The following is a 143,753-nucleotide window of genomic DNA, read 5'->3' as shown; positions in this document are numbered from 1 at the left end:
GTGTGGGGTACAGAGATGAGGTAGTCATTCAAAAATCATGTTAAACACTATTTTTGCACACAGAATGGGTCCATGCAACTTATGTGACTTGTTCAGCACATTTTTACTCCTGAACTTATTTAGGCTTGCCATAACAAAGGGGTTGAATACTTATTGACTTAAGACATTTCAGCTTTACATTTTTTATTAATTTGTAAAAATGTCTAAAAACATAATTCCCTTTGACATTATGGGGTATTGTGTGTATGCCAGGGACACATCTCAATTTAATCAATTTTAAATGCAGACTGTAACACAACAAAATGTTGAAAAAGTCAAGGGGTGTGAATTGCAGAGTTGCAAAGAAAAAGCCATGTCTCAGACTGGCCAATAAAAATAAAAGATTAAGATGGGCAAAAGAACACAGACACTGGACAGAGGAACTCTGCCTAGAAGGCCAGCATCCTGGAGTCGCCTCTTCATTGTTGAAATTGCGGGTACTATTTAAGGAAGCTGCCAGTTGAGGACTTGTGAGGTATCTGTTTCTCAAACTAGACACTAATGTGCTTGTCCTCTTGCTCAGTTGTGCACCTGGGCCTCCCACTCCTCTTTCTATTCTGGTTAGGGCCAGTTTGCGCTGTTCTGTGAAGGGAGTAGTACACAGCGTTGTACGAGATCTTCAGTTTCTTGGCGTTTTCTCGTGTGGAATAGCCTTAATTTCTCAGAACAAGAATAGACGGACGAGTTTCAGAAGAAAGTTATTTGTTTCTGGCCATTTTGAGCCTGTAATCAAACCCAAAAATGCTGAGGCTCCAGATACTCAACTAGTCTAAAGAAGGCCAGTTTTATTGCTTCTTTAATCAGAACAACAGTTTTCAGCTGTGCTAACATAATTGCAAAAGGGTTTTCTAATGATCAATTCGCATTTTAAAAGGATCAACTTGGATGAGCTAACACAATGTGCCATTGGAACACAGGAGTGATGGTTGCTGATAATGGGCCTCTGTACGCCTGTGTAGATATTCCATAAAAAAATAGTTTACAGCTACATTTAAGTCATTTAGCAGACGCTCTTATCCAGAGCGACTTACAAGTTGGTGCATTCACCTTATGATGTCCAGTGGAACAACCACTTTACAATAGTGCATCTAACTCTAAGGGGGGGGGGGGGGGGGGGTTAGAAGGATTACTTTATCCTATCCTAGGTATTCCTTAAAGAGGTGGGGTTTCAGGTGTCTCCGGTAGACACAATAGACATTTAAAACTTTAACAATGTCTACACAGTATTTCTGATCAATTTGATGTTATTTTAATGGACAAAAAAAAATTGCTTTTCTTTCAAAAACAAGGAGATTTCTAAGTGACCCCAAACTTTTGAATGGTGTATGTGTGTGTGTGACTCTCTCTCTATATAGTGTGTATATGTTGAGTCTCTCTCTATAGAGTGTGTGCAGTGGCTTGCGAAAGTATTCACCCCCCTTGGCATTTTTCCTATTTTGTTGCCTTACAACCTGGAATGAACATGTATTTCTTGGGGGTTTGTATCATTTGATATACACAATATGCCTACCACTTTGAAGATGCAAAATATGTTTTTTTATTGTGAAACAAAGAAGAAATAAGACAAAAACACTGAACTTCAGTGTGCATAACTATTCACCCCACAAGTCAATACTTTATAGAGCCACCTTTTGCAGCAATTACAGCCGCAAGTCTCGTAGGGTATATCGCCATAAGCTTGGCACATCTAGCTACTGGGATTTTTGCCCATTCTTCAAGGCAAAACTGCTCCAGCTCCTCCAAGTTGTATGGGTTCCGCTGCTATACAGCAATCTTTAAGTCATACTACAGATTCTCAATTGGATTGAGGTCTGGGCTTTGACTAGGCCATTCCAAGACATTTAAATGTTTCCCCTTAATCCGCTCGAGTGTTGCTTTAGAAGTATGCTTAGGGTCATTGTCCTGCTGGAAGGTGAACCTCCGTCCCAGTCTCAAATCTCTGGAAGACTGAAACAGGTATCTCTAAAGAATTTCCCTGGATTTAGCACCATCATTCCTTCAGTTCTGACCAGTTTCCCAGTCCCTGCCAATGAAATGCTTCACTGTGGGGATGGTGTTTTTGGGGTGATGAGAGGTGTTGGGTTTGCGCCAGACATAGCGTTTTCCTTGATGGCCAAAAAGCTACATTTTAGTCTCATCTGACCAGAGTACCGTCCACATGTTTTGGGAGTCTCCCAAATGCCTTTAGGCGAACACCAAACGTGTTTGCTTATTTTTTTCTTTCAGCAATTTTTTTTCTTCTGGCCACTCTTCCGTAAAGCCCAGCTCTGTGGAGTGTACGGCTTAAAGTGGTCCTATGGACAGATACTCCAATCTCTGCTGTGGAGCTATGCAGCTCCTTCAGGGTTATCTTTGGTCTCTTTGTTGCCTCTCTGATTAATGCCCTCTTTGCCTGGTCCATGAGTTTTGGTGGGCGGCTCTCTCTTGGCAGGTTTGTTGTGGTGCCATATTGTTTCCATTTTTTAACAATGGATTTAATGGCGCTCTGTGGGATGTACAAAGTTTAAGATATTTTTTTATAACCCAACCCTGATCTGTACTTATCCACAACTTTGTCCCTGACCTATTTGGAGAGCTCCTTGGTCTTCATGGTGCCGCTTGCTTGGTGGTGCCCCTTGCTTAGTGGTGTTGCAGACTCTGGGGCCTTTCAGAACAGGTGTATATACAGTTGAAGTCGGAAGTTTACATACACTTAGGTTGGAGTCATTAAAACTCGTTTTTCAACTACTCCACACATTTCTTGTTAACAAACTATAGTTTTGGCATGTCGGTTAGTACATCTACTTTATGCATGACAAGTAATTTCTCCAACAATTGTTTACAGACAGATTATTTCACTTACTATTCACTATCACAATTCCAGTGGGTCAGAAGTTTACATACACTAAGTTGACTGTGCCTTTAAACAGCTTGGAAAATTCCCGAAAACGATGTCATGGCTTTAGAAGATTCTGATAGGCTAATTGACATAATTTGAGTCAATTGGAGGTGTGCATGTATTTCAAGGTCTACCTTCAAACATTGCCTCTTTGCTTGACATCATGGGAAAATCAAAAGAAATCAGCGAAGACCTCAGAAAAAAAATTGTAGACCTCAAGTATGGTTCATCCTTGGGACCACTCAGCCATCATAACGCTCAGGAAGGAGACGTGTTATGTCTCCTAGCGATGAATGTAATTTGGTGTGAAAAGTGCGAATCAATCCCAGAACAACAGCAAAGGACCTTGTGAAGATACTGGAGGATATATTGAAGCAACATCTTAAGACAGTCAGGAAGTTAAAGCTTTGTTGCAAATGGGTCTTCCAGGTGGACAATGACCCCCCCCCAAGCATACTTCCAAAGTTGTGGCAAAATGCCTTAAGGACAACAAAGTCAAGGTATTGTAGTGGCCATCACAAAGCCCTGACCTCAATACTATAGAAAATGTGTTGGCAGAACTGAAAAAGCGTGTGTGAGCAAGGAGGCCTAAAAAACCTGACTCAGTTACACAAGCTCTGTCAGGAGGAATGGGCCAAAATTCACCCACCTTATTGTGGGAAGCTTGTGGAAGGCTACCTGAAATGTTTGACCCAAGTTAAACAATTTAAAGGCAATGCTACCAAATACTAATTGAGTGTATGTAAACTTCTGACCCACTGGGAATGTGATGAAAGAAATAAAAGCTGAAAAAAATTATTCTCTCTACTATTATTCGGACATTTCACATTCTTAAAATATAATGGTGATCCTAACTGACCTAAGACTGGGAATCTTTACTAGGATTAAATGTCAGGAATTGTGAAAAACTGAGTTTAAATGTATTTGGCTAAGGTGTATGTAAACTTCCGACTTAAACTTTATACTGAGATCATGTGACACTTACATAAAGTCCACCTGTGTGCAATCTAATTATGTGACTTCTGAAGGTAATTGGTTGCACCAGATCTTATTTAGGGGCTTTATAGCAAAGGGGTGATTACATATGCACTCACAACTTTTCAGTAAAAATGTAGATTTGTTTGGTTTTAAACAAGTAATTTTTTTTTCATTTCACCTCCCCAATTTGGACTATTTTGTGTCACGAACCGGCTCGAAGTTGATAACAAAAAGGGAGACAAAGTGGAGATAAGGAATAACAAAACATATTTATTAACTGAAGTAAACTAAATACAATTAACAATGGTTTGTGTAATCAGTAGTGTAAGCGAGTGTTTGCGTGAATAACTGTGATAATGAGGGGTGTTGAAAGGTGCCAAAGCAAACGGCCACAAAAATGCCACAACCAAAATCTATGTCTGCCTGCATGGAGAGTGTCTCCCCAGGGAAGAGGTGTATTTATCCTGGGACACAAGTATAGCCCATGTGTCCCATTTCGCTGACGACCCTCCCGGCTCCGCCCACTGACAAACAAGAGCAAAGAGAGAGAATTCGGCAGACAGAGTGGGAGGGTCGTCAACCCCCCCTCCCCCATAAAACCGGGGACCAACAAGGACCCCGGAAAACCATACCAGCCTCTGCGTCCCAAATTGACCCAGCCTCTGCGTCCCAAATTGACGAGGGGGTACGTGTTCACACTTCCACTTGCCCCAGCAAACTTTGCGCACAGGAAGCAACGTTTAAGAGGAAAGAAGAAAACGAGACCAGAAGGGAACAGACAGGAGCGACAGAAAATGAACACGTCTACATTAGACACCATAGTCACAAGTAAATACAAAAAACATGACTTGCTCTTCCCCCCTGCTGAGCACACCAGACCGGACCACTAGAAGAGAAATGACAATCACAATGGGCACCACAGAAGAGATGAGATATATATGGAGCTTCCCCAAAACCTACAATAACTCCACCTTAGTCTTCGTGCAGATTTGTGGTGGGTAATGACACACTGTAGCCAGCTTGAGGGGGAAAAAAAAAAAAAGAAGCAAGCTGGCAGATTCCCCCCCAAGCCATAGATGTGCCCCAGAGACAACTGCTCAGTCCAAGGACACCACACAAAAATTAACAAAATAACCATGCCCCCAACGTATTCCAAAGTGAAACACGTCGCTAAGCCTAACAGGGGGAAAAAGAAAGGCTATAGTTCCGGGTAGCAAGTTTCACAACCCTACCCAAATCTCCCACTGAGGTACATAGCCAATTCTACTCGCCTCAGACCGATGTCCCAACAGCCAGTAGAGCAAGAGTCTCCAGCCTGGGCAGGGGCCTGGAAACTAACCAATATACTCTCCAACGCAGCACACAACCAACTAGCCACCACAGTGGCAAGTTACCCAAACAAAGGCAGCCAATACTGAGCACTAAACATTACAACTCAAAAGCTGTAATCAAAAGATGCAAACAAATCACCTACAGAGTTTTCAAACATTAACTCCACATTTTCTCCCGAACACAACACACATACTAGTAAGCCCAACAACACTAGTATTATTCCTTCATAATGCAACAAAGTGCTACACGCCAAAATGTCTAGGAACCAACTTTATGATCCCGGACAAGCCTCCACTTGTCATGAACCAGCTCAAAGTTCATAATAAAAAGGGAGACAAAGTGGATATAAGGAATATCAAAATATATTTCTTAACTAAAGTAAACTAAAGACAATTAACAATGGTGTGCGTGTGTAAGTTTGCGTGCATAAATGTGATAATGAACAGTGCCAAAACAAACAGGCCGCAAAAATCTATAAGTGTGTCTGCATGGAGAGAGTCTCCCCAATGAATGGGGAAGAGGTGTATTTATCCTGGTACATTTACATTTACATTTAAGTACACACCCCCCTAGCCCAGGTGTGTCCCATTTTACTGACAACCCTCCCGGCTCCGCCCACCGACACCCTATTAAGGAAAATAAGAGCAAAGAGAAAGAATTCGGCAGACAGAGTGGGAGGGTTGTCACATTTGTGTATGTCCATTACATGAAATCCAAATAAAAATCCATTTAAATTACAGGTTATAACGCAACAAAATAGGAAAAACGCCAAAGGGGATGAATACTTTTGCAAGGCACCGTATATGTTGAGTCTCTCTCTCTATATTTTTTAAATGTAACCTTTATTTAACTAGGCAAGTCAGTTAAGAACAAATTCTTATTTCCAATGATGGCCTACCGGGGAACAGTGGGTTAACTGCCTTGTTCAGGGGCAGAACGACAGATTTTTACCTTGTCAGCTTGGGGATTCGATCCAGCAACCTTTCGGTTACTGGCCCAACGCCCTGACCACTAGGCTACCTGCCGCACAATATAGTGTGTATATGATGAGTCTCTCTATATATAGTGTGAGTACAGTATATGTCTGTCTCTGTGAGAGACTTGGCACATGTCTTTACTGGTGACCTTCAGAAGATCAGTAACAATGTCTCCTTGTGTTCCCTGCAGTCACTCCATCAGCACCTCACACACACACACACACACACACACACACACACACACACACACCACTCCCCGGCTCCCCCTCAACCGTGAGCAGGTGTGTGTACTGTATGATGTACGGGAGGAGTGTATGAGAATTTGGGGTGAGTGTGTGTGCGTTTCTGTGTCTAAGAATTTTGCAGAAATAGTGGAAAGCTTGATCAGTTTTTTTGCTGTAACCCTTTGCGGTCTGGAGTTGTATGTGTGTGCTGATGTTTGGGCTTTTGATTTGAGTTATTTTATCTGCTGTACGTTATTGCAAATGATCTCTTACTTAAGCATAGATTCAATCAGTTTATACAAAATGCGATTTGCATGTCTGCGATAGGTATAACACGGGAAGCCGCTTCTGATTGGACAGTTCCAACGCAGTTCCACCTCCGACATCGCCTAAATAAAACAATAATACTGCTATGCAGAAGTCGGTTATCGCGGGCTAAAGTCGATCGGATTGAATCGAGCCCTTACTGTATCATTCCCAGAGCACTCTCATAGTGACCTTGTAGTGACCGACTGGGTCTCCTAAACCCGGGTCTCCTGTGTTAGTCCTAAGACTGTTAGCCCGCTGAGCTAAGCCTAGGTATTAGCTTGGGGAGCTAATCAGGGGTTAAGTTGTGAATTCGGAGTTGGGGGATTATGGTTGGAGCTGGATTTAGGGTTAGGGTTATGGTTGAACCGGGATGTGGACTTGAAGCTAGGGTAAGGGTAGTGGTTGAAGCTAGGGTAAGGGTAGTGGTTGAAGCTAGGGTAAGGGTAGTGGTTGAAGCTAGGGTAAGGGTAGTGGTTGAAGCTAGGGTAGTGGTTGAAGCTAGGGTAGTGGTTGAAGCTAGGGTAGTGGTTGAAGCTAGGGTTAGGTTTACTCATTACGTCAGGAGCATGGTTCTACTCTGCTGTGCCCAGATGTTTGCCTCTTCCCGCTACAGTATCTCTGTCTAGCCATTGTTTTCAAATATTTTCATGTTTGTCCTTTTTCTTAGGCGAGAGGTGTGTGTGTTTACTGCACACAATTTCCAAGAGACACAGACCGCTGCCCATACAGACTCTCCAGTATCCCCCAATCACACTCTGATACACACACACACACACACACACACACACACACACACACACACACACACACACACACACACACACACACACACACACACACACACACACACACACACACACACACTCCACACACACTCCACACACACTCCACACACACTTCCCACAGAGTGACAGAGAGCAGAGTCTCTAGGCTGACCCAGGTCTCAGACCAATAAAGGGCCTGCGCCCTGGGGCCCCGGCGGGCGACTAGAGCCTGGAGGAGCCTGGAGCCCAGGTTCAATATCAGTCTGGAGTGGGAGGCCTACCCCCCCACCACCACCAAGCAGCACATAGCCTGCTCCTACTGCACACACATATGGAGTGGATATCAACATGTAGAACACTACAGTGGATATCACTGTATCACGATGGCTGGTGGTAAAACACCATTGATGTTTTTAGTAGTAGAGACATTGTAGAGGGAGAGACCGGAAATGATAGTACGGCGGGACTGGGAATCGATTCCACACAGGCATCTGCACCCAAGGTGGTATCGCCGGTAGCTGCTAGACCCAACCCTCTGGCCCTGCAATGATGGCTCTAATAGATCACTCTGTGGGGTGGGAGACATGGAGACACTGTCTGGAGCAGGGGAGAGGGGAGACTCCCACAGTCACACGGGAGCGGAGACCCCAAGAGTTACAGCCAAGTCCAATGTTCACTGACCAAACAATCTCTCAAACTGCCAGGCCAGAAGCCCACCTTCTCATCTTACGTGGTTCTATGTGGAATCCCTGTTGTACCATGCCGCGATTGAGAACCGAGAAATCATGTCTTCCACACAGATACAGCATCTCTCCCACCCGCCCCCCCCTCACGCTCCTCCCGCCTCCCTCTCTCGCTCCCCCTCTCTCCATTACCTCGTTCATCACTGTCTGGTTTGTAATAATATTTCTCAATTCCAAACCTCATTTCCCGCTTGTTGAGATTGATAGCAGTGATGACACCAATCAGTTTATCTCTCCGTTTATCCCTCGTTTTCTCTTAATCGTCTCTCCGCTCAGCGCCTCTTTGTGTCTCAGGATGGGAGGAGAGGGAAGGTGGGATGGAGGGAGGGGATTGATTGGACACAGCGCTAATTACCAAATGTACTCAGCCACTCCAGTGATGACAAGCCTAAGAGAAGAACTATATATGCACAGTACCTGTATATAGTTATATTATGTATATACAGTATAACTGTGCTAGGAGATGGATAGTTATTTATTATGTACAGTGGAAAGAATGGGTTAAATCAAGCATAAGACATTCTGCCCCATACTGCTAAAACATATATACTGCTAAAAAAGATATGCCAAAACCCACAAAGCTGTTTGATCAACAACTGCAGCAAGCCCAAATCAAATGTATTTATGTAGCCCTTCTTACATCAGCTGATATCTCAAAGTGCTGTACAGAAACCCAGCCTAAAACCACAGACGGCAAGCAATGCAGGTGTAGAAGCCTACTGTACAATGCAGCACACAGTCAGAACCGAAGCATAGCTTATTGCAGCCAACGATATCCGTTCTGAAGAATAATTTGTAGAATTGTTAGGAATTCACCCCATGTGTTTGCACTCACTATAGTTCAGTCTGAGGGAGTGTAGGAGTGTGTTAGGGATATGTTGTTGCTCTTGGCTCATACACAGTCGTCCACAGGGGGTATGGTCAGACAGACAAACACAGCCACGTTTAGTAGTCCATATCTAGATTGAGGAGTAGTATTGTGGTTTTTAACGCAATATCTTGTCTATCTGAAATGACATTAAATGGCATTTAAAGTATTTCACTATAGTGCGCTATATAGGGAATAGGTTGCCAGTCTGGTCAAAAGTAGTGCCTCTATATAGGGAAAATGCTGCTATTTCAGACAGTCCTTCTGTTCCACCTGACACACATTAAGGGTTCTCACGTCACCTCCCAGCTCAGGTCAACAGGTGATGCAGGAGAGAGAGAGAAGAGGTAGGAAGAGAATAGAGATGGAGAGACAGAACCTTACAGTGATTTATATCAAGGCATGCATTGTGTCAAAGCTATGCAGAGAGAAAGGATAGAAAGAGAACAGAGAGATGACTGAAAACGAGAAGAAGTTGGAGAAAGTTGATAGAGAAGATAAATTGCAGATCGGGGGGCGAGCATGGGATAAAAGAGGGAGATTTAGGAGAAGATGAAAGCCATGGAGGAGAAGACAGAAGAGCAGGAAGGTGAGGTGTGCCTGTGTCACCCCCTAGTAATATTGCCACGGTTTTTGCATAATGCCCGATGAGCCCCAATCATCTGGCCTCCCCCACAACAATTTCATTACAGACAGCTAATAAATGTTTCATGGAAGAACAAGCTGCTCGCCTTGCCGTTATTAAATCTGAGATAATAAAAGAAGAGCGAGAAAAGAAAAGATGGGGGGGTGGACCCGAGAGATGGAGGGAAGGAGAGAGACAGAGAGAGCTAGAGAGAGAGCGGTGTCAACATACTCAAATCGGGGGCTGTATCTCCTGTTTCTGGGGCAACGGGTCCCCTCCCCTCCCCCTACCCCCCCCCCCCCTTGCATCCCGCTCCGCCAGAGAGAGACAGGAAATGAGAAACTGCCAGACAGGATATTGCGTTCTGGTGGCCTGGGGATTAGCTGTTTTATCTAAACACACACACACACACACACACACACACACACACACACACACAGATCCACACATTCCTCTCACACTCTCCCAAGCATCAAGCACAGTGTTCTGCACAGTTTTCAGTCGTTACTCTTTGCAGGTATATTCCATTTGGTCATGTTATGCCATATCTGAGCTGTCATTAAAGGGTCAAATCTCTGTCGAGATCAGATGTGGAGTATGGAGTATCTCAAGTATTATGAGGAACAGTGTAAATAGTTGCGAAAAGAAAAGTGTATGGAGAGACTGGTCTGCTAATCATTAGTAATAAACCTTGATATTGTATTTTATACTAATCAGAGGGTCATTCATACCGTATAGCTCAAAACGTTTGGAAATCAAATAAGACTGTCTGATGCACGTTGTCTATAAGTACACATAGGCTTTGAAGGAAATGGCTTCCATCTGCATATGTGTGTGTGATTGCAAGTTGTTTCTGTTTGTATATCACTGTTCTGTGATGTACCGTGTCTGACGCATACACTCCAAGAAATGCTGGGTTAAAAATTTGGATTATTTGGTAACCCAGCACTGGGTAAATATTGGACAGAACACATGCTGGGTTATTTTGACCCAGCCAGTTGTTTTTTGGCTTGTTGGGATTACCCAAACATTGGTTAATTTAATTAACCATCAGTTGGGTATTTTTTACTCTCATTCTGAGTTGACCTAGCAGCTGGGTCTGTTTTAAATGTAATCCTTAAATTATTTTCAGATCGATTTTATTTGTCTACCTGTTATTTTGTTTTTGCATTTTACACATTCTTCAATCTATAATATGAAGATAATTTATTACATACCGTATTATAAACTGGGGTGGTTCGAGCCCTGAATGCTGATTTGGCTGAAAGCCGTGGTATATCAGATATAGGGTATGACAAAACATTTTTTACTGCTCTAATTATGATGGTAACCAGTTTATAAGAGCAATAAGGCACATCGGGGGTTTTGCCAATATACCACGGCTAAGGTCTGTATCCAGGCACTCCACGTTGCGTTGTGGTTAAGAACAGCCCTTAGCCGTGGTATATTGGCCATATACCACACCCCGTCGGGCCGTATTCCTTAAGTGTACCATGGGTATGACAGAACAGTTATTTGTACAGCTCTAATTACATTGGTAACCAGTTTAAAATAGCAATAAGGTACTTTGGGGGCAGTGGTGTAAAGTACTTTAAAGTACAACTTAAATATTTTTGGGGGGTATCTTTACTTTGCTATTTTATATTTTTGACAACTAATGTACTTTTTACTCCATACATTTTCCCTGACACCGGAAAGTACTTGTAACATGATGAATGCTTAGCAGGTCAGGAAAGTGGTCCAATTCACGCAATAATCAAGAGAACACGTGGTCATCCCTACTGCTTCTGATCTGGCAGACACACTAAATATAAATGCATTGTTTTTAAATGATGTCTGAGTGTTGGAGTGTACCCCTGGGTATACGTGAATTTTAAAAACAAGAAAATGGTGCCATCTGCTTTGCTTAATATAAGGAATTTGAAATGATTTGTACTTTTACTTTTAGCAATTACATTTTCGTTTGAAACTTAAGTATATTTAGAAACAAATACTTTTACTGGGTGACTTTCACTTTTACTTGAGTAACTATCTATTAAGGTATCTGTACTTTTACTCAAGTATGACAATTGGGTATTTTTTCCACCACTGCTCGGGGGTTTGTGATTTATGGCCAATATACACTACATGACCAAAAGTATGTGAACAACTGCTCGTCTAACAGCTCATTCCAAAATCCTGGGTATTAATATGGAGTTGGTCCCCTCCTTTGCTGCTATAACAGCCTCCACTCTTCCGGGAAGGCTTTCCACTAGATGTTGGATCACTGCTGCAGGGACTTGCTTCCATTCAGCCACGAGCATTAGTGAGGTCGGGCACTTAGGCCTGGCTCGCAGTCAGCGTTCCAATTCATCCCAAAGGTGTTTGATGGGGTTGAGGTCTGGGCTCTGTGCAGGCCAGTCAGGTTCTTCCACACCGATCTCTACAAACCATTTCTGTATGGACCTCGCTTTGTGCACGGGGGCATCGTCATGCTGAAACAGGAAAGGGCCTTCCCCTAACTGTTGCCACAAAGTTGGAAGCACAGAATCGTCTAGAATATCATTGTATGCTGTCTCATTACGATTTCTCTTCACTGGAACTAAAGGGCCTAGCCCGAACCATGAAAAACAGCCCCAGACCATTATTCCTCCTCCATCAAACTTTACAGTTGGCTCTATGCATTGGGGCAGATAGCGTTCTCCTGGCATCCGCCAAACACAGATTCGTCCGTTGGACTGCCAGATGGTGAAGCGTGATTCATCCCCCCCAGAGAACACATTTCCACATTTCATGAAGCTCCCGGCGAACAGTTCTTGTGCTGACGTTGCTTCCAGAGGCAGTTTGGAACTCGGTAGTGAGTGTTGCAACCGAGGACAGACAAATTTAGCAAACTACGTGCTTCAGCACCTGGCGTTCCCGTTCTGTGAGCTTAGGTGGCTTACCACTTTGTGGCTGAGCCATTGTTGCTCCTAGATGTTTCCACTTCCCGATAACAGCACTTACTGTTGACCGGGGGGAGTTCTAGCAGGGCAGAAATTTGACGAACTGACTTGTTGGAAAGGTGGCATCCTAGAACGGTGCTATGTTAAAAGTCTGAGCTCTTCAGTAAGGCCATTCTACTGCCAATGTTTGTCTATGGAGATTGCATGGCTGTGGTCAATTTTATACACCTGTCAGCAACGCATGTGGCTCAAATAGCCAAACTAATTTGAAGGGGTGTCCACATACTTTTGTATATAATGTACCACGTTGCGTCATGCATAAGAACAGCCCTTAGCCGTGGTATACTGTCCATATACCACACTCTCCTCGGGCCTTATGGCTTAATTATAATAAGGTATATCACCTTATTGCATCCCAACAGTGGGATTTACATAAGCTTTTAGGGAACTCATACACTTCTGTAAGCTTCATTGAAGCTAAACATGATAACTATACAACAGAACAGATTAACAGGAATGACATTGACTCTCATGGGTGGCCAAAAAGAACTATCTGAAAGCCACACCCCTACTAAACTAGGCCTCCTGTTTTTGTATGCGTGCGTCTTAGTGTGTGTGTGTGCGTGTGTACATGAGCATGTTTGTGTGCGTGCCCGTGTGTGTGTTTGCGTGTTTGTGGTGGTGGCGGAGGGAGCGGTATCGTGGGGAATGCTGGGAAATTTTAATAACACAGGAGCAGTGCAGGGAGATTTAATAAAAGGAGATGATGTGATTACTGAACCCTGGCTCTGAGCCATCCTGCTTCACAGTGCAATATCCGCTCATACACACACACACACTCACACCCCCACACACAGACACTTGAACATCCACACACACACACATACAATCACACGCTCACACATACACACCAAAATAAAATTATACTAAAGCTATACTAAGATTGTAACATCCAGATTCACTGTAAAGATCCCATACCCACAACCTCACCTAAACTTACATTTCCAATATGCTAAAACAAACATCCACTGATAGCTGACAATACAAAACCCAATGCACATTTTCACTAATCCATTCACATGGATGGACACATACCGAACATGCATGCTTACGCACATAGGAGCAAGCTGCTCCACGTACACATCAACATACAACTAACACATGCATAACAGAGTCTTTGCTGAGATCTGAGGACTTGCATTGGCTCCCCAAGCTAATGTCTCCGCTTTAGCTCAGTGGGTTAACAGTCGTAACCCACTGGCGTGCAAGAGACTGGGGTTTGAACCCAGTCAGTCTCATTGGTGCCATGAATTTGGGAGGTCAAAGTGCCAAGCAGGGTGAAATGTAACTCCGTTTGCTTATGAATGCTTGTGATAATTTCGGAGATACCTATATAGGCTTCATAAAGGGTTTATGAAGGCTTCATTATGCCTAAAAAGTTGTGTTTCGTCTAAAGTGGGACCATTCATCTTGATAGCAGCCATGAGCCATTTCTCCTCTCCCTGGGTTATGGGGATGCGGCCCAAATGGCACCATATCCCCTATATAGTGCACTACTTTTGACCAGATCCCTATGGGGCTTGGCCAAAAGTAGTGCACTATAAAGGGAATATGGTGCCATTTGGGCCACAAGTAGGTCTATTGTGAATTACACTTCTATTAGGGGGATTAGACTGATCTACTTAGAGACCTCCCTCAGTGACTGTTGCCCTCAGTTTCCAAGTTTAGTAAATTCTACAATATGTGGCACTATGAAATGGGATTAGTAACCAAAAAGCAGGACTTAAACACTGCAGAGGAATTGTGGTCTGGTGACCGTTGTCCCAAGTCGCCTTTATGTTGAGTAAATTCTGGCAGTATAAAATGGGATTAAAAAACAAAAACTGGGATTTAAAGGGGAAATCTGCAGTTAAAACAATAACAAAACCGGCACCCTGCCATTTGGTTTTGTAAACGACTGAGGGATGGAGATATGTAACTACTCTCAAATGTATACAGAGCTATTGATGTAAAGACTGACCATCCATGAGATCAAATCTATAGTTTTAACCAATATTTTGAGGCTATACAGTGTCTGTTTAATTACTTTGTTTATGAACAAAGCAGTAAAACAATCTTTATAATTTGGGTAATGATGGGGTAAGACAATTGAACTAAACTCACGAGGCACAAGTTTTATATTATTCAATAATGAATGTGTATATGTCATGAATGTTAAAGTAAAAAAATAGCAGATTGACACTTTAAAGCGGTAGATACTGGTTTGCCATTTTCGGGGCTATTGGATAAGCTATTTTACAATTGCTGTAGGCGAGGAGGCACTTGAGAGAACTTTATGTGTGTTATAGACAGACAGCTTGGTATAGTGGAGTGTGAAGTGAATAGATGGTGGTGGTGGTGACTGGATTAGTGGTGAAGTGGTGCTCCTCGATCGGTGTGCTCTTGCGTCCTTGTGTGTGCACGCGCGTGTGTGTTTGGCAAGTGAGTGTGTTTGGTTCAGTAAGTATTTGTGATGGTGGCGGGCTGTGATTCGGGTAATTTTTGGGAGTGTTAGCTAGTTTTGGCAGACCGATGGATTGAGAGATTATCTGTGGCAGCTGTGGTTCGGACGGGACAAGATCACAGATTAGGAGCTCTAATGTGCCGACCTGGCTCACTCTCCTCCCCTTCTCACCTCTTCCCCTCTCCACCCTTCAGATTTGGGGTAGCAACACCTTCCTCTCACCCAGTCAGGTAGCCTTAACACTTCTCTCCTTCTTTCCCTCTAACTTCCTCCCTACATCTCTCTGTCCCTCGTCATCCTGTCACTTTCTCATCTCATCCAGTCATGCCTTGCCTCAACAGAAATATTTGTCTCTCACACTCTCTCTTATTTCTACGGTCTCTCTCGTTCTATGAGCTAAGTCTCTGCCACAGCAGACCTCTTGTTTGCAGTCTTGTTTAATGACCCGGGATTTCCCCAGTGTCAATATGTCATCATGATTAGGCGTGTGCGGGTGTGTGTTTTAGATATGCATAGATATTGTAGAAATGTATATGGAAGTACTCACCGTATATTGATGAGTAACCTGGGTTTCCTGTAAACATATGTGTGCTTTTATAGGTTGGGTTAGGCTAGAGAGACAGAGAAAAAAAGAGAGAGAGTGTGTGTGTGTGTGTGTGTGTGTGTGTGTGTGTGTGTGTGTGGGGGGGGGGGGGGGGGGGGGTCTGTGTGTGTGTTTGTGTGTATTTTGGTGTGTAAAAGAGAGAGAGATTAACCCCATGCTATGGCCAATCCCTGGTTATGAGTTTACAGCGTCTGTCTGGGCATCGCACTGTTTAAACAACAATCTAATTAATCCTGTCTTTATTAGTTTCACTGAACTACAGAGGGAGGGAGCGAAGGAGAAGGGACAGAGGGGGGAGAATTGGGAATCCTGTCAGAAAATACTGGAGGGAGATGGAAGGAGGGATGGGGGGGGGGCAGGCAGAGGGATAAAACAACTGGGATTCAAGAGGAATTTAAAAGCAGGAGTTTTGAGGCCTTTAAATTGAATTGATATGTTGATGAGAAGAGAATGAAGAGTGGGAGAAAATGAAAGGGGTGGGACACACGAGAGGAGTGGTGAAAAGACAAAAGGAAAGTAGACAACAAAGCCCCGTGAATGACAGTGTGTGAACTGTTTAAAAAAAAATAAAAAAAAACTGTCCAAGCACGATGCTTGTTTCACATGTTCTCTTCTAAATCCTACTAATTGTGAATGGTAGGTAATGATGGGCTAGAACACTGGACCAGCTCATTAAATAGATTCATGTAAAGAATTAGTAAAAGACCTAGAATCCACCAACACTTCAGTGCAGGCTCCCTACACATCAGTTGACTACTGCCCCCAAGTGTCTTAAATGAGGAACAACATTCTAAAGCGTTACCACGTACTGTTATTGCAGAAAACACATGTTAGATGTTCAAGCTTTAAGTTCTGGGAAATGCTGATGTGACATTTAATTATATACCGTACACAGGTTTGGTTGAGAATCTCCACAGGTGCAAATGAGGTCTAATCTTTCAGGCAATCTGTGTCTGTCTCTCTGCCTTTGGGTGCGTTCCAGGTTGTCTTTAATTCAGTCGCTCGGCACATCTCAGAGGACCTCTAATATCATGTTAGTGACAAATTACAACACTCCTGCAAGCGATGTGAGACCTGATCATCTGCAGCCCGACTTCAAAAAAGACAGTTTGGAAGGACACCTCGAATGAGGCCTTAAAAGCTCTGCGCTGCTGTGTGGTCAAGACGGTGTCTTCTGCACATCTCAGAATATTACTTTATCGTATTCCTGTGACGTTAAACTAACTCTTCTTCAAGACTGCAAAAAAGACAACCTGGAACACACCCGACTGCAATAAAGACACCTGATCTATTACACACTGGAACGCACCCTTTCCCCCCTCTGTCCCTATAGGCTGTTTGTCAGGAAGTGCAGTGCGTGCCTGCAGGTGATTGGCCGCTCAGAGCTGATCATGCGTGTGCTGGGGCAGGTGTACCACCTGGGCTGTTTCAGCTGCTGTGAGTGTGAGCGCCGGCTGCAGCGCGGAGACGAGTTTGTCCTGAAGGAGGGCCAGTTGCTCTGCAGAGGAGACTACGAGAAGGAGAGAGAGATGCTGGCTGCCATCAGCCCCACACCCACTGAGTCAGGTAACAGGAAGAGACGGGGCAACCAACAAATCAATCATTCAATCAACCAATAAAATCACTGGATGAAATCTAGGTGGCACTTTATGCTACGGTATAGAAAGTGCAGGAGATTACGTAATTACACAGTGATAACCTAATGACTTGTTTTTTCATTGGGATTCACTACTAGGCACCATTTGATACCAGTTTGTCTGTCAATTGAAGATCCTATTTTCTCTCTCCACATCCCTCAGTGAAGAGTGAGGATGAGGATGGTGGGGGCGGTTCTGTAGGGGGGAAGGGCGGCGAAGGGAAGGACCACAAACGGTCAAAGCGACCACGCACCATCTTGACCACACAGCAGCGCAGAGCTTTCAAGGCCTCCTTCGAGGTGTCCTCCAAACCTTGCAGAAAGGTAAGCAGACCAGGCGTAACACGGTTTCTTTCTTTTGTTCCTTCTCTTTTTCACTTTTCTTTCTCACACACACACACACACACGCGCGTGCACACACACACACACACACACACACACACACACACACACACACACACACACACACACACACACACACAGTCCCCTTTAGTGTCATGGCTTAATTTCTCTTATCTTCAGGTGAGAGAGACACTGGCAGCTGAGACCGGGTTGACGGTTCGAGTCGTGCAGGTGTGGTTCCAAAACCAGAGAGCAAAGGTGAGATATTTGACCTGTCCTGAATCCCCACTCCCCCCTGCCCATGACACTAATACAACCAATAACACTAATCATGAATCGAATGGCGCAATTGCTCTGAAACTGCATGCAAACATTTATTTTAAAGGCTAAAGCACAGTTCAAGGGATAGTCCACCCAAATAACACAAGGAAGAACTATCCTTATAACGAACGACCGAGCAATAGCGCCATTGAGTCCATTATCAGTGTGTTGGTCCTGTGCGTTGCAGATGAAGAAGATAGCTCGCAGGCAGCAGCAACAGCAGCAGCAGCAGGAGCAGGAGCAGCTGGGAGGGTCCAGGAGAGGGCCGAGCAGGGGGGGCCGACAGAGCAACGATGACAGTGAGGGTAAGAGGGGGGAATAGAGCAGGGATTTCACAAAAGCCTTGTAGCTAACTGGTACTTAACTCACGGAGCGGTAGATGTAGAAGTGCTTAATTTGACAGTTTTTGTTCATTCATGCACAGGAAGATTAGTCTTTCGCTACAAACGTAACAATTAAAAGAGTAGCTTGCCAAAGTAGCGAAGTTTCAGGAAACTCACCTCAAGGCAGGTGAAACAATGTCTCTGGAGTTAAAGGGACAGGACGAGAGGAAGAGATGCAGGGATTGATTCATGTTCTGTCTCTCTCTTCCCAGACGGTTCTAGTGGTCATGGATTGGACGGTCTGTTGGCGTACCCTTCGTTGCCACGACAGCAGCTACTGGCTCTGGACCCCAACATCTACGGAGGAGAGCCGTTCCGCCATGGCCTCACACCTCCTCAGCTGAGCTCTGAACATCTTCACTCCTACGGTAAGAGAGGGAGAGAGATAGAAAAAGACAGAGAGAGATGGACGGACCAAACAGACAGACATACTAACTCTATTTCTCCCTTTAGATTCAGAGACTGTGTTCCACGATCTGGACAGCGACGGGAGCCTCAGTCACCTCGGCGACTGTCTTCTGGCAGCGGCGGACGGTGGGCTCCTGGCGGGGCGGGTGGGAAACCCCATCGACCGCCTCTACTCCATGCAGAACTCCTATTTCACATCCTGACCCCTCACCCTTGACCCCTGACTCACTCCCCCAATTACCACTCAGAGAAGCAGCTAATGACCGGTTATCCTACCAGGCCCACAAGGTCATCACACCAACCATGCTTGAGCTGGGTCCATATCCATATCTGACCGGGCTTATTGTACATTACCAAGTAAAAGTATAATAGGAAACAGCTGGGTCATGTTCAGTAGGGTGGAAATGTTAGGAGTGAAACGGGGAGGTGCTACCTTAACTTGTCCACTAAGAACACGTTTTTCCATACCAAACACGACCCAGGTAGCCATTTAAGATCTCAACTATGACTTAGGCCGTGTCCGAAATCTGGCTTGCCCAGTACTTACTTAAACTGCATACTGTGTACTAATCGTATGACATACTATTTAGAATGTTCGGTTTAGTACAAACGTATGCAGTAAGCAACAAACATCAAAATACTACTCATCCATACTGAGAAGGCATCATCGAATGCGCCGTTCGCTCTTGTTCCCCGCCATTCTTACATTTTTTTTCTTTTTTTTTTCTTCTAAATTTTATCCCCTTTTCTCCCCAATTTTCGTGGTATCCAATCGCTAGTAATTACTATCTTGTCTCATTGCTACAACTCCCGTACGGGCTCGGGAGAGACGAAGGTCGAAAGCCATGCGTCCTCCGAAGCACAACCCAACCAAGCCGCACTGCTTCTTAACACAGCGCGCCTCCAACCCGGAAGCCAGCCGCACCAATGTGTCGGAGGAAACACCGTGCACCTGGCCCCCTCGGTTAGCGCACACTGCGCCCGGCCCGCCACAGGAGTCGCTGGAGCGCGATGAGACAAGGATATCCCTACCGGCCAAACCCTCCCTAACCCGGACGACGCTAGGCCAATTGTGCGTCGCCCCACGGACCTCCCGGTCGCGGCCGGCTGCGACAGAGCCTGGGCGCGAACCCAGAGACTCTGGTGGCGCAGCTAGCACTGCGATGCAGTGCCCTAGACCACTGCGCCACCCGGGAGGCCCCATTCTTACATTTTTGCAGAGAGCATCCCCTATTCTTATTATCAGGTGTTGTTGAACACGTGGGTGTGAAAAGACGATGATCTTCCTCAATAGTGCCCAGCGAATTCTACTAGATGAAAAGCCAAAATGAGTATGACATCCGGGCATTTAAAGTGTACTAGATCTTCAAGATTTCACATACTATAAAACTTTTTTTTCACATACTCAAACGGCCTACTATTTAGGACGCAAGTATGGGTATTCGGACACGGCCACACTCTTTTGCTTGATCCCAACATCCTACCTGTAGCAGACAGATGTGAAATCCTATGACAACATACTTGATCAAATACTCTCTCATTTGTTTCATATAAGAGGGACTATTCCATTGGTCCGTTGCTCCAGGCAAGCTTAAATCAAGGGCAGCTAAAGTATTTCAAAGAAAATAAATACTATTTGAACCCAGGTCTGTCAGGTCTGTGTGTTTGTGAGTCAGAAACCTATGTTACTTATTAGGTTGCTAATGAATGGGGAGTGTTTCATTCATTAGCTCAGGATCTGACCTGCTTGTTGTGCCCACACGGTTAGGGAGTTTTCTTGGCAGCAGGGTTAAGGAGCAGAGTGAAGACACATACCAGAGAGGTTACAGCAGGCTAGGGGCAAAAGCGTTGTATTGGAGATGGGCACTGGTTCATAGCGTGGATGGGGTCAATTCAGACAAATCAAAAAGTGAATGGGAGTTCAGCCTAAATGAATGACTGGAATAAAGGTACTGGGTGGATTTGGAGGAACATTGGAGAGAGATTTCATAAGAATTTGAGATGAGTTGAAGGGTACAGAGTGGCACGCTCGATTTGTACGGGAATGAGTGTGGGTTAGGTAACTTAGGTCTAGAATTTGCTCTCAGGTTAGTTTGTCAGTTAGGATTTTTAGCAATGTTATACGGGAAATGATTTACAAATCACTGTAACCCGATTAGTTCACATTAGTCAACATAGTGAAAGGAGATGTGTAGACCGTAGATAACATCAGGGTCCTATAGAGTAGTGTTTCTCAATCTTGGTCCTGGGGACCCAAAGGGGTGCACATTGAAAAGAGAGTGAAAGAAGAAAGAAACAATGTTACGCCTGGTCTGCTTACCTTTCTGCATGGTTGAGGAGGACACCTCGAAGGAGGACACCTCGAAGGAGGACACCTCGAAGGAGGACACCTCGAAGGAGGACACCTCGAAGGAGGACACCTCGAAGGAGGCTTTGAAAGCTCTGCGCTGCTGTGTGGTCAAGATGGTGCGTTGTCAGGTGCGAAAGGCAAAAACAAAAGTGTACCCCCCTTTGGGTCCCCAGGACCAGGATTGAGAAACACCACAAAGTAGACTAACAGGGTCATTCAGATAACCTTATAAAGGAAACAGGGTTGTGTAAAGTGTAACGCTTTCATGTAGCTCTGGTTCAGGGTTTTATGTGGGGTTTGCTTGGGAATGCTCAGCATCAGCAAGCCATTCGTAACACCCTGGACCAGAGCTAGCGTTCGTGTAACTATTTCTTTGATACTGTGAAGTATTCACTAAAATGTGCAGGAGTTTGTCCTGGGCTGGAAAAACGCTAAGCCCTAACGAAAATGTAGAAGTTGAATATTAATTGGTGTGTAAAACATAAGTAAAAAGTATGTTTAGGCCCATGAGTTTTTCCTGTTCAGGTCACGTGGTCAGGAAAACTACTGGCCCTAGCGACGATAAACAAGTATGTGTTCCGATGTAAAATAATTGTGTTAATATTATTGTTGTTACAATGAATACTACAGTACTACTATAGGTATAATCACTGTAATTTATCTTTGATTGAAAACACCTTACAATAGACGTTGTTCAATATTTTGTACTCTTATGGTTAAGTATTTATGTTGTAGCATGAGCTGTGTGTGCCACACTTTCAAAATGTAAATAATTATTACTATGAACATAGCACTGATGACAGTATTTTCCTATAGCTTATACCCACACTTGGACCATCTTGTGGAGTCCACTTCCTATATGATTTCTCATAATTGACTGATGATATATATTTTTTACAGTATAGTATTTATGTGGATATAATTTATTGTGTGATACATTTCTCTGGAAGGTATGAGAAATTCTTAATCTTAGATTTTGTCTGAAAGATATTGTTCGAGTTTTTGTTCTGTGACCTCTTCCAGTGTGTGCTTTTTGAGTGTAATGTCGCATTTCGTCAATATAACCTGTCAATTCAGAGTCTGACTAAATATGCCTACATTATTCTGAGTATGTGTGATGCTGATGATGCAAGGCCTCCTACACTGAGTGTGCAAAACATGATGAACACCTGCTCTTTCCATGACAGACTGCCCAGGTGAATCCAGGTGAAAGCTATGATCCCTTGTTGATGTCACATGTTAAATCCACTTCAATCAGTGTAGGTGAAGGGGAGGAGACAGGTTAAAGGAGGATTTTTAAGCCTTGAGACATGGATTGCGTATGTGTGCCATTCAGAGGGCAAGACACAAGATTTAAGTGCCTTTGATCAGGGTATGGTAGTAGGTGCCAGGCGCACACCGGTTTGTGCAACACTGCTGGGTTTTTCATGCTCAAGTTTCCTGTGTGTATCAACAATGGTCCACCACCCAAAGGACATCCAGCCAACTTGATAACTTCATTATCTGTGGGAAGCATTGGAGTCAACGCGAGCCAGCATTTCTGTAGAACTCTTTCAACACCTTGTACAGTCCATGCCCTGACATTTTGAGGCTGTCCTGAGGGCAAAAAGGGGGGTGCAACTCAATATTATAAATTAGTTTTTAATGTTTTGTACACTCAGTCTATGTAAGGTATGATAGGGAGCTATAATGTAATTGTAGAATAGAGCCTCTGCACGTTGTTCGTGTCAAATTATTTGAAGACGGACATTTCTAAGGAAGAATCTCTCCACTTGATTGCGTCTCCCTCAGCCTTTAATAAGTGAAGCAGAAAAGGGGGCCTGTTCTGGTTAGTAGTCAAAGGGTCCATAACTCAACATCCTCCCTCTTGTCTGTCTCTGTGGTCACACAGATTATAACTCCACAGCCCCCTCCTTCTCCTCCATCCTTCCTGGGCTCTGTTCCTTCCGCCAGCGGATAGCCTCCTCCTTCATCCCCTCTACTTCTCCTTCCTTCCACCTTTCCTCAGCTCCTTCAAATTCTAACTCCAGGCCCCTTCCCCTCCTTCCATCCTTCCTGCGCTCCCTCCTTTCCCTCAGCAAGTGTGTAGCCAAGGAGAGATGTGTGGGAGAGATATACATACCACAGTTGAATATTCTACCATGACTCACTCCAACCTGAAGAAAAGGAGAGTGGGAGGAAGAGAGGGGCACCCTTGTGTGGCACCATAACATCAGACAGTATGTATCCAAACTGGATGAGTAATAGGACTGAAATATAGGAGTTTCATGATAAAATTCACCCGAAATAACATCTACAAGAGACAACCCCACCGCAAACAAGGGATACTTATATATCACGCAGTTGTACACAGATATGCTGTGGAGTGAGGTTACAAAGCTAACATCGTTACACACATTCATTCTCAATATACATTTGAGAGGCAAAGAAAAGCATTTATGCTGCTACCTGAGGTTACCACAGTGTTGTAAATATGTATTACACACTAAAACCTGCTGCGTAGTCAGCACTGAGTGATTCTTTTCACATACAGGGAAAACGACTCCTCTGATTCCCATTGTATTTCAGAGAGCTGTAGCATCGATGAGTTATGAAAGAACTTCAATAAATAACCCGTCTTGATTCTTGACAGTCTCGGGCAGAAATCAGTCCCAGAACTTGTAAATGTCTAGGATTTTGAGTTCTCTTGACAAATCCTAAAGTAGCCATGGACAAGAGTCCACTTTATCCATGTACCAAGTCAGGGTGTTATCAAAATGACATGGGCATTGATTTATCCATGATTGATAGAGCAGTCCGGTGTCAGTGTTGTAGGAAAGAGATATCTTCTCTGCGAGGGATGGATGATGGTCACTGCTGGGTTCTAAGAGGGCTGAGGAACTGGGTTCACTGCTGAAAGAGGAGATACAGTATATTCACTTCAACTACTACATCAAATATTCAAAAAGTAATCTCTCAGAAACAGATTACGTAAACATAAATTATAAAATTGCGCAATATTTTAGTTCTGGGTTAACCGAGATGATCAAAATGGTAAAACAAATACAGTACGGAGTACGGACACTGGACAGGTATGAATACTAAGGACAGAAAGACCCAGTTTATACCACGTAATAAGATATTTCTTTAGTGTTTACCTTTGGGGGTACTTGAAGAGGAAAGACACTGATATAAAGCACTCTCTCAAGGCCAAGGTGAACCAGTCAAAAGTTAGTATAATCACAAAAATTTGAGGGCTGTGGTGAATGAGCCGAAGACTGATCTACATTCAGTGAACACTCACGCACTCCAGCAAGGTCCACTGTCTCTGCACAGCCGAGGAAGTGTGCTACGTATACTGAACAGGAGGTAGGTGAGTTCTGGTTCTCTAGTAAGCAGTGTTCAAACTGTGAACTCTTTTGAACAGTCTGTCCGGATCTTCTGGTTCACAGTGCTGCAGAAACATTGATCAATAAGATCTTGAAGAAAACAAACACAATCCTACACTTCACAACATCAGTACTCACTGGTTTGACTTCTTGCATCTGAATTATTTTCACACCAACAGTTCTTTACAGTAACCCAACCTAGACCCTCAATGAACAAGCAGCACAGTGGAAGGAATAGGGTCTAGGCCTAGGAGAAAACCTGTGCAAACGCCTGTGGTCTAGTGTTAACTCTCCTGGCTAGTCACATATACTGTTCCCCAATGGAGACCAGAGTTCATTCCCCATGTCCACCCTTCTTACTCTCTCCCCCGTTTCCAACTGTCAAAATAGGAGTAAAACTAGAGAGGAACCAGACTCAGAGAGGGGGCCCACTCTGCTCTGTAATGGGTTTACATATGACCATCAAGGCCAGTCAGTTATAGCCTGGGTACTACCAGTCTGTTGCTGCTATCATTCCACTCCTTATCATACAACGCAATGACACGGAGTACAAGGAGTTGAAAGTTAGCTAAATAAGGTTATGGATTTTAGGCTAAGACAGTTATACATGCACAACTGATATTGTCAGAGACAACAGCTTACTGTGAAGAGGTACACTTCCATCTTCAAGTCTTGACACTGCTGTTGCCATGTTGATGGGTGGGAGGCCACACACTGCCCCTAGCTCTCCATCTCCTTATGGCAATACTTGGTGGTGATATCCATGGCAACCTGCCTGGAGGATGACACAGACATGCAGAACAGTTTCTGAGATATGCATAGACAATTACAGTGAAGTCCAATCATGTGTCCTCTTCTGTGGAGAGAATGTCAGAAAAACGAATTGATCACTAAGAATTTACCGACAGCAAAAGTATTTTGGACGTCTTTGTTTCTTTCTTTTTATGGCGCGGTCCGGACCGGCCTTGATTTAGACACCTATGTTTGGTTCAGATTTGGTCCGGTCTGGACCAGCCTTGACTTGAACGTCCACAGACGTCCGGGCCGGCCTATCGGAACCAATTATAGATGTCTATGTTTCACATGTTTGGACAGCACAGTAAAGTACATTACAGTACAGAAAAGTAGCATACAGTACAGAAAAGTAAAGTATAGAGTACTGTATTGTACCCTACTTTACTCTAATGTACTGACTAAACTGTACTCTATTTTACTGAATTAAACGCTACTGAACTGTAATCTGGTCTACTGAATTAAACTACTATACTGTACCGTACATTTTAAAATGAATAGATTTGGTAGACAGTTTCATTATTTTGACCTCCCCACAGTTCATTGGACGAGGAAGTGTAAACTTTAGCATAGCCTGTTAGCTAGAAAGGTATCTTGGCGTCGGAGAGAAAATGTTGCTGTGGTAAAGCAGATTTTCTGCAATTCTATGCCATGGCTAATGCTGTGTTCCTCTGCTCAAACATTATAAAAACATCTATGGGCATGTTCCCTGAATGCCTGTCTTTTTTAGATTCCACCTGACTGTCTAGCTTTTATTTGATTGTTAGTTTTCAAAGATGGTATTATAAAAAAAAATATATATAGTTCAATATTTTTCCTGCATGCTTTGTATCTTGGGTTAGTCGTTTAAGTTGACACTAAAACCGTTTTTTTCATCCCGAAAATGACCACTTAGACGGCCTGCTTAAAAATGTTCTATACAGAAAAATCCTGTAATTAGCTCCAATGATTGTAATTTCCTCCATATTAAAAGGATAGTTCGAGATTTGGCAATGAAGCCATTTATCTACTTCCCCAGTGATGTATGTGGACCTCCTGCAGTACCGCTGCAGACCCCAGTTTGAAAACCCCTGCTCTTTTGTACTCGATTCAACAAAACTACTGGCCTGTACCGTACCGTACCATACTGTACAGTACTGTACTGTACTGTACTGTACTGTGATGTTCAAACTTGTGAAACGTAGCCTAAACATCTATGATTCATTCAAATTTGGATCCAGTCCGCATCGACCAAATATGCACTTGAGGGAGGAGCTCATTATGAATATACCCAGCATGCTTTGCAGGTGTTTTTGACATTTACAATTTGGTCATTCAGCAGATGCTCTTATACAGAGCGATTTACAGTCAGTACATTCAACTAAGGTAGATAAACAACAACATAGGTCAGTTATAGCAATTACAACAAAAATATATAACATTACTGAGAAGTTTATTGTAGCTGAAGTGGTCCGTTGGTTTATTCATTCGTTTTGACTACTTTGAACATCTTTGTTACCAGTTTTAAAGCTTTTGAAAAAGCTAACATAAGTGCATGTGACAGATGGGAGCAATAATACATATAATGTTGCAATCTCCAATTGGATCCTCTTTCCTAACCTGTTATGAAAAGTCAGTTCTGACGATAATTTGACAAAAGTTGGATAAATCCCTTCTAGCCATGGCCATGCAGAAGAATTATTTTTTTCGGTTGCTTGTCAATTTTAATTTAGACATTTTTGGAGTACATACCGGGAGTAAATTAAGATTTGCTTAGCGAAACTCCACATTTGGTGATCAACGAACGTATTCTGACATTATATAGCTTGAATTGGAGTTTGAATCTGAGCCATCTCTGGACTTTAGAGGTCTCTAACACACAGACACTGGTCCAGTCACAACTGTATTTTATTGGTGTGACTGAGTACAGTTTATAACGTAGATTTTTTACTAAAATAGATAGCTATGAAATGGAATCAAAAGCATAACGTTGAAGACACATGTTTGCGATGGAGGTAATTTGACGGCTTGTTTAGAAAGAAAGTAAAGTGAGAATCAAGGTTATAAAACACGTGTTCACAGCCATATACAGAATATCTACCGCATACACCCTCCTCTATTTCGATTGTTCGAAACCACTTGCATACTGCCATTGTTCTATCCCATTGGTCCTACTGCCATTGTTTTATCCCATTGGTCCTGGGTTGTTGTCAATCACAGATTTTGACATTTCCTGCTCGAGTCCAAAAGCGTCGATTTCTTAAAGGATGAACAACCGAATGTCCTGTGATATTTTAACCTTTATTTTGTCAACCATTGATTTGAAAAATGTCATTTTAAGATGCACTTGATTTAGGATATTTGATGTCAAACAAATTTGATCAAATCGGCATCTCTCTCGGCAGGAAGTAACCACACGACAGCAAAAAGGACATTACGTGCCCTTACGTGGTTGCGTACGCGGAAGCAGCTGTGTGAGAACGAGCCGATACAGAAAACTGGACCTGACACCGGACTAAAACAACTAGATTGAACTGCCTTACCACGGACACCAATAACTAGGGGGAGGTGGTGGAAAGAGAGGGCCCTGAGAGAGAGGGACGAAAATTAACGTGGATACGAAACAGGGGAATATGGTTGCGGGGGACGGGAATCAGGGATCGGGGGACCTGCAAATTGCCCCCTCTTTGCACAACCACAGCCAGCATGACAGCGCCGAGACTGACGACGAGAACGTTAGCTCGGTGTCGATGTACCGGCGCAGGCCCCGGCTATTCCACGGCACGGTTCTACCTTTTTTAGCCGTGCTGTACCCTGGCTGGTTGTACTTGTGGCTCGTAGTATACGGTACTTCCGAGTACCCAGAAGCAGGCCTACTAGCTCTCGCCGCCATCGGGATCGCTCACGTCCTCACAGCGCTCTCCGGTTATTGGTCCGTGCACGCGCACTGTTGGCTTACCTGCGCCAAGGTAATGTGGATGGATCATCTGCGGTTGTTTTGGAATTAGGTGTTGGAGATTGTGAACCAACACTGCCCAATTTAACTTGTGATCACTCTAGTCAGCATTATTTTATGCTCTAAACAAGGACATTTTCAAATGATGTGTAATATATTTGTGTTCCTTGTTCAGAAAGTTTTGAGCTGATTATATGGCTGTGTCTGTCAGATAGAGTATGTGAATTGCTCACATGCTGTGAATCGATGTGTATTAACAGGAGCCAGACCCACACAAGGCCACCCTGGCTAAGGTTATACCCACCCCCAACAATGGTTCTGCTGAGCTGGTACCACTGCAGAGAGACCGGGTGAGTTTGCCTTGTTCCCCTGTCCTACACCTTGTTTACTTAAACAATGGTTGTGTTCAATGGGGAGAAAACATTTGTAACTGTTGCAAAATGTTTTGCTACGGTGGGCCGTGCTGTACATGACTCAGGTATACTGGTTAAAACTTGTGGGAAATGCATGATGTCAGAATGGTCTTCTCTTAACATCTCTATGCTAGTCAGTTATACTGCTTTTTGGATGGCATATTTTTTTTGTGTGTTTTAATTAATGTACTCACTCGCTCTCTCTTCAGGATGAGAACGGCGAGGGAATCCTTTCCTTTGAGTTCCAGAAGATCTGCTACATCTTCGACAGTAAGGAGAGGAAGTGTTTCCTCCCCGTGTCGTTCCCCGTCCGACAGCCAATGGGCTTCTTCCAGGCCTGGCGAGGCTACCAGGAGGAGACAGACCTGCATGCCGCCGAGAAGCGCTATGGGACCAACCGCGCTGAGATGGTGGTGCCGGACTTCCTGGAGCTCTTCAGGGAGAGAGCCACCGCTCCCTTCTTTGTCTTCCAGGTGTGTGTGTGCGCGCGTGCATATTTGCGTGTTGTTTTGTCAAGTAGTAATATGACACGTAGTAAAATCCCTCTCTAGTCTCTCTTTCATTTTCTATATTGATCTCTTTAAGGGCATGTGGGGATAGCATTTACTCAATAGTTAATACCCTTTTCATACTATCTTGCTGACCTGAAACATACTGCACTAGCTCTGATATTTTCTTTTCACATGGTCCTTTTCAGTACTGTTTTAGCAACTATGGTGGATGGCCGATGCATCAACCAAGCCAGCACAGTACCACTCGGCTTGGCTCAACATTTGTACAGATGGATGCTCTCTCTCCCCCCTCCTCAGGTGTTCTGTGTGGGTCTGTGGTGTCTGGATGAGTACTGGTACTACAGCGTGTTCACTCTCTTCATGCTGGTGGCCTTCGAAGCCTCTCTGGTACAACAGCAGATGAGGAACATGTCTGAGATACGACGCATGGGGAACAAACCCTACATGATCCAGGTGAACTACTGTTCCTTTATCCAAATGATCATGTCGTTTTGATATTTGAGGATACGATACAAGCAAAGGCGCATGTTCTTCTTGCTCAAGTGCAGATCATCAAATGCTCACCAGAGCCATGTTATTGTAGTTGTAGAATGAAGGCCCTGACTCCCACTATATACTAGCATCAGACTCATTTACCCAGGGGTTCCCAAATTTTTTGGGGTCTAATGCCCAATTTGATTATCAAACATTTTTTGCGAACCCATCATGTGTTAAAAAATAAAAATAAAAAAGGTGATGTAATCAACAGCCAATCTTAACTTTTTTATTTGTGTCTATGGCAAATCAGTATGGCAGTACTTCAATCAGAAGGAAGTATGGTTTGAAGTAACTGAAATGCATCAGAAAGGTATTGGGAAGTTCAGAAAATCATCGGCCAATAATTGTATATGATCTTCTGTGTAGAAAAGAACACCATCATTGCTTTCAATTATGATATTCTTTTCCCCCCAGTCTGATTTGGTGCCTGGTTCTGTCTACTCGGTTCTAACGAATTATGCTTGTGTGCGTGGTAGAGGGAAACAGAAGACACATACTTGTTCCTGAGAGTCTTAGCTGGCAGGAATAGGGTCATAATAAATAGCGTATAACTTATGTCGTTCCAAAGTTAGAGCTACAATTGGTGGAAATAGACAGGTCAGCTAAGACCTAGTCAGTTATACAACCTAGTCAGTTATACAACCTAGTCAGTTGTACAACCTAGTCAGTTGTACAACCTAGTCAGTTGTACAACTGAAAGCATTAAACTGAAATGTGTCTTCCGCATTTAACCCAACCCCTCTGAATCAGAGAGGTGCGGGGGGCTGCCTTAATCGACATCCACGTCATTGGCGCCTGGGGAACAGTGAGTTAACTGCCTTGATCAGGGGCGGAACGACAGATTTTGTCAGCTCTGGGTTTCGATCCAGCAACCTTTCGGTTTCAACCTTTCGGTTACTGGCCCCACGCTCCTAACCCGCCAGGCTACCTGCCAGTAGGAGTTTTGTGACCCCTAGTTTTGGAAATGCTGCATTAACCAAATGATCTATTTGATCTGGATTTATATAGATCTGTCCGTGTCGTGTTCAGTAGGGCACAATGTGTAAAATGTTATGAAACGGAAAATGAACATCTTTGTGTGTTCTTATTATTGAACAAGTGTAGCTAGTACCTCCTTGTTTTACTCGGTGTCAAAAAAGTTTTCTCCCTACTGAACAGGCCCCTGATATTTACACGTTTGTGTCCATGTTTCCCAACAGGTTTACCGCAACAGGAAGTGGAGGCCTGTGTCCAGTGATGAACTAGTCCCCGGGGACATTGTCTCAATAGGTAAGGTTCCTGTCTGTTAACTCTTCCCGTTCAGGAGTATTTCCTTCATCTAGAACCATACTCTTTCTCAAATCATCTTTCCTCAATTTCACGCATCTTATATCCTCGCCAACCTTTTCAAAATACATTGGAGAAAAAGGGGAGGGACCTTGGACTTTGTCCTCGAATACTGTTGAGGAGATGAGATGCGAGGAATCGCGAAGAGACTAATTGAGATAGAGCCCCAGCCAGTTTGACACAGTGTGCGTATATCTTTGTCTTCCCCCCCAGGAAACTCACCCCAGGAGAATTTAGTTACGTATTTCCTCTGTCCACAGCCTGTCAAAATCGAATCAAGTTTTTTATTTTTCACATGCTTCGTAGACAACAGGTGTCGACTAAGAATTAAATTCTTACTTACAGGTCCATTTCCAACAATGCAGATAAAAAAAAAAAGAATAATATATATATATATGATATATTATTATTTTTTGTTCTTTTATACCTTTTTTCTCCCCAATTTTGAGATTTCCAATTGGTAGTTACAGTCTTGTCACATTGCTGCAACTCCCCTACGGACTTGGGAGAGGCGAAGGTCGAGAGCCATGCGTCCTCCAAAAACACGACCCTGCCAAGCCGCTCTGCTTCTTGACACACTGCTCGCTTAACCCGGAAGCCAGCCGCACCAATATGTCGGAGGAAACACCATCCAGCTGGGCAACCGAAGTCAGTTCATGTGCAGCCTCATGGGTCTCCCGGTCACGGCCGGCTGTGACACAGCATGTGATCGAACCCTGGTCTGTAGTGACGCCTCAAGCACAGCGATGCGTTACCTTAGATCGCTACGCCACTCGGGAGGCCCCAACGATGCACAGTTAAAGATAAGATACAAAATTGTAAAATAGAAATAGTGATAAGAGGGAGAAATACACAGTGAATAACGAATAAAAATAAAGAGTAAAAATAACATGGCTATATATAGGGAGTAGAAAATAAAATGTATATATACAGGGTTTCAGTACCAAGTCGATGTGCAGGGTTACTAGGTAATTGAGGTAGCTATGTACTGTACATCTACAGTGCATTCGTAAAGTATTCAAACCCATCTATATTTTGTTAAGTTAACTATTTTATCCATTTTAGAATAAATCTGTTTTCCCCCTAATCAATCAACACACAATACCCCATAATGACAAAGCAAAAACAGTTTTTTTTATTTGTTTGCTAATTTATAAAAAATACAAAACTGCAATCACATTTACATAAGTATTCAGACCCTTTACTCAATACTTTGTTGAAGCACCTTTGGCAGCGATTACAGCCTCAAGTCTTATTGGGTATGATACTACAAGCTTGGCACACTTGTATTAGGAGAGTTTCTCCCATTCTTCTCTGCAGATCCTCTCAAGCTCTGTCAGGTTGGATGGGGAGTGTCGCTGTACAGCTATTTTCAGGTCTCTCTAGAGATGTTCGATCGGGTACAGGTCCGGGCTTTGGCTGGGCCACTCAAGGACATTCAGTGACTTGTCCCGAAGCCACTCCTGCTTTGTTTTGGCTGTGTACTTCGGGTCATTGTCCTGTTGGAAAGTGAACCTTCACCCCAGTCTGAGGTCCTGTGCGCTCTGGAGCAGGTTTTCATCAAGGATCTCTCTCTGTACTTTGCTCCATTCATCTTTCCCTCGATCCTGACTAGTTTTCCAGTCCCTGCCGCTGAAAAACATCCCCACAGTATGATGCTGCCACCAACATGCTTCACTGTAGGGATGGTGCCAGGTTCCCTCCAGATGTGACACTTGGCATTCAGGCCAAAGAGTTCAATCTTGGTTTCATCAGACCAGAGAATATTGTTTCTCATGGTCTGAGAGTCTTTTAGTTGCCTTTTGACAAACTCCAAGCGGGCTGTCGTCTGCCCTTTACTGAGGAGTGGCGTCCGTCTGGCCACTCTACCATAAAGGCCTGATTTGTGGAGTGCTGCAGAGACGGTTGTCCTTCTGGAAGGTTCTCCCATCTCCACAGAGGAACCCTGGAGCTCTTTAGAGTGACCATCAGGTTCTTGGTCACCTACCTGACCAAGGCCCTTCTCGCCCTGTTTCTCAGTTTGGCTGGGCGGCCAGCTCTGGGAAGAGTCTTGGTGGTTCTAAACTTGTTCCATTTATGAATGATGGAGGCCACTGTGTTCTTGAGGACCTTCAATGTTTTGGTACCCTTCCTGTCATGGAGCTCTACGGACAATTCCTTTGACCTCATGACTTGGTTTTTGCTCTGATATGCTCTGTCAACTGTGGGACCTTATATAAACAGGTGTGTGCCTTTCCAAATCATGTCCAATCAATTGAATTTACCACAAGTGGACTCTAATCAAGTTGTAGAAACATCTCAAGGATGATCAATGGAAACAGAATGCACCTGAACTCAATTTCGAAAACCTGCTCAAGAGCGCGCAGGACCATTCCTTCTGACAGAGCTGGTGTAACTGAGTCAGGTTTGTAGGCCTTCTTGCTCGCACATTTTGGCCCATTCCTCCTGACAGAGCTGGTGTAACTGAGTCAGGTTTGTAGGCCTCCTTGCTCGCACACGCTTTTTCAAATATCTTATGTAAATAAGGTATTTCTGTTTTTGGCCTCCACATGGCCTCCACAATCCCCTGACCTCAACCAAATTGAGATGGTTTGGGATGAGTCGGACCGCAGAGTGAAGGAAAAGCAGCCAACAAGTGCTCAGAATTTGTGGGAACTCCTTCAAGACTGTTGGAAAAGCATTCCAGGTGAAGCTGGCTGAGAGAATGCCAAGAGTGCGCAAAGCTGTCATCAAGGCAAAGGGTGGCTACTTTGAAGAATATAAAATATATTTTGATTTGTTTAACACTTTTTTGCTTACCACATGATCGCATATGTGTTATTTCATAGTTGTTATGTCTTCACTAGTATTCTACATTGTAGAAACTTGTAAAAATAAAGAAAAACACTTGAATGAGTAATTGTTCTAAAACTTTTGACCGGTAGTGTATTTGGTGAGTTTGAAAGTATGTGTGTGGGTAGAGTCCAGTGTGTGTGCGTAGAGTCCGTGCAAAAAAGGGTCAATGCAGGTAGTCCGGCTAGCCATTTGATTAGCTGTAACAGTCTTGTTCAGAAGTCATGGTTTGGGAGTAGAAGCTGTCCAGGGTCCTGTTTATTTATAGACTTGGTGCATTTGTACCGCTTTCTGTGCGGTTGCAGAGAGAAGTTTCTATGGCTTAAATCTTTGACCATTTTTTGGGCCTTCCTCTTACAACGCCTGGTATAGAGGTCCTGGATGGCAGGGAGCTTGGCCCCAGTGATGTATTGGGACATACGCACTACCCTCTGTAGAGCCTTGCGGTCTGATGCCAAGCAATTGCCATACCAAGCAGTGATGCAGCCAGTCAAGATGCTCTCGATCGTGCAGCTGTGGAACTTTTTGAGGATCTGAGGGCCCATGCCAAATCTTTTCAGCCTTCTGAGGGGGATGAGACATTGTCGTGCTCTCTTCACGACTGTGTCGGTGTGTTTGGACCATGATAGATCGTTAGTGATGTGGACAGAGAGGAACTCTCGACACGCTCTACTACAGCCTCATCGATGTGAATGGGGGCGTGCTTGGCCCTCCGTTTCCTGTAGTCCACTCCTTTTGTCTTACTGACGTCGACGGAGAGATTGTTGTCCTGGCACCACACTACCAGGTCTCTAACCTCCCTGTAGTCTGTCTCATCATCGTCGGTGATCAAGCATACCACCCTTCGTGTCGTCTGCAAACTTAATGGATGAACAGGCAGTACATGGGGGACTAAGCATGCACCCCTGAGGGGCCCCCATGTTGAGGGTCAGCGTGGCGGATGTGTTGTCGCTTACCCTTTAACATTCAAACAACCAACTGGGGGCGGCCCGTCAGGAAGTGCAGGATCCAGTTGCAGAGGTAGGTGTAGTCCAGGGACCTTAGCTTAGTGGTGAGCTTTGAGGATTCTATCGTGCTGAACTCTGAGCTGTAGTCAATGAACAGCATTCTCACGTTGGTTTGGCACAGTATATATGTCTTTCTCTTCCCCCCCAGGCCGCTCACCCCAGGAGAACTTGGTTCCATGTGACGTGCTGCTGCTGAGAGGGCGCTGCATCGTGGACGAGGCCATGCTGACGGGAGAGTCAGTTCCTCAGATGAAGGTCAGACAGATGGGAAGCCTATCCTATACTAGACTAGATAACAACCATGCAAAACAATGCAGTCTGTCTGGACAATATACAGTGCCTTCGGAAAGTATTCAGACCACTTGACTTTTTCCACATTTTGTTGCGTTACAGCCTCATTCTAAAATTGAATTTCCCATTTACATAAGTATTCAGACCCTTTACTCAGTACTTTGTTGAAGCACCTTTTGGCAGCGATTACAGCATTGAGTCTTCTTGGGTATGATACTACAAGCTTGGCACACCTGTATTTGGGGATTTTCTCCCATTCTTCTCTGCTGATCCTCTTAAGCTCTGTCAGGTTGAATGGGGAGCGTTGATGCACAGCTATTTTCAGGTCTCTCCAGAGATGTTCGATTGGGTTCAAGTCCGGGCTCTTGCTGAGCCACTCAACGACATTCAGAGACTTGTCCCGAAGCCACTTCTGCATTGTCTTGGCAGTGTGCTTAGAATCGTTGTCCTGTTGGAAGGTGAACCTTCACCCCAGTCTAAAGTCCTGAGCGCTCTGGAGCAGGTTTTCATCAAGGATCTCTCTGTACTTTGGTCCGTTCATCTTTCCCTCGATCCTGACTAGTCTCCCAGTCCCTGCCGCTGAAAAACATCCCCACAGCATGATGCTGCCACCACCATGCTTCACCGTAGGGATGGTGCCAGGTTTCCTTCAGACGTGACGTTTCAGTTTCTCCCATCTCCATAGAGGAACTCTGGAGCTCTGTCAGAGTGACCATCGGGTTCTTGGTCACCTCCCTTACCAAGGCCATTCTACCCCGATTGCTCAGTTTGGCTGGGTGGCCAGCTCTAGGACGAGTCTTGGTAGTTCCAAACTTCTTCCATTTAAGAATGTTGGAGGCCGCTGTGTTCTTGGGGTCCTTCAATGCTGCAGAAATGTTCTTCTCCAAATCGGTGCCTCAACACAATCCTGTCTCGGAGGTCTATGGACAATTCCTTCAACCACATGGCTTGGTTTTTTCTCTGACATGCACTGTCAACTGTGGGACCTTTATTTTGACAGGTGTGTGCCTTTCCAAATCATGTCCAATCAATTGACTCCAATTAAGTTGTAGAAACATCTCAATGAGGATCACTGTAGATTGTCAACACAATGGGAATGTTACTATACTATTCACAAAGACTTCATAAGCATAGAATATCATAAATGCTTCACATATCATTTATCAAAATCATATGCTTAGAAATCATAGGCTCCATTAATCCTTAAAAGGAGTGTTTTAACTTGATGTTCCATCATGTTGTGTGTTTAGGAGCCAGTGGAGGATCTGGACCCAGAGAGAGTACTGGACCTTCAGGGTGATGCCCGCCTCCATATAATCTCTGGTGGGACCAAGGTGGTGCAGCACAGCCCCCCGCTCCGTGCCACTGTAGGACTCAAACGTCAGTTCCTACCTACTATGCAGTATATTATTCACTTGTCGTAAGGCAGAAATGTCCAGCATTTTTTTTTCCACTTTGAGATGAACAATTCTAATTGTATTGCGCTTTCAATCTAAATTTTGTTATCACTTAAAAAAATCTACATTTGAGATAAATGTTCATCTCCCTCGGCCAATCCAATAGATGGATTGAATCTGCCCTCAGTGATTGTATCTTTCTTGTCTTACTTAGAGCAAATCATAATAGTTTGTTTTTCTTCTTTTACGTTTTTCTGCAGCTGTGGACAATGGCTGTGTGGCTTATGTGTTGAGAACCGGATTCTATACCTCTCAGGTGAGGGGCTGCTGCTCTTGACTACCGAACTTGTCCAATAAGAACCGTTTGTTTTCATTTTCTGTTGCAACATGTTTTGCTACGGTGTTCGCTAATGAATACAACCCTGGTGTTGTTGACCATGCCCTTCTACAGGGTAAACTGCTGAGGACCATCTTGTTTGGAGTGAAGAGGGTGACAGCCAACAACTTAGAAACATTCATCTTCATCCTCTTCCTCCTGGTGTTCGCCATCGCTGCTGCTGGATATGTGTGGGTGGAAGGTGAGTAAATCCAGTGAACAACGCAATTCAATCAATCAAATGGAGTTTATAAAGCACTTTTTACGTCAGCGGTTGTCCCAAAGTTCTTCACAGATACCCAGTCTAAAACCACATGGAACAAGCAATGCGGAGGCAGAAGTACAGTTGGTCCTACTTAGAACATTTCTCCATTATACAGTTTGTTTATATCTTAGCCAAGACAGAATTTAAGGCGATATTTGTTTAACTCACTAAGACATGTATGAACATTTTGATAGTCTTGCCAAAGGACCCTATTCATAAAAAAAAAAATAACACGACTAAAACACAAATTCCTCCTTTTATAAAACGTAAGAAAACAAGTTGTCGAAATAGGCCCTGAGGTCAGGAGAGAGCAGCAGGTTTTTCCTGACCTAATGCAGTATAACTGTATATATTATTAATAACAATATATGATGTTTAGCAGATGCTTTTATGCAAAGCAACTTACAGGCATGTGTGCAAACATTTTATAAATATACATACTGCATAGGTTTCTCTGTGTGAGTAACTACTACTTATAGTTGTGTAACTGTTTCTGTGTGTTCTCTCCCCTGCAGGAACTAAGGACCCTAGCAGGAACCGGTATAAGTTGTTCCTGGAGTGTACTCTCATCCTGACCTCCGTGGTTCCACCTGAGCTCCCGATAGAATTGTCTCTGGCAGTCAACACATCCCTCATCGCTCTGGCCAAGCTCTGTGAGTCAACAGAGAGAGAGAGTGTGTGTGTGTGTGTGTGTGTGTGTGTGTGTGTGTGTGTGTGTGTGTGTGTGTGTGTGTGTGAATGGGGTTGGGGTGGTATGTGGATGTATGTGTTGTGAAAGTTGTTCTGAAAGTGGAATAGTAATGTTTGTAGTACTTAATGATGCTAGTCCTCCTCGCTGTTCTTCTATTTGACTCACCCCTTTATTTCTTCTCCCTTCCATAGACGTGTTCTGCACTGAGCCCTTCAGGATCCCATTTGCAGGCAAGGTGGAGGTGTGCTGCTTTGACAAGACGGGCACCTTGACCAGCGACCATCTGGTGGTGCGGGGGGTCGCAGGCCTCAGGTACACTCTCTTTTACATCTTTCAGTATGATACATTTCTTTGTTGCAATTTTTTCCAAAGATTGACTGGACCTGATAATATTAAGAAGTTTTTAAAGTCTTCTTAACGGCATCGTAGTGGTCCGGATTAAGTAAAGTGTCTACCAATGCCCTTATGCGCTGGTGTCATACTGTGAATCTTATCATATTGAGAAGTGACACGTAAAGAGCAACAGACATGTTTTTAGCATTTATTTAATCATATTAAAATCTTTGGAAGAATATGAAGTACATTTTTACATTTGTTTGCTTGTAAACATTTTCTAAACTCCTCCAGAGAAGGGAAAGAAGTGATTCCCGTGTCAGAGATCCCAGTGGAAACGCATCGGGTGATTGCTACCTGTCACTCACTGGTTACCCTTGACGACGGACAGCTGGTAGGTGACCCTCTGGAGAAGGCCATGCTCACTGCTGCTGACTGGACCCTCACTAAAGGTAGTGTGTGTGTGTGTGTGTGTGTGTGTGTGTGTGTGTGTGTGTGCACGCGCGCCCGTGTACCTCAGGATTTTTGCTCTGTCTCCTCTTTGTACACCAGTAGAGAAAGTGTGTGTGTCTCTGTGTTTACATCATATCTACCCTTCTGTCCCTCTCTGTGTGGTGTAGATGAAAAGGTGTTTGCTCGCGGTATAAAGACCCCAGGCCTGAAGATCCACCAGCGGTTCCACTTTGCCAGTGCTCTGAAGAGGATGTCCGTCCTGGCCTCCTATGAGAAACTGGGCTCCGCTGACCTCTGCTATGTCTCCACTGTCAAAGGAGCTCCAGAGACACTCAGGGACATGGTCAATATCATAGAATGAGATAGAACCACTGACATTTGAATGTATAATTTAATATGTCTTTATGGTCAATATAATACATGTCTACTATAATACATGTCTACTGTACTACACTTCACGTTACAAGTACACAATCTCAGTGTTGAGTGAATACGTCATTGCTGCAGTCATTACCGTTGTTCTAACCATTTGTTTGTTTCTGTAGTTCTCAGAGTGCCCAGACAGCTATGACCAGGTGCACAGGGAGATGTCCCGAGAAGGGGCCAGGGTTCTGGCCTTGGGCTACAGAGAGATCGGACACCTCAGCCACCAACAGGTAACTCTACCTGTCCTGTCTAACTCACCTACCTACCTGTCCTATCTATCTTTCTCAAACTTTTTGCAGACGGGGATCCCTTTTGTGATAGCAAATTCATCAGGGACCCCCTCATAATCAGATCACAACTAAAGAGAGAGAAAAAATATAAATAATTGACTTTGACTATGACTTTAGCAGTGCATGGCTGGACGAACCAAGTCTTGGGCCCCGGGAAGACCCGCCTCTTGGCATCGGAGAGAAAATTTCCTGCAATTCTGCACATTTTGTCATGTGGCAGAGATAATTGTTGTTGCCGCTTTAACGCTAATATCCTGCAACTCAACACATTTTTCCATGGGGCAGAGAGAAAACTTTGCTGTTATAAAGCTTAAATGACAGTGCACTTAAGAAGAAAAATAAATACATTTACATTTTGGGGGATTCAAATAAATATTGAGTTGAGAAATGGATAGTTGGAGTACTGTGGATACCAATATCTCTGTGAGCCTCCCAGGCCCATGTTGCCCAGGGTTAAGAACATACATTATAGATGAATAATATTACATTGTATTGTATTACACATGCAATACTTATTCCACGGATCACTTGGTCAAAATGTGTGTTGTTAGTAATATCATTTTAAAATAAAATAAGCGTTTATTAGGTACACCACCCGGTTCACGAAAATGGATCGTTATATAAAGCAGGTAGACGGGCATCGGGGCATTAGTTACTGTTTGATTGAACGTTAGAATGGGCAAAACGAGTGACCTGAGCGTCTTTGAGCGTGGTTTGATAGGCGGTGCCAGGCGCTCTGGATCCATTATCCATGACCTACTTGTCCTGTCTAACTCACCTACTTGTCCTGTCTAACTCGCCTACTTGTCCTGTCTAACTCGCCTACTTGTCCTGTCTAACTCGCCTATCTGTCCTGTCTAACTCGCCTATCTGTCCTGTCTAACTCGCCTATCTGTCCTGTCTAACTCGCCTACTTGTCCTGTCTAACTCGCCTACTTGTCCTGTCTAACTCGCCTATCTGTCCTGTCTAACTCGCCTATCTGTCCTGTCTAACTCGCCTACCTGTCCTGTCTAACTCGCCTACCTGTCCTGTCTAACTCGCCTACCTGTCCTGTCTAACTCGCCTACTTGTCCTGTCTAACTCGCCTACTTGTCCTGTCTAACTCGCCTACTTGTCCTGTCTAACTCGCCTATCTGTCCTGTCTAACTCGCCTATCTGTCCTGTCTAACTCGCCTATCTGTCCTGTCTAACTCGCCTATCTGTCCTGTCTAACTCGCCTATCTGTCGTGTCTAACTCGCCTATCTGTCCTGTCTAACTCGCCTATCTGTCCTGTCTAACTCGCCTATCTGTCGTGTCCTGCTCTGTGTGAGGGGATGAGTTTCCCGCTATTTCACGCTATTTCAATACTCTCAACAACCGAGCTGCACAGCCGAGAGAGAGGGTGAGGTAGTTCTGGGTCTTCGAGATAAATAAAGTACCACGTTAGCTACAGGGCTTTCGTGAACCTCAGCCAAGTGGCTAGATGAGAGTGGCTCTCTTTCACAGCAGGGGTTGGTTGTTTGTGTGACTGGGTGCTTTGTGGCGGTCTGTACAGGTGCGGGAGGTGACTCGTGATGCTCTGGAGTGTGACCTGCAGTTTGCCGGCTTCATGGTCGTCTCGTGTCCCCTGAAGACCGACAGCAAGGCTGTCATCAAAGAGATCCAGGAGGCATCGCATCATGTGAGGAGGCGGTCTCAGAATACACACGCAAACTCACACACATTCGCACAGACTCATTAGCAGGAAAAGACACACACACACACCGATACTGATGAAGATTCTGTTCAGATTACACTTATCACAGTAATATCAGGCACATCCATGCACTCACTCACTCAGTCACGCACGCACACACACACCACACACACACATAACCCTCCTCTCCTCCATCTCTCCTTCAGGTGGTGATGATAACAGGTGACAACCCTCTGACAGCGTGCCATGTGGCCAGAGAGCTCCACTTCATCCAGAAGGAACACACGCTCGTACTGCAGGCCAGACCCAACCAGGGTAGGGCACACTAAGAGCCAATTTATGCTTGATCCGAAAACCGCCCTGTAGGTTTTTGCTCCAAACCTAATCTAGTGCACCTGATTCTAATAATTAGCTGGTTGATAAGCTGAATCCGGTTAGTTACAACTGGGGTTGGAGCGAAAACAGACAGGACGGTAGCTCTCCACGAACATGGTTGGAGGGCTCTGTACTAGACTAATCTACAGACTAATGCATTGATGATATAGCCATATGATTGTTGTAATGAAGGGATCTATAGTGGACAGTGCATGTGTTGTAGACCTGGGTCAAATGCATATATATTATACTTGAGCTGCACTTGATCTACTTTGCCCCAGTACAATGGAATATAAAGCAAACCAAATCAAGCGCACCTTAAGTACTTGAGACTATTTGACATAATATGATTTTAACCCAGGTGTAATATGTCGCTGTTTTAAGAATGCTCTATAATACGGTCACTTGTGGCGTTGTTCCTTCCAGGTGAGTGGCAGTGGGAGTCTATTGACGGCAGTGTGTGTGTTCCGCTGCCCCCGCCGTCCGTCCCCTCGTTGGTCGATCAGTACGATCTGTGTGTGACGGGGGAGGGGCTAACCAGACTGACCAGTGACACACGGTTGCTCCATGCCCTCCTGCCCCATGTCCGGGTGTTCGCACGGGTCAGCCCTAAACAGAAGGTCAGTCTTCTTGCCTCCTTGTAGACGTTATCTGTGTCAGAAATGGCACCCTATTCTTTTTCTAGTGCACTACTTTTGACAAAAGTAGTGCACTATGGGCCCTCGTCAAAGGTAGTGCGCTATGGTCAATTCTGTCTTGGTTGTTGTAATGAATGAATTAACTTATTAGATAATTCAAAATAGGCTACATTTACTCTGAACATGTACAAAACATGATGAGCACCTGCTCTTCCCATGACGTAGACTGACCAGGTGAATCCAGGTGAAAGCTATGATCCATTATTGAAATCACTTGTTAAATCCACTTCAATCAGTGTAGATGAAGGGGAGGAGACAGGTTAAAGAAGGATTTTTAAGCCTTGAGACAATGAGACATGGATTGTGTATGTGTGCCATTCAGAGGGTGAAGGGGCAAGACACAAGATTGAAGTGCATTTGAACAGGGTATGGTAGTAGGTGCCAGACACACTGGTTTGTGTCAAGAACTGCAACACAGCTGGGTTTTTCACGCTCAACAGTTTCCTGTGTGTATCAAGAATGGTCCACCGTCCAAAGGACATCCAGCCAACTTGTCATAACTTTGGGAGGCATTGGAGTCAACAGGGGCCAGCATCCCTGTGGAACGCTTTCGAGTCCATGCCCTGAGGAATTGAAGTCCAACTCAATATTAGGAAGATGTTCTTTGTGTTTTGTACACTCGGTGTACAACCAACACACTCAAGAACTGCCGTTACATTTTGAGACTAGTTTTATGGTGTGTCGTTTTGTGCTAACTGTGTGTATTGTTATTGTGTTCCAGGAGTTTGTAATCACTAGTCTTAAAGGATTGGGCTATACAACATTGATGTGCGGAGACGGGACCAATGACGTCGGAGCGCTCAAACACGCCCATATCGGTGAGGTCACTCGACATGTCACTCAAAGCTGTGCACAATATTCAGCAACGTTAACGCACACACCGGTCTTAGTCCATGACACCTTCAATTCAACCTTTATTGTCTCAGTAGGCAAATGTATGCCATCCTCTTATCACAAACAATGTCACTATATGGGAATCATTGTGTGTCCGTTCTCTCTCTCCCCCCCTACCCTCTCAACCTTCCCTCCCCCTTTCCCCCCATCAGGTGTGGCTCTGTTGGCGAACGCCCCAGAGCGTATGCCCGAGAGAAGGAAGAGGGGCAGAGAGAAGGAGACCCCAGCAGCCGACTCCAGACCCTCCCTCCCTCCGGTCACCAGCTCAGGGGTCAAACTGACCTCCAGGGCAGCCAGGCAGAGGGTCATGGCCCAGAGAGAGGAGCAGCTAGCCGCGCAGAAGGTGGGGTGTGTGTGTGTAGGGAGGGAGGGGTGTGTGTGCGTGCGTGCATGTTGTTAACCATTTGGTGTTTATTCTGTTGTAGGAGAGGATTAGTCAAGTCTTAAGGGAGCTGGAAGAAGATCAGATACAAGTAGTGAAACTGGGAGATGCCTCCATTGCTGCCCCCTTCACCTCCAAATTGTCCTCCATACAGTGCAGTGAGGAACACACACATAATCAACACACATTTTTTACACCCACACTGTATACAAACACAAATGAACACAAACGCTCGCTCTCTTTCTCTCTTTCTCTCTTTCTCTCTTTCACTCACTCACTCACTCACTCACTCACTCACTCACTCACTCACTCACTCACTCACTCACTCACTCACTCACTCACTCACTCACTCACTGTCTCTCACTCACTCACTCACTGTCTCTCACTCACTCTCTCTCTCTCTCTCTCTCACTCACTGTCTCTCTCTCTCTCACTCACTGTCTCTCTCTCTCTCACTCACTGTCTCTCTCTCTCTCACTCACTGTCTCTCTCACTCACTCACTGTCTCTCTCTCACTCACTCACTGTCTCTCTCTCACTCACTCACTGTCTCTCTCTCACTCACTCACTGTCTCTCTCTCACTCACTCACTGTCTCTCTCTCTCTCACTGTCTCTCTCTCTCTCACTGTCTCTCTCTCTCTCACTGTCTCTCTCTCACTCACTGTCTCTCCCTCACTCACTGTCTCCCGCTCACTCACTCACTGTCTCTCTCTCTCACACACTCACTGTCTCTCTCTCTCACACACTCACTGTCTCTCTCTCTCTCACTACATGATTATCATCTCCTCATTATCTCTCCTCCTCCCCAGTCTGCCACGTGATAAAGCAGGGCCGCTGTACGCTGGTGACCACACTACAGATGTTTAAGATCTTGGCGCTGAACGCCCTGGTGCTGGCCTACAGCCAGTCTGTCCTCTACCTGGAGGGGGTCAAGTTCAGTGACTTCCAGGCCACCCTACAGGGCCTGCTATTGGCCGGCTGCTTCCTCTTCATCTCCAGGTCAAAGGTGAGAGGTCACATGGAGGGAAAAACACGGAAGTGTTTTTGATAGTTTTTCCTCCTTCAGTTCCTTGTGTCCTCTCCTTCCTGCCTCCTTCCCTGCCTCCTGAAAATGTCAGAGGGAAGCGTTAATTTTCCTTAAATCCTCTCCTCAGTTCCCGCAGACATTGTTTTTAGGAGAAAATGACATTAGGAATCGAGGAAAGAGTATTGAGAAAGAACCAGTGTGTACCTACTACATGTATGACATACATGTACTGTAGTTGTGATTGGTAGGAATCCATATTATTATGTAGCCCTAGTGCTAACCGGTGTAGTTTCAAGTTAAGCTTTAACTCAACTTATGGGGTTTTCACATGAAATTTGGTGCCCTGGTCCGTTTTCCTGGAGTGTTTGTGAAAATTCTACAACATCAGTTTTGCTTTCACCAGACCTGAAAATAACCGTTTCAGGGTGCGATTAGCAAGACACACATTCTACATGACGTTAGCGAGCTAGCTAGTTTACAACAGGCAAATAGTTCCACGCGACTCCTGATACTCTGGTCCTGCAACTTGGACCCGCTACAAACGCAGGTCCAGGATACGTTTTAGCCGGGATTAATTTGTGTGTCGCACATGCTTTTATTGTGCGGCTCAGGGCACCAAACGCTCCAGGAAATGGATCATACAGGGGATATGTGAAAGCTCCCTCTTTAAGTTTTCATCCTATTTTCTCTTGTCCTGTCCAGCCCCTGAAGACTCTGTCTAAAGAGCGGCCCTTACCTAACATCTTCAACCTGTACACTGTTCTGACAGTGCTGCTGCAGTTTGCTGTTCACTTCTGTAGTCTGGTATACCTGTACAAAGGAGCACAGAGCAGAAGTCCTCCAAGGTACATATGCATGCATACACACACACACACACTATAGATACCTACAGATTGTTGATACTGTATTTGCTCCCACACAGTACTAACCGTACATGTTCACCTTACAATAATTGACATGGTCTTGTTTCCAACCTGTCCAAGTATCCCCTCTCTTAATCCTCTGTCTGTTGTCCTTTAACCTTTTAGGGCGGAGAGGTTTGCGGACCTGTACAAAGAGTTTGAGCCCAGTCTCATCAACAGCACTGTGTACATAATGTCTATGGCCATGCAGATGGCTACCTTTGCCATTAACTACAAGGTACTGCTCTTCCTCCTCCATATCTTAGGTTTAATGAAGCCTTCATGATCCCTTTATAAGGCCTTTCTTTGCAAATAAAAGATTTGTGAGGCTTCTATGTAGGGCTTATGAAGGCTTCATTAAGCCTACATAAGGGATACATAATTGAAAATGTGGCCCATTTTCTATACAATGAATAGACTCTTCAGTACTTATCCTAGCCATCATTGAATAATACACGTGTATTCCACTAATACTGTGTGTTTTTCTAGGGTCATCCTTTCATGGAGTCTCTGAGAGAGAACAGACCACTGCTGTGGAGTATTGCCCTGTCAGGTCTGGCCATCGTGGGCCTTCTCTCAGGGTCCTCGCCTGAATTCAACGAGCAGTTTTCTCTTGTAGATATACCAACAGAGGTCAGCATATATTATACAGATGTTGGATCTTAATTTGATCACTCTTTTGTCCCGGAAAAATGTCCTGCTCATTAGGGAATTCAAATGAGCCTCGTGATTTATAGTAGTTATGTTCACTGAAAAGCCGCTGTTCTCTTTTTCTCCTTGCGGGGGCGGTCAAGTTTCTGACCAGTGGGGCTATATTTGTCCATGTTCTGTAGGCTACCCGTTAGCCTATTCATTGTCACATATTGAAAGGTGTGAAAACCCATAATAGGCTACTGTTTGTTTCCCTGTCTATTGTTGCTTGCTAGGTCTGTGCATGTTCTATGAATCAATTTAGCATACCTTGTATTACTTATAATCATTTTTATGTTGGACTGGTGCTCACAATCTAATTGTTATTTGTCCAATGATTTATTATTTCTTAAAGGTGAGGTTAACCCACTCCTTTTGTATTTGTTTTGCTTTTATTGAAGCGAGAGAACAGTGTTGGAAAGATTTAGGGGGTGGTCATAGGGAAGTGGGGTGGATTTGAACCAATGCCAACTCTGGTATATATGTCCCGGGGTCAGTGGCTGTAGACGCTGGACCACACAGGCACTGAGGCCACCAATAATTGATTCTGCCTATTTCTTGCCTTGAACATATAATAAAACAATTGATTAAACAATAAAATGATTTTCCCTAACGAAAAATACATATACCCCCTACAAATATGTCAATGTTTTATAATCCACATAAGAATTCACACGAGACGCGCTGTAGCCTGCGTATGCTACTTGAACTGGCACACAGTGGCCTTGAAGTCCAAGGTACATTGTAGGTACGCTATTGCATTGTATACAAACACCGCTTCCAGCTGCCCCCCTGGCGGCGATTCTACATATTTCTTCAAACATTCAACTCCTCCTGCAGGATTATTTTCCTCCTGCAATGAAACTGGTCAAATCAAGATCCAACATCTGTACTTTCACACACATTTTGTGTGATTGTTTTGACGTATTGCTTTATAACTTGTTATAAGCATGTATGAATCTTTATAATGAATTAACTAAGTTTATAATATGTTTTGAAGTTCTCCATTTAACTCCTTTTAAGTCCAGGACTAGGCTTAATCTGTTCTGGGAAACCAGCGCAAAAGGACGTATAAATGATTATAACCTTTTATGTGTTTTCTGCCCTGCAGTTCAAGCTAGTCATCGCCCAGGTCCTGGTGGTTGACTTTGTCGCTGCCCTGCTGGTTGACCGCGTTCTGCAGTTCCTGCTGGGCAAAGGAACCCTGAGGCTGCCTTCCTGAATTGCCGTGCCAACAGCTGCCATGAGCAACCCGCTGCCCTCAGCAACCAAACTGTAAAGGGAGAGAATTGAGGAGACTTGTGGAGGGAGGAAAAGATTGAAGGCTGATGTGACGCACAAGACAGCTGAGGAGATGGACTAGGCATGTCAGGCAGATGCGCAGTACTGCTGCACCACACCCCTAAATGTTACCCCATCTCTGCTCTGTCCCTCTGTTCCCCCTCTTGACTAATGTATTTAAAATTAAATTTATTTTATGCTAGAGACAAACTTGGGCTCAAATGGTATTTTCTTCCTTTCGAATACTTTGAGCATTTTGGTTGATCCTGCCAGGAGCTCCAGATAAGCAGGGTTTGCACTTTTGGGACTGTTCCGTTGCGCCAGGCAAGTTGAAACAAGTGCCGCTAAAGTATTTGAAAGAAAATAAATACTATTGGAACCCAGGTCTAGTTAGACTCCCCCTTCTCTTGCCTTCCCGTTCCCTCTCTCCATCCCTCCCTCTCTCACTGAAGGCCAAGAAGACAGCAGTATTGTGTGGCGTTAGAGATTGTGTGCCAGCCCATGTGAAACGCGCACACACGCAACAGGGCGTTCTCCAAGAGAATTGCAAAGTGTTTGATTTTTTCCCCCCATTTTGTTTTCTCTTCTTCATTTTGTAAAAAGATAAAACTCTTACAGACTTCTAAAAGACCAACAAATACAAGTGGTGCTTTTTTTGTCAAGTGCTACTTTGTCATGTTCCATTTACCTATGCAGTGCACTGCCTACTATACCTACATAGGGGTTGAACATATATTTTTAAGGTGATGAGTGAGCTGCATACATTGTAACTGGAAGTCAAGTTGAGAGGCCACAGAAATAGCCTTCAGATCCTTTTGCTTGATGTTTGTGTTTGAGAGGACTTTAAGTCCCGTGTGTCTCACTTGGTTGAGCATGGCACTTGCAATGCCAGGGTTGTGGGTTCGATTCCCATAGGGGACCAGTATGAAAATGTATGCGTTCACTACTGTAAGTCGCTCTGGATAAGAGCGTCTGCTAAATGACAAAAAATGTAAAATGTCTGGTGCACCCTGGCTTGTTACACTGGCAATCTATTGTAACAGATTAAAGCCTAGTAGCTGAGATTACTATACTGGCAACAGAGGTGGGATGATGTCATAATGACTGTGGTACGGGACACCCATAGACCTATATATATACTGAACAAAAATATAAACGTAAAGTGTTGATCACATGTTTCATGAGCCGAAATAAAAGATCCCAGAAATGTTCCATACGCACAAAAAGCTTATTTTTCTAAAATGTTGTTTACATCCCTGTTAGTGAGCATTTCTTCTTTGCCAAGATAATCCATCCACCTGACAGGTGTGGCATATCAATAAGCTCATTAAACAGTATGATCATTACACAGGTGCACCTTGTGCTGGGGACAAGAAAAAGCCACTAAAATGTGCAATTTTGTTACATAACTTGAGACTTCTGTGGCATTGTGTTTTGAGGGAGCATGCAATTGGCATGGTGACTGCAGGAATGTCCACCAGAGCTGTTGCCAGAGAATTGAATGTTAGTTTCTCTGCCATAAGCTGCCTCCAACGTCGTTTTAGAGAATTTAGCAGTACGTCCAACCGGCCTCACAACCGCAGACCACATGTTTGGCGTCGTGTGGGCGAGCGGTTTGCTGATATCAATGTTGTGAACAGAGTTCCCCATGTTGGTGGTCGGGTAAGGGTATGGGCAGGCATAAGCTACGGACGACAAACAAAAGTGCATTTTATCGATGGCAATTTTAATGCACAGAGATACCGTGACGAGATCCTGAAGCCCATTCTGTGGCCCATTTTTTTTTTAGCAGATGTTATTGCAGGTGTAGCAAAATGCTTGTCTGCAAAGTTGCTTAGGAGCTAGAAGTAGAGCTTCCATGTCTGTCAGCGCCATCTTACTTTTTAAAATCTGTGACCAACAGATGCATATCTGTATTCCCAGTCATATTAAATCCATAAATTAGGGCCTAATTTATTTATTTCAAATGACTGATTTCCTTGTTGCTTTTATATTTGTGTTCAGTATAATAACATGGGGCCACCTCAGATTCCATTTGGTGCCAAACCGTGCTAAAAACTATGTTTTTTTTCAAAAGCTGAATTATGGTAACCATTAGGTTGTTATCTTGAGAGGAGTAGACCGCAACTCGTCCCAAAAAAAAACGCTTAAGGGACGGCTCATGCAGAGAAATGGTAGCTAGAGCCTAAGTAGTCCAAAGATGTTCATAGGGGGCCACGTCGCTCAACACTACATTTCCCGACATGCTTATCTGTACATGGGAGGGGCGATTTTGTTTGTGCGCGGGCAGATTTTTAAAAAGAAAATGGCGGATATTCATTCTGGAGAGCATTCGGAAAGGTTTGTATCTTTTTAGTTAACGTCACTGAAAGTTTGTCTGAAGTTCACTGCTTTGCTGTGAATTATTGGCGTCCTATCTCAGGGGCTCGTATTGGGTTTTCCATTAAAGGAGTATCTTCCTAACGTTAACCTCCGACCTCACTGCCCGGCTTACGTTGGCTACTAACGTTGTTAGCTAGTAGCTAACACCTGCAATACGCCAATTTTAAAGTAGTCCTAGTGTTAGCCACGTTGATACACAGCTAACTAGCCATTTCAGCATAAACTGTGCTCAGTGGTTGTGTTGGTCTTTCTCTCTTTTTCATTGATGTCATCAGCAGCAGCTGCGACAGTTCTGCTGAACACCAGAAGAAGGTAAGACACTCAACAGCTGATTGTGTTGTGGTCTAGGCAGATTTGGTTGCACATAAGGGCCAATATAATATACATAACTTACTAAAATGATAGCTATGAAGTTAGCATACCACTGACGATAACATAGGAATGATCTAAAAGCCCACTCATTTTGTCTGTTGATCAAGGTCCACCAAGAAGAAATCCCTCAGCAGGGACTTAAAAGAGTTTTCCCTGGGAGTCCAAGCCCAGCAGCTCCTCACCCCAAATCTCCCCGCAGACACACTCCTGCCTCCACCAACACCCAGATGTCAGAATCAACAGAGGTACAGATAGAGCCAGCACTGGAGCCGTGTTCTAGTGGAGAGGGGCAGGGAAGGGACCCTGAGGGGGGTGGTCTAACAGAGGGTCGGTCGTTGAGCCCCAGCAGCACGCAAAGGAAATCCTGGAGGAGGTCGACCAGGGGCCGACGCTCTCTCCCTGCCCTCCCCAACACCTCCCAGAGTGAGACCCGAAACTTGTATTTTTCAATGTCAACAATATTGGTTTTGGTGTCTGGGATGGGTGACACTAGTCAGAGCGTCCAGTTGGATAGAGAGTATTGTTTACGTCTTCTTGAGCCGTAAAACATATACTATTTCCGAGCTATGGATAGAGTCAACTACCTATCCCAGGTTGACCCTAAACAACAATGAATGGGAGTAAGGGAAGAAGGCACAATTGGGGCTTAGTGATTTACAAAATAATTTCTTGTAACCGGTAAACACTAAGCTTCTGTCTAAATGCCTCTCATCCAGCTCTATGCAGGTCAATCAGCCAATCCCTACCCGAGGAGGAGAGGCTGGAGAAACTGATGGAGGCTTCTATGAGGGTATGTTTAAGTGATTACAATTCGCTAGGGTGTGTGTTTTTGAAGGTCAGGCTAACTTCAACCTGTAGATTATTTCAACATCTATGTGATCCTGGCTGACAATTGAACTCACTTTCTGGGTGTCCCATCTCTCTCCTCTTTGTCTCCAGCTGGCAGTTGAGAAGTTACAAGACTCACTGAGCACGACACCCAACGGCAGTTTAGAGTCACTTCAGACACAAGGTTGGTAGGATTCTTGTACGTCTATCAAAAAAGTAGTGGTTTTGGATTATAACATCTAAAAAAAAACATCCAATGTTCGGTGCTGTATTTTGAATGCAGCCAGCCGTTTTCTCCATCTCTTCATTAAAAGACTCAATCATGGACACTCTTACTGACAGTTGTGACTAGAGGTCGACCGATTAATCGGAATGGACGATTTAATTAGGGCCGATTTCAAGTTTTCATAACAATCGGAAATCGGTATTTTTGGACACCGATTTGGCCGTATTTATTTATTTATTGTTATGATTGTTATTTTTACACCTTTATTTAACTAGGCAAGTCAGTTAAAAACACATTCTTATTTTGAATGAAGGCCTAGGAACGGTGGGTTAACTGCCTTGTTCAGGGGCAGAACGACAGATTTTTACCTTGTCAGCTCGGGGATTCAATCTTGCAACCTTACGGTAAACTAGTCCAATGCTCTAACCACCTGCTTTACATTGCACTCCACGAGGAGCCTGCCTGTTACGCAAATGCAGTAAGAAGCCAAGGTAAGTTGTAGCTAGCATTAAACTTATCTTATAAAAAACAATCAATCATAATCACTAGTTAACTACACATGGTTGATATTACTAGTTTATCTAGCGTGTCCTGCGTTGCATATAATCGATGCGGTGCGCATTCGCGAAAAAGGACTGTCGTTGCTCCAACGTGTACCTAACCATAAACATCAATGCCTTCCTTAAAATCAATACACAAGTATATATTCTTAAACCTGCATATTTAGGTAATATTGCCTGCTAACGTGAATTTCTTTGTCACTTCTCTTGCAACAGAGTCAGGGTATATGCAGCAGTTTGGGCCGCCTGGCTCGTTGCAAACTGTGAAAACTATTTCTTCATAACAAAGACAGCCAACTTCGCCAAACGGGGGATGATTTAACAAAAGCGCATTTGCGAAAAAAGCACAATAGTTGCACGACTGTACCTAACCATAAACATCAATGCCTTTCTTATTAAAATCAATACACAGAACTATATATTTTTAAACCTGCATATTTAGCTAAAAGAAATCCAGGTTAGCAGGCAATATTAACCAGGTGAAATTGTGTCACTTCTCTTGCGTTCATTGCACGCAGAGTCAGGGTATATGCAAGTTTGGGCCGCCTGGCTCGTTGCGAACTAATTTGCCAAAATTATTATGACATAACATTGAAGGTTGTGCAATGTAACAGGAATATTTAGACTTATGGATGCCACCCGTTAGATAAAATACAGAACGGTTCCGTATTTCACTGAAAGAATAAACGTTTTGTTTCCGGATTCGACCAGGTTAATGACCTATGGCTCGTATTTCTGTGTGTTATTATGTTATAATTAAGTCTATGATTTGATAGAGCAGTCTGACTGAGCGATGGTAGGCAGCAGCAGGCTCGTAAGCATTCATTCAAACAGCACTTTCGTGCGTTTTGCCAGCAGCTCTTCGCAATGCTTCCAGCATTGCGCCCATTATGACTTCAAGCGCTGTTTATGACTTCAAGCCTATCAACTCCCGAGATTAGGCTGGTGTAACCAATGTGAAATGGCTAGCTAGTTAGCGGGGTGCGCACTAATAGCGTTTCAAACGTCACTCGCTCTGAGACTTGGAGTAGTTGTTCCCCTTGCTCTGCATGGGTAACGCTGCTTCGAGGGTGGCTGTTGTCGATGTGTTCCTGGTTCGAGCCCAGGTAGGAGCGAGGAGAGGGACGGAAGCTATACTGTTACACTGGCAATACTAAAGTGCCTATAAGAACATCCAATAGTCAAAGGTATATGAAATACAAATCGAATAGAGAGAAATAGTCCTATAATAACTACAACCTAAAACTTCTTACCTGGGAATATTGAAGACTCATGTTAAAAGGAACCACCAACCACCATATGTTCTGAGCAAGGAACTTAAACGTTAGCTTTCTTACATGGCACATATTGCACTTTTACTTTCTTCTCCAACAGTTAGTTTTTGCATTATTTAAACCAAATTGAACATGTTTTATTATTTATTTGAGGCTAAATTGATTTTATTGATGTATTATATTAAGTTAAAATAAGTTCATTCAGTATTGTTGTAATTGTCATTATTACAAATAAATAAATAAAAATTGTCCGATTTAATCGGTATCGACTTTTTTGGTCCTCCAATAATCGGTATCGGCGTTAAAATCATAATCGGTCAGCCTCTAGTCGTGACTGATTTGTGTGATGTAATGTTGTCTCTACCTTCTTTCCCTTTGGCTGTTGTCTATGCCCAATAATGTTTGTACCATGTTTTGTGTTGCTACCATGTTGTGTTGCTACCATGCTATGTTGTCTGTCTCTCTTTATGTAGTGTCTCTTGCGTGATGTGTGTATTGTTCTATATTCCCCCGTACCCACAGGAGGTATTTTGCCTTCTGGTAGGCCGTCATTGTAAATAAAAATTTGTTCTTAACTGACTTGCCTAGTTAAATGAAAATAAATAAGTTGAGTGCAGTGCGCTAGGCATACAGTGCATTCGGAAAGTATTCAGATCCCTTCCCCTTTAACACATTTTGTTATGTTACAGCCTTATTCTAAAATGTATTAAATATATTTTTTCATCTACACACAATACCCCATAATGACAGTGAAACCAGGTTTGTAGAAATGTTTGCAAATTTACAAAAAACATACCATATTTACACAAGTATTCAGACCCTTTGCTATGAGCAAAGGGTCTGTATACTTCGAAATGCATTTGAAAGTGAGCTCAGGTGCATCCTGTTTCCATTGTTCATCCTTGAGATGTTTCTACAACTTGATTGGAGTCCACCTGTGGTAAATTCAATTGATTGGAGATGATTTGGAAAAGCACACACCTGTCTATAAGGTCCCACAGTTGACAGTGCACATCAGAGCAAAAAACAAGCCATGAGGTCGAAGGAATTGTCTGTAGAGCTCCACAACAGGATTGTGTCGAGGCACAGATCTGGGGAAGGGCACCAAAACATTTCTGCAGCATTGAAGGTCCCCAGGAACACAGGGGCCTCCATCATTCTTAGATGGAAGAAATTTGAAACCACCAAGACTCTTCCTAGAGCTGGCAGCCCGGCCAAACTGAGCAATTGGGGGAGAAGGGCCTTAGTCAGGGAGGTGACAAAGAACCTGATGGTCACTGACAGAGCTCTAGAGTACCTCTGTGGAGATGGGAGAACCTTCCAGAAGGACAACCATCTCTGCAGCACTTCACTAATCAGGCCTTTATGGTAGAGTGGCCAGACAGATGCCATTCCTCAGTAAACGGCACGACAGCCTGCTTGGAGTTTGTCAAAAGGCACCTAAAGGACTCTCAGACCATGAGAAACAAGATTCTTCTGTCTGATGAAACCAAGATTGAATTATTTGGCCTGAATGCCAAGCGTCACTTCTGGATTCCACCTGGCACCATCCCTACAGTGAAGCATGTTGATGGCAGCATCATACTGTGGGAATGTTTTTCAGCGGCAGGGACTGGGAAACTAGTCAGGATCGAGGGAAAGATGAATGGAGCAAAGTACAGCGAGATCCTTGATGAAAACCTGCTCCAGAGTGCTCAGGACTTTAGACTGGGGTGAAGGTTCACCTTCCAACAGGACAACAACCCTAAGCACACTGCCAAGACAACGCAGGAGTGACTTTGAAACAAGTCTCAATGTCCTTGAGTGGCCCAGGCAGAGCCTGGACTTGAACCCGATCAATCATCTCTGGGGAGGCCTGAAAATAGCTGGACAGCAACGCTCCCCATCCAACCTGACAGAGCTTGAGTGGATCTGCAGAGAAGAATGGGAGAAACTCCCCAAATACAGGTGTGCCAAGCTTGTAGCGTCATACCCAAGAAGACTCTAGGCTGTAATATTTGCCAAAGGTGCTTCAACAAAGTACTGAGTAAAGGGTCTGAATACTTATGCAAATGTGATACTTTGTTTTTTTATTTGCAAACACTTCTACTTGGGATGCACGATATATCGGAATCGGCCTAGATTAGCTAAAAATGCCAACGTCGGTATCGGCCCGATGTCTGTCTAGTTTATGTGCAAAACCGATGTCAAAGCTGACGTGCATACCTATATAACGTAGCTACATGACGTAATGACGCCACGTAAAATTCTACACGTGCAACCCAGCATTCCTAACCTAGCCCACAATGTCTGCTGTGGGGATCGAGCAGTCATTTGAAAGAGTAAGAAAATTTCAGCAAGACAACTCAAGGCGAAATCTGTTAACGCCAAAATAATGGAATTAATAGTGTCACTGCTATTAGCTTCACAACATACAATGGAACGCTGTTTAGGTATTTGCGTGTCCAAAAAGACACATGTCAATTAACACTGTCAAAGCTGTACAAAAAAGTCTGCAAACACCAGCCACGAACAATGTGTTTACAATAACACGTTGGTAACACAGCATTATTTGTTGGACTGAAACTTCTGGCGTAGCTAGCTAGCACAAGTAGAACCAGTCTGAAAACATTGACCAGTAGAAACTGGTCCCCCAATCACGGCCGGATGTGATAGAGCCTGGATTCGAACCAGAGACTGTAGTGACGCCTCTTGCACTAAGATGCAATGCCTTAAACGGCTGCATGTGTGTGTTACTATTTAACTGTACTAGAATGCTTAAGGCCGCATTTTTTATATTTTTTTATATCGGTTTCTTTTTTGGCGGGGCAAGGAAAATATTGGGTATCGGCCAAAAATGTCATCGGTGCATCACTAATTTCGACAAACCTGTTTTTGTTCTGTCATTATGTATAGATTGGGGTATTGTGTATAGATTGATGTGGGGGGGGGGGGGGGGGGGTAAACTATTTAACCTATTTTAGAATAAGACTGTCATGTAACAATGTGGAAAAAGTCAAGGTCTGAATACTTCCCGAATGCACTGTAAGTATTGTCTAATAGTGTTATCATTCATTACTACCTTTCTCTTCCCTGTCTCAGTGGAGGATGTACAGAAGGGGTGGTGTTGCCTGGCCAAAGACCTACGCAGTGAGCCACAGTGTCAACAACCTCCCACAAGCACAGCCAGGTAATGCTGTCTCTAGTCAATCTCATTTTGTTCACTGACCTAACGTCCTTAAGCATACATACTTACCTTTTTCCTGGGCAGTCTATTTTGCCCTTTCTATTCTATGCACGGACTTTTTCCTGATCCTTTAACATGAGAAATCGGGCCGGGACAATACGAGTATTGCAATACTTGTCAGTATCGTGGCAAGGAAACAAAACCCGAAGCAGATTTAACTTCTTTAGGAAAACAACCCTAATGTTGGAAACAAACAGCATCAGAGTTTCATGTATTTTTCCCCCCCAAGCAAAACACATTATTTTACATACAGCAGGTTTTTAAAGGACCAAAGAGTTTGGCCTGCTTCGGGTTTTCATTTTTGCCATGGATTTTTTTTTTGCAATTCTGATATCGGCACAGCCCTAGAGAAAAAGGACTGTCATTCTTCTGTATTGTCCTTTATTTCTAGTCCAGGCCTTTCTGTATTCATTGTCATCTGTTATGAATCCCTTTTGACGTCTCTTTCTCGCTAGTGACACTGCAATGCAGAACACCTTGGAGCAGACCAGGAAGGCTATACACAGGTAACTGATTCCGTGTGTGTGTGTGTGTGTGTGTGTGTGTGTGTACGCAATGAATAAAAATTGTGATTGTGATTCAGGCTGCAGGCTGAGAGGGCATCTTGGGAGTCCCTGTTAGACAAGCATCGGAGTAAAGCTGAAGAATTGGCCAGGTGAGCACATTCACACACACAAATTACGTGCACTCGTTCACTCTCGTTCTGCACTCGCCATGCTCCCAAGTTTTGGGTTGTCAATAAAGTGATTTGTCTTCTCGTGTGCCTGGTGCTCCAGGCCTGGTATTCATAGCTGACTTTGAAAAGGCCTTTGATAAAGTATGACTGGAGTTTTATAATATATAAATGCCTGGAATATTTGGAGAATCTCTTATAAAAATGGGTTAAAGTTATGTATAGTAACCCTATGTGTAGAATAGTAAATAATAGCTACTTCTCAAAGTTTTAAACTGTCAACAGGAGTAAAACAAGGTTGTCCACTATCAGCATATCTTCTTATTATTGCCATCGAAATGATAGCTGTTAATCAGATCCAACAATGATATTAAGGGGTTAGTAATCCAGGGCTTGAAAACAAAGGTGTCATTGTACGCTGATGAATCATGTTTTCTTTTAAATCCACAATTTGGATCCTTCCACAGCCTCATAAATGATCTAGATCCTCTTTCTAACCTCTCTTGATTACAACCAAATTATAAGTGTGCTATATTACGTATTGGATCATAAACAAATACGACTTTTACTTCACCATGTAGTTTACCAATAAAATGGTCTGACGGTTGATGTGGACATACTCGGTATACATATCCCAAAAGAGAGAAATGATCTGACTCCAATAACTTTTAGTAGAAAGTTAGCAAAAATAGATAAGATCTTGCAACCATGGGAAGGATAACACCTGTATATTCCTGGAAAAATAACCCTGATTAACTCTAGTCATATCGCAGTTTACCTATTTGCTTATGGTCTTGCCTACACCTAGCGACCTGTTTTTATTATTATTCTATGGGCAAAAAAATATATATTTGATTTGGAGCGGCAAGTCAGACAAATTTTAAAAGGGCCTATTTATATAATGAATATGAATTCGGAGGGCAGAAATGATTAAATATTAAAGCATTAGACCTCTCTCTAAAGGCGTCAGTCATACAAAAGTTATACATAAATCCGAACTGGTTCTCTAGCAAATTAGTAAGAATGTCTCACCCAATGTTCAAGAATGGCATTTTCCCCGTTACTTCACTTTTGGTTATTTGAAAAGGAAACGATATTTGAGAATTATTTTTTTAAATGAGCCATAGAAAGTTGGTAAATTATATCATAAATAGGACTGGTGGAGTTATGTCACACATGCAGCTAGCAAAAATATATGGAAATGTCTGCTCTACCCAAAATTACAACCAACTAATTGCAGCGTTTCCATAGTCCCTGTCTCCAAGGAAGCGAAGGTAACCTACCTAAATGATTACTGCCCCGTGGCACTCACGTCGGTAGCCATGAAGTGCTTTGAAAGGCTGGTCATGGCTCACATTGCACACTCTTGGCATTCTCTCAACCAGCTTCATGAGGTAGTCACCTGGAATGCATTTCAATTAACAGGTGTGCCTTAAGTTAATTTCTGTAATTTATTTCCTCCTTAATGCGTTTCAGCCAATCAGTTGTGTTTTGACATGGTAGGGGTGGTATACAAAATATGGCCCTATTTTGGTAAAAGACCAAGTCCATATTATGGCAAGAAAAGCTCATAAGGAAAGAGAAATGACAGTCCATCATTACTTGAAGACATGAAGGTCACTCAATGTGGAAAATTTCAACGACTTTGACCGCCACAGGATGGGAAGACACAGTTACCTCTGCTGCAGAGTATAAGTTCACTAGAGTTACCAGCCTCAAATTGAAGCCCAAATAAATTATTTATGAGTTCAAGTAACAGACACATCTCAACATCAACTGTTCAGAGGAGACTGTGTGAATCAGGCATTTGTGGTTGAATTGCTGTAGAGAAACCACTACTAAAGGACACCAATAAGAAAAGGAGACTTGCTTGGGCCAAGAAACACGCGCAATGGACATTAGACCGGTGGAAATCTGTCCTTTGGTCTGATGAGTCCAAATTCAAGATTTTTGGTTCCAACTGCCATGTCTTTGTGAGACGCAGAGTAGGTGAACTGATGATATCTGCATGTGTGGTTCCCACCGTGATGCATTGAGGAGGTGTGATGGTGTGCGGGTGCTTTGCTGGTGACACTGTCAGTGATTTATTTAGAATTCAAGGAACACTTAACCAGCATGACTACCACAGCATTCTGCAGAGATATGCCATCCCATCTGGTTTGCGCTTAGTGGGACTATCATTTGTTTATCAACAGGACAATGACCCAACACACCTCTGGGCTGTGAAAGGGATATTTTGACCAAGAAGGAGAGTGATGGAGTGCTGCATCATATGATCTGGCCTTCACAATCCCCCAACTCAATCCAATTAAGATGGTTTGGGATGAGTTGGACCGCAGAGTGAAGGAAAAGCAGCCAACAAGTGCTCAGCATATGTGGGAACTTCAAGACTGTTGGAAAAGCATTTCAGGCGAAGCTGGTTGAGAGAATGCCAAGAGTGTGCAAAACTGTCATCAAGGCAAAGGGTGGCTACTTTGAAGAATCTCAAAAATCAAAATTGATTTTATATTACACTTTTTTGGTTACTACATGATTTCATAGTTTTGTCTTGACTATTCTACATTGTAGAAAATAGTAAAAATATAGAAAGACCTTTTGAATGAGTAGGTGTCAACTTTTGACTGGTACAAAAAATATACGGAGATTGTAAATTATGCAATTACATTGATGGAAGCTAAAGTCTATCTGCAATATTAAAGCTGATCTGCCCCCAATGTTTGTTCATTGTTCAGAATGGCATCATCACGATACAAGAGTTGGCTACAGCCCATTTTAGGGCCATGGTTTTTGGTTAGTGTAAATGTGTCGGTATATCTTCTTCTTTTCATTTTCAGGCAAGTGGAGCAGTGCCAGGAGAAGGGGGTGACATTAGACCCTAGCTGCCTGGCCCAGTCCTCACAGAGCCAGCTCATCCAGAAGAAACCTGATTACCACAGCCTGCTCTGCAGACAGCAGCCCGTACTGTCCACTATGGACATGGTGGTAAGACGGACAAATTAGTATTATACCACTTGGGGACGTTTTTTTGGACACAGATTAGACCTAGTCCTAGACTAAAAGCAAGCTCATTGGAGAATCTCTGTTGAAATGGTTTTGTAGTCTGGTATTTGGCTTTTTGTGTCCAGGAAAAAGGCATGTGGAGTTGATTTAAAATGTTCTATTGGGCAAATCTTATCTTCCATTTAAGTCAAATTTTCATTTAGTCATGCATTTATGTCAATAGGAGACTTCAGTCAAATTTAGAATTGTAGTGGAAGTTAGGATTCACCCCTCAGATGTTAGCTGCAGTGCACACATTGTAGCTCCAATGCAATATGTTTTTTTTGACAGCTAATGTGTCTGTGAACAGTGTTCGTACTTGCCTTCAGCGTAGAGCAATTTATTTTTCTCAATATTTATTACACCCTTGTGTGTGTGAATTAATCTAACATAAAACGTCCATTAATAGCCTGAGCTAGGGCTGGGCTGTATATTGTATTTGACTATATACTGGTATTGATGCACAGACCGGTTTGGGTCTTTTAGTTAACAGTATTTTAATGTTTGGTTTGTTTAAATGTTACTTCACTCATGTGTGTGTAATGTCTGTTTTTATAGTTTACTCCGTTTGCTACTCGAGTCTTCTCTCTCCTTCCACACACACCCAGCTCATTTTCACTCAAGGAGAGCAGCTTTTGCTCTACCACGAGTTACTAGCTAGCTAATACAGCCTGATACCAAAGATTTTTACAACTAAACCAAGATGGGCCACAGCCTGTCGTTTCCAATGAGAACAAATGAGTCGTAGTGGGCAGAGCCAAGCACAAGGAAGCGAAATCCTATTGGTGCTTTCTAATATACATCTGCATATTTCCGTTAGGGAACGCCTACTCTGAAGTGCGCGTGTGCAATAACTCAATTCGCCTTTGCACTCCTAAACACGATTTAAAAAAATATATATATTTTTTTTTTGCAAAGGGTAAAGTCTACAAAACTTAGTCCACTCTGTTCATAACAGATTATAGTTTTGGGAACAGAAAACTATTGAAATCAAATGTTTCATTAATGAGAGTGTTTGCGGAATGTCACCCAAAATCTATCCCGTTCCATCTTCTCCCAATGCCGGCCAGTGGGCTTCCTCTCACTACCATTGACATTTATACGTCCGGTGAAATACCTGTCTCCTTGTTCTATCTGTGCTAAGACCAGTGTGTTTGTACAACAGTATATTCTAAATCCAAGAGGAATAGGCAAGGCATTAATATTTTAGTTACATCAAGTAAGAGGACATGTAATGTAACATCTAATTAGCGTCCCCTGAGAAACGCTGACCAATATTTTGGTTCCTACCCTGTCACATGAACCCCTCGTTGTCATGTCAAACAATACTGTATTCAAAGTGCCCAGTCACTTTATTCAAAGTTTGATTGAACAATATAAAACAATTGATGATTTCACTGAGTCTCATCTGAACAGTTGTTGAGATGTGTCTGTTACTTGAAATCTGTGAAGCATTTATTTGGGCTGCAATTTCTGAGGCTGGTACCTCCTAATGAACTTATCGTCTGCAGCAGAGGTAACTCTGGGTCTTCCTTTCCTATGGCGGTCCTCATGAGAGCCAGTTTCATCATAGCGCTCGATGGTTTTTGCAACTTCGCTTAAAGAAACTTTCAAAGTTCTTAATTTTCCACATTGACTGACCTTAATGTCTTAAAGTAATGATGGACTGTCGGTTCTCTTTGCTTATTTGAGCTGTTCTTGCCCTTAATATGGACTTGGGCCTTTTACCAAAATAGGACCATCTTCTGAAATACCACCCCTACCTTGTCACAGCACAACTGATTGGCTCAAATGTATTTAGAAGGAAAGAAATTCCACAAATTTACTTTCAACAAGACACACCTGTTAATTGAAATGCATTCCAGGTGACTACCTCATAAAGCTGGTAGAGAGAATGCCAAGAGTGTGCAAAGCTGTCAAGGCAAAGGGTGGCTACTTTGAAGAATCTCAAATATTTAACATATTTTGATTTGTTTAACACTTTTTTTTGGTTACTACATGATTCCATATGTGTTATTTCATAGTTTTGATGTCTTCACTATTATTCTACAATGTAGAAAATAGTAAAAAATAAACCTTTGAATGAGTAGGTGTGTCCAAACTTGACTGGTACTTTATATGTTGCCACGCTAGATGCATGCACCACTCATAAAGCATGTTTAGAAATGTTACTATTTTTAAAAAAATTATACAATACAAAAATTATTTTGGTATGATATTTTGGCCATATTGCCAGTCCTAGCTCAAGCTTTTTTTTGCATCAACCTCGGAGCTGCCCTGGCTTTTGTTGGAGATAGGCGCATATCGAAGGCTGGTGTTTTTATTACTGTTCAAGTTGTGAATAGCTCACATCACCTTCTTAAAATGTGGTTTGCTAGCTCTACATGTAATAAAAAAAAACATTATCTTTCTCCATAGATGGACACCCAGTGTAAGATGGTCAGGGAGCTGCTGTCCATACTTGAACAGTCTCAGCTACTGGTGAAGGAGACAAGCTGCAGATTGGGTAAGGATATGTCTGTCTGGGTGGATGAATGGATATAGTGGTTCTCAGGGTTGTGTTCAGTAGGGCAGAATGTTTGCAAAACCGTATATTTTTTTAAATATTTTCTGTTTCAAAATGTTTACTCCCAGCTGAACACTTTTCTTGACTTATTAAAGACCCCATGCTGTCTTTATTTTTAAATCATCACTATATGTCTAATAAATCACTTATTTAATGAAAAATCACTTATATTTGGATCATTTAATTTGCAGAGCCTTCTTTGGCCGTTGAAATGTTCAGTCTGATTGTGTGGGCGTTAGGAAGCAAATTTCAATATAGTTGCTTGCAATCCTGAGAGAATGGTCTAGAGCCTACCAGGATGAAAAGTCATTGGTCTTTTATAAGCAGATCACCATGTGATGATGTCATGTGTGCCAAAAGTTCCATCCCACCTGAACGGGCTGAAATTCCAGGCATTTTCTTTCAAATAGCTCTTACAAAAAGTGCATTATCATAATTAAAAAAATGTCACTGTTATTTTGACCTCAGTGTGGAAATATTTATAAACAGGAAAATTTAACTGCACTGCCCCTTTAAAAAAAAATGGTGTTTAAGTAAATTCTATGTATCTGTTGTGATCGTGTATTAAGTGTGTACTTCTATCCCCCCCTCCCCCCCCCCATCAGCGGCTGATGTGGGATTCCAGGAACTCTCCTCTGACCCAGTCAGGGATCTACTGGCAGGACCCGCACCCTCTGTATCAACCAACGCATCATCCTAGTACCTCTGTCTTAGGGTTGTCACAATACAGAATCACGGTACAACCATACTAGATTTTTCATGGCAAAAAAGAGAACTAAGCAGACTGAATTCTGGCTTTGTACAAGCAAGACAAAGCACACCTTTAATTGAAATGACTGTATTGTAACCTTTCGTCTCGTCCAGGTTCACTCAATGAATGGCCAATAGGAGAAAGATCAGTCTGGCTTTTTCTCTGTGTTTTCGGTATTTATGTGTCTTAACTCTGTACCCATGGCTCCCTAAGTTAGCTGTTCTCTTTGGTGCCTTGTGTGGTTGTTTGTAAATAATAGTCTCTCTGGTATCTTTCTTCATGGGATGAATGTTGATTATTTCTGCTATAACTTTCTATCTATTCTAATTCTATTCCACCACTATACTATGGTGTCCTTCCAAATGGCACCATATTTCTTATATAGTGCACTAATTTGGTCAAAAGTATTACTCTATATAGGTTATAGGGTGCCATTTGGGACTGAGACCTCACTCTCCCTACAAAACGTATGCTGTTGGCCACCAGAGGGCGATCTCACCCTTTTATTTAAGTAGTTTATGAATATTCACCTATAGTAAAAGATGTAGAAAATATTCACCTGCAGTGGATGTCTTTTGGGGCTAATTTGTACGATACCAGCTTTCCTTTATTTACCTATACATTCTTGTAAAAAAAAAAGTGAATGATTTTTACATTAACAGCAATTATCTGAATTTGTCTTTTACTTTCTGACCATTGAATTGGTTGTTTTAAAACCAGGTCCCAATCGTTTTTGTTTTTAACCCTTCATAAACAAGGAAATGTGAAACATTATTGGTTTCAGTGTGTAACAAGGGGACGAATTCTCTTTACACACAACTTGCTAGTTCTTACAACACACCCTTGTATCTTATGTATTATCATTTACTCCCTGTCCCTTTCTTATCCTGTAATCTTTTCTGTTTTGGCCAGAGATTCGGTCCTCTTTTCTCTCCTCTGGCACTGCTGTCTTCCTCTGTCCCTTCTCCTGTCCATCAGGGAGGAAGCCCCTCCCCCACCTCACCGTGATTCCCTCCCTCTCCTTTCACCGGGTCACTGATGCAGAACGAAGGCCTGACATTATGCCAAGTGTTTCATAACCCCCCTTCTTCCTTTTTCAATATCATTCACTCACTATCACCTCTTAAGTCTTCTCTCACCATATTTCATGCTATATGGTTGTGCCTTGCCTCTTCCTTTTACCAGGAGAAACATGATGAACAATTGAATGTGGCCTTGACGTCGATGAGGAATAATTCCTTAGAGATAGAACTTTAACAGTCAATAGAGTTAAATTTGTATGAACAGTGTGATTTCTTTTTTAAGAAATTGTGTGAAAGGAATTAGACAGGCTCAAATTCTGACCAAATAGGAAAGGTGTCCTGCACCTACTGACTCAAATCACCATGATATTTGATCTTATTTATTGCTATATTACAAACATATGTATTTTCTGTGGGCTGTTCTTGCACGGTGAGGACAGAAGGAGAAAAGTGGGGTTGTGACCGTGAGCGCTGGAGAGTCATGGAGGGAGGGTGGTGCACGGCAAGGGATCGATTCTTATTTGGATGGAAATAAGGCTGGGTGCTTGTGGAATGAGAGAGAGAGGGCATCTCCTGCTTACAAATTGAAAGAAGTCAAGTCACATATTCAGGCACTGAAGAAACACATTGACAGAACAAACAGGATATAAAGAGGAAAATATAGTAGAGAACTAGATACAAAATATGGATTAGCTCATTAGTTATTGATCATGTATAGTTTCTTTAGATTTGACATCACTGCTTTACATTAGTCTTACAATATAGAGTTTGCAAATGGACCAAAAATGTATTCAAATAAACTGGGTTGAACGTGAATGTTTTTTTGTGACACGTAACATGCCTGGTCCTACTTCTGATGTGTAAATGCCTGTAGGTGCTATAAAAAAAAAAATCTCCCTGTTAGGCAAGCTCTTTATGAAATTTACCCCCTCTCCCTTCTCTAACTTCAGATTGATTAGGCATAGACTGTGGAAGAGGGATGCACCGAGCGTCAGCAGAATCCATGGCCAGTTTTGTCCCGTGCACTCCCCTTCGTGGCGTGCACACCCATTATTGCGTGCACACCCATTATTCCAGCACAGCAGTCAGCCTTCTCTCCTCCATGTCTATTCAGTCTCCCAATTCATCTAGCGGAGCTGCTCTCTCATCTGAGTGATAAACTGCAGCAAAACCGTCCACGTTTGCAGAAGAAAATGGATGTTTGTATTCAATCTGTTATGTACATATTTCTCACACTAAAAGACATAAGATAGGATGTTTCATTCATTGGATGTTTCTGAACACGTCCTGTTTAATAGTGGCCTATTTGATGGTGTGATTTGTTCCAATTTGACAGAACAAATTCTTAGACTAATTATAAGATACTTCAATATTGGTCCCAGTTACTGTATGAGTCAGTCAATAGGTGGAGCGTGGTGGTAATTCAATCGACTGACAGTTCAGGGTTGAGGTGATCTTGACAGTAAAGAAAACATACACTACTAATTACAATTGTGTCAGATTGACACTTAGCCAAGTCCAATAAGTACCCCCTTATTCAAACTCAAACCCTTGAGCTGCCACCTGAAAACTTAGTGTACCACTGAGGTCAAGACCTCTTGACAGTATACTATTGTAGCAGAAGTGCTTCCGTGAAGTCTTTTCGCATAAAAAGTAACCATGCCTGTGACCTGAATGCCTAATTGCCAGCCTTAGCTCAGTGGGCTAACACTGATTAGGGTCATCTGCATGTCAGGGAAGGGAGCGAAACTGGTTCAATACAAAAGTCTAAAATAGCCGACTGAAGTTCTTCATGTGGCCCTGGATTAGTTTATATGAAACAGGAAAATATCTAAAAAATAAAATATCTAATCAAATACAATCTGACGCAGTAGCATCATGAATTGAATGCGCGATATTGTATGGTCACAGAGTTGGCTGTGGCTTCATGAGCAGCAGGGAGAAAACAGCAAAGGAAAACGCTAACCTTTATCGAGCAAAAAGAAAAAGATCTGAGAAAACACACTACTGCAGCCAAGAGTGTAATGGAATTCAACTTTCCGTGGCTGTCCGGTGGAAAAGAATGCCATAACTTTCAGCAAACATTTTTTTCCTCAAACGTGATTTTTTACGTGGGAGGAGAATGACTGTCCCAGCTGAGGACCCGTAAAAATATACTGGTTATCATTTTGTTAGCTAACTATTTAGCATGCCAGCGTCGTTGCCTTTTAAACTAGCATAGCCCACTTGCTACATTTTGTTTGGAATAATTCAATCAGTTGCGATTCTATTTTATCACACATCAAGCTAGCTAGTTATGTTCTGAGCTTTAGCATTGTGGTCCTCGTTAACATTATTAGCCACTTTTAATTCAGTTAGCGTTATTTACTTGCGCCAGCATAGTTATCTAAATTAACCCACATTTTGCCTGTTATTTGCATAGCTAGTGTTATCAAATTATAGTAATTTAGTTATTTTCTTTGCCGATGCCATACGAGTTTGTTTTACGCACTTGAAGTATCTAGCTAACTGGCTACTTAGCGAGCTAATTTGGTAATTAGCTACACTAGCTAGCGCGAGCTGGTGTTCTGTGAACGATGCACACTGGTCTTGGCGCTGCCTTTTCCAGTCTGCGAAAACAATACTCTGTTTTGATAAGCCCCTTTGAACCACCGCAAGTTTGATTTATTGATGTATGCCTCTAGCTAGAAAGGTGTTTGGACATTTTGTTTTGTCTTAATTTTTTTGCATTATTTTGAATGCATATTTTATTCGCCGGACAGAACGCTTTTCTTCTTGTTTTAGCGTGAGGCGCTGTCTGCCAGCTCCCTAGTTAGTGCATGTGTCCGTTGCTTTTTTCCCTGTATGTTTCTCAGGGCTACACAGCTAGCTTGCCAGTTGCTTAGCTAGCAGCATTTATTCGCTAGTTTACCGTGGTTATTGACGAGCAACACAAACCGTTTATGAATGTGGAACTGCTTTGGAATTTAATTTTTTAGGTTAACTAGCTGGCTGTAATTAATTACTATCAGCCAGTGGCGTATGATTTGCGCTGGGGGTTTCATTGTTAGCTAGCTTATCTGGCTAATTGTGTGAATTCGATTGTGAGGAAAGGACCTGGGTTATTTTGAAAGTAGCTATGGATGATCAGACGCGAATGCTGGCAGGTCTCGCCGGACTCGGCGGGTTATCACAAGGCGACGTTGGCGACCCAGACTCGGTTAGAAAACAGCTCGGTCAACCGCAACAAGACATTGGGGATATTCTACAACAGATCATGGCCATCACAGACGAAAGCCTGGACGAGGCGCAGGCCAGGTAAAAAAAAAAACGTGCTGCGAAGATGAGACAAGATATGTTTTTGTATGTTGTCTTGTGTTCTGTTGCTCGCTTGTTGCCTGGTACATACAGTACAATGATGGATATTTTTTGATGTGATGCACGCTGCTTTATTCAGTCACTTGTGGATTGTCAACAACAGAAGATTCCATTATCTGACAAATAATGTAATGGTGGGCTAACGTTACACGAAAAAAAGAAGCAGGCTCCCCACACAGACGCACAGAATATTGCTGTATGCTATAGCCTAGCCCAGAGGTGCCAAACATACGGCCCAGGGACCGGATTCGGCTCGCGAGGGGTCTAATCTTGCGGGTGGTTTAAGTAAAGTCATCTATATTTTTGTGTGGAGGAAAACTAAGTCAAAATACTTTAAAATTACTAAAACAAAGTCTTTACTGTGTAGAAATGATAATGGACCTACATTCATACAGTTTCTTGACTGTCCAGCTCGCCAAAAAATGAAAGCTAAACAGTCAGGGAGCATCAAATAAAAAAAAAAATTTGGAAGGAAAGGAAATATAACACATTTTCAGTGCAGCTCTCCGGGTGGACTTCATTGAAAACAGAATGCGGCCGCATGGCAAAATGAGTTTGACACCCCTGGCTTAGCCCGTTCATAGACGCAAACCACCTTTAACGCCTAGTGACAATAGTATCTTCTGGCAGGGGGAGTTGTGTTAAGAGACCCACCGTTTATGCTAAACGTTAACATGCATCGTTTGTGGTACAGGTTTGAAAACATAATGAACGTATCTTTCATATCAGCGAGAAATAATTTTCAAAAAACAAATTCAATTACTACACACCTTTTTATAGGGCATTAAGGTTCCCACATGGCCATATTTCCATGTTAAAGCGCTTGTTTTACAGAAGACAGTCGACTACCTGTGCCAATTGGATATCAGCGTCTCGAAACACCTGTGTGTAAACGGAAAACTGACCCCGCACAAAATTGTTGTTACTGAAACATACTGTCTGCTGCAACTGTGTTAAAACCGGTTAAAGCAGTGTGCAGTCAGTGTATGTTTTGCATTTGTGAAATTATTTGGATATTAAAGAGGGCTTTATGTTTCTAGAACTATACCGCAATTGAGAATCTATTCACGTTTAGATGGAGTATTTGGCTGTGTTGGCTGGCAGAGCCAATTCGCCTCTAAACAGAATATGTAAGGTCTTTGGACTATAAGGACTAATGTTAGGCTCCTTTAGTCTATTATTGGGCTAGCCATAGCCCTGTGTTTTACAGCTCAAGATTAGAACATCTCTCATTGCGTTGTGGTTTTCAGACATAGTGGCATCTGTGTCTGAGTTCATATTTTGATGTACACTTATGCAAATAGCCCATCTGATTAGTTCCTAGGTTGTTGGAAAGCCAGGGCAAACAATATTACCTGGGTTATGTAAAATGTAACATGCAGATCTATGATGCCTCGTCGGTTCACCTCGATCTCTTGAACAGTGGGCACAACTACATGAAAACTGAAGTTTTTCCCAACAAGCTTTTGGCTGTTATCAAATGCCCATACCATGCGACACTAGTGAATGTAATACAAATACATTTGCAGTATGCACTTGTAAAAACACATTTCAACTTGTTTAAATACTAACCCTTTGCACCGGAGTTAATCTCGGGACATTGTACTGTCCCCTATTACTAAACCTACCTTCAAGTGATGATAGTGTGTCAGACCACCATATTTTTAATACAAAGTGGATGAACATTATGAAATGTCACTGTTTTCCTCTTTCATATACATTAGCATTAATTTAGTGGGGAAAAAATAAGTCTACGTCACTGTGAACGCATGCCACCTCAATCAAACCATTGCTAGATATATTGTGTGTTAGTGCTACCCGGGATCCCATAACCCATACCTAACCTTAACTCTTACCTTCGCTATTGTACATTTCTACTTCCATGGGGGGGGTGAAAAGACGTCCCAAAGATCCCAAATAGCAAGTACCGTTATGGATGCGTCCCAAATGGCACCGTATTCCCTCTATAGTGCGCTATATATAGGGAATAGGGTGCCAGTTTGGACACATGTAAATACACTTGATTAATCTCCTACATTGTCATTAGCATAGATAATCAGGCCTCCTTTAATTGAGCCGTCGCTGTCGGTGATGAGCTTTTCAAATTCAAATGGTCGTTAGTTAAAATGTTGGAGGGACTTCACTTGTGTGGGCTTGTAAAAATGATTCGCAATGCCATATCTGATATGACACATCAACATGGTTATGGAAATATAATAGCATGGTGTAGGTATAGGACAAGTTAATCAGTCACTTGTGTTTTGACAGAGCAGTCATTAATATTTTAGGTCTCTCACTTCAATTGTTAATGTATGCAGAATATATGTTTGCATATCATGACTCTTGGTGTGTGTGTGTGTGCATGACAATAAGCAAATTACCCATATTCATATGCCATGTGGCTCCGAGGAGCCGTAGGTCCTCGGAATTGTCAGAATTGTGAACAAAAGACGCGGCTGTCCCAATACGAGGCTGTGGCCAGTTTGTGCGATGTGTCATTAGCTAGTGATTTTCCACCCCACATTTGACCACCTGGTTCTCTTAATTAATTCACTCCCTCCTGTCCTGGTGGTGTGCATCCTTTTCATTTTGCACGGGGTGCAATCAATTCTCCTATAATGTGTACGGGAGTGCAGCTGTCTGAAAATCTAGTTTCTATTAATGAGAATTGAGGGGGGGGGGGGTGCTGAACGCTACACACAGCTTATGATGATTCTGATGAACTCAAGGATATTGCCTTTACTGTTAAGGGTATAACTTTAAAGACGTAATTAACAAACTGAAATACGTGTTCAAGAAAAAAAGGGCCAAAATAATGTAAAAGACCTCTTTTTCTTTCTTTATGGTGTATGCGATGTGGTTCTGTGTGTTTCTAGATGGCTGTTGTGCTATAGTGTCAGATATTCGGAGTTGAGCAGTTCATTCTTTTCCCCCCCTTTCTTTTATGACTTGCCTAGCAGCTCCCCTGCTCCTTTAGTACTTCCTGTTGTTTTCATGTGTTCGGCCTTCTCATCTGAGGATGGAGTCAAACTCTTAGGCAGCAGCGAAAGCCTATTAGGTGTAGCGTTGTCACTATACCTCTGAGTATCGTGACAACCCTAATTAGTTGTACATGCAGGTCTGAAGACTTGAGATGCTCTAGATCAGTGAAATTACCCATTAGTATTTTCTCTCAGCAGAGATAGGTTAGATTGATTTATTTTTATTTGAAAGTTTAACAAAATACATATACACACAGTATACATTTGAAAACTTGCCAGGGATGACAGTCAATTACTTATTTCCATACAGCAGCAAGATGGAGAAAGAAGTCGGTGGACGGTTGATTTTCGACTTGGACATGATATAGCCCATCATGGATTAGTCCAGTCCATGATTTGGATGGTCTGATAAAGGCCTATTCAATTCTGATAAAAATGTTTGCTTTTGATTTTGACTAAATGCTCTCCTATCACTCGAAACGAGAGGGCCAAATGAGGTGACTGCCGCTTTGATTGGCATATCTCTGCACACACACACGCCATCAAATGTAGCCTGTGGGGCCCCTTGCATACATACATAGCCCTTATACTGATCTGGAGGGTGGGGTGTTACTGTCTGGGCCGGGTGGCAGGAGAGAACCGATGAGATGGACAACACAGTGCTCTGCTAGGGCACTGCGTACTGGGCCTGACCTAGTGTGATAGGACGGCTAATGTTTTCCTATCTGGGTGGTAGCGGAGATAACAGATGAGACAACGACGACGACAACTAGTGCACTACCACTCTACCTGTCCTGCCCGCCCCTCACCCTCTCCCCCCTGTTACCCCATGTCCAGATGCTGGCCAGAGGAGTCGCCGGCGCACTGGGGCGGATCAGATGACCCCGCAGAGGGAGGGGAAGCTGGGGGTGGCACGGCAGGGGGTGGCCTGCCGCTCAACTTCCAGCACAGGTCAGTAGTGTACCGGACCCACAGGACCGACCGCATGCCCCATGAAAGCACGAGCACCACACCTGCTCCTGCTCATACCCCCCCTGACTCCCACCTCCCTCCATGGCCCCTCTCCAACTCAAATCCAGCAGTGATTTTCAAATAAAAAATATGTTTTTACCTGAGCAGCTCTCAAAAATGTAAGCTCAGGGAGACAAACCTGTGTAAATAAAGGTTAAATAGAATTAAGGCCGACACACAGGTGGACAAATTATGCCCTCGCTCGAAGGAGTAACGTAATGAGCGATCCCCTGGTTATTGGCAGACGCATCAATATACACTTATTGTCAGCATATAAATACTCACGCATTTCCCAATATGATATAGCCTAGGTTAGGCCACCTACATGGACACAAGTGGAGTTGAGGTTAGGTGTCGCCCACTCATATTCATCTGTTGTGTCATGGTTGTTATCAGTCTCCCTCCGATTCCTGTGTCGGGTACGTTTCAAAACAGTTTATCAGTTGAACGCCTTTTTACCTTTGCCCATCTCCACTTTTGGGTAGTATTATTTTTAACCTGTATTATTTGGTTTATTATTATTTTTGTTATCCATCAAATCCATGAATGTACGTTTTAGCTGTCGTGTATTTCAGCACATGATCTCCCAATGTATTTCATACGTTTGAAAATGAGATGTTTTGTGGTTTATAAATAGGCGTAGATGAGAGAGAAAAAAAATCCGTAAAGGTTCCCTTCAGATGAGGACCACAGCTCTAGGGACATGACACTCTGGAAGGGCTCAATATTAAGCTCTTCACTGAAGCTGCACAGATCAGAGCAATGAGGAATATGTGAGTCATGTTTCTATGTGTGTGTGTGTACAGGGATTTTCAGACTTTAATGTCAAGGCCTCTTAAATATTATGAGCCCCTGGGCAAGAACCCCCTGCTAAAAAATGAATTTTCACAAGCCGCCATTTAAGTTCCTGAGAGCAGCATGCAGCTCGCATGCTTTGCAATGACTACTAGTGGTAATCCTGCGATTCTACACATTTTGCAATGAGGTTGAGAGAGAATCTTGCAGTTTTAAAGCAAATTTCCTACTTTTCTACACATTTTGGCGTGGCTTATGACACGTTCATATGCTATCTGAGCAGTTTTGGGTCCCTAACAAAGTTTTTTTTTGGGGGGGGGCCTGCCTCCGGAAATATTAATAATAATTTTGTTGGGGGGGGGGGGGGGGCCCTGGAAGTCGGGGCCCCAGGGCGCATGCCCTGCGTGCCCGTCAGTAATAAGGCCCTGACTACCACTGCTGTACAGTTTGTGCGCCTGTGAGCGAGCACTAAGCAGTGATGGAGCATGGCCCATTAGTTTGTTTTAATTGAATATTCTAATTGAGAGTTTATAATATAATTAAAAGTCAAGTGTCGCTGAGTGGGTGTTCAGCAGAGTATGCTTTCACCAAAAAATTGCTGTGCGAGTACAAAAGTAACATGGCTTGAGAGGGAACTTTACTGTGCTATGGGGGACCAAGATATTAAAGTCAATGTGAAACTGTGATTGTATTCTAGACCTATTGCTTTGTCATTCATTAGTATCAGAGCTTGTAACCCAGATGTAGAAACTGGCTTTAAAATCTAGCCATTGTGGTATCATTTCTTTCTTTAATTCCTGTGATAATACAACTGTTTTCCTTTTTTGTATTTTGTTTATATTAGCTTTTAGAAATCCGCTAATACAGAACCTTGCTCTACTAGATCAACGCTGGATGGACGAACCTCATCGAATCCAATCTAGCTCGCTTTTCCATGGAACGGCACATGCTATGAAATGACTAGAAGATGTACCTGCATCTCCTTATCTTACCTCCAACCCGCTCTCTCTTTCTTCTCCCCCTCGCTCTCTCCTTTCTCGCCGGCAGGAAACACGCCCTGAACTGTCACAGAATGAAGCCCGCCCTCTTCAGTGTTCTGTGTGAGATCAAAGAGAAGACGGGTGAGTCTCCTCTTCTTTTTATTCTCAACTCTCATCCCAGTCTGCCTGAATACCAGTTCGCTACCATTTCTACTGAAATGTGCACTCAATAGGAATTGTTTTATAACGTAACCACACATTTCTGTGAAAACAGACAATAAAATGGTATCTTAACCCCCCCCACCCCACACGTTTCAAAGCATTGGATTGGCGTAAGCATGAGCTGTATTTCCATGTTGTTTGTTTCAGACATAGGCCCTATGGGTGCCTCTATTGGTTCGTTAATGGCTCCCTTGGCACCTGGTTCATTACCTATTGATACCTCAGATAACACTGTGTCTTGATCTCATTGGTTGATTTGGTAGCTGATGTTCGAAAGGAAATTAGATGGTTGTTTTTGTTATGCTGAGGTGATCTTAACCTGCTGGAAGCGATCGCGCAAATGTCATCAATGTGGAGTACACTTTCCTTGTCTGGGAGCAATTTCAGTGGTTTAAAGGGCAAGGAAAGGATCTGTGACCATACTTTTGTATATATAGTGTATGTGGACACCCCTTCAAATGAGGGGATTCGGCTATTTGAGGCACGCCCATTGCTGATTGGTGTATAAAATTGAGCACACAGCCGTGCAATCTCCATAGACAAACACTGGCAGTAGAATTGCCTTACTGAAGAGCTTAGTGACTTTCAATGTGGCACCGTCATAGGATGGCACTTTTCCAACAAGTCAGTTCGTAAAATGTCTGCCCCGGTTAACTGTAAGTGCTGTTATTGAGAAGTGGAAATGTCTAGGAACAACAACTGCTCAGCCACGAAGTGGTAAGCCACACAAGCTCACAGAACGGGGCCGCCGAGTTCTGAAGCACGTAGCGCGTAAAAATAATTTGTCTTCGGTTGCAACACTTATTAGCGAGATCCAAACTTCCTCTGGAAGCAATGTCAGCACAAGAACTGTTCGTCGGGAGCTTCATGGATTTCCATGGCCGATCAGCCACGCACACAAGCCTAAGATCACCGTGCACAATGCCAAGCGTTGACCAGAGTGGTGTAAAGCTCACTGCCATTGGTCTCTGGAGTAGTGGAAACACGTTCTCTGGAGGGATGAATCACGTTTCACAATCTGGCAGTCTGACAGAGAAATCTGGGTTCGGCAGATGCCAGAAGAACGCTACCTGCCCCAGTGCATATTGCCAACTGTAAAGTTTGGAGGAGAAATAATGGTCTGGGGCTGTTTTTTGTGTTGTTTTTTCCATGGTTCGGGCTAGTCCCCTTAGTTCCAGTGAAGGGAAATCTTAACGCTACAGCATACAATGAATGACATTCTAGACGATTCTGTGCTTCCAACTTTGTGGCAACAGTTTGGGGAAGGCTCTTTCCTGTTTCAGCATGACAATGCCCCTGTGCACAAAGCGAGGTCCATATAGAAATGGTTTGTTGATAGGTGTGGAAGAACCTGACTGGCCTGCACAGAGCCCTGACCTCAACCCCATCAAACCTTTGGGATGAATTGGAACGCTGACTGCGAGCCAGGCCTAATCGCCCAACAGCAGTGCCCGACCTCACTAATGCTCTTGTGGCTGAATGGAAGCAAGTCCCCGCAGCAATGTTCCAACATCTAGTAGAAAGCCATCCCAGAAGAGTGCAGGCTGTTATAGCAGCAAACGGGGGACCAACTCCATATTAATGCCCAGGATTTTGAAATGAGATGTTCACCGAGCAGGTGTCCACATACTATTGGTCATGTAGTGTAGCTTTTCCAGACCAGCCATGGCTCTCATTGAAAAGTTCTCTGTTCCTATCTTATTAGCTATTCCAGTCAGCTAGCTAGCGGGCAGCTATCTCTCTGGTATGGTTCAAAGGAGGAGGCCAGCTCAGGAGTGGATGGATGGATGGCAGATTGATGGTTGTGGTGGCTCGCGTGGGAGGAGATGGGCTGGGCTTCACAGCTACCTGCCCTCCTTCTTTCTCTCCACTCTTTTAACTCTCCTTTTCATGGGTTCTCCTCTCCCTGCCTTAAATTACGTCCCCATCCTCCTCTGCTCTCTCCTCTCACTCCCTCCTCCCCCCTTTGTCTCTCTCCCCTGTCTTCCCTCTCCTTTTGCAATACAGTTTGAAAGTGCTGCTGCACTGCTGCCTGTTGTGGTGGTCTGTCAGTAGTGCATTATTGCTCTTGCCTGATAGGACCAGAGTAAAGGGTAGGCTTGAATGGGTGGGGGATAGCCTGTTGCCCAGGCAACTAGTGGCCTTATTTACCCTAATGCCATTCTCTTCGATTTTTCACATTAAGCCTTCTAGTGGAGAGAGGCCTGAAAATGTGTGGATGGAATGGAGGCGGTGGGAGTTATAGGTTATATCACTTTGATTTGGATGTCACCTTTAGCTTTGCTGTGGTTATTACATGAAATACACTGAACAAAATATATAAATACAACAATTTCAAAGATTTTACTGTTCATATAAGGAAAACCGTGTATTTAAATAAATTCATTAGGCTCTAATCTATGGATTTCCCATGCCTGGGAATGCAGATATGCATTGGTTGGTCACAGATACCTTTTAAAAAAAACGGGTAGTGGTGTGGATCAGAAAACCAGTCAGTATCTGGTGTGACCATTTGCCTCATGCAGCGTGACACATCTACTCGCATAGAGTTGATCATGCTGTTGATTGTGGCCTGTGGAATGTTGTCCCACTCCTCTTCAATGCACGAAGTTCCTGGATATTTGCGGGACCTGGAACACGCTGTCGTACACATTGATCCAGAGCATCCCAAACATGCTCAATGGGTGACATGCCTGGTGAGTATGAAGGCAATGGAAGAACTGGGACATTTTCAGCTTCCAGGAATTGTGTACAGATCTTTGCGACATGGGGCTGTGCATTATCATGCTGAAACATGAGGTGATGAATGGCATGACAATGGGCCTCAGGATCTCGTCAATGTATCTCTGTGCATTCAAATTGCCATCAATAAAATGCAATTGTGTTTGTGGTCCGTATCTTATGCCTGTATACCATAACCCCACCGCCACCATGGGGCACTGTTCACAATGTTGACATCAGCCAACCGCTCACTCACACTACGCCAATCACACTGTCTGCGACCTGCCTGGTACAGTTGCAACTGGGATTCATCCCTGAAGAGCACATTTCTCTAGCGTGCCAGTGGCCCTACGAAGGTGAGCATTTGCACACTGAAGTCGGTTACGACGCAGTCAGGTCAAGACCCTGGTGGGGACGACGCACACGCAAATGAGCTTCCCTGAGACGATTTTTGACAGAAATTATTCGGTTGTGCAAACCCACAGTTTCATCAGCCGGATGTGAAGGTCGTTGGCTGGCGTGGTTACACGTGGTCTGCAGTTGAGGCCATTTGGACGTAATGCCAAATTCCCTAAAACAACGTTGGAGGCGGCTTTTGGTAGAAAAAGGAACATTAAATTCTCTGGCAACAGCTCTGGTGGACATACCTGCAGTCAGCATGACAATTGCACGCTCCCTCAACTTGAGACGTTTGTGGCGTTGTGACAAAACTGCACGTTTTTAGGTGGCCTTTTATTGTCCCCAGCACAGGGTGCAGCTGTGTAATCATGCTGTTTAATCAGCTTCTTGATATGCCACACCTGTCAGGTGGATGGATTATCTTTGCAAAGGAGAAATGCTCACTAGCAAGGATGTAAAGAAATATGTGCCCCAAATTGGAGAGAAATTAGCTTTTTGTGCATATTTGAAAATGTCTGGGATCTTTTATTTCAGCTCATGAAACATGGGAGCAACACTTTACATGTTGCGTTTTATATTTTTGTTCAGTTTATTTGTATCCATGCAAAGCAGCTTGTTAAAGTGTTACAATACCTGTGGTTGTATGTAGGCCAATGCTATTGTCTATCATCTTCACCACTGCTCCAGGCTGCTGGCTATTCTGTATTTAGTGCCCCTCTTCCTACCAGCTGCGTATAGGCCTACCTGCTCTGCCATTTCCCTGTTCCCTGCATCTCCACAAGACCCCCTGCAGGCTCCATGATGTGCCTCTGGAATGTCAATAGAAAGCATCCCTTCCTCCTGCTCTCTGTATCCCTCTCTCTCGCTCTCTCTCTCTCCATCTCTCCTAATTCAATTCAAAGGGCTTTATTGGCATGGGAAATATTTATACATTGCCATGGCAAGTTAAATAGACAATAAACAAGGGAAATTAACAATCAGAAATGAACAGTCCACATAACACTCAAAACAAGTTAAAAGAATAGACATTTCAAATGTTACAATGTGCAAATAGTTGAAGTAGGAAAGAGAAAATCAAACCGATTTAATGTAAGTTGTATTTACAATGGTGTTTGTTCTCCACTGGTTGCCCTTTTCTTGTGGCAACAGGTCACACATCTTGCTGCTGTGGTTGTACACAATGGTATTTCACCATATATGTACCGTAATTTCCGGACTATAAGCCGCTACTTTTTCCCCACGCTATGAACCTCGCGGTTTATACAATGACGCGGCTAATTTATGTTTTTTTTTCTCTTTTTTTCACAAGATTCATGCCGCCAAAAAACTGAGCACCGTCACATAATGTGACGTAAATCGAGCGCGCTCAAACTTGCCATCATTCTGATTACGGTAGTCATTTTGTCACCCTCATCATGGCAAAGACACGGAGAAATGCATATGATGCAGCTTTCAAGTTGAAGGCGATCGATATGGCTGCTGGAAAAGGAAATAGAGCTGCTGCACGGGAGCTTGGCCTTAATGAGTCGATGATAAGATGTTGGAACTGTGCAGATCCGACTGAAAGCCATAACAATCGCCACCGCAATGAAGTTTGACTTTCTTGGTAGGCTACTGTTCACTGCTATTTATTTTTTATTTTTGTTACAAGCCGTGTTTCGTTAAAGCCTATTTATTTTTGTTACAAGCCGTGTTTCGTTTAAAAGCCTATTTATTTTTGTTACAAGCCGTGTTTCGTTTAAAGGCTGTGTAAAGTTCATTTGTTTCAATGTACCGGTAGGCACTTGCGGCTTATAGACGTGCGGTTTATTTATGTACAAAATACATATTTGTAAAAAATTCAGTGGGTACGGCTTATATTCAGGTGCGCTTAATAGTCCAGCAACTACGGGTATGTGTGTGTATGGGAGTTTGTCAAGATTTGGAATTGGTTTCTCAAATTATTTCTGTTTAATCTGAGGGAAATATGTGTCTCTGGTCATACATTTGGCAGGAGGTTAGGAAGTGCAGCTGGGCTTCCACCTCATTTTGTGGCAGAGGGCACATAGCCTGTCTTCTCTTGAGAGGTCGACCTATAGACGCCTCTCGATAGCAGATGCATGCTCACTGAGTCTGTACATAGTCAAAGCTTTCCTTCATTTTGGGTCAGTTAGTGGTCAGGTATTCTGCTACTGTGTATTCTCTGTATAGGGCCTTTTGTGTTGGTGATTCTTTCCAATGTGTCCTGGGGCTCTGCACACTTGTGTACATGGATTTTATAATGACGTATGTTTCCCTCCAACACCGCTTTCCATCAATTTGTATAGCAGACCCTCATGCCAAATTGAGTCAATATTTTTTTTAATGTATCAACAAATCATCAGAGGACTTACATTTTTTTATTTAACTAGGCCAGTCAGTTAAAAACGAATTACTATTTACAATGACGGCCAAACCCTCCCCTAACCCGGACGACGCTGGGACAATTGTGCGCTGCCATATGGGACTCCTGATCATGGCAGGTGGTGATACAGCCCGGGATCGAACCCGGGTCTGTAGTGACACCTCCAGCACTGTGACGCAGTGCCTTAGACCGCTGTGCTGGGAATGGACAAGCAAAATATCCTCTATGGGATCTGTGTCTCTATACCGGGACGCTTGAGCTAAATTGCTCCTAAACTGCAATATTACGTTATGGCCGTTCTCTTGCATTTCAAAGATGATGCAACTCTTTTTAAAAAATATTTTTAATTTTTTTGTGTGAAAATGCATGTTTTTTTGTTTGTTCGCGTTATCTTTTACCAGATCTAATGTGTTATTCTCATACATTAATTTCACATTTCCACAAACTTCAAAGTGTTTCCTTTTCAAATGTTATCAAGAATATGCATATCCTTCAGGTCCTGAGCTACAGGCAGTTAGACTTGGGTATGTCAATTTAGGCTAAAATGGGTGCGATCCTTAAGAGGATATTTTGCGCCCATGTGTATCATCAACGCTCACCTAAAGAGCCGTTATGCCACTTGTTTAGAGAAATTGTCATTGTTTTAGGGCCGCAGTCGGGGTGGCAGGTATTCTAGTGGTTGGGCCAATAACCAAAAGGTTGCTGGATCGAATCCCTGAGCTGACAAGGTAAAAATCTGTCTTTCTGCCCCTGAACAAGGCCGTTAACCCACTGCTCGCCGGTAGGCCGTCATTGTAAATAAGAATTTGTTCTTAACTGACTTGCCTAGTTTAAATAAAAGTTAAATAAAATGTAAAAAACATTGTGGTGTTTTTGTGCGTGTTGGTCAGTTTTAGCTCAGAAAATCCCACCCTCGTCAATCTAGCGAACCCTCGGCAATCTAGCGCACTTAGTCCTGCCTAATGGGCCTGCCGTGCTTGTAAACAAGCACCACGTGACTACTACCGGCATTTTTCACACAAAAAAAATTATGAATTGAAGAACACAATCTAATTTAACTCCTAACGTATAGCACAAGTTGACTGCTGTTATTTACTTCAAGTAGCTACAAAAAAAGGGATAGTTTTGACAGTATTGAAAAATACTGTCAGGCTGTTCAGCCTTCAATCAGGGTAGATTGAAGGAGAGGAGACTGATTTAAAGAAGGATTTTTAAGCAGTCTAAGCCCTGTCTATTTCCAAATACCCCGGTATACGGTATACCACCAAAGCCTAAATTACATTGAGCTGATTTCTGCTGATACCTGTTCTTTCTTTTGCTTAGCATATTTCTTTACTGTTTTAGTGTTTTTATATAGTGACGGCGTAGGTCTCTCTCTCTCTGCTGCAGCCTATGGAAGGCCCCAATCAGTAGTCCTCTAGTATCTCTACTAGATTTCTGCAGTCTTTACACACAGGCATGAACACACACACACACACACACACACACACACACACACACACACACACACACACTGAACAGCAGGGATAAAAGCAAACTCAGTGCTCTGGTCTACTCCTGCTGCTTCGGTCTTGTCCTCTCCCCCTCTTTCTCTCCCTTCGCCTCGCTCCCATTCTTGAAAGAGAAGACTTGCTCTGAACTCCGGGCTTTGATATGGTAATGTTGGGGTGGAGAGAGAGAGAGGGAGTGGGGGAGGGGAGGTGAATTCCTCTGAGTGCTGCAGTTGGGTAGATTGTTTTCATTGTTAAGGAAATGTTCTGCTCAAAATGCCAGGACCCCCCCTCCTCTCCCCCTTCACCACCACAGTCTCTCGGTCTCTTTCTCGCTTCTCTTTCTGTTCTTTTTCTGTTTCTCTTTTGCTCTCCACCCCGCTCCTTGTCTCTCTCTATCCCTCTCTTTCTTTCTCTCACGTTAAATATTACCTTCATCTGAGCTAACTTTTTAAAAATGTTTATCTTTTGTTGACGGCTCACTCTGAAACAAATTAAAAGCCATGGGAGAGGGAGAGACAGAGGAATTATGAATTGATCAAAGTTGAAGAGACAATTCCTTTGCTTCCACTCTGGGTTGACGGCCTGTTCTGTTCCTTCTTTCTCTCTTGGGCATTGGCATTAAAAATAGCTACTGGTGCAATGGGGAAAGTTTTGCCAAAAAGCTACTGCTGTTACTTTTTAATCCTAGTTTGCCTGCGTGGATTCTGCTCTCCTACCTTTTTCTGCAGCTAAGTTTTCTCTCTCGACATGACACTGGTACACATTTCTTTCATTCCTCCATCCTCTCTCTGCACTGTTTTTCCTGGTTAATAATATGCCATTTAGCAGAGGCTTTCATCCAAAGCGACATAGTCATGCAGGCATACATTTTTACGTATGGGTCAGCTGGAATCGAACCCCCGTCCCTTGGCGTTGCAAGCACCATGCTCTACTGAATGAGCCTGCATAGCAGTCTGGCTGAACCAGTGTTACGTTTTGAGCCAGCGTTGTAGAATGTTTTAATGACGGAACATGTAAACCTCAAGCACGTCTGTTTTAGGCCTGTTTATTGAAATAGAGGTACAAGCCAGGGTTTTGGAATCGACTTCAACCCACTTAAAAGCAACAGACATGTTGTTTTTCAGCCTCCAGATGAAGCTGTTTGCTTTTATTGGTTGTTTATTGAAAAGAAAGGCAATAAGTTGTAATTCTTTCTTGAAATTAACCTAGTTATTGTTACAATCAACAATATAATATATGCCATTTGAGGCTGATTCTATATAAAGCGACTTAGTAATGTGTGCAAATATGTTACATATGGGTGGCCCTGGAATTGAACCCACAATCCTTGCGTTGCAAGCGCCATGCCCTACCAACCGAACCATAAAAGACAACACATTTAAATATTGAATGTCTCTGACCGTAGACATCCTTGACTGTTCTAGATCAGTGTTTGTTAACCTCCAGTCTGTGGACTGCAACTGTTACCTGGGACGGTGCTGCTTGAGCTAGTTCACTGGCTGATCTAGTCGGCTTTCAAAAGTTAGGCCTAGATTTATTGTAAAATATTCTCCAAGGAGCAAAACACCTATCTTGCCATGTCAAGTACAGAAAGGGTTGAGAAACGCTTGTTTAGGGCTGTGTCGAAAATGCACCCTTTTGACCTGCCCTGGTCAAAAATAGTGCACTTGGTTTAAATAGGGTACAATTTCAGACACACACATAGCATTGGTCCTGGCTCTGCTGTAGTACCGACTAGTCATCAGCCCTGCCGTCCAGTGAATCACATGGCTAATTAAGCCCTTTTTAATTATTATTCTTTTTCAAAGAGCTTCATTTGAACCTAGCTGTAAAACTTAACGAGTTGTTGGAGAAACCTCAGACTTTTAATGCATTTTTTTACGAGGTTAAGTCCTTCGGCGTCTGTTGGCTGAAGAGCAGGCCGAGCCCAACGTTTGGGTAAAGGGAAATTCCTATAGGCAATGTAGAGTATACCACTTAGGACAAAAGAGAAACGCTTACCATTTACAATGCGTTAGGACAACTGGGATGAAGCTGGTTGACAATGTAGAACAACATTATTCTCAACTTGGTTTATAAATGATAGCCTGCTTAGGTTCAGTTGTAAAGGGTAACTACTAGTGTTGCACAGTATACTGAAACTGTACTTTTTCGATACTAAACTCAGCAAAAAAAGAAACAGCCCTTTTTCAGGACCCTGTCTTTCAAAGATAATTTGTAAAAATCAAAATAACTTCACAGATCTTCATTGTAAAGGGTTTAAACACTGTTTCCCATGCTTGTTCAATGAACCACAAACAAGTAATGAACATGCACCTGTGGAACAGTCGTTAAGACACTAACAGCTTACAGATGGAAGACAATTAAGGTCACAGTTATGAAAACTTAGGACACTAAAGAGGCCTTTCTACTGACTCTGAAAAACACCAAAAGAAAGATGCCCAGGGTCCCTGCTCATCTGCGTGATTGTGCCTTAGGCATGCTGCAAGGAGGCATGAGGACTGCGGATGTGGCCAGGGCAATAAATTGCAATGTCCGTACTGTGAGACGCCTAAGACATCGCTACAGGGAGACAGGATGGACAGCTGATCGTCCTCGCAGTGGCAGACCATGTGTAAAAACACCTGCACAGGATCGGTACATCCAAACATCACACCTGCGGGACAGGTACAGGATGGCAACAGCTGCCCGAGTTACACCAGGAATGCACAATCCCTCCATCAGTGCTCAGACTGTCCGCAATAGGCTGAGAGAGGCTGGACTGAGGGCTTGCTGACCTGTTGTCTGGTGAGGACCTGCCTTACATCGCCGGCAACCACGTTGCCTATGGGCACAAACCCACCGTCGCTGGACCAGACAGGACTGACAAAAAGTGCTCTTCGCTGTTTTGTCTCACCAGGGTGATGGTTGGATTCGGTTTATCGTCAAAGGAATGAGCGTTACACCGAGGACTGTACTCTGGAGCGGGATCGATTTGGAGGTGGATGGTCCATCATGGTCTGTGGTGGTGTGTCACAGCATCATCGGACTGAGCTTGCTGTCATTGCAGGAAATCTCAACGCTGTGCGTTACAGGGAAGACCTCATGTAGTACCCTTCCTGCAGGCTCATCTTTGCATGACCCTCCAGTATGACAATGCCACCAGCCATACTGCTCGTTCTGTGTGTGATTTCCTGCAAGACAGGAATGTCAGTGTTCTGTCATGGCCAGCGAAGAGCCCGGATCTCAATCCCATTGAGCATGTCTGGGACCTGTTGGATCGGAGGTGAGGGTGAGGGCTAGGGCCATTCCCCCCAGAAATGTCTGGGAACTTGCAGGTGCCTTGGTGGAAGAGTGGGGTAAGATCTCACAGCAAGAATAGGCAAATCTGGTGCAGTCCATGAGGAGGAGATGCACTGCATTACTTAAAGCAGCTGTTGGCCACACCAGATACTGACTTTTGATTTTGCCCCCCCCCCCCCGTTCAGGGACACATTATTCCATTTCTGTTCGTCACATGTCTGTGGAACTTGTTCAGTTTGTCTCAGTTGTTGATTATTATGTTCATACAAATATTTACACATGTCAAGTTTGCTGAAAATTAACGCAGTTGACAGTGAGAGGACGTTTCTTTTTTTGTTGAGTTTAGAACATGAAAAACGGTTTGGTACTAGAATTTGTTACTTTTGGTACTTCTGTCAAATGTGTCTCACGTCATATACGGAATGAGAGGATGGAGTCTGTGTACTTTGTCTGAATCTTCTCAAGGGGGCTGTAGTAAGCTAGCCAGGGTACTTGCATTTGTGCATGCATGCGGCTGACACAGCGCAAGCCACTTTTGAGAAGCAAGCGAGAGGAGAGAGAACACGAAGACCGCATGGCCTCTTTATAACGAAAACTTCATACCTCCACGCCCGCAACTTGTTGACAAAACTGGCTCCAGAAGCGAGCTATGGGAATACATTGCTTACATAGATGAGCTAGCCCATCAAAACAGCTATGTGAAAGGTGTTACAAAGCAGTACAGGGCAAGGGAGGTTTTGAGGCAAAACAACTAACTATTACACATGACATTTGCATTGTAACGTTATTCTACTAGCAGCAACATTTTAATAATGTTTGAGTGACTAACCACGTTAGTAATAAACCACAACAGCTGTGATGGAAACAGGAAGTTTCGGTACAATTTTATAAATGTCGGCATGGTGGGCTCTTTTTGTCTGTACAAGTAATTATGCGAGAGGGTGGTGAAAACGCCTTCATGCACCAATATTTATCTAATAACCATATCAAAATGCACTTGGAATCACGTGACATGGTGTGTGTGTGATCCTCCCACTATGACTTGGGAAAACAGTTTATTAGGCTATAGATTAAATAAATTATGATGAACTTCACAGGGTGGTGAAAGTGCACGGCGTCTTTCCAATAAATATCCAGGCTCTTATTCTGGTGACATAATGTTTGACAAATAAAAACATTCTCTTATCCATAATAATCTCATGTAGACTAGCCTACCCGCACTATCTACAAGCTGTTGGCTAGAAAGCACGTGCCAAGACCGGAGTAGGCTATTTAACGCAACAGTTTTTGTAACAAAGCTATCGGTAGAGTTGGAAATGCAATGGAAACACATTGAGAGTTTTTATTTGGTGAATGAAAACTCAAGAGAAAGTACATTTTGTGTGCACGGTCATCAAGCACTGATATTTATCCACAACAAGTCTGTTTGGTGGAAACACCGCTGGTAAGAAAATGTGCATATTTTCTTTATGTTGATTCGAGAATATTCTCACAAATCTGTTGCCAATTGGATGGAAACCTAGTTGGTGACATGAACATACATATTCAGCATGACATTCATGTGAGCATTGTAATATGATTACAACCCAAAAGTAATGTGAAATGCACTCATAACAGCAATATATTAAGACTACTTTGCGTTTGTCTGGGCTTGCTAGCAGTAGCCGCTAGCCAGCCAGCAGCCCTGGCAGTTGACATGCACTCTGGAAATCGTAGTATGCTGTGTAAAATCCATTGTATTTCTATGGTGTGTGTGTGTGTGTGTGTGGACTATTGCAATATAGAAGCTTAAGAAATGAGCGTCAGTGTTTTTATATGTTTTGGAACTAAACTATTAATTGAATACATACAATTATTTAGCTGTAATGAATCATGTCATTTTACCTAATATTATGGCCTTAGATGAGCAAATTAACCCTGATGTGTCAAATTAACATTTTAGAACAGTTTAGATGTAATTGTACAATTATTTTGTATGCTCTGAGTCTCATGGTTCTGCAGAAGGAACATTTAAATATATTATTCTGTTATTTAATATGGTGTTTTATTTTTGAAATGTAATATAGAATATCTTTTATTTGTTGTATTTAAGTTATCAAATCACATTTTATTTGTCACATGCGCCTACATTACAGTGAAATGCTTACTTGCGAGCCCTTAACCAACAATGCAGTTTTAAGAAGAATACCCAATAAAAGCAACATAATTAAAGACCAGTAATAAAATAACAACAGGGAGGCTATATATGGGGTACCGATACACAGTCAATATGTGGGGGCACTGGTTAGTCGAGGTAATATGTACATGTAGGTAGTTATTAAAGTGACTACATAGATGATAACAGAGTAGGAGCTGTGTATAAAGGGGGGTGGGGGCAATGAAAATAGTCTGGGTAGCTATTTGATTAGGTGTTCAGGAGTCTTATGGCTTGGGAGTAGAAGCTGTTTAGAAGCCTCTTGGACCTAGACTTGGCGCTCCGGTACTGCTTGCTGTGCGGTAGCAGAGAGAAAAGTATATGAACTAGGATGGCTGGAGTCTTTGACAATTTTTAGGTCCTTCCTTTGACACCGCCTGGTATGGAGGTCCTGGATGGCAGGAAGCTTGGCCCCGGTGATGTACTGCACCGTACGCGCTACCTTTTAGTGCCTTGCGGTCGGAGGCTGAGCAGTTGCCATCAACATATATTGTTCAACGTTTTCAAAAATAAAGCCCTGTGGTTATTCTGTGACTTAAGCTAATACACATTATTTTTGCCGTGGTATACTTTTGGTATTGCGTATCCTTTCGGCATTGAGACTCGTGATACTATACCTGGTATCGAGGTCAACATTCTGGTATTGTGACAATGCTACTAACTACATAGACAAATGAGGATAACCCAGTCAGATACTTGTATACACAGCTCCTTGACTGACTCATACTCTCTACTGACTAAGGACATTTTTATTTTGTTTATTGCATCGAAGCATTTACATTCAAGCTGGTATATTGTCACTCACACACCCCAGATGATTTCATTCCGTTTGTCACTCAATCTGTTTGTTCCTTCACGGAATGAAGAGAATGAAAAAGAGCGAGAGGAGAGAGGGAAGGGAGAAGGAGCGATAGAGATTGATGAGGCATTAAGAGCAGTAGTAATTACTGTGTCCATTCCCGCACGCCAGATTGGCAGACGGCTAATATCACACAGACCCCTGGACCTGACAGACACCCAATCCACGCCCCCCTCCCCGGCCCCCAATACAAGCCCTCCGACCGGGGAGGGAAGATCAACCCCAGGCTTGGTTGTGCCTAATGGTAGGTGGGCTGACTGGCCTGTGGTGTGGTTACCAAACCCCCTTGTTGTTTTCTTCCTCCACGAATTAAAGGCTCTCGTCTCGATGCTGTTGTGATTGTTACCCAGAAATTAATTGATTTTGAGATGTAAAAAAAATATTTTTAAAGCCCAGACATACCAGTAGGATTGTCAAAGGTTTGCCTTCCGACAGTACTTTGCACCTCTGAACAGTGTCGACAGTCACTCTCTTTTTGTGTTCACACAGCAAAGACCTTGGAAGTCGTCAGCCACTCAGCTTTGTTAAAATACTCCAAACTAGAAGGTGGCAGAAGCGTTGTTTAGCAATACGTATCCGTGCGTATTGCTTATGGTATAGATTCCAAGCTATCTGCGCTAATGTTGCTGTTGTGTAGAAAGCCCTTGTTGAAACTAGCCACAGCTAGATAACTACCTAGCAAGATGAAGAAATTGTTTAATTCACTCTCCATAATACCATACTGTCAGTGCCAGCCCATAGCCAAATGTTTAGCTAGCTAGCTAGCTAACGTTAGCATATTCGATAGCTAGCACAACATGGCTAGCTAGCTAAGGACACTGCACTAACTCGGCAGCTAACACAGGCAGCTGTTACATGAAAACTAGCTATTCCATTGTGATTTAATTATGTCAATACTAGCTAGTGGTTAGCTAGTTTGGAGGAAGTATTGTGTTATGTGCATTGCGTCTGTGCACTTAGCTAGCTACCATCCCATAGCACTTTGAAGTGCAGTGAGATTCTCGGTGTGTTTCATGCTTCAAAGGCCCTCTCAATGTGAAACAAGAGGCAGCCACGCCACTTGGTTTGCTATAAAGCTGAGGGATACCGCTGGAGAAATGTTGGCCTACCTACTCTCAAATTCATAGATGCAAGTGTATGAGGTCAGATCTATACTACGTGAGGAACCATGCCTGTGTTCCAGTGCTCTTAGCCAATACCCCTCAGCTTGTCTCTTCTCCCTCTCTCCTGTTCAGTGGGGAGCTTGTTGTAAAGGCAGCCACTGTCAGTCCTCTTAATTAAAGACATGTAAATGTGGCCTCAGCTGGATTGCATTAAAGGTGGCAGTGGCGGGCGGTTGGAGTGTCGGAGCTCCCAGTGCCCTAAACCCACTAATTAAGGATTAATTACAATTGATGAAAGGGAGCCTTCTAGCCTGGGTCCCAGATATGTTGGTGCTGTCTTGCCAGACAATGAACATAGGAGTTGGCAAGATGACACAAACAGATCTGCGACCAGGCTAAAAGCTTGTAGAACTCCTCCACACCAACCGGAGTCCCAGAGAGAATATGTTTTGTGTTTTACACACACACCATGCCTTTTTAGATTACTTTTGATCAGAACCACTGTTAGACATAAGTGAAAAAAGACCATCACTCACTTGGATATAATTCTTTAACTCAGCGCCTTCCATGGTGTGTGTGTGTGACTGTCACGGAAACTGCCCAGGATTAGGTAGTGTGTTGAGGGTTATTGGCGGTATTAAGGACCCCTTCTCCTGGTAAGCCTGTGGAGCTGCTGTGTTGTTCTCCGGAGGCGGAGATTAGATTGGTGACACCTTGGATTTAGGCTTTGATACAGCCTGTTGGTTAATCTACTCTAATCTGACAGTCTCCCACAAAGGTGTAAACACAACACTCATATAAGAATGCACATTAACAAAACTTGCTCTGCAGCAGGGATCATCAACTAGGTTCAGCGACGGGCCAATTTTAATTAAAATAAAAAATTAATTATTGAGCGGATGGTCGGAAGGCTGGAAGATAATTACAAATAATTTTTCACAAGAAGCCCAAACGGATATAATTGGACTAAAACAATTTCAAACCTTGCTTACATTTTGTATACAATCACGTGTCTCGCTTATGCATGGGAGAACTTTGGAACAGATTTCTTCAATTTAAAATCAGTTGGAGCTGATTTCCTAGTGTTTTTACTAGAGGTCGACCGATTTTAAGATTTTTTAAAATTATTTTTTAACGCCGATACCGATTTATTGGAGGACCAAAAAAAGACGATACCGATTTATCGGCCGATTTTTGTATATATATATATATTTGTAATAATGACAATTACAACAATACTGAATGAAGACTTTTTTATTTTAACTTAATATAATACATAAATAAAATCAATTTAGTCTCAAATAAATAATAAATAATGAAACATGTTCAATTTGGTTGAAATAATGCAAAAACACAGTGTTGGAGAAGAAAGTAAAAGTGCAATATGTGCCATGTAAAAAAGCTAACGTTTAGGTTCCTTGCTCAGAAAACGAAAACATATGAAACAAAGCTGGTGAACCAAAGAAACAAAGCTGGTGAACCATATTCCCATATTCCCAGTTAAGAAGTTTTAGGTTGTAGTTATTATAGGACTATTTCTTTCTCTACCATTTCTATTTCATATACCTTTGACTATTGGATGTTCTTATAGGCACTATAGTATTGCCAGCCTAATCTCGGGAGTTAATAGGTTTGAAGTCATAAACAGTGCTGTGCTTCAAGCATTGCTAAGAGCTGCTGGCAAACGCAGGAAAGTGCTTGTTTGAATGAATGCTTACGAGCCTGCTGCTGCCTACCACCGCTCAGTCAGACTGCTCTATCAAATCATTAGACTTAATTATAATATTAAACACACAGAAATATGAGCCGTAGGTCATTAATATGGTCAAATCCGAAAACAATCATTTCGGGGGGGGAAAAAAAGTTTATTCTTTCAGTGAAATACGGAACCCTTCCGTATTATATCTAACGGGTGGCAACCCTAAGTCTAAATATTGCTGTTACATTGCACAACCTTCAATGTTATGTCATAATTGTGTAAAATTCTGGCAGATTGATTACGGTCTTTGTTAGGAAGAAATGGTCTTCACACAGTTCGCAACGGGCCAGGCGGCCCAAACTGCTGCATATACCCCGACTCTGCTGGCATTGAACGCAAGAGTAGTGACAATTTCCCTAGTAAATGTTGCCTGCTAAACATGAATTTATTTTAACTAAATATGCAGGTTTAAAGAAATATACTTGTGTATTGTTTTTAATAAAGGTATTGATGTTCATGGTTAGGTACATTGGTGCAACGATTGTGCTTTTTTCACAAATGCGCTTTTGTTAAATCATCACCCGTTTGGCAAAGTAGGCTGTGATTCGATGATAAATTAACAGGCACTGCATTGATTATATGCAACGCAGGACAAGCTAGTTAAACTAGTAATATCATCAACCATGTGTAGTTAACTAGTGATTTATGTTAAGATTGATTTGTTTAATGCTAGCTAGCAACTTACCTTGGCTCCTTGCTGCACTTGCGTAACAGGTAGTCAGGTAGCCACGCAGTCTCCTCGTAGATTACAATGTAATCGGCCATAATGGCGTCCAAAAATGCAGATTTTACCGATTATGAAAACTTGACCTCTAGTTTTTAGTCTTCTGTCCAACAATGAAAATTCATCAATTTTTTTTCTCAGACAACTTGGAGGGCCAAATAAAACCACTTGGGGAACCCTGCTCTACAGGCTGTAGAGTTTGTTTCAAGCAGGCTATGTTTGTGAGTAGCTTAACTAATTAGAGAGTACATTGTAGTACCTACTTACCAGTACCCTAGATTTGTGCTATAATACTTTTTAGTATAACTGCTGAATCTGTGTGTTTGATTAGAGTTAGTGCTAGTGTAATCAGACAGACACAGACAACCAACATGCGGGCTTAGCTTCTCCAGCTCTCCACGGTAACATCTGACTCTGTCATGGTGCTCGTTGGTTCGTTATAAATGGCCGCTGCTCCTCTGATCTACTGCTTAATTGCCACCTCATTTGCATATCAGTGGAAATGAACAACCTCTCAAATGAGCGTTCATTTTTCAAAGTCTTTAGGAGCTCCTTCAGAGGCGACTCTTAACGAGCACGGGAAAGCAGGCAGCTGGGCAGATGAGAGGGTAGACGGGGAGCCTATATGTACATATCACCTCAACTAACCTGTACCCCCGCACCCCTTTTATATAGCCTTGTTTTAGGAACTTTTATATTTTTTTCAATACATTTTTGCAAATATTTTTACTAAACCAACAACGCAGTTTAAAACATTTTTTATTATATATATTTTTTTTAATGAAGGGACTAAGTAAGCATTTCATGGTGAGGTCTACACCTGGTGAATGTGACATAACATTTGATTTGAGAGGGAGAAGGATGGAGGGGGAAAGGGAGAGGTGTTGTACGGTATACTGAAACGTCATACTTTTTTGATACTAGAACATGAAAAACGGTTCGATACTAGAATTTGTTACTTTCGGTACTTCAGTCAAATGTGCCTCAGGTTGTATACTGATTGAGAGGATCAAGTCTGTCTCCTTATAGCACGAGCGCACCATTCCTGCCTCTTGTCTGCTCCACTTACTCATTCGCTAGAGCACTGGGAGTCTGGACTGCATCATGTTAGTTCCCCACACATGCTGCACAGAAGTTAAAAGATTTGAATAATGCAACACAGCACGTAGAAATGTTTTAACTGTTCATTACTGTTCGCAAAACAATGTCCATACAGGCTAGAACACTTTCCAATGCAAGAAGATACCGGTAGCTTCCAGCTTTGTAGGCTAGCTTTCCTTGCTAGCTTACTGTGGAAGCTAACATCAATTCACTACCCTAGTACTTTGTTTGTGATAATATACAAGCATAACGCAAAATATGATTGTCTCCAAAAACGTTTAACTTAATCGTCTCCCCATGTCCAAAGAAACTTTCCCCCTTCGCCTGTCGTCATGTCTCTTTCTCACGACCTCAACGGACTGTGTGGGCGTGTGCCTCGTCATGAATGACATCATTACTGGGTTTAAAGAGACCGTGCAAACTTTTATAAAAGAAGAGATTGCAACTTCTATGCAAATGTTGTTGATCAGTACAATAAAATAAGTCCCAAATGGAAGGGAAACCGATTGTTTGTCATCTATAGCCACATGAAAGCAATGAAAACAAGCGCAATAACTCAATGCTATTGAATATGCATACACCTGTATTGTGAATAGGCCTCCTAGGCTACATCTTGATTTACCCAGTATATCGATAGAGATTTACTATTCAAGTCAATTGTTACTGTTATAGGGTTAGATTTGTTAAAACAAAGTCAAAGTAATTGTATAATTGATTAATGAATGGCTTGGCTGTCTCTGAAAAATGACACACAATCACGTCTCTGTCTCTTATGCATGGGAGTATTTTGGAACAGATTTCCTACATTTTAAAATCAATTGGAGCTGATTTCCTACTGTTTTTACTAGGGGTCGACCGATTTTAGGATTTTTCAACGCCGATACCGATTTATTGGAGGACCAAAAAAAGCAGATACAAAAATCGACCGATTTTAATCTGTGTGTGTGTGTGTATATATATATACTTTTTTATTTTAACTTTATATAATACATAAAATCATTTTAGGCTCAAATAAATAATGAAACATGTTCAATTTGGTTGAAATAATGGGAAAACACAGTGTTTGAGAAGAAAGTTAAAGTGCAATATGTGCCATGTAAAAAAGCTAACATTTAAGTTCCTTGCTCAGAACATGAGAACATATGAAAGCTTCATATTCCCAGTTAAGAAGTTTTAGGTTGTAGTTATTATAGGAATTATAGGACTATTTCTCTCTACCATTTGTATTTCACATACCTTTGACTATTGGATGTTCTTATAGGCGCTATAGTATTGCCAGCCTAATCTCGGGAGTTGATAGGCTTGAAGTCATAAACAGCACTGTGCTTCAAGCATTGCGACGAGCTGCTGGCAAACGCAGGAAAGTTTGTTTGAATGAATGCTTACGAGCCTGCTGCTGCCTACCACTGCTCAGTCAGACTGCTCTATCAAATCATAGACTTAATTATAACATCACATTTAATGTAATGAGATTGAACTCAAAAGATGCCCAACGCTTGAACAGAGCAGTAGAAGAGTTTCTGTCTGCGTCAACTGCAATTCTGTGATTTTTGGCTAATAAGCTTTTTCTTTTTACGTGGTATTTTGATACTAAACCTGGTATCAGTCAAAATTCTGGTGTCATGACAACACTAGGAGAGCGAGTGAAGGAGGGATAGAGGGACTACGGCCACTTTTAAGGGATACATCTACCTAATCTCTTTTGGAGAGCTCCCGAGTGGCGCAGCGGTCTAAGGTACTGCATCTCAGTGCTGGAGTCGTCACTACAGACCCTGGTTCGTTTTCAGGCTGTATCACAACCGGCCGTGATTGGGAGTCGCATAGGGCGGCAAAAAATGTTTTGTCCGTAACTGACTAACCTAGTTAAATAAAGGAAAAAATGTAAAATACCCTGCTGCTTCGCACTCCTCCTCTCTTCATCTCATGCCTGCTGCTCTTCTAGTGGATGCTTATTATGGAGAATGTGTTGGATGGTATAGGCTCATATAGAGCACCTGAGAACAGGAGGTGTGTGTTGAGCCTTATAGGCCTAGATCTGATTTGAAGCCTTTTGTCCCTGATTTGCTCTGGTCTCCATAGTTGTCGTCTCTAGTTAACAAAGGGTTAATTTCATGCTTAATGGTATTCGCTGTGTTTGCCCAGGGTGGGACATCTCCCATTCACACCCCTCATCACACGGTGTTGACACTGACCACTCACCACTCCCTCGCTCAGGAAGGAAGCACACTGACCATTTGTGTGACCGCTTGTTTGTTTTTGTGTGTGTGTGTGCCACAGGGTTTCAGTTTAGAGGACCAACACAACCACAGACGCTGCTTAAAGCAGGACCTGACACATCCACAGTTTACTACTGCCCCTCTCCAAAAAGTACCACTCGATAGACTAAAACGTTTTGTTTCGAGATTGTTAGCCTGTTGAGCTAAAGCCTTGGAAGTCTTCAGGTCTCAGGCAAGATAAGTCTTTATCAGGCCTCCCGAGTGGCGCAGCGGTCTAAGGCACTGCATCTCAGTGCTAGAGGTGTCACTAGGCTGTGATTGGTGAGTCCCATAGGGCGGCGCACAACTGGCCCAGTGTTAGGGTTTGGCCGGGGTAGGCAGTCATTGTAAATAAGAATTTATTCTTAACTTACTTGCCTAGTTAAATAAATATAAACAGCGTGGTTCCCGACCTCTGTTACACCAGGGATATATTATTAATTGTACTAGAGGTTAGGAGGGAAAATGGAAGAGGATACCCCTGGATTAGGACTAGTACTCCAGACAGCACTCAGACGACTCCCGCTGTAGCATGGGGATCCTAATTCAACCTGTGGGTTCAGTAACAGTCTTCAATTTCCTCCCGGGGCCCAGAGTCACTTTACGCTCTTCCTTTCTGATGCCACTAGGTTGCTTTCATCATCAAATTTTCGATTTACAGAGTACTTTATTTCTATAGTACCTTATAGAAGTCTATGGGTGTCATAGACCTAGGTTGAAAATATTTGATATTTTGCTTTATATGTGATATTTTTTTATCATATTTTCAACCTAGTGATCGACTGGGAACTTTGCTCATAGTGAATTTATTTCAAAGGGTTTACTGCACATCCTCCTCTTCTCTGTGAAGACCATTTTTTTTTTTTCTTCTCTCATTTGGGCCAATGACTTTTACTTGGTACTGATGGCGAATTTGCCAGAATGTCTTGTATGTAGTTCCTTCTTGTATGAAGGTTGTGTAGCTTGGAACCTCCTTCCTGTTGGACCATTGTTTTCTTCTGGATCCAGTTACGGTATAGTAGCAGGAGCATTTCTGAAGCGTTCTTATTCTGCTGTTCCCTCTTGCCTTTTTCCCCTCATCTTCTTCCTCTGCCTCTCTCTGCTTTTATGTCCTCCTGTGACTCCCTTGTTTTTCCAATTCTCCTTGGTTCTCCTTCTAGGCTGCCCTCTATCCTTACTTTTTCTCTCCCCCCCCTTCTCTTTCTCTCTCTCTCCCCGGTTCGCTCCCTCAGTGGAAGGCTGAGAATACCCAAGGGAGCTGAGGCAATTAAAATGCTAATCCTGTCTGTCTACAGGGAGAGGAGGAGGAGGAGATGGAGGGAGGAGAGGAGGAGGAGAGGTGGGGGCTGACAGCATGAGGGATTGCAGCTCACATGGAGAACTCAACTGAAATGGAGAGCGAGAGGCGCTGGAGTGAGGGGGGTGCCGAGAAAGGGGGATGCAGGGGAGGGTGTGGGGTGGGAGTGAAAAGGGGATGCAGGACAGAGCGAGAGAAGAGAGAAGACAGATGTGGGATAAAAAAGTGTGTCTGCCATGAGCTGAGGGATGGAAGGCCTGAAATGTGTTTGGGGTACATGCATCTCCCCCTAATGTACTGAAGACACTGCTGCTCTGTTAGGGGTAGCCTTCAACGTCACCCTGCCACACAAGTAGGCCGAGAGCAGGGCTTCTCAACTCTGACCCTACGAGGTCCGGAGCCTGCTGCTTTTCTGTCCTACCTGATCATTAATTACCCACCTGGTTTCCCTGGTCTAAATCACTCCCTGATTAGAGGGGAACAATGGAGAAGAAACAAAATGCAGTGGAACTGGCTTTGAGGTCCAGAGTTGAGTTTGAGGGGCCTAGAGTGTGTACCTACCTACCTGCGCTACCTACTAGGCCTACTACGCACAATTGCGTTTTAGCCTGTGTGCATAGCGATATTGGCTGTGAGGCAGGAATGAACTTCAGGATTATGTATGCAGTGGAAACCCCAGCTGGAGAGCCTGAATATTTTATAGTATGGCTGTAGCTCTTCTCTCGTCTCGCTGCCTGTCTCAATGCCACACAACCTAGGGTGCCTTTTTTACTATGTAATTGTATTGTGGCTGCAAACACCAGCTCCTTATTGCTTTATTGGAAAATGCATTACGACTACTGAGTGCGTAGGCCCTAATAGATGTGTGCGATTGTCAGAATTCACAGCTTAATAATTGGAGTAATTAGGAGAATCTGAGGTCATTAGGGGCTACAGCTGGGGGCTATAATAATGAGAACTGGGGGGGGGGTAAGCAGAGAGGTGGGGCAGGATGGAGGGGAAAGACCCGGAGAGGCATGGTTGACCTCTTGTGCTGTCGGTCAGTTGGCTACTCCTTCTATGACCACTGCATCCATGTATAACACTAACTGACCAAAAGCACTTTTTTTGAAGAAGTGCGTTTTGCCTGGAGTGCTAGATGGGTGGGGTTTGTACCTTTGGGACTATTCCATTGACGTTGTTGGTCTAGACGAGCGCAGCTAAACTATTTGGTAGGTAACAAATACTATTTCATGTTTTTTGAGCCGATGTCTGAATATTCTGGGCCTCCGGTGTATTGCACTGTCTGCTGCCTCTGCTGGATCGGGAAATGGTTTGTCTGGAACAGTGTCTGGGACGGGACAGCTCAGACTGACTTCTACACACACGCACGAACACACACAGTCTGGAAGCTACAGACTTACTGGAGAGCACACACACACACACAAGATAAGCTAATCCTCTAACACTTAAAACACAATCTACTCACAAGCACACACAACTCTTGGAAACTTAGCAAGTAGGTGCATAGTTTGCATGCACATCGTAAAAGCACTTTCTCTCGACCTAGCCTATAAGTACCAAAGTGTAGCTTTGTGAGTGGAGAGGGGGAGAGAGAGCGATGGGCCAATCGGGGTCATTAGTTCAGTCGGCTGGGTCTGCTGCATTCCTGAGCCGTGAGCGGGGATGAGAGGGGGAGCAACAGTGAAGGAATGTGTCTCGGAGAGAACAGAGAGAGGAGCTAGATGGAGAAAACAACGGAGGCAAGAGGGAACAAGAAAAAGAGAGCAACAGCAGGGGAGAAAAGTTTATAGAAAAAGAGGGGAAAGTTGAGAGAAGAGAGGGAGACCATTGGGGAGGGGGAGTGGGCAGAATTGTTAGGATGCACTTTAAAGTAGTACACTAACCGAAAGGATACTGACTTTATTGTGGAAACATCGTTTTATCTCAAGTGTAACTACACGTTAAAGCCCCAATCCAGAGTTGGTGTTCCAGTCCAACAGCAGGCCCTGCCACTTGGTTGTGTATACTTTTCAAGAATCAATGGATAGGCCTATATCATTTACCATTGAACTGCAGGAAATATCCCAAATGATGTATTTACTGTTCTGAAGAACTCTCTCTCATGGCTGTGTTAACCCAGAGAGAACAAAGCCGGTAGAAATATAATTATTTCCTGTCTTTCCTCTGTTCCAGAACTGTAAACTGTATAGAACAGCTGCTAGTTATGGCTTTAACAAAAATACTTTATTTATCCATGCAAGAGGGAAATGTATCCTGCTGTACCCAACCCCTTGGACATACACACACATTATATACTGAACAAAAATATAAACGCAACAATTTTGACGATTTTACAGTTCATAAAAGGAAATCAGTCAATTGAAATAAATTCATTAGGCCATAGTCTATCGATTTCACATGAATGGGCAGGGGTGCAGGCCTGGGAGGGCATAGGCCCACCCACTGGGGAGCCAGGCTCAGCCAGTCCAATGAGTTTTTTTCCCCCAGAAAAGGGCTTTATTACAGACCGAAATACTCCTCAGTTTCATCAGCTGGTCTCTGATGATCCTGTAGGTGAAGAAGCCCGGATGTGGAGGTCTTGGGCTGGTGTGGTTACACGTTGTGAGGCCGGTTGGGCGTACTTTCCAATTCTCTAAAACAACGTTGGAGGTGGCTTATGGTAGAGAAATTAACATTAAATTATCTGGCAACAGCTCTGGTGGACTTTCCTGTAGTCAGCATGCCAATTGCACGCACCCTCAACTTGAGACATCTGTGGTGTTGTGAGACAAAACCGCACATTAAGTGGCCTTTTATTGCCCCCGGCACAAGGTGCACCTGTGTGATGATCGTGCTCTTTAATCAGCTTCTTGATATGCCACACCTGTCAGGTGGATGGATTATCTTGACAAAGGAGAAATGCTCACTAACAGGGATGTAAAGAAATTTGTGCACAAAATTGGAGAGAAATAAGCATTTTGTGCAATCTTTTATTTCTGCTCATGAACATGGGACCAACACTTTACATGTTGCGTTTCATATTTTTGTTCAGTATATATTCCTGTACTGTGAACAGCAGAATAGTAAGTTGGATAGAACAGGCTCTGAGAGAGTTAATGGTCTTGGCTTTAATACAGGAATGCTACAGTCCTCGTATACCCCTTTCACTCTACTGAGCCAAACCAAGCCAAGCCAAGATGTACAGTGCTAGCTTGGTTAGGTTGCAGGACAAGGTACAGTACGGCATGATAGTGTTAAAACAAAGGCTCTGAGTCAGTGTCTTTGTGTATAGGAGTCTGTGCATTGAGAGCAATGTGCGTGTCTGTTTGCACCTGTGTGTATGTGTGTTGCGTCTGAGTGTGTACTGTGTGCCTCCGTGTGTGGGTGTCTATCTGTAAGAGGGAGAGATGAGTGTGTGGCTGGGGGCTGACAGAGGTCCTGGGTTTAATACAGTGGAATAGCAGAGCGGCTGAAAGCTGTACTTATGGCCAGCCGAGCTTGCAGTGACAGCACATGCGCTCCCATTACTCTGCCCATGCCTCATGTTGCTGCTGCCTGCCTCTCTCTGCTCTGTACTGGCAGCCTGACACTGACTGAGGCGCCACACTGCCACCTGGTGTTAGAATAGGGTACTGCTAATTTAGAATTCACTTAAGAATTTATGTGTCTCCCAAATGGAACCCAAACCCCTTTTAACGTGCACTACTTTTAGGATGCCATTAGGGACTCATAACCAAGTGACTCGGGAGAGTGAGTCGACAGGGTTGTTTTGACAGCTCGGGCACTTCTCCTTGAGGTTTTAGTATTGATGAAGTGTCCTACTGTCCTCCCTTCCCTTGCACCCGCTGGAACCCGGAATAATCATCCTCTCCGGTAGAGAAAGTACAGTTTTGCCTATTTGGAGACTTTTTTCAGTACATTAAAATTCAAAACTAAGGCCCCAGTCCAGAAACTACCCCTAGCTGAGGCACTTCTTAAGATCTGAAAGAAATTGGATAGGAGAAGCCTTTAGCCTAAGCAGTATGACAAACATCCTACCTGGCCTATCTGAGAGTGTTATTACCATATTGCCTATACCTATCCAACTTCTTCAGATCTACCTCAAGTGCCTAGAGTCGGATAAGGGGTTGAATCTAAATGACTCCGACGTTGCAATTGAGACACGGTGTTCCATTATCCTTAATGCCTGATTGACATATTGAATTTCTCTCTCTTTGCCTCCTCTTCAGTGCTGAGTATCCGAGGCATTCAGGATGAGGACCCCCCAGACCCCCAGATCATGCGTCTGGACAACATGCTACTGGCCGAGGGCGTGTCTGGCCCGGAGAAGGGCGGGGGCTCGGCTGCAGCGGCAGCGGCTGCAGCAGCAGCAGGAGGGTCGCCCGGCGCCGACGGAGGCGTCGAACACTCAGACTACAGAGCCAAGCTGGCCCAGATCAGACAGATCTACCACTCTGAGCTGGAGAAATATGAACAGGTAGGAGAGAGGGAGACACATTTACACAGATTTACCAATCTAAGCTGGAGAAAAACAGCACACGTGTATTTCTCTGTCACCTTCAAAGATGAGTGTTTTCGTGGGAATTTGTTATTTTGTGTAACTGGACTGAATTTAAGTAAAAAGAAAATGTTGATAGTCTCATTTCTCCCTCCTTCTCATCCTCCTCCTCTGCCCCTACACCCCAGGCATGCAGTGAGTTCACCAACCACGTGATGAACCTGCTGAGGGAGCAGAGTCGCACGCGGCCCATCTCTCCCAAGGAGATCGAGCGCATGGTGGCCATCATCCACCGCAAGTTCAGCTCCATCCAGATGCAGCTCAAACAGAGCACCTGCGAGGCCGTCATGATCCTACGCTCCAGATTCCTCGACGCCAGGTCTGTCTGTCTGCTTCTCAAGAGTTTTGCTGTAATTTAATTTGTTACCTGCAGGGCTTCTTTTTTTAAATTTTTTATTCCGAGATGAATATTGTCTGACTGACTTTGTGTGTGTGTCTCGTATCAATGTCTCTGTCAGGCGTAAGAGGCGTAACTTCAACAAGCAGGCTACAGAGGTTCTGAACGAGTACTTCTACTCCCACCTGTCCAATCCCTACCCCAGTGAGGAGGCTAAAGAAGAGCTGGCCAAGAAGTGTGCCATCACCGTCTCCCAGGTACTGCACCACCGTACCGCACCATACACTTCTGCTGCCAGTGGACTTACCAGTACTGAAACCAGCTTTTCCCCTTCTAATGTATAGGTAGGGGGTCTGTTCCCCTGCCTAAAATTATTTGGCTTTATTTGGTTTCAATTGAAAGTGTCAGGTGACTGAAAATGTACTGAAACAGGGATGGACTACCTGACATTTTCCAGTACGAAACGCTTGTTTTCGTTTTCCGTTGGGAAACATTTTGCTACGGCGTGCACTGATGAATACAACCCTGGAAAGACATCTAGGGGATACGCTGACTAATACACTGGTGTCTGTCCGTCTCCCCCTCAGGTTTCTAATTGGTTCGGCAACAAGAGAATACGGTACAAGAAGAACATTGGTAAGTTCCAGGAGGAAGCGAACCTCTACGCAGTTAAAACAGCGGTGGATGCTGCCAGCGTGTCGGCGCAGGCTAGCCAGGCTAACTCTCCGGCGACGCCCAACTCAGGTACCGTGTGCCCCTACCAACCACCCCTGACCCCCACCCCTCCATCCATCTCAATCACCCTGCCTCCCAACACCAATCAGCTGAGGTCCATGCTATTACACACACATTGTAGTTCATACACACTGGTAGAAGTGTAGAACCACATACACAGAATGAGGACAATGTCTGCATTGCTGTCTGTCCTGTCTGCATTGCTGTCTGGCTGCGTGCCTGCCTGCCTGGCTGGCTGTCTGTCTGCCTGGCTGTCTGTCTGCCTCTGTCTGTTGTCTGGCTCTCCATCTGACTTTTCTTCTGTTCCTCTGCTTGTTTGGTGTCTGATGCATTGCTGTGATGTTATTGCGCTCACAGATGTTCTATAGTGGAGTTTTTTTTTAAGACCAAATCGATAATCTCCTCGTTAAAAGTTGCTTTAATGTTGTAGAAAGTGGTCATTTTCAGGGATAAATGTAGCTTGACTTAGCAGTGTCTTAGATGCTGGGCTATTGCCCTAAGCAATATCTCTTAGTAGGAAATGACCATCGTCCCCCATCGGATTATAAATCCAATTCACTAACAAATGTATTTTTTTCTTTCTGAATGTCTGTTTCTGTTCAATTTCACCACTTCCTCTTTCGATGTCGTCATTTTAACCTGATATATTTCTTATTTATTTATCCTACTACTACTGCAAACTCCCACAGTCCCCTACCTCCCATTCGGCTCTTTCTTTATGTAGCAGCCAGAACACCTTTACATTAGTGTACAATACACACACACACTACCGTTCAAAAGTTTGGGGTCACTTAGAAATGTCCTTGTTTTTGAAAGAAAAGCAAATTTTTTGGGGGACCATTTTATAATAACATCAAATACAGCGTAGACATTTTAATGTTGTAAATGACTATTGTAGCCGGAAACTGCTTTAAAAAAAAAAAATGGAATATCCACATAGGCGTACAGAGGCCCATTATCAGCAACCATCACTCCTGTGTTCCAATTGCACGTTGTTAGCTAATCCAAGCTGATCATTTTAAAAGGCTAATTGATCATTCGAAAACCCTTTTGCAATTATGTTAGCACAGCTGAAAACTGTTGCCCTGATTTAAAGAAGCAATAAAACAAGCATTTTTTTTAGACTAGTTGAGTATCTGGAGCATCAGCATTTTTCGGTTTGATTACAGGCTCAAAATGGCCAGAAACAAAGTACTTTCTTCTGAAACTCGTCAGTCTATTGTTCTCAGAAATGAAGGCTATTCTGTGCAAGAAACTGAAGATCTGGCACTACTCCCTTCACAGAACAGCGCAAACTGGCTCTAACCAGAATAGAAAGAGGAGTGGGAGGCCCCGGTGCACAACTGAGCAAGAGGACAAGTACATTAGAGTGTAGTTTGAGAAACAGATGCCTCACAAGTCCTCAACTGGCAGCTTCATTAAATAGTACCCGCAAAACACCAGTCTCAACGTCAACAGTGAAGAGGCGACTCTGGGACGCTGGCCTTCTAGGCAGAGTTCCTCTGTCCAGTGTCTGTGTTCTTTTGCCCATCTTAATATATATATTTTTTTTGGCAAGTCTGAGATATTGCTTTTTCTTTGCAACTCTGCCTAGAAGGCCAGCATCCCAGCATCACCTCTTCAATGTTGATGTTGAGACTTGTGTTTACATTGGCGCCATGTTCAGAAATGCCTCCAAAATATCTGGAGAAATTGCAGAGAGCCACATCTAATAACAGAAATACTCATCATACACTTTGATGAAAGATACATGTTTTACATAGAATTAAAGATACACTTGTTCTTAATGCAACCGCTGTGTCAGATTTCAAAAAAACTTTATGGAAAAAGCACACCATGCAATAATCTGAGACGGCGCTCAGATATAAACATCTCCACCATGTTGGAGTCAACAGAAATACGAAATTACATCATAAATATTCCCTTTGATCTTCATCAGAATGCACTCCCAGGAATCCTAGTTCCACAATAAATCGTTGTTTTGTTCGATAATGTCCATTACTTATGTCCAAGTAGCTACTTTTGTTAGCATGTTTAGTACACATGTCCAAACGCTGGCGCAGATCCAGGCGAACGTCGGACGAAAACTTCAAAATTATATTACAGGTCGAATAAACTTGTCAAACTAAGTAGAGAATCAATCTTCAGGATGTTATCATAAATATTAAATAACGTTCCAACCGGAGAATTCCTTTGTGTCTACAGAAGTAATGGAATGCAAGGCGATATCATTTGGAATGCGCGTGACCAAGAACTGGCACTCTGCCAGACCACTGACTGAAACACCTCCCATTCGGCCCCACATCACAGTAGAGGCTTCATTCAACGTTCTACAGACTGTTTACATCTAGTGGAAGGCGTAGGAAGTGCCAAGATCCATATCTTACTGGGATTTGAATAGGCGATGAGTTAAATCAACCAGCCTCAGAATTCTCACTTCCTGTTTGGATTTTTTTCTCAGGTTTTTGCCTGCCATATGAGTTCTGTTATACTCACAGACATCATTCAAACAGTTTTAGAAACGTCAGAGTGTTTTATATCCAATAGTAATAATAATATGCATATATTAGCATCTGGGACAGTGTAGGAGGCAGTTCACTCTGGGCACGCTATTCATCCAAAAGTGAAAATGCTGCCCCCTATCACAAAGAAGTTAATCAGGGCAACTGTTTTCAGCTGTGTTAACATAATTGCAAAAGGGTTTTCTAATGATCAATTAGCCTTTTAAAATGATCAACTTGGATTAGCTAACACAACGTGTCATTGGAACACAGGAGTGATGGTTGCTGATAATGGGCCTATGTAGATATTCCAGTGGTGGGCTGTCAGGGCCAGCAAGGCCTTCTCTGCTGGCCTAAACATCAGAATATAATTTTTTTTTAAATATATTTTCCCACAAATATGTATTAAATTATTCCCCAGAGTAAGAGTTATACTCTTCATTTCATAGCTTTCCTCTTGGTTGCACTGCTTCCAGCCCCAGGTTGAGATTTGGAGGGCTGGTCTTTATGTTAGATCTTTTATCCAATCATATTCAGCCATCATGTGTTGCCAGGGGTCTAAAATCTGCCCTCAGGCCTTCAGAATCAACAGTGCGGGCGCTTGTAGCTTAAAGTGAATGGAAATGAAAATTTAGTGTCAACCAATTAGCTTTAGAGTTGGCTATTGTACGCCTGCTGGCTGGCTCCAGTGTTACACAGGAGCCAGCTAGCAGGCGTAGTGCGTGCACGTCTTTTGATTGGATTACCAATATTGAGAGGCAGGTCCTATGGGCAGGTCTATGCAGAACCTCAGAACTAGGAAACTGAATTTGATAAACGAATTAATTTGCGTACTACTAAGCTGTTTTTTCAACCCACAATGGCGGAAGGAGGAGAAGATATCGATTTGGTCGAGGATATAATTATAACGCCATTCTCAAGACAAACTTTTCTTGAAAAGTTCGACATTGTAAGGAGAGGTCGCCCGACGCTACAAAGCCTGTCACAGGCGGGAAAGTGGTTCGTTCGCCACTTTCAAAGTTCCAACTACGAGCGCTATCAATGGCTCACAGGCTCCGAGAAGCACTGCAAACTGTACTGCTGGGAATGCCTATTATTTGCAAGTGATCGATTTGGTGTTTGGAGCCACACTGGCTTTGCAAACTTGAGTTGTCTAACCAAGGCAGCAACGAGACACCAAAGTACGGCTGGGCACTTACAAGCAATGGTACTTTTGGGGACACCCGAGTGGATCTACAGCTCAACGAACAAGCGCGCAGGGCAACGGAGCTGCACAATGAAATATTGAAAAGACTCATTGACTGTGTCATGTTTTTGGATAAACACTGTTTACCCAAAAATGTCAATTTTTGTCAATTTCAAGGTGACGCAACGCCTGGTTATACTGCGTTTCTGTCTAAATGTATAGTATCTAGAGCCATGGCATCATAATGATGGTAATAAGAGGTGGATTAATTCGGGTGGGACTGTGTAGGACCTCACTGAAGGCCCAGGCCCCAGGCCCACGGCACGCCACTGAGATATTCCATTAAAAATCTGCTGTTTCCAGCTACAATAGTCATTTACAACATTAACAATGTCAACACTGTATTTCTGATCAATTTGATATTTTAATGGACAAAAAATTTGCTTTTCTTTCAAAAACAAGGACATTTCGAAGTGATCCCAAACTTTTGAACAGTAGTCTGTGTGTGTATACACACACACACGTATGTACCAGCTACCCCTATTTGCTCAGGAAGCAGACAGGAGCAGGTAGGTGATGTACCATTGTCATTGTGAGCCATACTGTAAGTCTGCTTCATAGAAATCTATTATATTATTATCTGGATTCTATTTCCATGGTCTGCCTCTCCTGCAGTAAGATTACAGCTCGCTGGTGGACTGTCAAGTATCAGCACTAGGACTCAAGACTTAACATCTATAATTGTCTGAATTTCACTTTGTCGCCCACTTGTTACAGTGTGACAAACTGACCACCGTTATTCATGTAATAAGACATTTGTGTTGTCTTGATTTTGGTCCGTTTCGAACAAGAAAGTTGCAGTTGGCCCTATAGTTTGGCTATTTCATATTCTCCTGCACTAGCCTCATACTTCATTCACAACAACGTGAGGAAGGTGGAAATTGAGGATCCAGCTGTACAATGTATTGGATCATCTTGGCACCCAGAAGGCTGTGTCACGAGCGACTAAATCATTGCTCACCTCATTCTAAACACTCTGACTGTGGTCCACGATCCTCATGTTTTCAACACTAACCAATGGGTTGTGAGCACGGGTATCACGGTCTCTTTTCAAAAGCCAGTGTACTTTTAACTTCCGGGTTGAACTGTGATCTCTGACCCCGGCACACTGCGGTGCCTGATTTGACTGACAGAGCCACACTGAGATGCCTGATTGGCTGACACAGCGTGTGTTGCCTGCAGGGTCATACAGCTTGTCTCATGCAGGCGACGCTGCTGCTGCCTACCTCGGCCTGCACCCCTCGAACCTCAACGGGGATGGGGAGGCCGTCCTCAACATCGCCCCCTCTCTGCAGCCCCAGGTAGGCACTGAGGACCTCTAGGAAAGCCTGCCTCAATGCTCCAACCCCCTCCAATCCAGTCTCTCTAGGTTTGCAAAATTCCTGTAACGTTCACAAAATGTCCTGGTTTTCACAATCCTGTTTGGAGGATTTCTGGAATCGGGAGGGAATAGTAAAGGCAATCCTGGAATTTGTTCAAACAAAATTTATTTATAAAAAAACAGGGCATTTTGGGGAGGTTTCCGGGACTTTACCACCCCAAAACCAGTGACCCAAACATCCCTAGACACCAGCTCCTCCTAGCTATGATGACCCCCACCTCCCTCTCCTCACCCCTGATCCCTAAACACCCAACCCAAGACCCCCTGTGGCACCTGTCCCTGTTCCACTTAGCAGAGAAACATGCCTCAGGTGCATTTTGCCCCTCTCTCCCTCTCTCCACCTTGTTTCAGTTAAGCCTTTGGTGTACCTACCTTACCATTATCCCCCAGTTATTTATCCATCTATTTCATCTCTATGTCCACATATGCTTCTCCAAATGGCACCCTATTCCCAATATAGTGCACTACTTTAGATGGATATGGTACCATTTGGGAAGCAGCCAGCCCATGGCCATCTCTCTCCATCCTGTCACCATGGAAGCCAAAGGCCCCCCCTCTACTCCCCATTACTCTGCTGTTGCCCTCCGCTGTTTGTAAACCTGTGGAAGTGCGGCGTTGTTGAAGAGGATCCACAGATTTCTGCTGTGAACAGCCTGAGGTTAGCCTGGACGGTCAGTGTCAGCGGCGGAGGGAAATTCCTCGGTTGCATTTCCTTGACTCTTTTGTGTCCGCTCCCTTCGCATCCTTATCAAAACCCATTGGAGGAGAATGTCAAAGGGGCGAGACCGCTGGCTTTCTCATCCAATAGGTGTTTTGAGGAGGTGGAGAGAGGACACGAATGCAATTGAGATTCTCCCTGACTAACCGGATTGTAGACAGCATTTTCTGCATTCCGCCAGTGATGACTGAGAATACAACATTGTGTGATTTTAAATTAGGTAGAAATCATTTCATCTCATCAATCTTGGAACAATAGATATCGGCTTGTAATGTTAGAACTGTGATAGCAGATGGATAGTGTATGAACCCAAAGTCAGGGTTGTACAGAGAAGTGTGCAGAGGTTAACTCGTAGGGAACCAGCAGTCATGCTGCTTTTGCATTGACCGATACAGCAGAGGTTTGTGGAAGCTTTAAAGTTCCTTTAATTCCCACTTGTGTTTGTGTGAGACTATGCCCTGATTGATGTGCAACTACGTGTGTGTGTGTGTGCGCCAGACCTGGGTTCAAATAGTATGTTATCTTCCAAACACTTTTCCTGCACTTGATTGAGCTTGCGTGGCACAACGGAACCAAGCCCGTGCCAATCAAATGCGCTCAAAGTATTTGAAAGGAAACATCCTTTTTGAACCCAGGTCGTGTGTGTATTCTTCGATCCTTGTGGGGGGACCTAAACTCCCCACAAGAGTAGTAAAACAAGGAAAGTGTGTGTATATGTGCATGCATCCCGTAGCTGATGGCGCCTGTCTTGTCTCCGTCCAGGTGGATATCCTGCACCGTGTTACACGCCTGACGGCAGGCTATGAGGAGCTGACCGCTAGCGCCCTCTACGCCCCACACCGCCTCGAAGTGAGTCAAACCTCTCCTTTTATTTAGACCGAAAGAAATGCATGCCTATCAACAAAGTAATTGTAGTCCAGGCAAATGTATTTAGAGCATTTTACATGTGGATTTTACCAGGGTCACAACATGCCTATATTAAAAAGACTAACAAAACTAGCTGGCCAAATTGACATCTTTGTTTTTCTCTCCTGGTTCTTGCCTTCTAGACTAGCAACAGCTGGCAGGACAACACCCACCCCTCCTGTGTCACTTCTCCACCAGGTCCCCCTGGCAGCGTACACTCTGACACCTCCAACTGAGACACCCCTCTTCCTCCACCACAGAGACCTCTTTCTTTTGGGATATGCTCAGACTACCCACTTACACCCCCCCCCCCCCCCATCCTCCTTCCTGCCTACCTCTCCACTACCGGTCCGGACTGGGCAACTCATGCCAGGCGCTGTGTATACACACATACACACTCTCAAACACACACTTCTGTGGACTGTTAAGATGGACAAGTGAACAGAAGACATTTACCTTCCACACTACAGAAATTCTGGAGGTTCGTTTTTGTCTTCATATTGAATGAGGAGACTGACTGGCGCCTGATCATGACATCATAACCCCTCGCCGCCTCCAGGACCTTTGACCTTTGGGGAACTACTAACTCAACCTGGCTGTGTAGGGCAGGTGATGATCACTGATGATGTCTGTACATTACCTGTGTAAATGCTCATGTCAACTCCAGTGTTCACAGCCTGCCCATTACCTATCCCTTGTGAGGTTCTGGTGTTGACGCGTGTGATAGTAGTCACACACACACACTCTGGCGATACGGATCACAAGACGAGCTCTGCTCACCTTGCTTGTACCAAAGTGATGTCCTCTCTCCTCCTTCCCCCAACCTGATAGTTTTCACCCCCCTTCTGTTCCTCTGAGAACCAACTAGTAACACAAAGACACCGCTGTTGTTTCTCCCATCTTTTAGTATTGAGTGAGTGCATTATAGGTCAGACCATGCACACACACACACACCACCCACTTTTACAACCCCTCGTATGGAAGGTGGACACAGATCTGTCAAGCACAAACTTTTGCACCTTTTTACAGGTGCGTCTACCTGGCGACAGTAGTTCTGGGGAGTTGAGCATACAGTTGGCTTGAGGGCAGGACTGAAGATGGAGCGGGGAAATGAGCGATCCTCTTTAGTCCTTCAGAGGTCGTTTCTATCGCGTCCCCCTTCGGTTAGTCATCAAAAGCTATAGACTCTTTTGTAGGCGTTTACTTTCCTCTGTCAACTACTTTTAGTTGATTGTAGCCTTTTTCTTTCTAGTGTTTCACAAAGAAATGCACCAGCCACCAAATAAACAAAGTTTATTTATAGAACTTAAATGTGGTGTTGGGATGGTGAAATGGGTGGAATGAAATACATTTTGGGGCAGAGAGATGGCTATGTCATTGAGGGGACAAAATGTGACATGAAAATGTTAAAAAAATATTTGTGACCGTCTTCCAATGCATGTAGGCTTTTTAGGTGTTCAGTGATGGTTCTCATTTAAATATTCAAGTTATTTAGCTTCTTCACTTTTGTTTTCTCAAAGACACAGACCAAAAAGGAGTAATGCGTTATGCTGTATGTACAGAGTTCTTAGATGTTTCAATCGGGATGGGTTAATGAATACAGCCCAGCCTTACGGGGTAATGCTGGGCCGTATTCATTAGGAACTAAACAGGGAGGGACTTACCTGAATTTGTCCAACAAGAAAAGTTTTTTTGTTTTTTTTTGCCATTACTAAACATTTTTGCTACGGTGCAAAACGTTTCACTTTCGGTGTACACTAATGAATAGGACCCTGGGTTTATACTCCACCAAACGGTCTCTGGATCAGAACTTTGCTGGGGCATGCACTGAAGTGAGTGAAGTCACATAGAGGTTATGGAGTACATTCAGCCTTTACATTTTTTTAATCAGTTCGTCTTTGGTGAATTTAACAACTGTGGCCTCCCCACTAGCAGGGTATTGTTCAGTAGGGCGAAAACATTTTAAAACCGAGTGATACAGGTAGATGCTACTACCTGAACTTATCCAATAGGAATGCGTGTTTTTGGTTGCAAACCGTTTTGCTACGTTGTGCCCTACTGAACAGACAGGGCAAAAACTAATCTACTCATAATAATCTGTTTTGCTCACAGGCCACACTACAACTTTGCATCGTACCAAAAATACCAGTTACCAATAATGTAATTATGATGATTATATTTCACACAAAGTTGGTGAATAAAAAGTTTTCTGTTTTGGGGTAGAGGGAATTGTATTTGTATTTTTATGGTGTTGTCTGGCCTCACGTTGTTTAAGTTTGGGGTTATATGGGGGGGGGGGGGCTGTTATGTCTGTCACACTAGTGCTAAAGAATTGATTGTATTGTTGCTGAGGAGACGACAGAGCATCGTTGCCGTAGAGAGCACCTGTTCCATGGGAAGTCATGTTGTTTTCTCCCTTTACTCCATCTCAGAATCTGCATCCTATTGGTTTAGCTCTATGATTTGGCCAATCAGCAAGGGCTTTACTCTGTTAATAACTGTTACCAAAAAGGCACCACTGGTTTTATTACGATAAACAAGGTAGTCTTCAGTTTCTCTGATTTCATTTTATTTTTATTCAGCTTAAAATTGTTATTTACAATCATACATCAACTGTTAAGAGTACCGGGCATTTTGATAAAGGACAAACTATATATTAAACAGATATACAGACATCGTTACAGAGAACTCTTATATTGTATTACCCAAATTAGTGTCCTTGTTTACTGTTATTATAAACATTTCATATAGCTTATATCTTACAAATAATGCTACCACTACTACACCAAATTAGTCTTGTCTTTTTCTACCGGTCGTAAATGGATGTCACTGTACAGATTGTGGAATGTTCGTTTCTCTTTTTATAAACCCTCTGCTTTATTTTTGGGTGAGTTGCCTGATTGTTTGGTCTTTAATGTTCTCTTGAGGTTGGGGCAAGTTAATTTGTTCGTTTTTTAAAAATGATTATTTTCATATTTTAACTTGGTCTTTTTGTTATTTGGGGTTGCGGGTATTGTAGTTGTGTTTGGTACTGTGTGAATTCCAATTGGAACTTTTGTGAAACCGCATTTTAGCAATAACCGCTGAATTAATGCAAGAGCCATTGTTGGCCATCTTGCTAGCATATACCGTGAATGCATTTAATCAGCCCTTACCTCAACTGGGGGGAAAAACGTCTCTCACATTTTTAGAAATCCCTTGATTTCCCTTATCCATTTAACTTCGGCCATTTTGTCTGGATTGACCCTATTTTTTAAATATTTTGTGTTCTCCCAGTATTTTATAGTAACGATACAGTTAAACGTAAAAATGGAGCTACACCTATACAGGTTGAGCCAATATTGAGTCACATACTGTAGGATTCTACCACATAATATTCTATCTGCGACCGTAGAATTCCACAGCACCAAATCAAACGATACATTAAAGCCTTTGTCACTTTGTTTTGTTAGTATATTTGTATATTGCTCCCTCTTCTTCGTCCCCCTGTATTTGAAATACCCCCTCTCGTTTCTACCTCTGCCTCTTGTATATAAAACCCCACTGTTTCAAGACCTGTGAGTCTGTACGAACTCATTTTATACCTCAACTTTAGAATTGTTCTAGAACGAGTAAAAAGAATGACAAGTTGTAGTGTTCCTTATTAGAAGAAAAAAATGAATAAAATAATTGTGCTTTTCATTAATTGGTGGTTGGTTTTTATTTGTATGATTAGTCATTAATCTATGCTCTTGTGACATTTTATAATGACACCATTTGATGGTGTTTTACATACACCTTAGCCAAATACATTTAAACTCCGTTTTTCATAATTGAAACCCGCCTCTGTAGCTAAGTAGGTAAAGGTATAGCATGGCACTTGCAATGCCAGGGTTGTGGGTTCGATTCACAGGACCACCCGTACGCAAAATGTATGCATGCATGATCGAATGTCACGCAGTTTCACTTCTAGTAAATAGTGAAAGGGTGATATTCAGCTTAAATTCCAGGCTTCCCTATATCCCCATGCTGGTATTTTTAAAGCATCTCATGGCTCGTTATAATGTATCACAGAATTGAACTGTGGCACATGGAGGTAGTCTTTCCCTAAACAGTTTGGATGTTTATGAATATCCCAGTATTAGTGTAACGCATCTAGATAAACAAAAACATACTGTACACGTACAAACAAGCATCCCAAAATGTACACATGACAGTATGGCGTCATAAATAACCATATTGTCCCGTGCTTGTCCATTGTCCTCCTGTTTCAACCCCACTAACGGCTTTATTCAATCTGTATCACGGAAGTTCAGCGATTTAAATGTAAACGCAATGTTCCCGCAATCACAGTAAACGCTTCATATGTTAATCGGAAATCATCTTTAAATTTCTATGGCGCAATTTGTAACGCTTCAGCGACAGATTGAATAGAGGCCTACATTCATAAGTGGCTGTAGATCTTAATGTCCATGGTGTCAATATGATTTAATCCAGCTGTCAGGGTGAAGAGGCTTGTCACCACTCTGTCTTTATCAGCTGGAGGGCAGTAAAGTTGGCTTTCTCCTCTGATTTTACTTCACAACCATTATCTACCTGTGGGGAGCAGACACACAATATCGTCTTTACTGTTGAACAATATTAATCGTATAGTAACCTCTGCGTTCAGAAAGTATTCATACCCCTTGATTTACTCCACATTTTGTGTTACAGCCTGAATTCAATCTTTTGTTTCACCTATCTACAGTACACACAATAACCCATAATGACGAAGGTCCCGATTCTGATTTAGGAAATTAGGCCTTTCTTACGCACGTCTTTCCTTTTCACTTCTCAGTAGTTGGTATTCAGACTTACCTTGAGGTGCATTCCGGCCTTTGCAGGTGTGGTTCCCTTGCGCGCGCTGAATAAATAACTCAACCGCTAAAAACCCTTCCACTTGCGAGCCAATATTTCTCGGTGAGTTTATTCAATAAACCCTTTAAATATGGTGTACTATTCTAGTTAGAATTTTGTCCGATTAAGGCAGCCCCACGCACCTCTCTGATTCAGAAGGGTTGGGTTAAATGCGGGAGACACATTTCAGTTGAACAACTGACTAGGTATCCCCCTTTCCTTTATGTTTCTGCACCAACAGAGTATCAGTATTATGAAATCGACCAATGTAATTAAACGGAATGATAATATAGGCTAGACCACGTGAAGGGAAATAACAGTAAATTGGCAGTTGAATGTGTTATTAGGCCTATGGCTAGTGGTTAACACTTATGATAGAAATAGGAAAGCAAAAGTTGGTAGTCTATAATCAAGACATTCGAGAGTATCTCTGGATTTTAAAAGGCCATCTTTTAAATGCTGCATAATGGCACAGTATTTCATCAACTTTACTGTGGCGTATCTGTATATCTGTATGGCGTCAAATTCATTAAGCCCTAATCTATGGATTTCCCATTACAGGAAATACAGATATGCAAAAAAAGTAGGGGCCGTGGGTCAGAAAACTAGTCAGTATCTGGTGTGACCACCATTTGCCTCATGCAACGTGACATCTCCTTCGCATAGAGTTGATCAGGTTGTTGATTGTGGCATGTGGAATGTTGTCCCACTTTTCTTCACTGGCTGTGTGAAGTTGCTGGATATTGGGCGGGAACTGGAACATGCTGTCGTACACATCGATCCAGAACATCCCAAACATGCTCAATGGGTGACATGTCTGAGTATGCAGGCCATGGAAGAACTGGGATGTTTTCAAGATTCCAGGAATTGTGTACAGATCCTTGTGACATGGGGCTGTGCATTATCATGCTGATGAATGGCACGACAGGATCTCGTCACGGTATCTCTGTGCATTCAAATTGCCTTCGATGAAATACGATTGTGTTTGTTGTCCGTAGCTTATGCCTGTCTATACCATAACCCCACCGCCACCAATGGTACTCTTTTCACAGCTTTGACATCAGCAAACCACACATGCCATACATGGGGTCTGTGGTTATGAGGCCGGTTGAAGGTACTGCCAAATTCTCTAAAATGGAGCTGGCTTATGGTAGAGAAATTAACAATTATCTGGCAACAGCTCTGGTGGACATTCCTGCCGCCATCATGCCAATTGCAAGCTCCCTCAAAACTTCACATTTTAGTGGCCTTTTATTGTCCCCAGCACAAGGTGCACCTGTGTAATGACCATGCTGTTTAAACAGCTTATTGGTATGCCACACCTGTCAGCTGGATGAATTATCTTGGCAAAGAAGAAATGCTCACTAACAGGGATGTAAACAAAATCTGTGCAAACCATAAGCGAGAAAAGCTTTTTGAGTATAGAACATTTCTGGGATCTTTTATTTCAGCTTTACATGTTGCATTTATATTTTTCTTCAGTGTTGATGTGGAGCGACGGTGAACAGCAATTTTTAAGTCTTTACACAGATTTAATGGGATTCAAGTCAAGGCAAAGGGTGGCTACTTTGAGTTTCTTCAAATATAAAATAGATTGATTTATTTAACACTTTTTTGGTTACTACATGATTCCATAGTTTTGATGTCTTCACTATTATTCTACAATGTAGAAAATAGTAAAAATGAAAAACTCTGGAATGAGTAGGTGTGTCCAAACTTTTGACTGGTACTGTATGTAAATTGAATATTTTCAATACATTTGCTAAAATTTCTACATTTTTTTTTTCACTTTGTCATTATGGGGTATTATGTGTAGATGGGTGAGAAAAAAACATTTAATACATTTTGAATTCAGACTAACACAACAAAATGTGAAATAAGTCCAGGGCTATGAATAATTTATATAGATATCCTGTACATATTTTTTATTGTTGATACTTTCTGAAGGCACTGTATCTCTGCGTAGAGGCAGACACACAATATTGCTCAATATCATAAATAGTAATTGTTCACAAAGATAGCAGCACGCTGTGACAGTCACAAGTGTTAGGTTAAAGTCTAAAAGGGAGATTGAAAGGTGAAGAGGCATGAGATAAGGCAGGAAATTATAGAGTCACCGTTTAAATACATTTGGAATACAAAGCTCTCAAATGTGTTTTCTTTCAGAAATTATGTAATGATGGCAGACAAATCTATTTTGTCACAATGGAGCCCCTTAAAATCCAAACCAACGCATTCTGGAGAAAATATTACACAATGGTTTAGCTGTATGTAGTCTTTCGGTCTAAAGTTTGTTCTCCCGTAGGAAAAGATAAGGTATTCAAATTTTGATTGTGGAAAAAAAGTTGCAGAAGAGCACCAAGCAGAGAGAGCGGTTACAAGCATAGCACCACATCCACCAACCAAACTGATATTCCCATCAAATAATCCATTGGAATAAGTAGTTGGAATATGTGTCAGTCAGTCAAAGTTCAAGCCAGAGCAGTTTGGGGTAAAGAAAAAGATTGGTCACCCCTTGGCAATACCAGCTTCTGAATTATTGTAAGAAATTAAAATCGAGGTGAAACACACTGAGGGACAGAAACAAAAGAGGAAACGTGTCATGTGAGCCAGAATGGTAAATCGTTGTGAAGTAAAAGCACATTTTTAGATGTTGGAGAACAACAAAAAGCATGATTAGAACCCATACACCGTATAAAAAGCCTGTCTCAATCTTTACTTGATTCTTTGCACCCTCTCGCCTCGTTCTCAAAACCCATTAGACAAGAAGGTCCAAAGAGAGGGACCTTGGACCTAGTCCTATAATACAGTTGAGGAGGAGGTAAGGAGATAGGATGCCAGGAATCACAGGATTATTTTTGTTGAAAGAGTTGACCTGTAATCTTTCTGTGGTAACCTACCTCTGGTTGCAGTGTGTTGAACTCCACTGGGGACTGCTCCCCCTGGTGGTTAGAGCTCCTCCTACACAGGCAGCACAGGATACACTTAAAGGTCCTTCTCATCTCCTCGTCCCGGAAGGAGTATATAATAGGGTTAACCAGGGAGTTACACTCAGCCAGGATCAGACAGTACTTCTCATAGGTCAAGGCATGGCTGTCTTTACCCATGATCCCATCTAGCAACAGAGTCATCAGGCCCGGCGTCCAACAGATGACAAACACACCTAGGGAGAGGAAAGAAGCCAAGGAGGAAAACATGAGAGGATATGCCATACCCATGCCATTCACTTGTCAATTAAAACAAACGATTATGTTCCCCATAACCGTACAATAGTATGTATGTTTTAGAGAGTTGCATAGATCTGGAAAAAGGTTAGGTACCTTTTAGCAATGAGTAAGTAGGGATGTGCATGGAATGGAAATGATTTGAGAATAGAAACAGTCAAATAAAATGGCACGATTGTTGAACAGTATTAGGTTCAATAGCATCACACCCTCTTGGAAGTGTACGTTCCAGGCCAGTTCCAGATCCCACTCACCCAGTACAATAGAGATAGTCTTCATGAGGTTAAAGACAGTCTCGTTGTGCCTCAGATGGTGGGAGCTGTGCTGAGACATCCGTTTACCCTTACGTCTCACGTAGACATAGATACGTGCGTACACAGCCACCATGACAGAAAAGGTGAGCAGGTTGAGAGACGCCCAGAAGATCATATACCTGGAGAAGAAAAGACTTTGTCCTTTTTCTTTGTAGATCATGACAATTTGTCTTTTGCTTTAAACCCAACATCCTGGGACACACACACACATTGAAAGCCAAGGTCAGCCAGCCACACTGCAGAAGCACCCTTGGAGCAGATTTAGGCTAGATTAGTGCCTCGATCTAGGCTAGGGCACAACGGCAGGAGATGGCATCGAGGATACTTGGACGCCAACAACCCTCCAGTCCATTTGCCAGCTCACTCTCGACCAGGGGTCGTATGTATCAAGCATCTCAGAGTAGGACTGCTGGTTTAGGATCAGCTTTGCCCTTTAAATAACATTATATGGACAAGGGGGACCTGATCCTAGACCTAGCTGGTTACCTGCGGCTGTAGAGCGGGGCGATGATTGAGCAGTCGCTAAGCTGGCACTCACAGTTCCACCCCATGGAAGGGACCAGCCCCATGATGATAGACACTGCCCAGATGCACACGATCAGCAGCACCACACGCCGGTTGGTCATCTTGCTGTGCAGCTGCATAATCATAATACAAATAAACGTATAACACAGTACGTACATAGAGACCGCAAATCAATGTACATGATAAAAATAATACAAATAGAATTAAATGATAAAAACAAGTACAAACACATCATAAGATACTAAAAGAACAGCCAGACTAATTTAAAGCCAAAGGAAAGGCTTTGGAGTCTGTTAGAGATAGTTAGTCTTTTTACCTGCATGGTAATTATGGTCTGGTGACGCTCCACCGCCACAGCCAGCAGGTTGGCCACAGATGCCGTCAGGCTCATGTCCACCAGAGCATTCCTAATGAACCATTGCTGCTTGGACAGCCTGAAGAAGAAGAAGAAGATTCCTCTGTTGTCAACTGTCACAGAGACACTGAGATTAGTATGTCTTTTATCCAAACCCACTCGAGACACACATACATTACAAACACCTACTGAGAAGTTGGAAGTCACGGTCAGCCACAGTGTAGTGCCCGTAGAGCAGTTGAGGGTTAACTTTGCTTAAGGGCACAACGGCAGGTATCTAGGATACTGATTCGAACCAGTGACCCTCCGGTTACTGACCCGGCCTCTCTAGACTACTGTCCGCCCTACCTGATGGTCCAGGGTCCTGTGTTGAGCACGAGGTTGGTGTAGGCCAAGCCGGCGAACAGGTCCGCAGCGGCCATGTTGGCTAGCAGGAAGTAGATGGGGAAGTGGAAGCGTCGGTTGATGAAGATGGCCGCCATCACCATTATGTTGGACAGGATCATAATGAGGCAGATGGTCAGGCCCAGGACCACTACCACACAGTCCCTGACACGCCAGTCTCTGCTGATCTCCTTACCTACGTAATCGTAGAAGAAGGTGACGTTGTGGCTGTAGTCGCACGTGTTTCCCCTGCCACCGCTCTCCATGGCGGCTGGAGACAGACAGAATAGAATGGAATTCGGTAAAAGAAGGTGTGAGGCCCTTGGCTCCGCTAGGAGCTGAAAGGAAAAAGTAAAGTCAAATGAAGGTCTTCTCTGTATGGCATTACTTGGCCCATTCATAGATGCTAACTACCTTCAGCGCCTTATTGATGAAGGTATCCAGGTGACTTTCGTTAAGAGCCCCGATGCTTGCTCTAAACGTTAACATGGATCGCGGTACGGTTTTGGAAACCTATCTTTCATAATAATAAAATAAAAGGCTATATTACTACACACCTTTATAGGGATATTTTAGAGTTAGTATTCCCACACGGACATACAGTCGAAGTCGGAAGTTTACATACACTTAGGTTGGAGTCATTAAAACTCGTTTTTCAACCACTCCACAAATTTCTTGTTAACAAACTATAGTTTTGGCAAGATGGTTAGGACATTACTTTGTGTATGAAAAGTCATTTTTCTAAAAATTGTTTACAGACAGATTATTTCACTGTACCACAATCCAGTGAGTCAGAAGTTACATTAAGTTGACTGTGCCTTTAAACAGCTTGGAAAATTCCAGAAAATGATGTCCTGGCTTTAGAAGCTTCTGATAGGCTAATTGAAATACTTTGAGTCAATTGGAGGTGTACCTGTGGATGTATTTCAAGGCCTACCTTCAAACTCAGTGCCTCTTTGCTTGACATCATGGGAAAAAATTATAGACCTCCACAAGTCTGGTTCATCCTTGGGAGCAATTTCCAAACGCCTGAAGGTACCACATTCATATGTACAAGCAATCTGTCTCCTAGAGATGAACGTACTTTGGTATGAAAAGTGCAAATCAATCCCAGAACAACAGCAAAGGACCTTGTGAAAATGTTGGAGGAAACAGGTACAAAAGTATCTATATCCACAGTAAAACTTGTCCTATATCGACATAACTTGAAAGGCCGCTCAGCAAGGAAGAAGCCACTGCTCCAAAACCGCCATAAAAAAAGCCAGACTACAGTTTGAAACTGTGGCTTAAGGACAACAAAGTCAAGGTATTGGAGTGGCCATCACATAGCCCTGACCTCAATCCTATAGAAAATTTGTGGGCAGAACTGAAAAAGCATTTGCAAGCAAGGAGGCCTACAAACCTGACTCAGTTACACCAGCTCTGTCAAGAGGAATGGGCCAAAATTCACCCAACTTATTGTGGGAAGCTTGTGGAAGACTACCTGAAACATTTGACCCAAGTTAAACAATTTAAAGGCAATGCTACCAAATACTAATTGAGTGCGTGTAAACTTCTGACCCACTGGGAATGTGATGAAAGAAATAAAACCTGAAATTAATCATTCTCTACTATTATTCTGACATTTCACATTCTTAAAATAAAGTGGTGATCCTAACTGACCTAAGACAGGGAATTTTTACTAGGATTAAATGTCAGGAATTGTGAAAAAAATGTGGCTAAGGTGTATGTAAACTTCCAACTTCAACTGTATATATTAGTCTTTGTGGTTAAGCCCTAGCTGTTGCAAGAGTGTGCTTGCAGGCTAGGTCGGAGTCAGACCGAAACTTGATAAAGAGAAGTAACCACTGTCTGGCATTGACATTTTGATCTTGTGTGACAGTGGACAATGCTAATGAATTCAGAGAAACTACTGTACTAGGTTACCTTATAAGGTAACCTCAGCATATTGCTGTATACATACATTGACGTAGGTGATCATACCACTAGGGAGTGATGTATAAAATCAGCTGTGCTTTTAGGTGGGGTGCAGGACTTACTGTGAAACATACATGCTGTGTTTCCATTGTCACTTCTGTCTGCAATTGCATTAATAAAGGTTTGATTGATTTACTTAAAGATGATATTGTCTGACTGCTGATTTCACCAATAAGCCAATGATTGACAAGGAACCTACCCCGACAATACCCTAGACCCACTCCAATTCGCATACCATCCCAACAGATGACGCAATCACACTCCACACTGCCCTTTCCCACCTGGACAAAAGGAACACCTATGTGAGAATGCTGTTCATTGACTACTGCTCAGCGTTCAACACCATAGTGCCCACGAAGCTCATCACTAAGCTAAGGACCCTGGGATTAAACACCTTCCTCTGCAACTGGATCCTGAACTTCCTGACGGGCCGCCCCCAGGTGGTAAGGGTAGGCAACAAGACGTCTGCCATGCTGATCCTCAACACTGGGGCCCCTCAGGGTTGTGTACTTAGTCCCCTCCTGTACTCCCTGTTCACCCATGACTGCGTGGCCAAACGACTCCAACGCCATCATTAAGTTTGCTGACGACACAACAGTGGTAGGCCTGATCACCGATAACGTTGAGACAGCCTATAGAGAGGTCAGAGAACTGGCAGTGTGGTGCCAATACAACAACCTCTACCTCAACGTGAGCAAGACAAAGGAGCTGATCGTGGACGACAGGAAAAGGCGGGCCGAACAGGCCCCCATTAACATCAACGGAGATGTAGTGGAGCAGGTTGAGAGCTTCAAGTTCCTTGGTGTCCACATCACCAGCGAACTATCATGGTCCAAACACACCAAGACAGTCGTGAAGAGGGCACAACAAAACCTTTTCCCCCTTAGGAGACTGAAAATATTTGGCATGGGTCCTCAGATCCTCAAAAAGTTATACAGCTGCACCATCGAGAGCATCCTTACCGGTTGCATCACCGCCTGGTATGGCAACTTCTCGGCATCTGACCATAAGGCGCTACAGAGGGTAGTGCGTACGGCCCAGTACATCACTGGGGCCATGCTTTGACACAGAACTAACATCAACAACATGCATGATAGTCTTTCATGGTTGAGGTTTGAGGAGAAATGTACTACTTCTCTAGTCTTTTTAAGAAACATGTGTTGAAAATGCCAAACGACTTGTATAATCTATTTGCATACACTTCAAAACAGATATACAGTACCAGTCAAAAGTACACCTACTCATTCAAAGATTTTTCTTTATTTGTACTATTTTCTACATTGTAGAATAATAGTGAAGACATTTAATTACCGTTTATATTTTTTGTTTTTCCCTCACTCAACTTTTTTTCATTCAACTTTTTCACTCCGGAAGCTTTATCTGGACATGGTTCGTCAGGACCTCCAACAGCCGAAGCTAAGTAGTAACATTAACATGATGCCTTCTAATTGCAGTAGCTGTACTCATAATATACAGGAGAACGATCGCCTTACGGCGAGGATAGCTGTGCTGCAAGCCCAGCTTCAGACGCAATCGTTAGGCAAGGGTAATTTCAGTGTAGGAAAGGATGAAACAGCGTCTGTGCCACCAATAAGTACAGATAGTAACGTTAGTATAAATCCCCTCGCACGGTCCCCGCAGCCGGACAACTTTCTCATGGCTTCTGGAGGGAAATGCTGTAGGAATGCTCAACCGGTGTCGCTCATTCAGCCGACAGAAACTTTCAACCGGTTTTCCCCCATTAAGCAGCGAGTCGGAGTCTGAGGCCGAGCCTTCTCTTGTCTCTACACCTCCCGTTACGGGGTCTGAGACGCCGAAGCGTCCCACCATTAGCTCTGACAAATTGAAAACCCTAGTCATTGGCGACTCCATTACCCGCAGTATTAGACTTAAAACGAATCATCCAGCGATCATACACTGTTTACCAGGGGGCAGGGCTACCGACGTTAAGGCTAATCTGAAGATGGTGCTGGCTAAAGCTAAAACTGGCGAGTGTAGAGAGTATAGAGATATTGTTATCCACGTCGGCACCAACGATGTTAGGATGAAACAGTCAGAGGTCACCAAGCTCAACATAGCTTCAGCGTGTAAATCAGCTAGAAAGATGTGTCGGCATCGAGTAATTGTCTCTGGCCCGCTCCCAGTTAGGGGGAGTGATGAGCTCTACAGCAGTCTCACAACTCAATCGCTGGTTGAAAACTGTTTTCTGCCCCTCCCAAAAGATAAAATGTATAGATAATTGGCCCTCTTTCTGGCACTCACCCACAAACAGGACCAAGCCTGGCCTGCTGAGGAGTGACAGACTCCATCCTAGCTGTAGGGGTGCTCTCATCTTATCTACCAACATAGACAGGGCTCTAACTCCTCTAGCTCCACAATGAAATAGGGTGCAGGCCAGGCAGCAGGCTGTTAGCCAGCCTGCCAGCTTAGTGGAGTCTGCCACTAGCACAGTCAGTGTAGTCAGCTCAGCTATCCCCATTGAGACCGTGTCTGTGCCTCGACCTAGGTTGGGCAAAACTATACATGGCAGTGTTCGCCTTAGCAATCTCACTAGGATAAAGACCACCTCCATTCCTGCCATTATTGAAAGAGATCGTGATACCTCACATCTCAAAATGGGGCTACTGAATGTTAGATCCCTCACTTCAAAAGCAGTTATAGTCAATGAACTAATCACTGATCATAATCTTGATGTGATTGGCCTGACTGAAACATGACTAAAGCCTGATGAATTTACTGTGTTAAATGAGGCCTCACCTCCTGGTTACACTAGTGACCATATCCCCCGTGCATCCCGCAAAGGCGGAGGTGTTGCTAACATTTACGATAGCAAATTTCAATTTACAAAATTGAAAATCGTTTTCGTCTTTTGAGCTTCTAGTCATGAAATCTATACAGCCTACTCAATCACTTTTTATAGCCACTGTTTACAGGCCTCCTGGGCCATATACAGCGTTCCTCACTGAGTTCCTATCGGACCTTGTAGTCGTAGCAGATAATATTCACATTTTTGGTGATTATAATATTCACATGGAAAAGTCCACAGACCCACTCCAAAAGTCTTTCAGAGCCATCATTGACTCAGTGGGTTTTGTCCAACATGTCTCTGGACCTACTCACTGTCACTATCATACTCTGGACCTAGTTTTGTCCAATGGAATAAATGTTGTGGATCTTAATGTTTTTCCTCATAATCCTGGACTATCGGACCACCATTTTATTACGTTTGCAATCGCAACAAATAATCTGCTCAGACCCCAACCAAGGAGCATCAAAAGTCGTGCTATAAATTCTCAGACAACACAAAGATTCCTTGATGCCCTTCCAGACTCCCTCTGCCTATCCAAGGATGTCAGAGGACAAAAATAAGTTAACCACCTAACTGAGGAACTCAATTTAACCTTGCGCAATACCCTAGATACAGTTGCACCCCTAAAAACTAAAAACATTTGTCATAAGAAACTAGCTCCCTGGTATACAGAAAATACCCGAGCTCTGAAGCAAGCTTCTAGAAAACTGGAACGGAAATGTTGCCACACCAAACTGGAAGTCTTCCGACTAGCTTGGAAAGACAGTACCGTGCAGTATCGAAGATCCTTTACTGCTGCTCGATCATCCTATTTTTCCAACTTAATTGAGGAAAATAAGAACAATCCGACATTTATTTTTGATACTGTCGCAAAGCTAACTACAAAGCAGCATTCCCCAAGTGAGGCTGGCTTTCACTTCAGTAGTAATAAATTCATGAACTTCTTTGAGGAAAAGATCATGATCATTAGAAAGCAAATTACGGACTCCTCTTTAAATCTGCGTATTTCTCCAAAGCTCAGTTGTCCTGAGTCTGCACAACTCTGCCAGGACCTAGGATCAAGAGAGACAATTGAGTGTTTTAGTACTATATCTCTTGACACAATGATGAAAATAATCATGGCCTCTAAACCTTCAAGCTGCATACTGGACCCTATTCCAAATAAACTACTGAAAGAGCTGCTTCCTGTGCTTGGCTACGTTGGCTATGTTGAACATAATAAACGGCTCTCTATCCACCGGATGTGTACCAAACTCACTTAAAGGGGCAGTAATAAAGCCTCTCTTGAAAAAGCCAAACCTTGACCCAGAAAATATAAAAAACTATCGGCCTATATCGAATCTTCCATTTCTCTCAAAAGTTTTAGAAAAGCTGTTGCGCAGCAACTCACTGTCTTCCTGAAGACAAACAATGTATACGAAATGCTTCAGTCTGGTTTTAGACCCCATCATATCACTGAGACTGCACTTGTGAAGGTGGTAAATGACCTTTTAATGGCATCAGAGCGAGGCTCTGCATCTGTCCTCGTGCTCCTAGACCTTAGTGCTGCCTTTGATACCATCGATCACCACATTCTTTTGGAGAGATTGGAAACCCAAATTGGTCTACACGGACAAGTTCTGGCCTGGTTTAGATCTTATCTGCCGGAAAGATATCAGTTTGTCTCTGTGAATGGTTTGTCCTCTGACAAATCAACTGTAAATTTCGGTGTTCCTCAAGGTTCCGTTTTAGGACCACTATTGTTTTCACTATATATTTTACTTCTTGGGGATGTCATTTGAAAACAATGTTAACTTTCACTGCTATGCGGATGACACACAGCTGTACATTTCAATGAAATATGGTGAAGCCCCAAAATTGCCCTCGCTAGAAGCCTGTGTTTCAGACATAAGGAAGTGGATGGCTGCAAACTTTCTACTTTTAAACTCCGACAAAACAGAGATGCTTGTTCTAGGTCCCAAGAAACAAAGAGATCTTCTGTTGAATCTGACAATTAATCTTAATGGTTGTAAAGTCGTCTCAAATAAAACTGTGAAGAACCTCGGCGTTACTCTGGACACTGATCTCTCTTTTGACGAACATATCAAGACTGTTTCAAGGACAGCTTTTTTCCATCTACGTAACATTGCAAAAATCAGAAACTTTCTGTCCAAAAATGATGCAGAAAAATGTATCCATGCTTTTGTTACTTCTAGGTTAGACTACTACAATGCTCTACTTTCCGGCTACCCGGATTAAGCACTAAATAAACTTCAGTTAGTGCTAAATACGGCTGCTACAATCCTGACTAGAACCAAAACATTTGATCATATTACTCCAGTGCTAGCCTCCCTACACTGGCTTCATGTTAAGGCAAGGGCTGATTTCAAGGTTTTACTGCTAACCTACAAAGCATTACATGGGCTTTCTCCTACCTATCTTTCCGATTTGGTCCTGCCGTACATACCTACACGTACGCTACGGTCACAAGACGCAGGCCTCCTAATTGTCCCTAGAATTTCTAAGCAAACAGCTGGAGGCCGAGCTTTCTCCTAGAGAGCTCCATTTTTATGGAATGGTCTGTCTACCCATGTGAGAGACGCAGACTCGGTCTCAACCTTTAAGTCTTTACTGAAGACTCATCTCTTCAGTGGGTCATGTGATTGAGTGTAGTCTGGCCCAGGAGTGTGAAGGTGAACGGAAAGGCTCTGGAGCAACGAACCGCCCTTGCTGTCTCTGCCTGGCCGGTTCCCCTGTCTCCACTGGGATTCTCTGCCTCTAACCCTATTACAGGGGCTGAGTCACTGGCTTACTGGTGCTCTTTCATGCTGTCCCTAGGAGGGGTGCGTCACTTGAGTGGGTTGAGTCACTGACGTGATCTTCCTGTCTGGGTTGGCGCCCCCCTTGGGTTGTGCCGTGGTGGAGATCTTTGTGGGCTATACTCGGTCTCAGGATGGTAAGTTGGTGGTTGAAGATATCCCTCTAGTGGTGTGGGGGCTGTGCTTTGGCAAAGTGGGTGGGGTTATATCCTTCCTGTTTGGCCCTGTCTGGGGGTATCATCGGATGGGGCCACAGTGTCTCCTGACCCCTCCTGTCTCAGCCTCCAGTATTTATGCTGCAGTAGTTTATGTGTCGGGGGGCTAGGGTCAGTTTGTTATATCTGGAGTACTTTTCCTGTCTTATCCGGTGTCCTGTGTGAATTTAAGTATGATCTCTCTAATTCTCTCTTTCTCTCGGCGGACCTGAGCCCTAGGACCATGCCTCAGGACTACCTGGCATGATGACTCCTTGCTGTCCCCAGTCCACCTGGCCGTGCTGCTGCTCCAGTTTCAACTGTTCTGCCTGCGGCTATGGAACCCTGACCTGTTCACCGGACATGCTACGTGTCCCAGACCTGCTGTTTTCAACTCTCTAGAGACAGCAGGAGCGGTAGAGATACTCTTAATGATCGGCTGTGAAAAGCCAACTGACATTTACTCCTGAGGTGCTGACTTGCTGCACCCTCGAGAAACTACTGTGATTATTATTATTTGACCATGCTGGTCATTTATGAACATTTGAACATCTTGGCCATGTTCTGTTATAATCTCCACCCGGCACAGCCAGAAGAGGACTGGCCACCCCTCATAGCCTGATTCCTCTCTAGGTTTTGGCCTTTCTAGGGAGTTTTTCCTAGCCACCGTGCTTCTACACCTGCATTGGATGCTGTTTGGGGTTTTAGGCTGGGTTTCTGTACAGCACTTTGAGATATCAGCTGATGTAAGAAGGGCTATATAAATACATTTGATTTGATATAAAATCTATGAAATAACACATATGGAATCATGTAGTAACCAAAAAAGTGTTAAATAAATCAAAACATATTTTATATATGAGATTCTTCAAGGTAGCCACCCTTTGCCTATAGAAGATAGCCCTATTTGGTAAAAGACTAAGTCCATATTATGGCAAGAACAGCTCAAATAAGCAAAGACTAACAGTCCATCATTACTTTAATACATGAATGTCAGTCCGGAAAAATTCAAGAACTTTGAAAGTTTCTTCAAGTGCAGTCGCATAAACCATCAAGCGCTATGATGAAACTGGCTCTCATGAGGACCGACACAGGAAAGGAAGACCCAGAGTTACCTCTGCTACAGAGGATAAGTTCATTAGAGTTACCAGCCTCATAAATTGCAGCCCAAATAAATGCTTCACTAAGTTCAAGTAACAGACGCATCTCAACATTAACTGTTCAGAGGAGACTGTGTAAATCAGGCCTCAAATTGCTGCAAAGGAACCACTATTAAAGGATACCAATAATAAGAAGAGACTTGCTTGGGCCAAGAAACACGAGCAATGGACATTAGACTGGTGGAAATCTGTCCTTTGGTCTGATGAGTCCAAATTTGAGATTTTTGGTTCCAACCGCCGTGTCTTTGTGAGACACAGAGTAGGTGAACGGATGACCTCTGCATGTGTGGTTCCCACCGTGAAGCATGGAGGAGGAGGTGTGATGGTGCTTTGCTGGTGACACGGTCTGTGACATATTTAGAATTCAAGGCACACTTAACCAGCATGGCTACCACAGCATTCTGCAGCGATTCGCCATCCCATCTGGTTTGGGCTTAGTGGGACTATCATTTGTTTTTCAACAGAACAATGACCCAACACACCTCCAGGCTGTGTAAGGGCTATTTGATCAAGAAAGCGAGTGATGGAGTGCTGCATCAGATGACCTGGCCTCAACCCAATTGAAGGAAAAGCAGCCAACAAGTGCTCAGCATATGTGGAATAGCATTCCAAGTGAAGCTGGTTGAGAAAATGCCAAGAGTGTGCAAAGCTGTCATCAAGGCAAAGCGTGGCTACTTTGAAGAATATAAAATATATTTTGATTTGTTTAACACATTTTTGGTTACTACGTGTGTTATTTTATAGTTTGTGTCTTTACTATTATTCTACAATGTAGAAAACAGTAAAAATAAAGAAAAACCCTTGAATTGGTAGGTGCGTCCAAACTTTTGACTGGTACTGTACATACCCCACCAGACACACCACTATGGGTTTCTTCACCGTACCCAAAACAAAAACAGAATTCATGCGTCACTCAGTTATGTAATGCTCTGCCACCAGAGGTTAGTCAGGCAAAAAGCAAGTTTCGCTTTAGAAAACAGATTAAAAAAACATTGTATCACAATGCCTATCCTCTTTCTAAAGTTCTAATTTAACTATACTGTACATAGGAATATGTTTATGTATATTGGAATAGTGTGTAAATTGTATTTTTGTTGTCGCTTGGTGTCGTTCCAATTTATAACTCTTATTTTATATATAGAATTTCATGCAATGTTGTTCTCGTTTATAACTGTTCTGTACTTTGTCATGCATTTGTATGTTTTATGTGGACCCAGGAAGAGTAGCTGCTGCATGTGCAGTGACTAGTTGGGATCCTAATAACTAACTGTAGTGAACTATAGTCTACTCTACTGAACTATACTTTTATTTACTGTACTGTGCTGTCCAAACTTCCATCCGGACCGTACCAAATCTGAACCAATCATCGACGTCTATGCTTGGCTAACCTCGTCCCCAGGCTATTGCGCAGAGCGCATATAAGCCTGGGGTATCAACCACTCAAAGTTGGTGTTAGTGGGAGTGACCATTGAATTATATGGGAGTAACCTACTGAGTAAAGTATTTGTCATCACTTAATTTTAGCGAATCACACAAGTGCAAGGCGTGGCTCTGTGCTTGTGGTGTGCTAATGTACTGGGGGGGTTAAGGGGAAGGATTTGTGGGAGCTGATTGCTTGGCCGATTAAGCCAGAAGTGTCTGCGTACGAGAGTAATGTTTGGGCAAATGAAGGCCGGTTCAGACGTTTGTGGACGTTGAAATCAAAGCCAGGGTTAATTTGTCCAGACTTTTTAATCTTGCTTTGTCCAGACGACAGAAAGAAAACAGTTATCAGCGGAAAGGAGGACAGTAGCCAGTGACCCAATTGTGGTTTGTGACTACTTTGATTTCCTATTGTAGCCATTTAAATTGCAGAACTTCCGTTACCGATTTTTTGCAAATCTGTTACCAATTTGGTAATAATTCATAATCAAAATGAATATCCGTAAAACAACTATAACTAATTGATAGGTCTACCTTTACTTGTTACTTCTGTGAACTTTCATTATTCTCCCTCATGAGGAATCTTAAATATCTTAAAGATATGTGGGTTTTTGGTAACGGAATTTCAAGACACAAGGCAATGTTTCTTAAACTTACAGAAGGCAGAAAAAATATCCTGAACTAAATATAAGTGTTGATAACTTGGCAGGGGTATTTCTAATACCTTTTAAGACTTTTTTCTGGTAGATATTTTCTAAACCCCTTTTTCATCTGACAATAAATCAAAGCCTTTGCTTATTCCACATTTATTGAATGGAATATTGTTGAAAAATGTATACATGCCTTAATATAAAAAATAAAAAAAGACTCATAGCTTTCATTTAACACCCAATTTGATATGCTTCTATAAACTTTTACATGGAAATGACCACACACATCATAAGGATCTCTGCAAATCTGTTACAGTAACAGGCATCTTTTTTCTTTGAAAGATTCTTTCTTGCTGATATGAAAGATAAGGGCCATATATTTTGAAAAAAACTTTAAAACACAGCATCGTAATTGCAGTTCACACAGAGCCAGCTGTGGGCGAAGCTAACCGCTGAAAACCCCTATACAGAGGTAGGCAGTAGGCACTACTGTTTTCTATTTTTATTTTATTTAACTAGGCAAGTCAGTTAAGAACAAATTATTATTTACAATGACAGCCTACACCAGCCAAACCCGGACAACGCTGGGCTAATTGTGCGCCGCCCTATGGGACAACCAATCACGGCCGGATGTGATACAGCCTGGATTCGAATCAGGGACTGTAGTGATGCCTCTTGCACTGAGATGCAGTAAACCACTGCGCCACTCGGGAGCCCTATACTAGACACCCTGTGCAAGATGTGATATAGGCTTACTGACAGTAGTTGCCTCCACTGATTCTACCCCCTTAGGCCTATTATGGGATGGTTTCTTCCACAAAAAGGCATGTGTCAACCAGCAGAGTGCAGGTTGAGTGTGTGAACTCAACCTGGTCTCAAAGCATTTCGTATTATTTTGGAACGAAATCCGAGACACTGCTTTTAGTAAGATTTTACATTTGCTATGGTTACATAAGACAGATGGTTACATAAGTCAAAAACTAAAAGAGGGGAGTTGGTCAGGGTGGATGGGTATAACGTGAATGCCTAGCAACCCAAAGGTCGCGAGTTCGAATCTCATCATGGACAATTTTAGCATTTTAGCAACTTTTCAACTATTTACTACTTTTTAGCTACTTTGGAACTACTTAGCATGTTAGCTAACACTTCCCCTAACCTTAACAATTTTAGCTAAACCTTCAACTAACCGTAACCTTATGTTAGCTAACCCTTCCCCTAACCTTAAGTCTTTTAGCTAACTATTACCTTTACCCTTTAACCTAACTCCTAAACATAACCCTAATCCCTAGCCTAGATAACGATAGCGAGCTAGCCACCTAGCTAGAAGTCATAACATATACACTATGTTCCGAATTTGCAAAATATATGTTAACAAATTCATAACATATAATACAAATGTAATTTGTAAATAATCATATGAAATGGGTGATGGGCATACACAAATTAATTCATACCATATGAAATGTAACATATACTAAATGCAGTACTCGGATTTACGTACAGAATAATACGAAATGCTCTGACACCAGGTTGCTGAATTGTATTCTAATAATGTGTGTGAATAAACAATCTGATCGCGCTGCGCACTGTTGCAAAATAACAATTTGACAGATATCCAGTTTTTCAAGTTAAACTTAGAACATTGTGCAAGACCAAAACACCAAACCTTATAGTTAAACTTTACATTTTCTTGAACAAACATAAAAAGGTCTACGTGACATTGTTTTATTCCCTCTGTAAAATCAGGTGTAAACAAAGGCATAAGGTACGGTGAAGGTACGGTAGTACTTGAAGAAAATCGGAAAGGTTTACGGAATGACGCCTAGGTCAATTAAGAAGTTAAAGCTTTGTTTTAACTCTTATGACAAAACAAGTGCAGATTTTTTCAGAATAAATACAGCGACTAAAAGTAGACTACTGTGATTGTCATATCTGACTACACACAATTTGATCAACGCTGGACCTGACGTGAGTTTGTAATTGAATTACCGAAACCCACATTATACAACCAAGAATAATCATGCGTAGGCCTATAATAATAAACATTCAGTTGCTTACCGCTGTTTTAGAACAACGTTCCCCTCCAATATAACCCGAAATGCAATTTATATGTTGAACACTTCCAACAGGTAAATGTACCTTTTCGCCCTCAGGGGCCAGGGTTCCGGTCTAAAAGCACGGTTTTGACTGCTCCTACAGTTTTGCTTCGGTACTGCAGATTAACTGACGCCCGGCCCAGAATGACAAATTCCATACACGGCCACATAAACAAGTCAAATAACCAATAAGACACCACCTACAGCCAAAGTCAGTAAAGATGTCTAAGTTAAATTTATATGTAAGTTTTTGGAGACCTGACCAAATTTACATCGAAATGTAAGTTATAGATCCGTCACACGTTGAAAGCAAGTCTAAAAAGCGCTAGATCTGTTCTATGTGCGCTATTTCTATGCTTCCCTGAGTTTCATTTTTGCATCTTTTACTTTCGATTTTGTACACCAGCTTCAAAACCCTATACAATAAATGTTGGTTATTGAAAATATATTTCACAGCAGTTTAGATGTTACAATCATACTATAAACTGCATGTTTTATCACAAACTGAAATTAGGCAAACTATTGGAATTTTTGCAAGCAGGAAATGGCAGAGCGATTTCTGCATATTGCACCTTTGACATTTTATATTCATCCAAAGTCTGCCATGTTTTAGGATAATGTGATGACGTTGTCGCTGCTCCCTGTGCGCACTGAGTGCTTGTGGTTATGTGATGTTGATCCATAAAAACCGGATGCAACCCGGAAATAAACGGCCCATGTATTGGCAATATGCGAACGTGAGTAGATAACCTTGGGTTACGATCAAATCACTTATGACACACCCTCGTTCACTTACCCTCTCCTTATGCCCTTGGGGGAATCCCTGTCGCCATCTTGGTGGGTGGTCCAAATGATTAGCCAAGCAAGGGAAGTTTGCAACGTAAGCCCCTCAGCCTTCGTTTTTAGTTGGCTTTGCGAGTGTACTATTATGTTCACTCCCGGGCCTGAAACTCCCCATAATTCAATTTGCGACGATTGTACATCCGCTAAGAAAAGTCCGCGAAAACTTAAACAACATCATTGGAGATGTCAACATAGAAGTGTAAGTAAAAACGAATGCAAATAAGTTAGAAATTGTACTACTACGTAAAAAGTAAATATGTTTGTTTGGTTATCTTTTTGGAAATTGTAGAAATAAAACATTTTCCTTCAGAAGTTCCAGCTAGGCAGGCTAACGTTAGTTAGCTAATTCATTTGCTAGCTTTCATACAGTAGGTATATATTAATAATAATATATTTAATATAAGTAGACATGCACTCATAATTGAATGTAGCGCATATAAAGCACCCACAAGCCACCGGTGGCTGAAAACACAATCATCGCGGGATGAACGAGTGACGAATTTCCAGTCAAGGGTGGTCCATTTAAATCATTCCTTGATTGATAGTGCCAAAAAGGAGATTGGCCTGTGGTTCAAGCCAGAGGAGATGGTTGAGTACAAGAGCTGCCAACATGGATTCCTGTATGAGTAAATAAAATGAAAACCATTTTGAATGCTGTTGATCTGGAATTGTTCATGTACCTTGTGACTTTAAAGCACTTACAAATGTCAATAAAAACAATCATGAAGTAGAAAAAAAAGGGGGAAAAAATCATTCCTCCTTTAAAAATATTATATATATATTTTTTATTAAACACAAGTGTATATATAAATAATATACAAAGAACAATTGTGCTAGGGGGTACAATGGCAGGACCTTAAGGGACATACATAGAATTCTAAGTGTAACAGCTTTTTTGTTTTTTGTTGTTCAATTTATTTTTGTAAGGTAAGAAAATGTGGTGTTTTGTTTGTAAATTTGCATTTGTGAATATGGAATTTGGCCAAAGAATAATGAATTTAATGACATAGAAATGAGTTGAAACAATTTTATCTTAGGTAAAGAATCCAAGCAGTACATCTCTCCACAATAGTGTAAAATCTTCATAAATGTGTTCAATTATAAATCTATTGATGTCTTGCCACAGATTCCTTACATGAATACAATGCCAAAAAAGGATGCAACACCGTTTCTGGTACAATTTGAGTTTGTTTTTCTTAAACTTCTTCATATAGTGAGTGGTTGGCAGGATCATATTTATGAATAATTTTAAAGGAAACTTACGTAATTTTGTTACCAAGTAGGTATGTGTGTGGCAACATACAAACTGTTTTCAACAGATATTATCAATAAAACTGTTCCAATAAGGCATGACATAAGGTATAGATACAACATCCTGCTGAAACAAGGTTTGTATCCCTTTGTTGTTGAATGAACCAAAAGAGAAACAAATCTTTCCTACTGATGAGTCAACAGGGTTAACGGAAGCTAGGTTCTGGGGGTCAGGTCTCGACACGTTCCTGAATAATAAAGCAACACCTGAGGGAATGGCATCTAAAACAATTGCAAAATCTGTAGGTGTTACAGGGACCTTGTAAAGTGATAAGAATTCCTCATAACTAAGTTAAAAAAACTCTGCATTTACAAATTGACTCACCACTAGGATATTATTTCAGAACCAATATTCTAATAACAAAAGTATTTTATACAATATATCCCGATTATTCCATATATATCTGTGTAGAGAAAAATTATGCTTATAAATTAAGGACCATGACAAGAAAACCTGCCGATGAAAAGCAGAGAGTTTCACTGGAACTTGGTCAATATTATAATTGCAAACCAACATGAAGTTAAGGCCACCAAAAGTAGAGAAGACATGAGGAATAACACTTCACATAGAAGTGGGTCTTCTTAGGAATTGTTTTATTCAATATATCTTAAAAGTATTAAGGTAGTAAAGTCCAGAAAATTCAGCCCTCCATACTCATAAGTGTTCATTACAACAGTTTTCCGAAAGTAAAGGGTACGGTTTCTCCACAGAAAGTTGAAAAGCATCTGGTCTATCTCCTTGCTTATTTTACCGTCAAGATATAAAGATAAAGCGCCATATGTTAGCCTAGAGATACCTTCAGCCTTGGTTATTAGGACTCTTCCTTTTAAAGATAAGTCCCTCTGTAGCCATTGTTTTAGCTTCTTCTGGGCTTTTTTAATGAGAGGGTTAAAATTTAGTAAGCCTCTAGACTTCTGATCCTTTGTAATGGTAATTATTTTTTCATTTTTTTATTTACCCTTTATTTAACCAGTTAGAACAAGTTCTCATTTACTACTGCGACCTGATCAAGAAAGCAAAGCAGTGCGACAAAAAAACAACACAGAGTTACACATGGGATAAACAAAAGTACAGTCAATAACAATAGAAAAATCTACATGCAGTGTGTGCAAATGGAGTAAGGAGGTAAGACAATAAATAGGCCATAGTAGCGAAGTAATAACAATTTAGCAAATTAACACTGGAGTGATAGATGTGCAGATGATGTGCAGGTAGAAATACTGGTGTGCAAAAGAGCAAAAAAAGTAAATAAAAACAATATGGTAGTTGGATGGGCTATGTACAGCTACAGGTATTGGTGAGCTACTCAGATAGCTGATGCTTAAAGTTAGTGAGGGAGATAAGTCTCCAACTTCAGCGATTTTTGCAATTCGTTCCAGTCATTGACAGCAGAGAACTGGAAGGAAAGACAGCCAAAGTAGGTGTTGGCTTTGGGGATGACCAGTGAGATATACCTGCTGGAGCGCGTGCTACGGTTGGGTGTTGTTATGGTGACCAGTGAGCTCAGATAAGGAGGAGCATTAAATAGCAAAGACTTATAGATGACCTGGAGCCAGTGGGTCTGGCGACGAATATGTAGCGAGGGCCAGCCAACGAGAGCATACAGGTCGCACTGGTGGGTAGTATATGGGGTTTTGGTGACAAAACGGATGGCACTGTGATAGACTGCATCCAATTTGCTGAGTAGAGTGTTGGAGGCTATTTTGTAAATGACATCGCCGAAGTTGAGGATCGGTAGGATAGTCAGTTTTACGAGGGTATGTTTGGCGGCGTGAGCAAAGGAGGCTTTGTTGCGAAATAGGAAGCCGATTCTAGATTTCATTTTGGATTGGAGATGCTTAATGTGAGTCAGGAAGGAGAGTTTACAGTCCAGCCAGACACTTAGGTATTTGTAGTTGTCCACATATTCTAAGTCAGAACCGTCCAGAGTAGTGATACTAGTCAGGCGGGCGGGTGCGGGCAGCGATCGGTTGAAGAGCATGCATTTAGTTTTACTAGCGTTTAAGAGCAGTTGGATGGCGCGGAAGGAGTGCTGTATGGCATTGAAGCTCATCTGGAGGTTAGTTAACACAGTGTCCAAAGAAGGGCCAGATGTATACAGAATGGTGTAGTCTGCGTAGAGGTGTATCAAGGAGTCATCCGCAGCAAGAGCGACATCATTGATATATACAGAGAAAAGAGTCGGCCCGAGAATTGAACCCTGTGGTACCCCCATAGAGACTGCCAGAGGTCCGGACAACAGGCCCTCCGATTTGACACACTGAACTCCATCTGAGATGTAGTTGGTGAACCAGGCAAGGCAGTCATTTGAGAACCCAAGGCTGTTGAGTCTGCCGATTTAAGAATAAGGTGATTGACAGAGTCGAAAGCCTTGGCCAGGTCGACAAAGACAGCTGCACAGTACTGTCTTTTATCGATGGTGGTTATGATATCGTTTAGTACCTTGAGCGTGGCTGAGGTGCACCCGTGACCAGCTCGGAAACCGGATTGCAGAGAAGGTACGGTGGGATTCAAAATGGTCAGTGATCTGTTTGTTAACTTGGCTTTCAAAGACTTTGGAAAAACAGGGCAGGATGGATATAGGTCTGCAACAGTTTGGGTCTAGAGTGTCACCCCTTTTGAAGAGGGGGAAGACCGCGGCAACTTTCCAATCTTTAAGAATCTCGGACAACACGAAAGGGAGGTTGAACAGACTATTAATAGGGGTTGCAACAATGGCGGCGGATAATTTTAGAAAGAGGATCCAGATTGTCTAGCCCAGCGGATTTGTACGGGTCCAGGTTTTACAGCTATCTGGATTTGGGTGAAGGAGAAGCTGGGGAGGCTTGGGCAAGTAGCTGCGGGGGGTGCTGAGCTGTTGGCCAGGGTTGGGGTAGCCAGGAGGAAAGCATGGCCAGCCATAGAGAAATGCTTATTGAAATTCTCGATTATCGTGGATTTATCGGTGGTGACAGTGTTTCCTAGCCTCAGTGCAGTGGGCAGCTGGGAGGAGGTGCTCTTATTCTCCATGGACTTTAGTGTCCAAGAACTTTTTGGAGTTAGAGCTGCAGGATGCAAATTTCTGTTTGAAAAAGCTAGCCTTTGCTTTCCTAACTGACTGTGTGTATTGGTTCCTGACTTCCCTGAAAAGTTGCATATCGCGGGGACTATTCGATGCTAGTGCAGTACGCAACAGGATGTTTTTGTGTTGGTCGAGGGCAGTCAGGTCTGTGAACCAAGGGCTATATCTGTTCTTAGTTGTACATTTTTTGAAAGGTGCATGCTTATTTAAGATGGTGAGGAAATTCCTTTTAAAGAACAACCAGGCATCCTCTACTGACGGGATGAGGTCAATATCCTTCCAGGATACCCGGGCCAGGTCGATTAGAAAGGCCTGTTCGCAGAAGTGTTTTAGGGAGCGTTTGACAGTGATGAGGGGTGGTCCTTTGACCACGGACCCATAACGGATGCAGGCAATGAGGCAGTGATCGCTGAGATCCTGATTGAAAACAGCAGAGGTGTATTTGGAGGGCAAGTTGGTAAGGATAATATCTTTGAGGGTGCCCATGTTCATGGATTTAGGGTTGTACCTGGTGGGTTCCTTGATAATTTGTGTGAGATTGAGGGCGTCTAGCTTAGATTGTAGGACGGCTGGTGTGTTAAGCATATCCCAGTTTAGGTCACCTAGCAGAACGAACTCTGAAGATAGATGGGGGGCAATCAATTCACATATGGTGTCCAGGGCACAGCTGGGAGCTGAGGGGGGTCTATAACAGGCGGCAACAGTGATAGACTTATTTCTGGAGAGATACATTTTTCAAATTAGAAACTCGAACTGTTTGGGCATAGACCTGGAAAGTATGACAGAACTTTGCAGGCTAACTCCTCCCCCTTTGGCAGTTCTATCTTGACGGAAAATGTTGTAGTTGGCGATGGAAATCTCTGAATTTTTGGTGGCCTTCCTAAGCCAGGATTCAGACACGGCTAGGACATCAGGGTTGGCGGAGTGTGCTAAAGCAGTGAATAAAACAAATTTAGGGAGGAGGCTTCTGATGTTAACATGCATGAAACCAAGGCTTTTACGGTTACAGAAGTCAACAAATGAGAGCGCCTGGGGGCACACAGGGCCTGGGTTAACCTCTACATCACCCGAGGAACAGAGGAGGGTAGGATGAGGGTACGGCTAAAGGCTATCAAAACTGGCCGTCTAGTGCGTTGGGGACAGAATAAAAGGAGCAGATTTCTGGACGTGGTAGAATAGATTCAGGGCATAACATACAGACAGGTATGGTAGGGTGCGGGTACAGTGGAGGTAAACCTAGGCATTGAGTGACGATGCCTAAATATTTAAGTTCTTATTTCACTGGAATACCATAATATGAAAGTGTCACACAATCTTTGACAGCCATGAGTTCACATTTATTAATGTTAAGATATAGACCAGATGCTTTGGGAAAGGATTGTGTCACATTGATCGATATGGGAATCTGACGAGCATCTTTCAGAAAACATTCCTTCCTCCCTCGCCCTGCAAGTGTGTACTCGTCAGACGTCATCAGAAGTGTCCACTTAATTTGAGGGCTGAGGGGATAGGGTATGTCTTTTAAGTGTTTGGACCGCAGTCCGTGAAAACACCGGTCGGACATCTTGAACGCAGTCTCCAGTTCTTATTATACCAAGAGAGAAAGAGGCCGAACTCGGTGGGAAATTCTATTCACTTTCAATTTAAGGGCTGTATTGACATGGGACATTTGTTTCCAATGCCAAAGCAGGTGAAATACCACTCTCCAGCAGGTGGCGTTTTTGTTTTTGTTGCCCACCAAGCAAGGAGTTTTTGTATGGAGGTCAATGAGTAACGAACTTAGTCAACAACAAAAAATGAATAGTTTATTTTCTACGTGAGGTTTATTTGATCGAATAGAAGTTTCGTAATGCTTAAGTTGTTACTCGTGTACTGATATAAGTAGGACACGTGATATCCCGGAACTTTGAGAAAAAACACTTTTTCGGAGTTGTCTCGATATGGCTATGCATGTTATGAGGCTAGTTAGCAAAGTATCGCTCTCCATTGAATACATGCAGTCACGTCAACAACCCTCATCGAATATTCAAAAATTGATTACAATAATGAGATCTATCCACCAATCCAAATAAAGGATAAGAGGGAGCTAGATAGCCCGCCGTCCCGCTTTCCGGTCAACGACTTCCATTGTTTAGGGCGGAGAAACATGCATCTTGTTAGTATATCCATAATCTTTGTATTATACCGCATTGGTTTTTATTATACCTCAGTGGTTTTCACCCGTGTCTACTTAGTTTAATGGTTGTTGTATATAGGCACGAGCCACACCCTCCTCTTCCCTGTTGGATGAATCGCAGGTGGGGACGTCCAATTCAATGAACGCTATTTCTTTGTGATTGACAGTAAATGATGATTATGCCATATTTACTATTTCTAAATAATATAACATTCTGAATGTGTTATTATAAAATGTATATATTGATACATTAATCTGTTTAATCATTAATTTGTTACAAATGCATAATATTTTTTTACCTGTTTTAATCCTCGTACCCACTACATTCTCCATTAAAGTGTTGAATTGTGTCTCGGATCCTACGGTTTAAAATGATCAACTTGAGAATGGATGGAACATCAAGGTTTGGATTGCACTTGATTTTAATATTCTATATGTGGTTTGGGGTTCCACATTGTGTAAGAACAGCCAGATAGCCAGTCCATTTCTCGGGGTATCGGGCAAATGGGCTGGTCCGTCTTTAGCCAGTGGGCTCTCTTTAGTTGGTTAATAATGGGGGCCACAAGGATGTGCCGGTGTGTAAATGCCTGGGCCAATTTCTGGTCCCAGTCCGTTCCTGGATAACCCCATGTGACCTCCCATCCAGTTTAGTGACCCAATAACAGATGACTTATCATCACAACTAGCCTTTGAAATGCAACACTCCCCACAGTTGGCCATTGTTGGTTGCCTACAGGTGTGTGTTTTCCTCTATATGTCCAATGTTTACCAATCAGAGGAAGAAGATGGCTGATATGATTTAAGTGTGAATGTTTTAAACATAGGTATGTTACAGGTAGAGTATAGGGTGAGGTGGGTAAGGTAGGTCACGCATAGGTGGATTACTGGCCGCAAAGATGCACACAATCCATCAAAGATGCTTTTACACCAATCATCACAACGCTATGGACTGGATCAAACCAGGTAAAATACATGGCAGACAAAAGTAATCAACAGAATTGGAAACCGATCAATATGATTGAATCTCATTTATTTCCATGAGTTTGGAAATGTAGACAGTTGATACAGTACGGGACATTGTGTCTGGAGCCAGTGGTCTTAATGTCCAGGCGGTGACTGGGTTTGCTTTGGTAACATGATACAGTTATGATGGCAATAGGTTGAGACAGGGCCACTGTATCAATATGAACTGGCTGAAGTCAGTGAGAATAGTAGAGAGGCCTAAAATACAACGCATTACAATTGTGGACAAAAAAAAAAGACAACAAAACCGCAATAACCTTTTCCACACAATCCTGCTGACCCAAACCATACTGTGCTGGCTTAGATATTGTCTTTTCTAGCACGGTTCCAACAACAATGGTGATTGCGTAACCAGGCCAGCTTTGCTCGGCTCAGTAGTGTGAAACGGTTATAGTGGTGATTCCCAGCAGGGTTGAGGTCAATTATATTTCAATTCCAGTCATTTCAGGAATACACAAAAATTCCAATTCTCTTCAATGCTTTGCAATGAGGAAAATGTGAAATTTGGTTTACTTTCTGAATTGGCCCCGACCCAAATTCCCAGCAGTTCAGGACCACCATCCATTTACTCTCTGGTCCACTTGATGGCCCAGCCTGCACCTCTCCGTGCAGAGCAGCGCTCCACGTCCTTCTCCCTATCCAGAAGGAACTCCCACAGCAGCTGGTTGACTGTCTCCGGCTGGTCCTGCTGTACCCAGTGGCTGCACCCAGGGATGGTGTGCAAAGTGACGGATCCCCGGGCGTAGGGCCTGGTGCCCCCAGACATCCCCTCTACCAGGATGCTGTCAGCCTCGCCCCAGATCAGCAGGCACGGCACCTCCACTTCCTGGTGCTTGTAAAGGGCGTTACTGGAATCATATTAAATGTACAATAAAAAGTTCTATAAAACATATTGGTCTTGTGTATTTTTTCCTGGTCCAAACAAACAAAGTACTGTTATGCTGTTTTCTTTCTATATTTCCATGTGCATCTTTTGTATATTTGTATTTTTTGTGGTGATTGCAGGAACAAAATCACCAAGGTGGTGATTCAGTGTCAGATACTGTATGTTGGTGGGAAAAATGGACTTCTACACACAAAACTGCAAATCAAATGAAACTTATTGTGATTTGACAGTCCACATGTTATCATAAAGGATATTGAGGCGGTTAGCTATCTTTCTGACCTGAGTAGTGAGCGATAGTAGTTGAGGGGTGCGGTCAACCCGCCAGGTTGGGACAGGCGGTAGAGATACCCCTCGAGCTGAGCTTCAGTCAACCTGCGGGCACGGTTCCTGATGCCACCACGACCCCCACACAGCAGACTACGCACCAACTGGACACAAAAACACAGGAGAGGAGGAGAACCATGATACTATGACCTGTAATCATGAAAAAAACAGGGTGGAGGACTTAAACAGACCGTATAAATTAGTTTTACATGCAATTCTATGGGAGGACAGGACCTGGGTTCAAATAGTACTTGTTTTCTTTCAAATACTTTGAACGTACATGCCTGGAGGGGCAGATTTGCGGGGTTTGTACTTTTGGGACTATTCCATTGCACCATGAAAGCACGATAGTGTGCATGAATGTAACTATACGAGTCATAGAAGAGAAAGTGCCTCTATGCTGGTGTGAGTTTCTTAGACACTACCTTGAAGTCCTCCAGTGATAGAGTGAACTCTGGGAGTGCAGGGAGCTGGAAGAAGCAGGCATGACCACAGCGCAGGAGCTCAGAGGGTCTCCTCAACACTGCATCTAGGTGGAAAAAAGAGAGATCACATTATACATAGCCAGCTAGGACATTTCCAATATACTTCTATTCTCTGGAAAACCAAACTATACTGATCGAGCATCGAACTGAACATATTTTAAAGCAAGTCCATAGATATGGTATGGTACGGCTCAGTACCCATAAGGGAAAGTAATAGAACACACACATGCAGGTACACACTCATCATTACCTAGCCAGGAGGCAGGGTGCGGTGCATTCATGATGACCAGTCGCTGCACCATATCAGGCCTCTCCAGCGTGAAGTGCCAGGCCAGCATACCGCCCCAGTCATGGCCCACCAACACACAACTGGTGTGGCCTGAAATCCCAGAAGAAACAATAAACTGTTAAACCTTTGAGGCCCATTGAACTCCTTTTAGTTCTATAGCACCATTTCTTCTAGTAATGTAAGATATTTACTACTACTTTCTCCCTCTGTCGTAGACAGTGAAGTCTGCATACATAGCCTGCTGTATATCAGGGAGATTCAACTAATGGCCTTCAGCCCTCAAATACTGCTGGTTTTCTTTTTTAGCTGATAGTTCATTCCTTGTGCGGAGAGACCACACACATCTGGTGTCCTTGTCCCAGTTGCCAGATTAGAAGGATAGACCAGCAGTTAAATAGCCCATATGGTATACCGAGGCTAACACGTGTAGTGTACCTAATTCATCAATGGCGTCCCTGATATCGTAACAGAGTTTCTCCAGAGAGTAGTCCTCTAGCTGGGAGGGTGCGTCAGAGTCGCCACAGCCACGCAGGTCCATTGCCACCGTGTGGTACTGTCCACTAAACCCACACAGCTGGTAGCGCCACGAGTACCTGAGATAGAGATGGCGGGAGAGAGGATTATTACTTTGCTTAAAGCTGGCAGGTATAATTGTATTATGATATAGTTATAATGCATTGTAAAACTTGTCACTGGCATGTACAATATGACAGGAGATGTGATAATGCTTTATAATGCGGTAATAAAAAAGGAGTGGGTGTGTGTGTGTATGTTACCAATTCTCTGGGAATCCATGAAGGAAGAGCATTAGAGGCTTCCTGCTGTCTCCCTTGGTTACATAATGGAACCTCAAACCAGAGCTCTGTGATAAAAAGGGAGAAGAGGGAGATGGGGGGATAGGTAGAGGTGAGGAGGAGATGGAAAAAGAGGAAGACGGCAGAGAGAGAGGGCGAGAGATAGTGAGAGGGTTAACAGCTGCTGTGCTTTCCATCACTCTGGGAATTTGAAAGTGTTTGGCAGAACTACGCTGTTCTTTTTACATAGTTGTCTGTCCTCCAGCTTCTAATATTAGAGTAGAGTGGAGATAGATAATGTTGAAACGGGTGTGTATCCCAAATGGCACTCTATTCCCTAGATAGTGTACTACTTTTCACCAGGGATCAGTGAATCCCAAATGGCACTCTTTTCCCTAGATAGTGTACTACTTTTCACCAGGGCTCATAGAGCTCTGGTCAAAAGTTGTGCAATGGGTCAAGGTCAAACGTTGTGTGTTGAGTTCCATTTGGGATGCAGACAGGGAGGTGGAGTGGGTGATCAAACTAAAATTAGATACCCCTCAACTCTTGCACACATTAGTCAACTGAGCAATTGTCAAGACAGATAAACAGATAGCCCAATGTTGTATTTCACTTGAAAGACCCATTGATATTTTATTTACCCCGCTATCCCACCCAAACATGTTTGATTTCCATATATTTTAGGGTAATCATTAAGTACTCACAAATTGCTGACTGCAATAAAATATAAAAGTAGCAAATGTTATGCTGACAATAGCAGTGTTTTTCTCTCTCACTCCTATCTATTCTTACCCTGCCCCACAAGTAGCCGTGTGTGCCCAGAGTGGGATCACGCAGACAGGCGGGCTGCTTCTTGCGGACTGTCCATTGGAAGGTCCCGTAGGGGTCTTTCAGTGCACGCCATGCGATCCGGGTAAGAACCAGTCCGGCTGTGAGTCCAGCCGTGCCATATACAAGAAACCAGTACAGCACAGACTGAAACCACAGACACAATCTGGTCGGAACCAAGAGAAGGTCCACGATCACGGAATTGCTCATTGCTCGCCTCCTTATTCTAGTTTTGGACCGCAAGTTTTAACAGGCTGCGAGTGCGTCTGCTGTGTGTCTGTTGGGAAATCCCCAGTGGCGCGTCCGCTTCTTCAATTTGGCTTATTGTAAAGAGCGTACCTTTCCCGCCTCATTTCAATACCCTTAAGGAAAAAGATTATTTCACAGGTGTAAAAAAACACGATTTCACATGTCCCCATGTTTTTGCGACACTTCACATGTGATATTCCACATGAAGTTTCACATGGATTAAAATGTTCACGATGCCCTGCAGTCATTAGGTTGTCCCCAGAACGTCACGAAATAGCCAGTGTTTTCCAAGTCAATCTCAACTTTGTGTAATATATTCAATAAAATCGATTTCAGTAACTCCAGAAATTATTCACACCCCTCGACTTTTTCGGGTCACTGGCCTACACACAATACCTATAATGTCAAAATGGAAATGTGTTTTTAGAAATGTTTTGAAATGAATTAAAAATGAAAAGTTGAAATGTCATAGCAAGCCTAAATAAGTTCAGGAGTAAAAATGTGCACATAAGTTGCATGGACTCACTGTGTGCAATAGTGTTTAACATAATTTTTTTATGACTACCTCATCTCTGTACCCCACACACACAATTATCTGTGAGGTCCCATCAGTTGAGCAGTGAATTTGAAACAAATTCAACCACAAAGACCAGGGAGGTTTTCCAAAGCCTCTCAAAGGCCACCCATTTTATTTCACCATTATTTAACTAGGCAAGTCAGTTAAGAACAAATTCTTATTTTCAATGACGGCCTAGGAACAGTGGGTTCAGGGGCAGGACGACAGATTTTTACCTTGTCAGCTTGGGGATTCGATCTTGCAACCTTTCGGTTACTAGTCCAACGCACTAACCACTAGGCTACCTGCCGCCCCTATTTGTAGATGGGTGGGGGGAAAAGCAGACTTTGAATATCCCTTTGAGCATGGTGATGTTAATACACTTCACACGGGTATCACTACAAAGATACAGGCGTCCTTCCTAACTCAGTTGCCGAAGAGGAGGGAAACCACTCTGAAATTTCACCACGAGGCCAATGGTGACTTTTAAGGGCTGTGATAGAAAACTGAGGATGGATCAACATTGTAGTTACAATACTAACCTAAATGACAGAGTGAGGAAGC

The 143,753-nt window shown here is 43.1% G+C and overlaps 6 protein-coding genes across 12 annotated transcripts in view; 4 read left to right on the top strand and 2 right to left on the bottom strand.

The window, feature by feature from the left end:
• lmx1al (LIM homeobox transcription factor 1, alpha-like) overlaps positions 1-19,061 on the top strand; it is a 22,101-nt gene extending 3,040 nt beyond the window's left edge. Inside the window, exons 3-8 of the mRNA XM_038988557.1 lie at positions 17,102-17,334; positions 17,568-17,728; positions 17,927-18,004; positions 18,255-18,319; positions 18,673-18,818; positions 18,904-19,061. Of these exons, the coding sequence (XP_038844485.1) occupies positions 17,102-17,334; positions 17,568-17,728; positions 17,927-18,004; positions 18,255-18,319; positions 18,673-18,818; positions 18,904-19,061 (841 nt within the window). The remainder of the gene's footprint in view (positions 1-17,101; positions 17,335-17,567; positions 17,729-17,926; positions 18,005-18,254; positions 18,320-18,672; positions 18,819-18,903) is intronic.
• An 8,727-nt stretch (positions 19,062-27,788) lies between these two features.
• atp13a1 (ATPase 13A1) lies at positions 27,789-48,043 on the top strand. The gene is made up of 25 exons (XM_038980855.1): positions 27,789-28,316; positions 28,564-28,653; positions 28,926-29,189; positions 29,526-29,681; positions 30,965-31,034; positions 35,079-35,185; positions 36,472-36,601; positions 36,879-36,934; positions 37,070-37,196; positions 37,775-37,912; positions 38,142-38,262; positions 38,578-38,735; positions 38,904-39,079; positions 39,282-39,392; positions 40,989-41,114; positions 41,336-41,444; positions 41,931-42,124; positions 42,924-43,020; positions 43,249-43,439; positions 43,522-43,636; positions 44,288-44,484; positions 45,208-45,350; positions 45,534-45,645; positions 45,897-46,040; positions 47,209-48,043. The coding sequence occupies exons 1-25, from the start codon at positions 27,981-27,983 to the stop codon at positions 47,317-47,319; spliced, it is 3,579 nt and encodes a 1,192-aa protein (XP_038836783.1). The 5' UTR covers positions 27,789-27,980; the 3' UTR covers positions 47,320-48,043.
• Positions 48,044-49,628: 1,585 nt separating this feature from the next.
• On the top strand, positions 49,629-65,107 carry LOC120044452. 2 transcript variants are annotated; one of them, XM_038989100.1, is made up of 11 exons: positions 49,629-49,718; positions 50,039-50,072; positions 50,240-50,555; positions 50,849-50,922; positions 51,072-51,144; positions 56,102-56,189; positions 56,702-56,752; positions 56,830-56,901; positions 59,754-59,901; positions 62,377-62,464; positions 63,130-65,107. In XM_038989100.1, the coding sequence occupies exons 1-11, from the start codon at positions 49,636-49,638 to the stop codon at positions 63,222-63,224; spliced, it is 1,122 nt and encodes a 373-aa protein (XP_038845028.1). In that variant the 5' UTR covers positions 49,629-49,635; the 3' UTR covers positions 63,225-65,107. The 2 variants fall into 2 exon arrangements, with proteins under 2 accessions (XP_038845028.1, XP_038845029.1); XM_038989101.1 differs by having other exon boundaries at positions 49,672-49,718; positions 50,036-50,072.
• A 1,371-nt stretch (positions 65,108-66,478) lies between these two features.
• On the top strand, positions 66,479-111,258 carry LOC120034287 (pre-B-cell leukemia transcription factor 1-like). Of its 3 annotated transcripts, none has more exons than XM_038980808.1 (8): positions 66,479-67,594; positions 73,489-73,562; positions 99,425-99,672; positions 99,882-100,072; positions 100,212-100,347; positions 100,678-100,834; positions 107,434-107,520; positions 107,721-111,258. In XM_038980808.1, exons 1-7 carry the CDS (start codon positions 67,416-67,418, stop codon positions 107,475-107,477), a joined length of 1,029 nt encoding a protein of 342 aa, XP_038836736.1. In that variant the 5' UTR covers positions 66,479-67,415; the 3' UTR covers positions 107,478-107,520; positions 107,721-111,258. The 3 variants fall into 3 exon arrangements, with proteins under 3 accessions (XP_038836736.1, XP_038836721.1, XP_038836729.1); XM_038980793.1 differs by lacking the exons at positions 107,434-107,520; positions 107,721-111,258 and adding exons at positions 71,473-71,586; positions 105,755-106,056; XM_038980801.1 differs by lacking the exons at positions 107,434-107,520; positions 107,721-111,258 and adding an exon at positions 105,755-106,054.
• On the bottom strand, positions 109,204-131,317 carry lpar2a (lysophosphatidic acid receptor 2a). Of its 4 annotated transcripts, none has more exons than XM_038980828.1 (7): positions 131,157-131,317; positions 117,219-117,525; positions 116,832-116,949; positions 116,477-116,628; positions 115,931-116,109; positions 115,353-115,615; positions 109,204-112,152 (listed from the first exon to the last, which is right to left on the bottom strand). In XM_038980828.1, exons 2-7 carry the CDS (start codon positions 117,518-117,520, stop codon positions 112,075-112,077), a joined length of 1,092 nt encoding a protein of 363 aa, XP_038836756.1. In that variant the 5' UTR covers positions 117,521-117,525; positions 131,157-131,317; the 3' UTR covers positions 109,204-112,074. The 4 variants fall into 4 exon arrangements, with proteins under 4 accessions (XP_038836756.1, XP_038836747.1, XP_038836773.1 ...); XM_038980819.1 differs by lacking the exon at positions 131,157-131,317 and adding an exon at positions 130,323-130,433; XM_038980845.1 differs by lacking the exon at positions 131,157-131,317 and adding an exon at positions 130,323-130,433 and having other exon boundaries at positions 117,219-117,450.
• Positions 131,318-138,763: 7,446 nt separating this feature from the next.
• On the bottom strand, positions 138,764-141,837 carry LOC120044451 (epoxide hydrolase 3). Its single transcript, XM_038989099.1, has 6 exons — positions 141,536-141,837; positions 141,195-141,352; positions 140,721-140,849; positions 140,411-140,514; positions 139,941-140,089; positions 138,764-139,623 (listed from the first exon to the last, which is right to left on the bottom strand). Exons 1-6 carry the CDS (start codon positions 141,748-141,750, stop codon positions 139,341-139,343), a joined length of 1,038 nt encoding a protein of 345 aa, XP_038845027.1. The 5' UTR covers positions 141,751-141,837; the 3' UTR covers positions 138,764-139,340.
• Between the last annotated feature and the right edge of the window lie 1,916 nt (positions 141,838-143,753).

Source organism: Salvelinus namaycush, chromosome 3 (assembly GCF_016432855.1).
Source record: "Salvelinus namaycush isolate Seneca chromosome 3, SaNama_1.0, whole genome shotgun sequence".
Classification (NCBI taxonomy): Eukaryota; Metazoa; Chordata; class Actinopteri; order Salmoniformes; family Salmonidae; genus Salvelinus; species Salvelinus namaycush.
Note: the sequence above shows the minus strand (reverse complement) of the source record. Positions and strands in the feature narration are given on the sequence as shown.

Excerpts from the sequence above, each read along its gene's own strand:
- atp13a1 (XM_038980855.1), top strand. The coding sequence starts at position 27,981 with ATGGTTGCGGGGGACGGGAATCAGGGATCGGGGGACCTGCAAATTGCC. Across the intron at positions 35,186-36,471 it reads AGTCAGTTCCTCAGATGAAG|GAGCCAGTGGAGGATCTGGA; the intron begins GTCAGACAGATG and ends TTGTGTGTTTAG. Across the intron at positions 38,736-38,903 it reads TGACTGGACCCTCACTAAAG|ATGAAAAGGTGTTTGCTCGC; the intron begins GTAGTGTGTGTG and ends TGTGTGGTGTAG.
- LOC120044452 (XM_038989100.1), top strand. The coding sequence starts at position 49,636 with ATGGGAGGGGCGATTTTGTTTGTGCGCGGGCAGATTTTTAAAAAGAAA. Across the intron at positions 49,719-50,038 it reads TCTGGAGAGCATTCGGAAAG|CAGCTGCGACAGTTCTGCTG; the intron begins GTTTGTATCTTT and ends TGTCATCAGCAG. Across the intron at positions 56,902-59,753 it reads AAAGCTGAAGAATTGGCCAG|GCAAGTGGAGCAGTGCCAGG; the intron begins GTGAGCACATTC and ends TTTCATTTTCAG.
- LOC120034287 (XM_038980793.1), top strand. The coding sequence starts at position 67,416 with ATGGATGATCAGACGCGAATGCTGGCAGGTCTCGCCGGACTCGGCGGG. Across the intron at positions 71,587-73,488 it reads CCGCTCAACTTCCAGCACAG|GAAACACGCCCTGAACTGTC; the intron begins GTCAGTAGTGTA and ends TCTCGCCGGCAG. Across the intron at positions 100,348-100,677 it reads GTGCCATCACCGTCTCCCAG|GTTTCTAATTGGTTCGGCAA; the intron begins GTACTGCACCAC and ends TCTCCCCCTCAG.
- lpar2a (XM_038980828.1), bottom strand. The coding sequence starts at position 117,520 with ATGGAGAGCGGTGGCAGGGGAAACACGTGCGACTACAGCCACAACGTC. Across the intron at positions 116,950-117,218 it reads ACAGGACCCTGGACCATCAG|GCTGTCCAAGCAGCAATGGT; the intron begins GTAGGGCGGACA and ends CTTCTTCTTCAG. Across the intron at positions 112,153-115,352 it reads TCAACACACTGCAACCAGAG|GTAGATAATGGTTGTGAAGT; the intron begins GTAGGTTACCAC and ends TGCTCCCCACAG.
- LOC120044451 (XM_038989099.1), bottom strand. The coding sequence starts at position 141,750 with ATGGAAAGCACAGCAGCTGTTAACCCTCTCACTATCTCTCGCCCTCTC. Across the intron at positions 140,850-141,194 it reads GGACGCCATTGATGAATTAG|GCCACACCAGTTGTGTGTTG; the intron begins GTACACTACACG and ends CTGGGATTTCAG. Across the intron at positions 140,090-140,410 it reads TATCACTGGAGGACTTCAAG|TTGGTGCGTAGTCTGCTGTG; the intron begins GTAGTGTCTAAG and ends TTTTGTGTCCAG.